This window comes from Phaenicophaeus curvirostris, chromosome 4 (assembly GCF_032191515.1).
Source record: "Phaenicophaeus curvirostris isolate KB17595 chromosome 4, BPBGC_Pcur_1.0, whole genome shotgun sequence".
In the NCBI taxonomy this organism is placed as follows: domain Eukaryota; kingdom Metazoa; phylum Chordata; class Aves; order Cuculiformes; family Cuculidae; genus Phaenicophaeus; species Phaenicophaeus curvirostris.
Genome location: NC_091395.1, coordinates 18,729,188 through 18,873,366, shown reverse-complemented (window position 1 = coordinate 18,873,366; position 144,179 = coordinate 18,729,188). Strand labels below are relative to the sequence as shown.

Genomic DNA, 144,179 nt, shown 5'->3' with positions numbered 1-144,179 from the left:
ATATTTAATATATCCTCCAAATATACAAATTATGTAGCTCTGACAGACAGACTGGAGAGCAGCTATATGGTGGTTCCTGTTTCAATCACGTTTATTTGTGTGATGATCAGGATGTTACTGTTCACTCTCAATAGTGCTGTTCTCCACTTCAATAAAAGTCAATTCCATAACTAGCACCAGGAATGTGCCCTCTTGGAGATAGGTGGCCAGCGGCATAAGGACATGGCTATGCTTAAAGCCCTTGCTGTGTTCTCACTTGGGAACTTGACTTGGGCTTGCTAGCTATGCAGTACCTTTTCTAGGAGCAAATAGCAGATATTTAACTTAGGCTGCCACTTTCTGTTGCTGTTGAAGGTAATAGCTGAAATGGTGATTTGTAAATGGTGGGATGGACATCAAATGTAATGTGTTAGAAACAAGATTAACAACTAAGTTAACTACAACGACCCTTATCTTCTTGTCCCCAGAGTCGTTAAGATTGACCACTCAGATATGGCCACACCTTAACGACTCTGAGCTGATCTGATTTCATACCCCCTGGATATGCAATGAGGTTCCGGGAACAAGTATAATTGTCTTTTTGGGAAAAGGTACGAATTTGAAAACAATTCTGTGTATAAATTTTCTGCGAAATCACTGCTCGGTAGAAGCACTCTGAGGACAAATCCCGAGTCTTCTCCAGTGCTGAATAAAGTGCACCTGCCTTAATGGTTAAATTAAATTATTAAGCGTAAGTTTCTTTGTTTCATAGCTTTGTCTTTAGGAGATCTGGAGTAGATGGCAGCATAAGGCTTTGCTCTTTCACATATTTCATTTACCATAATTTCCACCTCCTGTTGTGAAGCAAACATTACAAACTAAAGAATTATGCTTTTGCTATGTTAGGGCTCAGATTTAATTTAATTGTCACTAAAGACAGAAGAATCTGTTCTCGAGTGAATGCTACATTGCCATTGATCTGCAAAGTATGCCTTTGGACACTGTGATTCAGAGAAAATGGACCTATTTTCATAAGAATTGCAAAAGTCACCAAATGGATTTTTATCTTATGGAAAAGACAGGCAAGCATCAAAGGAATCAACTAGCACTGGCTGACGTGAAAGAATATACCAAGGAAAGTCCTGCTTTAGTTCACATTTTGTAACATCTCTGACTCCCTATTTACAAATCAAAAATACAAAGCAAATTCTTCTAGTAGCCTCTAGTGTGATTCAGTTGCCTTCTGTGAACTCCATGTGTTCACAGCGAAGATGATGCAGAATTTGTTTCCTCTATGACATATCCTCTCCCCCACCCCCCAGAAGCTGCTGAAGTGGGTTGCTGCTTTGCTGAGACGTGATGTAGAGAGGGGCCAGATGGAGGTCTGGTGGCCACTCCACATCAGCAGCCATATCAAAGCCCATCTGTGCAGCAAAGAAGCTGCTTCTAGGGAATCTAGCTAATCAGAGACTGGATGAGAATGTTCAGCTTTCTGGCAAATAGGGATAAAAATACCACATGGAATCTGTCTGTCTTCTACGCTCATGTCCTCTATCTGTTCTGGCTAATGGTGACACTGTGCCTACAGTGACATATCCCCCTCCCCTCACCCCCAAAGCTGCTGAAGAGGGCTGCTGCTTTGCTGAGCCACGGGCAGAGAAGGGCCAGACCAAGGTCTGGTGGCCACTCCACATCAGTGGCCATATCAAAGCCCACCTGTGCAGCAAAGATAAGTAGGGAAGAATAGGCGATTATGTCTCTGCCACTTGTTTGCCTATCAGGATGACCAAACTGGCGCATGGTCACCCCCCCTCTCCCACATACCAAGCAGGTATTCGTAGGTACATCATAGAGGTACATCATAACTGCGGAACAAAAACAAAGACTCAGAGGTGATCCTCAAAACAAAAGTATTAATAAGATTTGTGAATAGAAATCTACATATGTTGTACTTGGATATGAGTTTTTGTGATGGAAGCATCCTGATCTACGGCCCTAGAGTTCTCTGGATTCCTACACATTTGTGCGGTGCGGGTTGCACTGCAATCTACTGTCCCCCTACCATCTGCGCCACCAACAAAAAGTAAAGGAGATGGGCAGACTGGCACTCCAGAACAGACTATAAGAGAATGAGAGGAGCAAGCACTAATCTGAGCTGGTCTGAGATCCCTCGTCTTCGTCAACAATCCACGAGCACCAGAGCATTTGCAGAAACTTCACTCACAGCAGCTTCGAGGAAACATCTAAAGACTCTATCACTGAACTCTGTACTGGTTGTATAGTCCTTTTTCAAACCCTTATAGAATGCTAGTATTGATCTAGACTTAAGCTTATACTCTTGACTTAGAATTGTAACATTATAGGTAATAAACTAAATGTCTAAATACAGTTCTGGGTCCTACTCTGTCTACCTTGGGATGTGACACACAGATGCTTTGGAGTATAAGAATCTCTTGATTTAGAGAGGGAAATGTTAACAAAATTCATATAAGTCCAAGCCAGCTTCTTTCTTTAAATAATGTGGCTCAAACTATTGGGTTTTCAGGCATGATAACATTGGAAAAATGCAAAGAATGTTTTTTTGTCTGTATTTATTCAAAGTAAATTTTTCTTCTCCCATATTTCCAGGGTTATAATGAATTTAGGGAGGTGCTATGTCTAAAAACATTAACAGCTTAACCTGAAATAGATTACCATTGACAAATTAACAGTGTTAATGTTCTTGAGAAAGGTATATCTGTGAGAGAAAAAAAAAATGTAACATTTGATTTGGTGAGTCTGGGGATTTTTGGTTTTTTGGGGTTTCGTAAGGATTTTTTTTAAGATAGGAGTTATTGTTTGCCTGGCCTGTATACTGCTGTACAACTGTGTAGATGTCAGCATTATGACTTGTCCCTTGTTCTGAATGCAGTCCTGCCATTACTTAAATTTTAATAGACACTATTTGCATAAACTCAGATGGAGGCCACAGGTTAAACACTTAGGAAGCAATTATCCCCATATAAAATAGGCCGTCTAAATCAGAAAGCAAAGGCTGAAATGAGAAGTTCAGATAACAAGATTATGTTTTTGTCGAGGAGGTTGAAATCTGGTCACTTGTCTTCTAGCTTGGCCTGTTAGATCCTGCTCTGTAAAAGCAGGAGGAAGTATGTTGTCTTTTGTGTCTTGTCCTCTGCAATCAAGATTTTGAAAATAATGAAGATCAATTATTAATACAACATGAATGAAAGGAGAATAGAAGCAAGATTATCTCATTCGGTAAGAACTAATTTAAAAACATGAACAGTAATATGCTGTGAACACAAATAGTGATACGTTCTTTCTTCAGAGTAAGAGAGAGACATGACACATGCCCCTAGAAAGAAAATTTTGGTTTAGAAGTGAGCAAGGAGACCTCATATGCAAGTAATACAATTCTCCAGTTGTTTCAAATTACTCTGAATATTTGATGTTGGTGTTAGATTTATTAAACATTTTTATATAGGGAACTCCAAGTGCTGGGTAAAAGCATTGGGGTGATACTGTTTTGAGAGCGAAGGACAGAGAGGTTAGGTATATTGTCTCCAATACTGCTTTGTCCTGCTTATTACCTTATCTGGCTTCTGAGTGACATCTCTGCACTTGGTGCATGGAGGCTTTTATCACGGAAATTAGGTGCATTATTCTCTCTTTCCTTATCTTTAAAATAAAGGAAACATAACCTTTTTTTTCAGGTCAGAGACAAATGGAATGGATGGTAGGATAACATTCTAGTGTCCTATGACAGTTAATCCATACTGTCTTTAATGTGGTTGGAAAACTGAGTTGCAATTTGCACAATCTCTTGTGGTTTTCATGGCCTAGAAGAGCTCCCAAGGAAAGCATTTAGTTTATGCCTTCAGACCCTTCCATGGAGTTATAGTCTCCCTTTGTATGTTGTATTTCTACTTTAACCATTTCCTTTACTAGCCTGTTTCTAGAATGAGTGGATTTTTATGGCTATCACATCTTGAAATGTAGGATTAAAAGTTAACATTTATTCTTTAGGTCTTTTTTAACTTGAACCCAAGAATTAGTGACTTATCTACAAATTCTACCATAGAAAGAATTGATTATTCAAAGTGAAAAAATGTTGCGTCTTTCAACATCTACAAGCAGTGTGGTTCATATTTTTTGTAAAATAAAGTGGAAAGTGCCTTTTTTTTCTCCCCTGAAATGAGCTGTTGTGTTCAGATATGTATATGAGACTTCATTCTCCTTGATCTTAAAGATAGTTGAGGGGTTTTAGGGGAGAAATCTGTAACTCAGGAGAAAACTTTCTGAAGTTTGCCTTGCAGAAGGAATTGATGCTTTGCATTTTGTGATGCTATTTAGGCATATGTCCTGGTGTGGATCTTGAAACAAGCACAAATGCATGCATTATGCATTTTATTTGGTTAAAACCCCTACAAAGGTATGGTATTGGCTCCAGACATCTTATTCTGATCCCAGGGCTATATTCTAGACTTTCTCTATTTGTTTTATCCTAGGGTTTCTTTGTGAGGATTGGGGGGGGTGTGTATGTGTGATTTTGGGGGTTTGTCTGGTTTTGTTTGGGTTTTTTTTGAGGGGTGGAGATGTTGTTGTGGTTTGGTTTGGTTTAATATGAGCTCTTATTTAGGTTTTAGTAGTGTTCTTGTGGTATAATGATGTATGAAAGGAACGTAAAACTATACACATAGCTCAGAGCATGACACATTGTCTGCTTTGTGTGCAGCTGAATATAGAATTTTACAGGTCTAACTCCTGAGAAGAAAAGAGGAAGAGGAAGGATGCAGACACCAAGTCAAAGATCTGAGAATGTTTGAGAATCCAGATTTATAAGCCTGGATTTCCTCGCAGTGATGTAAATCTCACAAGATAATGATATGACTTTAATGATCATGTACTACGACATGTGGCAGATAAGATGACCACTTCTGTTGTTGTTACTGAAGAGCCGGTACATCACTTGAAGAATATATGTATGGCTTCTTAGGGTGATTACCAGTATTTGTAACTTACCAGTGCCCTGAAACTGCTTGAATATACAAGAGCATGTGGCTTCAGTTCATGTATGTCTTCAGACTTGTTTGTTGATGATGTGTGGCTCAGAACGCTGTTGCAGTTGTGTAAGAAGGGGTGCGTGGGCTCAATACTACCTGTTGAGCTTCTCATCAACCAGCACCCCCAAGTCCTTCTCTGCAGGGCTGCTCTCAGTCACATCGGCCCCCAGCCCATATTGAAACTGTGGGTTACCCTGGCCCAGGTATCATACCTTGCACTTGGCTTTGTTGAACCTCATGAGGTCCATACAGGTCTCCAGCTCGTCCAGGTCTCACTTGATGACAACGCATCCTTCTGGTGTGGCAACCGAACCACTCAGCTTGGTGTCATCTGCAAATTTACACTCAATCTCGCTGTCTGTATCATTGATGAAGACATTAAACAGCACTTGTCCCCTGAGGGTCACCACTTGTTGCGGATCTCTATCTGGACATTGAGCCATTGACCTGGATGCAACTCTCTGGATACAACCATCCAACAAATACCTTATCCATCCAACAGTCCACCCGTCAAAGCCATATCTCTCCAATTTAGAGACAATAATGTTGTGGGGGACCGTGTCAAAGGCGACACAGAAGTCCAGATAGATTATATCCATTGTTTTTCCCATGTCCACTGATGTGGTCATCCCATCATAAAAAACTGCTAGGTTGGTCAGGTAGGACTTGCCCTTGGAGAAGCCATGCTGGCTGTCTTGAATCACCTCCTTGTCCTTGTGCTTTAGCATGTCTTTCAGGAGGATCTGTTCCATGATCTTCCCAGGCACAGAGGTGAGGCTGACAGGTCGGTAGTTCCCCGGGTCATCTTTTCTACCCTTTATAAAAAAGGGCACAATGTTACCCTTCTTCCAGTCACCTGGAACTTCCCTTGACAGCCATGACTTTTCAAATATCATGGAGAGTGGCTTGGCCACCACATCAGCCAATTCTCTTGGGACTCTTGGGTGCATCTCATCAGGTCCTATAGACTTATGGTTCCTCAGGTGGTCATGAACTTGATCTTCCCCTACAGTTGGAGGGACTTTACCCCCTGGTTCCCATCTTGTTGTCCATTGACCTGGGAGGGTGAAGAGACCAGTTGTCAGTGAAGACTGAGACAAAAAAGTTGAGTACCTCAGCTTTCTCCTCCTCTATTGATACAAAGTCACCATTTTTCTTCAGCAAAGATGGAAAATGCAACTATATACTGAATTATACTTCGGAGTAATAGCTCTTCTATTGTGCTTTTCTCTCCTCCCCACCACCACCCCCCCATCTGTCTCCTCTTCCATATCCAGTGTAGAAGAAGTTCCACAAGAACTAGAATTTTAGAAAGAAGGAGTATTGTGTGAAATTACATCTGGCCTGAATGGAGGGTTTATAATGTACAAAGAAGATGAAGCAATGAATAATTTCACTGGGAAAATGCTGCTATCATTTGGTATAGTGTGCTTCATGTGACCATATTCCAGACATATAGTTCAGTAACTTATGCAAGTGCAAATTTGGAAGGTAGGCATTTAATGCTTTTTTCATGTTTGTAACCTCAATTTTGCATTATTTTTGTTATTATTATTTTTGTTAACCTCAGTTTTGCATTATTCCTGCTTTCCACTGAATCACTGTGTTGTACTTTTCATTGCGGCATTCTGATTTCCCCAGGAACCACCTTGCCTGCTATTTAGGTTATTCTAACAATACAGTTAGTTATTTAGGTTATTCTAACATCACAGTGCGAGCTAAGGATAGCTTTCAGCTCTAGGCTGCTCTCTTTCTCCTCATTCTTTCATCTGTTCAACTTTTCTGTCTCGGTTTGGCATGCTCCCCCGTAAATCCCTGTGTCACGCTTTCAGAAGAGACTGGTTAAAATAATCTTTTCATGTTTATGAAGAATTCTTCTAAAGTAAGAAAAGTGGTCACTACAGACTGAACAAAATGTGTTCTTCCATAAATCAACACATATTGCCCCTTCAGTGGTTTTACTTACCTATATGACTTCTTCCTCTTTTTTCAAATCTTCATCAATACTTTATCTATTCCTTGACAACACAATCTCAGTCCCCTTATTTTAAAATAAAGCCATCTACATCTGTCTCATGTCCTCCAGATGTACATTTGCAGTCTTTCCTTCCCCTATCTTGCATGCATGTTCTTTCTCTGCTTCTGCATATGAAACATCTTATTACCTGCATGCCTACATTACGCAAGTGCTTTTGTTACCAATGATACCATTGCATTTTTTCATCCTCTAAGGATTACTATAGGGTTAAAGTGAGAACAAGTATCCATAGGAACTCAAAGATCTTTTCCTGTATTATTTATGAGTGGATATAAATAATATTAGTTATACTGTTTATTCTGTGAAAAAGACATTCTCCCTCCTTTGAATTAATTAACTAATGCAGAGCTGAAAGTTGTCCAGTAGATATATGAAAAAATGCACTATCCTTCCTGAAATTAAAGAGCTGTGGGGGCAGGTAAACTGAAATTTGCTTACAATAAGTAATCACTCTAATTTTAATACATCAACTGGGAAGCCGACGGTTTCTTTGAAAGATAGTTGAGGTCATTTCAAAGATAACAATTGATTTCTTTCTCATTAATTGATGAACTGGTGGCTATGGATTGCTAAATAAACATGATTTTTATTATTTATTTTCAATCTTTCTATTCCATTTTTTTAATTCCTTATTGCAGGCTAAGGAGGATTTGTTTTATCTTTTTGTATGCTTACTTCAAAAAAAGCCAACTGTTGCCCAGTTATATGAAGATACTTAAGCAGTGAAAAAGTTGTATATGCAGTTCTACTGGATTTGCTGCTAACTTGAGACGCCTACTACCCTTTTGATGAATCATATGATTGACTTGATCAGACAGTTTGTAGCAGAATTCTTAGAGGATCCAATTTTGAGTCCAAGTGTCCAAGATTGTACTTAGAAAGATGGTAAAGGAAAGGTTTTAACTGTTTTGAAATTAATTTTCAGCCAGCACGTGTCTGTCAGTTCTGTTGTGGCCTGCTGTCACAAGCAGAAGTTTTCCCATTCATGTGTGGCATAAGAAACATCTACACTTTCTCAAAGGAAGTAAAAGGTATCCTTCCAATACTTGTAAGCTTTGGATCAAACCCTGAGAGTCTCCAGAACAGAGCCATGTCTTTGACTTTTCCTGTCAGGATTCTTGTGAGTCCCTGACAGGAGCACAATGACATACTTGAAGTCCTGTTAAGCTATTGGATGCTCTGAGCTTTCTGAAGCAGAGAGATCAGTGAAGGAGTGAGGAACATGACAAAATTTATTGGCCTCACTTAGAAGCAGCGAATAAAAGGCCAGAATACTTTTCTGTCAATAGCTGCCTGGATGGTGACAAGCAAGGGAGAGAACTGGAAAGCCAATAGTAGTTAGTACAATGGATAGTGAAAGATCACTCTATTGTTTTCCAAAAGCTAAGGCTTTTTGATGTTGTTGTCATGAGTAATGTAAATGTCAGAAGGGGGAGATGAATGGTATGCCTGAAAAGCCGGGACTGAAGACTCCCCTGCACTAGCTGCAAACACTGATTTCCCTCCTTGAGCCTTGAGAAGCACTCTTAGAAGCATGAACCATCTTTTTTATATGACTATCAGTACCTGTCTGCAGGCCATACTCATGCCCATGTTCACATACTAGATGAGACTTCTTTGTAGTTTGAGGCAAATTAGAGTCTGTTTAGTGACGAACTCAGTTGCTGTAAGTAATTTAACCATTAAGGCGGGTACACTTTATACAGTGCTGGAGAAGACTCAGCATTCACCCTCAAAGTGCTTCTGCCCATCAATGATTTCAGCGAACTTTATATACACAGAATTGTTTTCATATTCATATTTTTCCCTGAAGTGACAAGCACACTTCATTCCTGGAACATCATTACATATCCAGGGGAGATGAGGTCAATCCCACCCAGAGTCATTAAGGTGTGGCCATAGCCACATTGTGTACCATTTCCAACCTGGAAGTCATTTTCCTCTGATTTCCCTCTCCCCTTTCCCTGCAGGGTGAGGGTGGAGGTAAGGGATTTCGGAAGTTCAATTGCACACTTTTAGCTGCTGAGATTTAGCCGGGTGGGGCTAAACTATGACACATTTCCGTCTACAAGTAATTTACTGAACTATATTAAATAATTTTAATAAACTTTTTATTCTTCTCATTGTCTTACCAAGGGAAGCAAGTCAATGGGAAATAATGCATAAAAACATCTCTAGTGCAGTTTTCTAAGGGAGAAAGAAGGAAAAAAAAAAATCTAGAAGTGCCAGGTAAGCCAGGCAATGCACTGAGGGTTTTGCTGGGATTAACAAAGGACTGTAGTGCTTCCATAGCACTGCTGTGATGGGTAATAGTATTAAGCTCTAAGAGAGACACACAATATAATTAAAAATGGCATAAGTTATTACTCAGGTGTATGCTGTTTAATCATAAGCTTCTCTTATCTTCATCATCTTATCTTATGGCTCACCAACAGTCTTGCCAAAAGCTCCTTATATTAGGTATTGTGGTGATCTGCATATCAAAATGCCAGCAATGAATTTTGGTAGATAATTTAGAAGGCTTTTGTTGCTTAAATAAGAGTTGAATCCTTTTGAGATGTGTCCAATGAGAATACTGAACATTTTGAAAAATCTGGCTGTGTTCAAAGCTTTATTTAATTTGTGGGAAACTGGTCAGCTTTTTCTTTGTTTTACTTAACAAACTTAAGAAATTATTCTCAAAGATATGTGAATGTTTTCTGTGTTGGTATTTAATAAATGGTTAACAGTTGAAAAGATTGGAGGACCTTGTTATACACATTAGTATTTAAACTATTGTCCTCAAAGTGACAGTGATTCTCAAATTTACATGTAAATGCATGTTATCAATCATTACATGAAGCAGAGATGAGCTGCATTTCCAGATGAAATAAGTGGACCTTCAGCATGCTGCATGTTTTGTGCTGATGCTGAACGGTGAAAGTCTGGTAATAGTGATTGCCATCTCGGAAAAAAACACCCCTCAGGAGGATTTGAAATTTTATTTTCAAGGGTAAAGATTCCCCTCTGCAGATTCTTCTATTTGTCATTTTGCCATGGACAAGCATGTACACATTGCAGTAAGCAGATTTTCCAAATTAGATCTTTAGTACGTGTCTATCCCTTTAGCACAGTCACCTTGTCATTCATATCCCTGTAATGATCATTTCAGAAACACACTTTGTGTCTGGTTGGCTGGTTGCTGCTTACTCAGTAGGGAGACTATGGATTGCATGTGCTTATTGAAAAAGTATGAAGCAATAATATATGAGTTGTTGATAATTCAAAAGGCAAAGGTAGCGATTATATAAAGATCAGGGGATTATTACACACATGGCCTGTGTAAATATGACTGATTGCTGTGGCACAGCTGTGATGACTGTTTGAATTAAAATGTGTCATTATTGATTTTTCTGTTGTTTTTATATTTCATTTTAAATCTATGTCTTTTTAATGTAAATAACTTATTCTATATTAGAGCCAGAATATGCTAGCGTACTTTATTGATTTATGAATGTGCCCCTCTATTACAGTATTTCAGCCTCTCAGTACAGGCTATTTTTCTTATATTTTTCATGCTGCTGCTGTTATTTGAACAGGACAGAAATAATGGACCAGACTTTGAATTCGGCCTTTTCCTCTGTTGCTGCTGTTACACTGCCCTTAAGGAGTTTTCTTCCAATTGTGAAAGAAAAAAAAAAAAGAAGACTGTTTGAAGGAATGAGTGAAAAAAAAAAAAAAAGATATATTTTTATCTCTTTCTTCGATGTGCCATGAAATGAGCTTCACTTGAAATTAAATAAGCAAAACAAACATACAAACAAAAGAATTCATCAAAGCAGGTTACTCTGATATTGAATCAGTTTGTTTCAAGTTATTTTCTGATGGTTGTTTGGGCTCTCATCAGAGCTTATCTGCAAATATTAAATATATGTCCTTATTTAACATCCTTTTTTTCTGCTATAAATAGTGCTGTTCTGTGGTATCAAGAAGCTAGATGAAGAAGAGAACAACAACAACAAAAAAGTTGTAGTTAATAAAAAGACCCCAAATGTGACAACTGCTTTTGCTTAATTAAGGAGATCTGTGAAGTCTAGGATTCAAATTTGAAACAAATTAATATTTTTCATTAATTTTGTCCTTTTAGATCAGTTGTTTAGAAAGGTCAGCAGAGAGAAAGCATTTAATATACAGATTACTCTATGTTTTGTGGTGCACTGAAACAGGTAGAGGTATACTACTTTAACACTACTGAAGAATTAGCACTTTTTAAACTGGAATCTTTATAAAGAGGTGGAAGCATTGAGAAGAAGCTGAAATTCACCTGTGGAATAACTTTACAGTAAGGAGTACTTCCTAAAGTACTTCTTAAAGTACTCCTTTTCTATAGGATTTGTGGATGTTTCTGGAGCGTAGAGTTAATTCTTGCATCCAATGCCTACTTCTATGCTAGCACAGACAAAGCAAGTCCCATTTTTGCACAAATTAGTTAGTGGAGAGAAAGCCCACACAGAGGTAGAGTTTAATTCTGTGCATACAGTCTCTCATTCTAAAATCATGGTTGTACCACTCACATCCTAGTATGGCTTCAGTGGCTTCACGATTGATCCTTGCCCGACAGAGGACTCTCACTGTTAGGTCAATTGCTGAAGATAAAGAAACTGTAAAAGAACTCCTAATTGCTTTTGTGAATCTCCTGATTAAAAAAAAAGAAATCACCCTGACAACTGTTTCTTTGTTTTGCTGTTGTTCTCATTAGTTTCTCCAAATACTTACCTCCTGGGGGTACAACACAGGCAGAACTTTGTTTTGCTTCTTAAAGTGTTATGGAAGTATAGTTTAGTGCATTTGATGTCTAGAGGAAGCCACTTTATATATCTTGCTTTCTTGGGAAGTAGACAATTCTTTGCAACCTTTACGGAACTCTAATATTGAGACATATTTCTGCCTGGAAGCTCCGTCATCAAAGTATTTTAGAATTTGGTGGAATATTATTTCTTTTAGCAGTGTAGGTTTTATTCCATTCATTAGTTATGCAGATGGGCTCAAGATTCTCAGCAACTTGTTTCACAAAGAAGGGAGACATACGAAGATGATTTGGGTTATGCTTCACCCACTTCTATTGAGCCTTTCTGAGATATGTTTCTTCATACAGGGGTCATCTTGGTTTGTTCTAGGTCACTAGTGAAAGGGGTTTCTTCTATACAATATGCTTATCCAAAACTCCATTAACAGAATTCTGTTCACTTCACCATCACGTATTGTCCCTGTCTTCTGATCCAATTACTTCTAGTAACTACAAAGCAAGTCTCTGAAGTTTATATTGTTCCCTATTTAAGTATGGAATTTCCCTGCAATATGTTTTGGGAAGCAAAAACATTTTAATTCCTACTTGCAGGCTGTGTGTTTATGCCCCATTCTAGCCATCATCTGGGAGATTCTGTCATCCTTCAACTCATATCACTAGGTTCCAAACACTCCTTAGAGATTCATACAGGATTGTGTCACAAATGTGTTGGGACTAGAGCTGTCGTGTTGAGAAACTGGAGCATGGGGAGTTTGCTTTGTGAATTTGCAGTTCCATGGTGAATTGAATGCCGCTTTTATATAGAAGTAAGATAAACTGCAGTTTTATCAGACACAGTTTGGCTTTTCTAATGTTCTTTTTTAAAAAGATAAAAATATGGGCTATTTTTATAGACTATAATCTGGACTGGCTTAATTTTTGTTTGTTTTATACTTTAATATGAACTCAGCTCTGTTAATTAAGACATTGTGTTACTCAGACTACTATAGAAAATAGATGCTTAGTGTTGAAATCATAGGAGGGTTTTTTTGGTATATTGATGAGAATTTGGTTTTCCAGCTAGGTGACTATCCCAGCATCTGCATCTTTTTACTGACAGGCAGGCAGGCAGGCATATGACTTTTTTTCCACACATATTTTAAGTCTGAATCTTGAAGCAGCATAACCTGCTTTAAGAAAAGCTTTGCCCGCTTTACTAGGTTGAACACAATGCTTGCATTAGCTATCAGCATGGCTTCTGGGTGGAATTATCAAATCTTTGGCCAGCTTGAAGTTTAGTAAGGAAAAGTTCTCATCTGGCTTCAAAGTGCTGTGTATGCACATTGCAAAGTAATATACAGAAAAACTATCTGAAAAAAAAATAAATCTTCAGGTATTGAAATATTTAGGCCAAAACATAACTCTGATAAACTGTGATAAACTGTGATAAACTGAGTAGTCATATTCCTTTCCTTGATTCTTGACTCCAGGGTAGGGTTTCTTGTTGGAGGTAGGGGGAGGATCAGGGAGCTGGGAGTTTTACCACTTCACTGCACTTTGAGAAACTCCTACCTAGATCGGTTTTATGTTTTTCTCTCTCTGCTCCAGATTGCAGACTTGGATTTCAGGGGATGGTTTTATTCCTGTAACATTACAAAGAAGTGAACTGCCACTGGCTTTAGAATAGTTCAACTACTCTGCAGTAATCAACACTCATTGAAAGTCTGTCATTGGAGGTAAATTGCTTTTTATTTATCATGAGATAGTAGCATGCCTGAAACTCTCTATGAAGCATAGCTAGCATACAATAAGTAGAGTTTTGACCTTAATTGGTGTTACACTGTTTGGGTAGTGGTATTGCTATTATCCCCCTGTCACTTTAAATAGGTATGGCTCTGACAAGCTGCTGAGGGATGCCCTCCAGTCTAGTTACAAGGTTCAAGGCAGAACCCCTTGCTTTCTAAGCTCCCTCTCAGAGAGGAGCCAAGGTGTAACTGGGTCAATCTCTAGTCTCAGACTTGATCGATAATTTATGACTACAGGATCATGTATATGTACATATATGTCTTAGCCACCAGCCAAAATTCAGTTACCTGTGGGAGTCACAGAGACTGGCACTCACGGGGTTTATATTTGCTGCCAGCAAGTCCAAGTAGGCTGAAGTAGTTTAGAAAGTTTCAGAATGCCTGTCAGAGAGACAATTTCACAATGCTGAAGCAACAATTAATTTAATTAAAACAACAGATAAAACAAATTCAGGATTGCCATTAATAAATTCATTTGCTGCATTAGTCCTAGATAATGAAAACCACTTAAGAAAGATCATATATACACATATAAGAAGTAACAATAAAAAACTCAAGTTAGTAATTATTTTTCCAGGGAAACATTTATTTCAGGAAAGCTGTTTGAGAACAGTGTTAGAATTTGTAACTATGACTATGTTGCCCTTGCCCCCAGACCCAATTAAAGCAGAAAAAGGGATGTTGCATCAGAAAAAAGCAAACTGGCTTACTAGTCAGTTTTGAATTTCAACTCAAACTTTATTTGGCACAATAACTTATGGTTATCTTGAAAATCTCTAAAATTTGGAATAAAGTGTTCTTCTCACTTCCTTCTTCATATCACTGTGACCTTCACCAATATTCTCGTCAGTCAGTGTTATGTCTCACCAGAAACCTGGGGATTTGCTTGGATGCTCAAAATAAGAGTAACAAATTCTGTTGTAGTAGGATTATAGTTAGGATATGGATTCTATAGTAATATTATGCTGAAAGATTTATCGAGGCCAAACCAAAGACCTGTTCTCCCTTTTCAAATCCACATCTACATTTTCCTCCTTGGGAACAGTTGGTCTATAAGGTGAAGGGAGCAGATACATATACAGGGTGTATTCTGGTAAAGATGAAAGGCCTATGAAACGGTGACACCTTCCCTCTCTCAGTCCTGCAGGAACAGATGGACTGGAGGATGCAAGGCATCAGTAATTTATGACTGGCTGGGACAATGCTTCACATAAATAAAACAACACACAGCATGAAAGACATGGCTTGAGCCTTATTCCCAGGCCTCCACTACAGAATTCTTCCAAGGAGTTTATGAAGGAGTCGCTTCTGACTCTCTGCTTCTAGACAATGATGAATAACATAGTTAAATGCTTTAAATGACATCACTATGAAAAGACAGTGGATAGGGCAAAAGAAATTAGTCCCCTACATGTGAGCTCCAAGCTAATTTCAGTACGTTGGAAAACTGTAGAATGTAGTACTGTTTTGAATGCTATAGCTTGGAAATGTAAGGGATTTGTCTGGATTTTTGTTATTAACTTTGACCAAAGTTAATTTGGTATATACCCTTGCTTCTGATTTGTTTCATCTGGATACAGTGAAAGGCATATTTTTATCCTTTCTTTAGGCACTTCAGCATCCAATTTGTTGCAATAGAACCATTTCAATGCTGACATTGAACAGATTTCTATGTAGTTTCCCAGCCTGAAATTTTCAGCATTGCTGTTATCTTGTTTCAAGTTCTTACTCTGCTTCGTTTTTAAAGTTATACTTGTGTTGTGAAAAAGTGAAAATGAGTCTAACAAATAATTTCATATTTTGTGAAGTTTGCAATGCATTACTTTTAGAAAGACTATATTCTGACTTTCCAGATTTTTTTTCTGCTACTTGTTTGAGAGAGTCTTTGATGTTTCAATATTTAAATAACAAATATTGAGCAATAATTGTCAAAATTTTGTTGATTGATGGAACAAAGTAAAACAGACTCAGTAAGCTTGTTTTCTAATGACTGCCACTGACCTGCACTGCATCTTTGAGAAAGTGACTTAGTGATTTAAGTAGTATTGTCTCATTGACAGCCAGTGCTCCAAAGCCAGCTCCTGTCTATATTGTGTTACTTTTTCCAGGGAACAGTTCATTCAGAAACAGAAGTGTCAAACATCATTGAGACTCACTCTGTGAGTTGGGGACGGATGCTAGCTAGGATTATACTGTCTATTCTACTTTATATATATACACACTGTATATATTATACTCTACTGCTATACCGTAGATTTAGGACCTGGAATGAGAAAGTGTCTGCAATGGGTTTTGTAGTAATTGCTGCATTTCAGCTGGAGTTTTAGATTTTCACCTATCATTCTCAATACGATTACCCAGCAGAATAGAAATTTGTTTCTAATAAGCAAAATAAAAATCACTTAAGTTTTTAAGTTACTGAAGAGGCAACGTTTACAGTTGTACAATGCTTAAAGTAGTAGGCAGTGTTTTATTAAGATCTGTTACCTTTATCTATGCTGTTACTGCATGGACTTAGTCACACTTTGGATCATAAATGTGTCTTTGAGATGCACAGAATGAAGATCTCTCATATATTATTTACAGATGTATATTAAAAAAAAACCAAACCCCAATGTTCAGTGATACAAAAAGGAGATTATATAGAAAGCTAAGGCCGCAGTTCAATTGCAGTTCAATCTCAATCTACAGAAGTACAGGCTCTTACTGAACTAGATGGTCTTTGACTGACTGGCCTCTTACATTCCTTGTCAGGTTTGTGCATCTCCATAGTGGCCTCAAGGACAGATCCGATTGGAAACTCATTTGTCATGATTTATGTTGTGGGCAAATGAATGCAAGTATGAATGAGGTCAGAAAGGAGATCTAGGAAGTCCTTTCTTAAAAAGTCCTGCACTTCACTCATAGGTGTGTGGCTGTAGAACTGTCTCTTCAGTCACTGACACCAGTACTATATTTGTAAAATTAGCTTATTTTTGAATGACTATTTTTAGAATCTTCCAGTTTTAGCTACATGGTTGGAAAATATTAAAAAAATCATTTACACGGAACATTGATTTTATTGATTCATTCAACAACATATACTTTTGAAAATTTAAATCTCTAGAAGATGTAGCCTTTAGTTTAGAGACTAATTTTCCAAATGGAGTGACAGATGGATGACATTCAGGTGGGGCTGGAGGTGGGAGTGATATAGAAACATGTACCAGTTAAAAATAAGATGTCTTTAATAGTCAGACCAGTTATGCCCAGGATATTCATCCCCCTATACTGGAAGACTGAGAGCATACTCTCCATCATTTATCAGCAGTCATGGTTAACGGGAGAAATTCCAAATGACTGGAGGCTTACCAATGTGATGCCCTTAAAAAAAAAGGGCTAGAAGGATGATCGGGGCAACTACAGGCCTGTCAACATGACCCTGGTAACAGGAAAGATTATGGAGCAGATCATCTTGAGTGCCCTTTCCACGTATGTGCAGAACAATCAGGGAAGCAGACCCAGCCACTGTGGCTTCATGAACAGCAGGTCCTACTTGACCAACCAGATCACCTTCTATGACCAGGTGATTTGATTAGTGAATGAAGAAGAGGCTGTGGATATTATCTACTTGGACTTTAGTAAAACCTTTGACAAGAACTCCCAAAGCATGCTCCTGTTAAAACTGGCTGCCTGTGGCTTGGATGAGTATACTCTTCACTGGTAAAAAAATTGCATTGTTCTCTTTAATTTCCATGGCCTTTTACCTTCATTCAGGTTCAACTTCTCTATCTGAGGCATCGGATTCTGGGTCACATTTTTCCAGCTCATGATGGGGCTTAATGTATCGTGCAGGAAACCATTGAGGTGCTGAGGGAAGAAGAACACAGGCATATCCTCTATCCCATGTCATTAGTTCAGCAGGACCATTCCAATGATTGTTTGCCTAGGATCCCTGTACATAACCTTTGGACGATGTGATAATTTCTCAAAAATTGAAAAATACCTTTCTGCAGAAGTCGTATTTCTACCAGAAACCAAACTGGCATTAAAAAAATTGAAGGTATAGATAGCTTTGTCTAATTGTTCCTGGGGAGGCATATTCCCCCTTTTTTGTTTTAATAATACATTTTTCAAAGTTGAATGGCTACGTTTAATGATGGCTTGGCCAGTAAGGTTGTGGGGTATACTTGTAATGTGTTCAATGCCCCATAGTTGCAAAAAAAGAGAAGTAGATTGAGAGATATATCTGGGATCATTATCTATTTTTATTAGTTTAGGAACTCCAGGCATAGCAAAGCAGCAAGTCCAATGTCAATGGACATCTCGCCCCTTTTCACAAGCATGAGCAGAGGCACATAGCACCCAACAAGGTGTCTATGTGTACGCGAACACAATGTAAGCAGCCAAAAGGCACATGATGTGTTACATCTGTTTGCCTAATTTCATTTGAATCAAGTCCACGCGGGTTAATTCCTTCATGTGTAGGTAATGGATTCACACGCTTACAGTCGTGATATTCCAGAATTATGTCTTTTGTTTGGAAAGAGTAATCTTATATTGTTACTTAGACCTGCAGCATTTTGGTGAAAAAAAAAAAAAAAAGAATGTGAGGCTTTTGCACAATCAAGTGTTAAAACAGTTGCCTGAAGGAATCTGCAACTGCATTGCCTTCAGCAGGGCCAGGCAGAGCAGTACACGAGGAATGTGAGTAATAAACAAAGCAAATGGTCTTTTTCTATTATGGTTTTGCGATTAATGAACATTAGGAAAAGGTGTTTATGATCTAGCTCTTTAAGGAAGGAAAAAGATATTCGTTTTACAGCATTTACTACTTATTCTGAGTCACTGACAATATTGAGAGATTCTTCTGAGAAGATGTCTAAAGCATGTAACACTGCACCTAGTACCACTAATTGAATTAATCTCTTGGTTAGTATAAGAGTTGTGCCATTTATCACTTTTGTGCTAAACCACTGCTACTTACACATTTGGTGTAAAAACATTAACATCTTTCTTCTCTCTCTCTTCACATACATTTTCCACAACTGATCACACTTTCTATTAAATTACTGTAAGTTATTTCTCTGCCAATTAGGCAGGTGTTTAATATTTCTTAAATTATTGACACACCTAACACACACATAGAGACTAAAACTGTGCATATTGTCTCCCAATTAAACACACAAAAACAATAAAAATGCCTGCAGAAATAACAACATAACAAATTTTGGATAGATTGACAGCTGGTACTCTTAAAATTCTGAAGGGTCATCCCTCTGTATTTTAATAAATTCTACTTGAGTCTTACCCAATAATCACTGGGGTGCTCATTATTTTTACCCAAATAAAATTGCTTATAACTTGATATCCTCCTGTGGGCATAAAGATTCCAGTGTTGCATGTATGCTGGGGCAAACGGCCGATGCCTTGGTGTACCTGCCATATTAGCGGCAAGCACAGAACAAACAACCGATGTTCTCATGCTTGCTAGCTTGTTGAGACCTTGGAATCTTTATTAAGACCTGTGGGTTAATAGGAAAGGAATGCAGGAGGCAGAAAACATGAAGATAAGGGGCACATCTGTGGAAAACGGGGTTGCACTCTGTCACTGTACTGCGGGATTCTCATGGGTGGAAATTGACTGGGAGAGCTGTTACTGGGTACAGAGGCACTATATCAGGTTTGCACCCACTCAATAAAGCTGATCTCGCTTGTTACCTCATCAACAGGGTCTGTACCTTAATCGCTACAAATGGCACCCAACTTGAGAGGGACCCACACCTCTCAGGGCAAACCCTGATATTCAGGGTCATTACTGCTGGATAGAAGCAGCTGTAGCGACACCTGGTTGGACGAATTTTGGCCAGTGTGGAGCACTGAAACAGTCCAGACAAGTAGGAGACCTGAAAAAAGGTGAGCAACTGGGAACTCAGGAATAATGGGGTCTTCGCTGTCCATGGAGGAGCGGAGTGCACTAGATATCTTAAAATCAAGATTAAAGAAACAGGATGATTACTATGCTGAACGACAACTCAGGACTTTATTAAAATGGATACAGGGTCGGGTTCCAGGTTAGGATTTGACTCCTGCATATGATATAAAAGTCTGGGTTGCTGAGGGACTTAAGTTGTGGGACATGGCTACCAGGGAAGACCAGGCAGTAAGCCTGTTATCTACCTGGAGATTAATGATCACATTGTCAAAACACTTGAGATGGCGCAAAGATTTAGTGGAACCACCGAAAAAGCAGGACAATAATATTCCATATTCAGAGCTGAGTGCAGGGCCATCAGCAACGGCCAATAATCCCTTTGATCCGGGGCCAGCAGACCAGGAAAGAACTTTGATTTATTTTCGTCCGCATGGGTGCAGTGACCTTAAACAGCTACAGACTTTCCCTGAGATTTGTTCGTGGGAAGCCGGAGACTCGAAAACCTGTAAAGAAAGTACTAAATGCACCACAGACCATGGTGGGGCCACTGCCCTGGGCTGAAGGAGGGGCCACTCGCCGCCTGCTGCCGCCGCTTTCTGTAACACAGGCAGTTTCAGACACAACAGTGGTAGCAGTTCAAGAATCAAGCCAGTTTAAATAATGCAAGTTTACAACAGGTGCAGCTTTTTGGCTTATCAAACACTTAGAAAGATATCAGATATCAGAATGTTGAAACAGGCATGAACTGTATATGGCATTTACAGACAGATTGAAGGATGTGCTCGACAAGCAGGTAGACAATCGAGCAGCTAAAGAGGCCTCGATTTTATAATCAGCAATAAAAAATCCTAATGATGAATGTAGAAAGATATGTCATGGTCTGAAAAATCCTACATTCATTTACCTATCAAGCACAGCTGATGGCTGCTGCCCTGACTGTAAACCGGGACAGAAAGAAGTTCTTTTACAGATGTGGCAAGGAGACACATTTCAAACAAGACTGTCACATGCAATGCCAGGATAGAGGGCCAAAAATCTGCCTTCAGTGTGGAAAGGGTAAACATTTTGCTAGTTGGTGTAGATTAAAATGGGATAAGAATGGCACAGTGTTGTCGAAAAACCAGGAGCAAAGCATGGTTTGGAGGCATGTACTGACACAGATGCCTCCACAGCAAGCAGCAGCTCTCCGACATCCTTTGCCCTTCTTTGCCCTTCTTTGCACTTTTTTGCACTTCTTTGCCCTTCTTTGCCCTTCTCCAACCTTCTCCAAACTTCTTTGCCCTTTTCTGATCTTCTTTGCCCTTCTCTGAGCTTCTTTGTCTTTCTCTGACCTTCTTTGCCCTTATCCAACATTCTATACCCCTCTTTGATCTTCTTTTCCTTTCACCGACCTTCTTTGGCCTTCTCGGAACATCTTTGGCCTTCTCCAACCTTCTTCGCCCTTCTGCGACCTTCTCTGCACTTCTTCGAAATTCTTTGCCCTTCTTTGAACTTCTCTGCCCTTCTTTGAACTTCTTTGCCCTTCTTTGAACTTCTTTGCCCTTCTTTGCCCTTCTTTGCCCTTCTCCGACCTTCTTTTCCATTCTTTGCTTTCTCCAAACTGCTTTGCCCTTCTCCGAACTTCTTTGCCCTTCTTTGAAAAAATCTTTGTTTTACCTGGGGTCATAGATGCAGGCTTTACTGGAATAATTCAAGAAAGGGTATGGATGCTGTCTCCACTAGTGTTATGGACACTATCTCCACTATACCAAAGAATAGCCGGATGGTACAATTAATTTTGTTCAAAGCATCTGTGTTCCAAACTGACGCTGTAGAGCATGGCTCACAAAGTTTTGGGTCAACAAGAATCCCTGAAATACATTTGGTTTAGTCCTTACAAACTCAGTGTCCTGTGTTGAAGTGCACATTAATCTTTAAAAAGAAGTGGGGAAAGCCAGAGCATCTTAAAATGGCTGTAGTGCAACCCTTTGTTGTGCTCATTTCTCTAATCTTGTGGGGGAAAGATGTGTTAAGTGCAATGGGAATAGGCATTGAAACCATGAATGAGTGAAAAATTGGGTGCATCGTGAAAGTTAGTGGAGGAGCAAATAGATCAAGGGCATATAGTCCCAATTAATAGTAATTGGAACACGCCTGTATTTGTGATAAAAAAAATCTGGAAAATGGCGTTTATTACATGACTTTTCTAGACAAACTACAAGAGATCTTAAATAAGCAGGCAGACAATATTGCCACTAGAGAAGTTTTGCTTAAACAATTAGCCTTAGAGAATGCAAAAAACAGACTCAGTGCACAGTTAATTGCATGATCACCTGTTACAAAGATTGCTTGTTTTACCAGAATTGACTGATGCTGACTTTACAAGAGCAATGCAAGTAATGGCTTGGGTGCCTATGCCTCCTCACTTTATACCAAAGGGCACTTGGAATTACTCAGCTGATTTGTTTTCTAGCAATTGTACCCCATGCAGAAAATTGCGTACAGGGAGATGGAGACTTTGGCTCGACTGACCAGTTTATGATTCTATGAATGCAGAAGCTATAAAATCATGAGCCTGCAAAGTACAACACTCACAGAGCAATGAAGAACAATATTTTACAGGAATTGAAATACTTGTTCTGTTATTATTGACTAGTCATAACCAACATTATATGGATGCATTGAGCTAGATTCGAAATGAGTGGGGGGTGGGGGTGTGTGGGGGGGGGAGGGGTGTTCGAAGCACTTCAAACTTTTGTAAGACTTACTAATTGGTTTTGATTAATCTTGGAAATACACCTCTGGGACCTTTCAATCTCAAATGTCCACTAAGCTGGCAAACAGGTAGATTTACCTGGGGATCTTTGGAACGAAAGGCTTCAGAAGGAAAAATTTTAAAATATAAAACAAACAAAAGAAAAAGAAAAGAAAAAGAGAAAGAGAAAAAAAATTGGAAAAACCCCAGCCTTGTAGCTCCGTGTGTGTATGTGTGCGTATGTGTGTGTGTGAGAGTGCACCCCCCGCCCACCCACCCCCCCCTCGCCTCCTTTCTAAGTTTTTTTCTCTTTTCAGCTTTGCCAAAGTGCAGAGGAGTTAATTGTGTTATTTCTCTAGGGGAATGCCAATTTGTGAGAACACTCTGTATTCCAGTGTCCCTTATCAGATCAGCAGTTCACTGGGAAATTCACTGGAAATTCACTGGGATAGCTGCTACTGGATACAGAAGCACCATATAAGGTTTGCATCCTCTCAATAAAGTTGATCTCGCTTGTTGCCACATCAACGGCGTCTGTGCCTCAATCGCTACATCCTCCTACAGAAAAAACAGAATTAATTCCTGCAGACCCAGTGAAGCTTTGAAGAAGCTGAAGAGAAAAGCAAAGGACCGGAAGGAACCGGGGGGCGGGGGGCATTCACACACAGATCTGTGGAGGGTTTTGTTTTGTTGTTTGTGTTTGGTTTTTTTCTTGAGGCTTTTGTATTTGACATATGTTCTCAAGATTAAAACTATTTATGGTGGACACAGTCTTTTTTGTCAGAATTAGCCAAATTTCTTGACATAATTTAACTGCGCACTTATTTTCCAAAATCCAGCTAAGGGCGTCCCCTTTTATGCCAGATATTTTACTATTTTGCTTTCTGCAGCCTTCCAGTGCAAAGGTGAATTCACTTGTTTGCCTGATTAGTGGACATTTGAGCTGAAAGGTTTCAGAGATGTATTTCTAGGGTCCCATCTGGGCTAAACCCGAGATTTAGAGTGTCTCCAAAGGGTATGGGGGCACAGGAAAAAGGAACTCTTGGCCAATTACACCTTTACCCATTCCCAAACCCTGAAGTATTCTTCACACTCTGTCCATGCAACAGCTAATTTGGTGACGTTCCAGACAAGCCACCTCTTTTCTTTTCTTCTAGCCATGGGCCCCTTCTGCAACTCAGTAGAAGTTAGCACACACATCTATTCTGCCAGACACATAATTTTAGGCATGTGCAGGTGTCTCTAGGCTGGATAAGGAATGTTAGCATACCACCCCTCCTTGCTCACTGTAACAAGTCCACGATACTGACATTCGACATCATATTAGTAAGAGATTAGACCTCGCAACAGGGCTGAGGATGGGAGTGTTAGAAATTCTGCAGAAATTTACATGAAATCATCATTGGCATTATTATACTAGGTGCTTCAATCCCACACTATTCATCATGCCCTCTGGTAATACTGCCCAGTGATATCTTTTCATGGGTTTGGAATTATTTATAGCAGGTATTGAAAATGCAAAATACAGTTCTCAGGATGTAGAAACAATCTTTTAGAGCTATTATAAAAAGTTACCCATCAGCTTGTAATATAGTTGGATTTGGTAGTCTGGGCTGTAAGGCACCCATCGACTGCATTACTGCATTTATGGCTCTTAAATCATGCAATAATCACCATTTCTTGGACTTCTTAGGAATCATAAATATGGGATTATTCCATGGACTATTAGATTGAACAAAACATCCAGATTCTAATTGTTCTGCTAATAAACATTGCAGTTGAGCAAATTTTTCCCCTTTAAGGAACTGATAAACCCAGTTGTCTCTGTACACGAGCAAGGGTTTTAGGACAGTGACTTCTAGGACAAATTTGTTTCTGTAGTAGTGATAGATACATTCCATTGCCCTAGTAAGTCTCTTTCCCATAAGTTTATTGGTGTTGGCATTATATATGGTTGAATCCATGATCATGAATTTTCTGGACCCGACACTGGTAATAGTTTGGAACTCTTCATAGGAATTTTATTCACCTATGCCTGTAATGTGAAAGCTACATCAAGATGCTATTGAAGGGTCTATTCAATGTGAGAAATTATAGAAACATCAGCTCCAGTATCCAGCAATCCTGTAAATGCCTTTCCCTGTATGTTAATTGTGATTGTAGGTTGTTTTGCTGTGACTTGCTGACCCCAACGTACCTGGGCAGAATTAGAGCAACATGGGGTTTGAAAGGCAGCCAGCATTATTTCAATCTCACCTATATAGTCTGAGTCAATTATTCTTGGTAACACAAATAAACTTTATTTAAAAAGTCAAATGTCCTACAATCAGTCCTGCTCATCCCATTGGTAAAAGCCCACACATATTACTTCCTACATTTTGAAATGTTTGTGGTTGTAAAATTGTTTGCCTGCTTATTGGACATTTGAGCTGAAAGGTTTCAGAGATGTATTTCTAGGGTCCCATCTGGGCTAAACGCTAGATTTAGAGTGTCTCCAAAGGGTACGGGGTCACAGGAAAAAGGAACTCTTGACCAATTACACCTTCACCCATTTCCAAACCCTGAAGTATTCTTCACACTCTGTCCATGCAACAGCTAATTCAGTGACATTCCAGACAGGCCGCCTCTTTTCTTCTGAGACTGTTGCCAGATGCAGTCCAGCACAGACTGTTGTAGCAGCTGTAAAGTCAGAGATTAAGCATCTATCAGTAGTGGGGCATGGGTGTATTGTTCCGGAGTGTTTCATACCCTGCTGGTTTGAGGGGCATCAGGCTGTACACTCCTCTTCCCATTTCCCAAGAGAGGTTGCCCATTTTTGTCAGATTTAGATTTGTATTTATTACTCCAATGATATCCTTTCTGAAATCACGGAAAAGGCTGTGTAGGTTTTTCATTTTTAGGCATCTGCTGCTTTTCAGGACATTCTCTGTTTATGTGTCCTTGCTTTCTGCAATTAAAACATTTAACGGTGTTCTGATTAATTTGCAATTCAGTTAATGCAGCAACAAGAACTGACACTCTACAAGTTTTGACATATTTTAATGTATTCTCCTATGTCAGTTGCTTTTCCTTTCAATGGTAATAGAGTTGTTTGACACTGACTTTTAGCGTTCTCAGAAGCTAAGTCTTCGTGAGTTAGGGGTTGTCTCTGTTTTAAAGGGGTTCCCTGTATTGGGGCAGTCTCTGCCACTGGGTGGGGTCTCTGTTTTGCTCTCCCATAAAGGGACTAGTAGGTGTTGTAGGCAATGTAGGAGTTAATTAATGTGGAGGTGGGATTTTTGACAGAGCAGGAGGGAGTATATCTAAGGGCTGAGGAGATAAAGTTAATGGAGGGTATAGGTCCAGTTCCTCCTCTGGGTTAATCAGTTTAGGATCAAAAGGGTCTTCAGTGTTCAAATCGTTTGGGGCATGATGTACACTTTGGCTTTTATCTCTATCCTTTTTAACAATAGCCTTTGATGCTTTGAGCTGTGGTAATGTGGCGTATAAGAATCACCATGTCACAAGAAGAGAATCAGGGATTTGACCACCTGATGATTTACGTGCCTGTAAGCATTCCCCTACTTGCTCCCAAATAGTACTATCAAAAGAAGTGTCTTCCAGGAACAAATTACAATGCTCTTTTACCAATAATAATAATTGTGTTAAATATTTTTCAGTTACTCTGTAGCCGGTGACATGCAATGCTTGTTGCAGTATTTTTAAATATATCTTGTTCTCTTGTGAAAGTGTTTGTCTCACTGCAATATGATGCTGTAGCTTTCCTGTTCAACGGGCACTTATTTTCCTGTTTAAGGAATGTGGCCACAAAAATTTTGTAAAAATGAACAAACTCACCCATTGGATCATGCATTCACCCAGCAGACGCTCACTCAGGGCACCAACCTGTGGCAATGAAGGAGATACAGACCTCACAGTTTTCTCTGAGTATATTCTTTTAATCAGCATCGTATAGAGAAGTGAAATTAATAAAGTACACTGGCTTCTCTCTTTCAAGCAGATTTATACAGCTCTTCGGTTCCCGAACTAAGAAGACAAACAGGATATTTTGTTTTGTCTGTTTCACACCCACACTCTCATTCCCAGATGGGTTTTTCCAGCTTGGCTTTCTCACATACTCAAGATCCTTGTTCAGAGCACCTGGTCTTTTAATCGTGTTTATTCTGATATGCTTGGTACCAGCTTCATGCTTTATCTTAGTCCCAAATAATCTTCCATGTACTTAGCGTTGCTCCCACAAAAAGCCTTTTAGAAAATGATCTGTGGAATTGATTTGAATGTTGGCAGCACCATATGCAGCTGTGTGTCACCCCAGAAGGGATTTATTTCAAGATGATCATTATTTTTCTTAATTTGTTGAATAAAACATTACAGGCACAATCTCTTTGGTTTTGTGTTGGACTTTGTATCAACACCCTGGGTAGAACAGATCTATCTATTTAAGAAACAAAACAGAGAGGAATTTGGTTGATGTAAAGATTAATTCTTGTAATCTGGATTTTGGTCCTCTTCGGTTCATATAGTTTTTTAAAAAGTATAAACTTTTACTTTTACTTATTATCAGATTACATGTTCAGCTCCTCAAAGGTCTTAATTTTAACTACTTTTACCTAAGGCCCTTACTTTTGCACTACTTTTCTATTTCTCCAGCTCATTGTTTATGCTATTTATAGGTCTTAAATGACTATTAAGTAACATCAGACCAAGTGCAAAACATGGAAAGACCTTAGAGAAGAAAAAAATTCCACTGCCACAGCTTATTTTTTTCACTTCATATCCACCTACTCTGTTGGAAAGCAAACTAGAATTTGTGAACCAATAAAGAAGATAGTGCTAAAGGATTTCCTTTATGTAAAAGCACAAACAACCTGAAGTTTTCTTTGAAAGCAGAATACCAGACACCCAAGTGTTCCTTCTGCCTGGGGTAATGTTTTCACTTACCTTTTAACAGAATTATTGCTTTGGTACTTTCCACTCTTAATATTTGTCTAACAAACAAGGTTTTCACCTCTAGCGTGATTCATGTCAATGGTGGAAGGAGGCAGGGATAATTGTATGAAAATATTATGCAGTTGCATGACTTCTTCTGCATGAAACTAATATTCTGGGAGACTGTGATCTACATAAAACAATACAGCCACCCTACTCAATGTGTATCTTTTTCCATGCAAGGTCTGCTCCTCTTACCATCAAAAAAAAATCTATTCAGTCACTATTTGGGCAGAGTTGACTTTTGTTTCTTTATAGCCAAATCTAGTCTGAGCCCCAGAAGACAGAAGCCAAATTAATACCGCACCACTTGCTCCATTAATCCTTTTTCACTGCTGCTTCTCTTTCATCTTTCCAGAGGACTGCTGTTATCTCAGAACAGATAATTGATTTTTTTTCTAGGTAATAAATGCTGCAGCTTAACAGTGATATTTCCCACATACCTTTATACTGTAGGTCCATCTCAGGGTCTGACAGATTAGAGCTGCTTTCTGATGATTTCAAAGTAATGACTGCATGTTCAGCCTCATACAAAATGCCACAGCTGATCTAACTGTCAAATAAGCCTAACTTTATACGTCCGATGCTACAGTAAGACAAGCACATTTGCATGGTCCCATCTAAAAAGGAGTTTTACACAAATCAGAACATATATGAAAGGCCTAGTAAAAAAAAAAAAAAAAAAGATTAGATGAAGAAATTTGGGCCTGGAATAAGTTTTATAATTCAAGATCTCATTGTAATCATTCCAATTTGTAAACACAGGTAGATGTTAAGAATTGCAGAGATTGATTCACCAGCCTTCCTTTCACCATTCTTGGCTATTGATGAGGAATGCAGGAATGTGTAAAATGCTGTTCCCTCACAGGAAATCAAACTGCCTACACATTAGAAATGCTGATGACATTCAAAAATCATCCGATTTCCTTTTATCTGCAAGTATGGAAATTGGTATTATTTTGTCCTTAAACCAGCACCCATCCTACAAGTTTCCCAAGGGCCATGATGGAGTTAAGACCAGGTTCAACATTGTAACAGGTCCCTGCAGTATTGTAAAGACTGAGTCCTTTACAGATATTGCTCTGTCTTAAATATTGTCTGAGTGCGGGACTGCGTGCACCTGAAGGGCTTTTCCACAGCTCCTGGTTTAATGACAGGGGTAGATGTAGGAGCCTCCCACCTCTTGCCTACCAATGGGGTTGGCTGCTGCAGGGGAGAGAGAAGGAGGTGCAAAAGCAGGCACTGCTCCCCCCACACCTGACTGCTTCAGGGCAGCCCCCAGCCTCAATTCAAGAACTTCTACCCTTGCAAAGCAAGACCGCCCCTCACATGCTAATGGGGTATAGACTTGTCATATAAACAGAGGCTGCTAAGAAGGCTTGCTGTGCATACCCACCACCCCAGTGGGTGCCCACCACTCCAATGGAACTGGCCTGTAGAAGTGCTGCTGAAGAACTACTGGGCCATGTGTTCCTGAAGAATTGCTGCTGGGTGGACCACATTTTTCAGAGGAACTGCCATGCCTCATGGGAGTGGTGATTATTTTTTCTTACCCCCGTGCTATTTTTTCCTCTCTCTTTCTTATTTATCTTACTGTACCTTCTTTTTTGCCTGGGCACTATGGTGTATCAGATCATATCTAAGTTGTGTTGTAGTTTGTTTAGCAACCTTGGCTGTGTTCAGGGTATCAGATTGTGATCTGAACACATTGCGATCTGGTTTCGCAACTTTGAGAAGCTGTGACTTGGAGTGCACCTGAGTATCTGATTTGTTATTTTACCTATGTCCAAAATAAATACTGCATTTGAATTTATCCTGGGAGATTTGTTAGTATCCAGTTTGGTGCACAGGTATCAAAGTTGTTCTACCCTCAGCTGTGCATGTTAGGGTTACCCAGACACTACTGTTGTCAGGAGCAGGCACTGATAGGTAGGCAGTGAGATGAGATGTTTAAGAAAGTAAAAGTTATGTGATCTTTCTCATGCAGGCAATGAAATTCATGCAATTTCTTCATGAGTGTGTGCTGTTTGCCCTCCTTGTGTCTGTTGCCCTGAGAATGTGACAGCTGTGTTACAGATCTTTGATGGGTTGGCTATTTGGTTGTGGCCTTATTGGACTGGAGATCTCTGTTTGCCCAGTTAGTATTTGCCAGGATGGCAGATAGCTCATAAAATTCACAGCTACTGAATTCTGAACCATTTGATGCATACTGAAAATGGATTTCTAGATGAAATGAAGGAGCTTGGCATATATCAGAAATGCCCGTGATGAAGGAAGCAGACCACCATCACCATGGATATTGTAGTCCCACAGAACACGAAAAACAACACAGTCAACATTGAGAAAAATGACAGCCTTTTAAATTGCCAAGTCAGATCCTGGATATGAGGAGAAACTAGAACTGTGCAGCACTGTTTGGGTGAAATGCTTGTCAGAGACTCACACGAGATATTTATACAGAATGATTTTATTACATGTGGTATTTTGTGGCATTGTAACATTATGAAATACTGAATAAAAAAGATTGTTGGATGTGTTTTCATGTGATGTAATACTACTTGAACAGTTTTGATACATTTCATTTGTTCAGTTTGTCAAGCTACCAGATTCTGCTTCTGTGCAAAGTTCTTATGTCCTTGTCATTAAGCCTCATTGAACTCAGTGGTTTATTTTACAACTGTATCCATGTACTTGGGGGAGAAAAATCAAATGCATTTTATGCAGCGGCAATATTTGCAAGAGATAAAACAACAGTGGGGAGGGAGATGTTGCTTATTATCTCCATAAACGGACAATTAATTTCCAGGTACACCAGGACCTCGTTTTAAGCAGAGGAAAACAGGTTGTGCTGTTTTCATTACTAAATTCTCTGAGAAGTTTTTTTAGTTTTAAATTGCTTCTTGACCGTAAAGGTTAATCTGTAGCCATAATTTTCCGGTGCGTGACCTAGCAATTGTTCTTTCCAGTTTTCCAAGATGATATCTGGTGAGCTGAAGAAGCCCGATTGAGCTTTAGTTTTTCACTCAGAGACCAAAGATCTCTTTCTCCCTGCAGTTCCAGTGAAAAGAGAAATGCATGACACAGCTTCTTAGGTTCTCTTGTGAGAAAGGTTAGAGATGTCATCTCATTTCAAACAGGGGAAGAGAAATGGAGCTTTGTACAGCAAGTGCAAATCCACTTCAGCAGAGCCGTGATGCCCATGTCAAACTTATCCTAAAGTTAAAAACACTGTTCCATCCTCCTTCCTCAGTCTGCATACATGAGAGACACAGTTGTTGCTTTTGTATGTGTATATGAATGCATAATAATGAGTTTGTTATTGTTTGTCACTTACCTTTTTATCTTGTATGTGTTATGAAACACTATAATCTGAAATGTAAAAGAAGGGCATATATATTTATTTCTTTTGTACAGTCTTCTGAGTCATACTTTGTACATGTCTGCTTTTTAGGAGGTTGGAACATAGCTGGTTGTCTACTTCGGAAGACCTGGGCTGAGTTTTTCTTGTTATTGAGCAAGTCTATTAAATCTTTTGTGAATGCATACCCATGAGTTCTTAATTTTTTAATGTTTCCAGCTTGAAAGTATAAAGTCTGTTTTGCAGAGTAGACAGTTACACTGCAATTAAAGCTACTAGGGGATCCACTATGTGTATGTGAAATGCTATATAATGCTAAACATCATGAAAAATCAGGCAGTAAGTTGGAATCTGCTAGTTTTAGGTACTTTTGAACTTTAACACTCCAAACAACTGATTGTGCAGAGATATCATGCAAATTTATTTGCAGGCAGCATTAGCTCTATGTTCCCCAAATAAGAGCAAGAGAAAGAATGAGTGCAGAATAAAGGTTTCCAATTATGTTCTCTCTTTTTTTGCAACCTGATTTGCACATGTAGCTTTCCTGATTTTTCTCTTGGAACAGACAGTAATTACTATAATGTAATAATTACAAAGAAAAGTAATATATATTTTTCCATTAAAAATTACCTAGACCCTTTGCATGCATGACTTGTATAATATAGCTGTTTCTGATTTTGAAATCTCTTTGTCTAGAGGGAGGATAGATGCGGGGGCAACATGAGGCTGGAAAGAGCGTAGAAAGCAACAACTCACATTTGGTTGTGATAATTTCTTTGTGTACTGTTGCAAAGATACAACAGTTCCTTTGCTAGTATGTCAAACAATGAATTTCACTTAACATTCTTATTAATGCCACTATAAAATAATAAGTAACACAATGCTATTAGAATTATCACTCCATCCTGGTATGTGGCACTGATTAGTCCTGTTTCCTTTCTGAATGATTTATCTGTGGGAAACTGTTGAGATTGGTTTTGCTTGTGTTGTTACAATATGCCAGGATGCAGCACTATGACTTTCTACACCTTGTCTGTTTTTTTCTAAAAAGTACTATTTCCATGTTCCAGATGTCCATCACCATCTTCCTCTTTAAATGCTCTTAAACTTACTATCAAGTCAAATTTATCTCAAATACTACACTTCCACAAATTTTGTGAAAAATGGCAAGTAGGTGCCAAATACCCTCCCTGTGGGAACAGCAAGGAGAATTTGACACTTGCCACTTTTTCCAGCATTATTTGAATAGCCAGTCAGTGCAACTGTAGAGTAAGTCTTAGAGAATATGGAACAAAGATTAAGCTCTGCACTCGTGTGTGTGTTTAGGTGGGGAGAATTGGACATTTTCAGACAGAATCACAGAATCATAAAATCACAGATTCACAAAATGGATTGGGTTGGAAGGGACCTAAAAGCTAGTTCAAACACCCTGATTTGGACATGTACATCTTTCACAAGATCAGGTTGTTCAAAGCTCCATTAGCCTGACCTTGAATACTTCTGATGATGGGACATCCACAACTTCTTTAGGCGACCTGCTCCAGATTCTCACCACATTCAATGTCAACATTTTTTTTCCTGTTCTCCCTTGCTTGGTCACTACAGGCTCTCTCCATCTTTCTGCACTAAGGCCTCCACAGAGCCTTTTGTTCACTATGCTGAACAACCAAAACCCTCTCAGCCTTTACTCACAGGAGAAGTACCAGCCATCAGATGATTTTCATGGCCCTCATCTGGATCTGGTCTATCAGGTACATGTCTTTCTTGCACTGTGGACTCCAGAGCTGGATGCAGTACTCCAAGTGGGGGAGCTACTGGGAACATGAGTGAATACCGTGGAAGAAGGTATACAGATTTTTAGGAGGCCAGATTTCATTATTCCTACTAGCAATTACTTGTAGAACATTTTTTCCTCCCTCTCCTTTTGCCTTTCTGCTACTCTGAGTAAGTGCTGCTGCTTTATGTCAGGTGATTCCAGTTCCAGACAGAATTCTACCTGATGGAGAGTTGAAATAAAGCTATTTTTAAGGCAAAATAATCTGGTCTTCTCTGCCTGTCTCTTCCACCTTACTTTTTGGCAGTTTTCTGACATGTAATGTCATTCTATGGACAGCCTTCAGGCATATTTACACCAAAGCCTGAATTCTATTATCACTGAAGAATGATTTTTTTATAAGCATTGACTCTAAGGTAAGCTGAATTTAGGATGCTGTTTCTGGACAAGTGCCTGAAATGACAGCATTTAGTGTTGGCTGCTCACAGCTATCATGTCTAAGGTACTAATTTCAGATCTGGCAAGTGACTGAGATGTTGTGGATTGTATCCTTCAATGGGTAATGAGAAAAGCATTTAAGTGCTTTTTAAACAACAGCCATTTTTACTATGGGATTGAATCAGTTGTGAGGTTGAAGATCAAAAGATTCATTCTGCAGCCTGGAAGCATCCTCTCCCTCCTAAGCTGAGCAATGTGGCTTTCATGGCTTGGGCTGGCATATTAACAAGGACAATGCAGCTGTGCCAAGGACAACCCAAAACACAAATAGTAATGATGGCAAAATTAATCTTAAGAACTCTTTTTAGAGCACTGCCAGCAGCAGTCTTTGATGTAGCGAGGTACATTATTGACTTTAAAACAAGGCTGCAGCCAGTGGGAAATATAAAATCATGACCTGATATAACTGAAATAATCAAAGGTAACAACAAAAAAAACAACAACAAAAAACCCTCTTAATTTCACTGAAAATATTACCACAGTGCCCCTTGTAGAGCCTGTAAAGTACTGCAATCTTTGTGAACATAGCCATTGTAAATTAAAAATAATATATTAAAAATAACATCTTAAAAATAATAATCCTTCTAGCATCCTGCTTGCATTTAAAAAAAAATGAAATTAAGGTAATTAATTCACTTTTATTTTGTTTTCAAAACACCAGGCACTGTAGCAAAAAAACAGAGTTATGTCAATACTTTTTCTTTGGGACAGCATCACTAAGCCACAGACAGGCACAACAGCCAAAATAAATAAATACAGATATAAATGACACTAAATTTCAGGTCAAGTGCTAACCTGAGATCAGTGCTATGGATCCAATAGAGCAGTTTGGCTGAAGATCTGAAGTGGTTACATTTATCTTTTCAAACATACAGTGTTCTTACTTTTTTTCAGATTTTCAAAGACATCTCCCAGGGCTGTGCAATTAACCATTTTTAAGAAAGAAAAAAATGTGATAAGAAGAATTCAATGAGTCAGAACAGCTTCAGTCAGCCTATTCTGAATGAAAATAACACAAACAAATTGGGAAAATATTAAAAAGATTGAATCAAAATAATTCTTCTACCTTTGATCATTTCAGCAAATGGGGAGGACCAAACATTTGAACAATCTGTACTCAGTATTCACTTGGGAAAAAAAAAGAAAAACACAAACCCCACAAAAAACATAAACATCTCTATGATATTTTAAATTTGGAGCAAGTTAGCACATGTAAACTATAGGGACTAGCAGGAGTTCACTTCAGTTTCACTTTTGGGAGCTCAAACTGTACTTTATATAGAGGACAAAATGATGGAAACCACAGCAGAACTGAGAGGAGAACACTGAAAAAAAGAACACTATAGATAATTCACAGTAAAAAGATATATAGAAAAATATTAAAAGATTAAAAAAAAACACAACAACAGAACAAAAACAGGAAGCAACAGATAGAAAAAGGTAAGCAAGAGATATAGGGAAGTGCAAAACAGTTTGGGAAATAGATAAGAAAAGAAGAAAGAATAGATCTCAGAAGGTGTTTTAGTCCATCAGACCTAAGGTGATGCAGGAAAAAAAACGTCAGGGTGCATAAATATGCCCTTTTAATGTCTAAAAATGCATTCATAAATCAGACCTAATATGATCTGATCTGAAGTCTCCAGTCATGGCAATCTTGCCACAACCTGATTTATGAATTCCAGTTTTACAGTAGAACAAATCCCTCAGATTAAGACAACTCTGTTATTCTGAGTCAAGGTACTCCAGTGCAGGCTTTTTTCAAACATGCAGTCTAATAGTTTACTTCCTTCATTAGTGATTTACACGCAGAAAGTTTCTAGGGGTTTAACAGAATGTAACCCAAGCTCTTCTCACAAGTATGTGCCGTCACCTCGCTTCATATGATATTCCAGTTGAACACATCTACAATACCTTGCATCTACAGATGCAATTTTGTATTTACTGCATGTGAAATTTATCTATACCGGGAGAAGAATAAACATGGACAAATATATTTTTTAATTTCCCCTACGTTCAAAGAGAGCTTAAATCACTATCAAAAATGTCCAGGTCTACAAGACGCATGACTGAAGGTAGGCAAGGTGAATTCAGTCCTTTGTCGCTGTCTTCTAATGTATTTTTGATATCTTATTTAATATGTTCTTTGGTGGAAAAATGCTAAAATAGTAGGACAAAAATAGGAATGAAGCAGCATCTTTGTCCATTGCATTAGTTAACATCAGATAATTCTTTCAAAAAAGTTTTGTCCTTAAATCTTGTTAAAAGCCATGTGAAAAATCATTGGAAATAGTTTCTATTTTTCAGTAAATATTTGGGAGGAAAGGAAGAGATTAAAAATCACTATAAACTTTTGCAATATAATTCGGAGTTCTTAGAGTTTACATTTGATATGCTCTAGAAAAAAACTATTGACTTGGGGACAAACATTTTTTTCTTTAGGTATGGATATTGTGTTGTTACTGTAATCAATTAATAAGAGGAAATCAGCTTTAAGTAAAATGCTAAATATATGAGATTTATGATAAAAGGGATGACAACTTCCCATACTGAGTTCTTGAGGGTATTGGCTGATGCCAAAAAAAACCTGAATCAACTCTTGCTGGTTTGTTTTTTTTTTCTGGGGAGCCTGATATACCATGTTCAGAAGAAGGTAAAAACGGATAAATATGCACTATGATTAATACAAGCCTTTGACATGTGCTGCTTCTGTGCAGTTATTGCCTATATTGTACATTTCCCCCAACAAATAAAATTGATTACCAAAATATCTGTAATTATTTTTGCTTAAAACGGAAGATAGTGATGTATGGCTTAGAAGGGTCATCCTGATAGAGCACACAAAAGTCTGAAAATCATGCAGGCAACCTGATGCTTCTCTACAAGCCCTGCTAGCCTTTCTGTGTTTGTAGAGGTTTCCTGGGAGGTTTGCAAGTGTCAATGGAAGCATGCATGAGGTGGTGCTCTGAATACTCAACACAGGTAATATTACTTGCTGTCTTCTTTTCCATGTGGATGTTAATATGACTGAAGTGCAAAAATTGCTTAGTGCCTTAAAATAAGCAGCTAATTTTAGTTGCATCTGGTATTTAGGATATTGCCAAATTATTCAAAGTATTCAATATACTGCAAGTATTTTTCCTGTGTAGAATAAGGCACATTACTTGTTACAAACTCTCTTACTCCAAGGCAGCACTTTCACAATCACTAAGAAAAGTTCTCGGTAGAGGTAGCAACTGGTTTTGACCCTGTCTGGATATCAATATCCTGAAAAGACTCTTAGTGGCAGAGAAAAAAGAAAATTTGAGTAATCTGTGTACACAAGGATTTTCTTCTGAAGTGTTACAGACTGTCAAGCCTCCTTTCAGTAGTTTTCTTTATTATTGCCTGCTTTGTTCTTCAAAATGGAAAGGAAATTTGATGATGGAAGGATGTGATGTACCAGTCTGTCTAACCAAATTAGCATATTATCTTTTAATTTGCCAGGTAGGTTATGATTTTTTTATTAATTTCTATTAAAAACAGGGTTGTAACAGGTTTTTTTATTAACTGTTAAAATCTGCAACACTGCAAGTACCTGCATTTCCATCAAATAGTGCTGTGTGGAATGGAGATTTCAGAGGACCACAGTGTTAATATACTGTTATTGCTTGACTTTTTAACTGTTTAACAAAAGGAGTTGGATGAAAATATTCAGCCAAAGGAAGTATATATACTATGCCCTTAGAAATTATCCTCAAAACAGTGGACAAGCAGATTAAAAAGTTCAAATTTTCCCTTCCATTGCTTTTTATACTTACTGGATTGTGTGGAAATAAGTATATGCAGTGCAAGGAAATGTTAAATTCACAATACTTCATCTATAACTGAGTAGAAAATAGATCACTAGCCAGATTATTGTGAATATTTCACTGAGTATTTTAGGGCAGGATTTTCAACATGCTAAACTGGCTACATCTACTTTTCTTTTGACTGGAAGGTAGAAATCACAGTGCTATTAGCTGCAAACAGAATGAGGCCAGCACTAAGCCATTCTGTTTAGCTGATGCTGTTTACTCAGCAGGTGTGGAATGAGTGGTCTGCTGTTTCTCACCCTCCTTTAATCATACTAGTATTTCTTTAAATCTAAAGATTTGCACGCATGAGTACTAAGAATAGCGACATTTACAACATTATCGCATATAACTGGACCATGTTAGAGTTAATTAACACAAATTTTTCTCTCTGCACTCCCTGCCCTCCAGTTTGATTCATATTTGGATCTTGTAAGCAGTAGAATCAAAGTTATCAGTCTATCAAGAGGGAAATATATGGCCTGATCAGTTATATGCTAAAGCTCAAGGCAGCCAGCACTGGAACAAGGCTTATGATAGTATACATTAGATATATTTTAATTTCTTCTAGAATAAATAAGTATTGAGAACTTTAACCCTTTCAAGTAGAATTTCTGTTAAGCAAATTTTTTTCATTAAACAATTCTTAGCAATAAAATGCATTTAATGATTGGCATACTAAATGCATGCATTTACTTTCTTATTTTTCTTCAGTGTATGTATTTCATATCCTTACATTAGTTATTTGTTTTGATCTGGGAGTTTTCACTATAGAAAAAGAGGAAAAAGACCCCAATATGAAACTGCCACAAGGAGTTAGATTTAGGTTTGATGACTTTAACAGAAAAAAAATACCTTAAAGACTGCTTGGTGATGTGTTTGATTTTTAGCCAACAGAAAATTTTTCACCAGGAGAGAAATCTGAGATTTAACTGTAAGGGACGAGAAAAAACTTCTATTAATTTTGCCTCAAGAAATCAATGATTTGAATTTCAATATTTTTTTAGAGGCATCTTTATTCTTATCTCCCTGACTTGTCTCAGAAATAAACTCCCCATATACTTTGTCATATGATTTACAGTTTGTTGGTTTGAGACACAGGAACAGTAAGTCAATAACCATTCTCTGAAAATCCTGCTGAGAGTTAGGAATGTCTAATATTAGATGTGCAATCTGAGTCAATCCGCTGTCAAGGGGTTGTATTCTCTACTTTGTGTAGAAAGACCAAGTGGAATAATTTCTCTGAAGTGTTCTGAAGGCTTATCACTGAAAGACCCAAGGGAATTTAGATGGAGTTCTGGAAAGTTGTCAAGGACATAGGAGTATGACCTTGTTAAATCTTATTTTTTAGTTTCATTGCAGAGGCTGATTGAGTCTGTATTATAAAGAAAAGGGGGGAAAAATTATGATATTCCTGTAGGCTCAATGCTTTTATGGCAATATTTACTGCAAATGACTTATAAAAATCTGCTTTGAAAATTGAAAACAGAAGTTTAATACTGACATCATGTTTAAAGCTTTTTTCCTTTTTTGGTAAAAGAAGCCTTAGTATCTCTTGGTTGCTTCAACTTAGTTGACTGTATTGTTACCTGTAGCAAATTCATTTGCGAGTAGAACTTTTATTATGTTTTTTTCATGAGCTGTTCTTGGGTTAGTGCAACAGTATCTCCTGAAACATATAGTGGGGGGAAATTTAAATAAAACTAAAATTAATGTTATGATTTTTTTTTTAACAAAAGGCTTTTGACTACTTTGGGTCTTTCCTTTCCCAAAATGAAACATTTTTAATGAAGTTAGCAGCTTCATCCTCCATGAGAATACAGCTAAATTAGTATTGCATAAGTTCCTGAAGATGGTTTTTGAAGATGTAGAGCATTTTCTTTTACTTTATTTTTTTCTCCCTGAGAAATGTTTCAGGACTTTGAAAGGCTTCAGCACAAGAAACTAAATGAGTAAGAAAAGCTTATTCATTCTTTTTCTTGTATGTGAGAGATTTTCTTGTATAAAAGGGAATCATGTATGGAATTCCAAATGCAGTGAGGATATTGTGCTTTCTAGTTTTGAAAAGAATAATCATGTGGTCATAAAAAAATGGATGGGAAATGAGGTATGACTGCAAGCAATATACGCTCTTCATTCATCAACATTTTTTTTCTTGTGAAAAATATGATAGACTTGGGCTGTCAAAATTTCAGTGCACTTCGAAGAAGGCAATGTATAAGAAGGAATGATGAACTCACAAGCTTATGCTACTAGCAGCACTAGCTGTGCTGTATCTTGTGTTTCTTGACAAAGAAAGTGAATATTTTTGAGAAAGCTATTTCTCATTCCACTAGAAAATAATTAATAACAAAGCCTAACAGTGCGATGCGTCAGTAGTCATGAGTTAGTCAGATAAAAATATGGTGCCCAGAGTTGGTAGCAAGGCACAGGAATGTGTAACTCCCACTTCCCAGGAATAGAGGTGCCGTTCTATGTATGAAAATAATGTCACATGATGTCTTATACAAATTAAAAGGATAGACCTCAAACTCAGCATGCAAAATTTGTCAGGATTTAAAATATTATTTTTCTGAGGAGACTTGAAGTCATTAGTCCAGTGTTTGTCGACTGTAATGTTATGGATCCAGAGACCTTGGAGACGGAGTCAGTTAAGTACTACTGAGGGCCTTAACTCTCTTCCTCACTTAAAAATGATTACACGAGATGCGTAAACTAAAATTTCATCAGTAAGTCCTTCAGCTAACTTATTTTGAAGAAGTCTGTTGTGAATAATAATTAAGGGATGTGATCACTCTGATTAAAATTAATAATCCTTTGGAAATCCTGGTTACACCTTTGTATGTTCATGTAGCAAAGATTTGGAAAGTCAACTCACCATGACAGTGTAATAGGAGACGACAATTGTCACTTGTTTCTTTTTATTTTGCTTTAGAGCATGCTATGTGATACTATTTTCAAGTCATTCCACTGGCCTCATGCCTTATCTGTAATTATAGGCCTGATCTGATTGCACTTCAGTGAATTGGTTGCATCTTATAACAATTGAAATAGTATAAATAAAGATTTTAAAAGTTTTTTGAAAAGAGACTTTAAAAAGTTTCATGGAAATAGTAAGATTTTTAGAGGGTTTTTTGTAAAATTACAGTGGATATATTTAATTGAATCCAAGCTGTTATGCCAATCTCATCATTGGCATCTGACAAAGATAAATCCAGTCACAGAATCACAGAATCACAGAATCACAGAATCACAGAATCACTGTGTTGGAAAAGACCCACAGGATCATTGAGTCCAACCATTCCTATCAATCACTAAATCATGCCCCTCAGCACCTCGTCCACCCGTCCCTTAAACACCTCCAGGGAAGGCGACTCAACCACCTCCCTGGGCAGCCTGTTCCAGTGCCCAATGACCCTTTCCGTGAAAAATGTTTTTCTGATGTCAAGCCTGAACCTCCCCTGACGCAGCTTGAGGCCTTTCCCTCTTTCCTGTTCCCTGTCACTTGGGAGAAGAGGCCAGGTCCCTTCTCTCCACAACCTCCTTTCAGGTAGTTGTAGAGAGCAACTCTCTCCTCTCTAGTCTTCATAGATCAAAAGCAGCGTTGGATCCTGAGACAGTTTTCTCTGAATTACAGTCCATGATTAATCTCTCTGCTTTGATATCGGTGAGCTAGTAAAGATAATAAATGATTCTTTGGCAGTTACTGAAATGAGCCACACTGGTTTAGGTTCCTGGGCCAAATGCCAGTTCATACTGTCATTTATTTACTGTTTGCTAAAGGGAACATTGTAATCAATGACCTCATCATATTTTTGATATTTCACTGTCTCACAGCTGTTGTTCTATTAGTTTCTGGATCTTAAATTATTTATTTATTTTAACTTCTGTACAGATAAAAGAAAATAAATAAGGTTTGAGTAATTTAAACAGTAAGAAAGTGAGGTCTAAACAAGAACAGCAAAGTTTTAGCTCTAGATTGTCATCATAAGAATACATTTTTTCGGAGTCAAGATTCAGGTTTATTTAAATGTAAGGAAAAAGGTAATTCTGGAGATTGCGTGCCAAGTTTGAACTCAAGTTGATACAATTAACAATCTCTGGGAAGGCAAGATGGTTGAGAAGTTTTTCCATGCCTCTCGGCATTCCTAACCTTGTTGACAAAAGCAGAGTTGATGGCTACTGGAAAAGCTAAGCCTCAGAAGGATACCAGAAGTCACAATTCAAGCCAGCTGCAGAGAATTAATCTTCCTTTTCCAAGTTCATTGTCTTATGAAGGCATGTCTTGCCTTGTTGCTACCTGACCTTTGAGTATGAGTGAAGCCCAAAGCAAAGAGCTGTGTAGGAAAGTCCGCTTGTCCACATCTCTAGAAATGGCTTACCTGACAGTCAACTGCTTTGTAAGAAAGCAGTGGTAATTAACAGTGTGCTCCTAGACTGGAAGCCTCCTCTCTGTTCTGTGATACTCTCTGATGTTTTAGTTTAATAGAATAAACCCTGAATTTATGTCTCCTTAGAAGCTTTGACTTTTAAATTAATTGCTTTGTGGAACTCTCTACATATTAATGTTGAGTATGGCCTCCCTTCTTATGAAAGACCAGAGTAGTGATCTGAAGAAAATTAATTATATATAGCATGAAACAGTGCTTAAATTGTCTTTGGTGCACCTTGAAATCTTGCTTTGTGTGTATTATTTCAATCTGTGCATTAGTTTGTGAGCTTTAGCCCCCACTGGGGCAAGCATTCATAACCTTCCTGAGCTGTCCAGTTCGCATCTGCAACTCCAGATTTTCTGGAAGAGGTATAAAAACCCAGTAGCCAGATGAGTCCTGGGTGGTCACGCAACTGATAATACTGAATAGCTGAAGCTATTCAAGCAGCTGTTGGTATTTGTTTATGCTTACAGCTTTTGTTGTGGATACAGCATTTTGTGATGTGGTATTATTCTTTAGGTTTATGCTCATAAATATTTGGCTTCCATTTCTTTAAATTAAACCTTCAAGATAAAGGGGATTTTTTTCAAGCAACCAAAAATGAAAGAAGAAAATCAAAATGTTCTTGTGTAGAGATGCCTTTATTACCAAATTATATAATTCAGGGGAAAAAATAATCAGAAGACTTGACTTTTATTCTATTCTCTTCAATAAAAAAGCAAAGCAAATACTTTTTTCTTTACCTTTTCTTACATTCCACATCTCTTGGGTCTGTCTGGGTGAAAGTTTTCCAGCTGTACACAACTTGAAAATAGCCAACGGCACCAGGATTAGTTAGATTTTAACTCATGTCCTCTTTTCTATTCTCTTCCCATATCTCACCATTATTTTCCAAAGTAGAAATCCTTTAATTTTGTACTACTCATTTCCTTAGTATCCTCCAGGACCCCCTACATATTCTCAAACTAGAAAACAGAACATTGGCCACTTCAGATCAATCACATTTTGGGACCATCTGATTTAGTTTTAAATCTGCTTTGTTACCTTTAGAAAGGCCTGTTCTAAAAAGGCCCACAATCTCAATTATATTTATAAACAACAAAACCTATGAAGTATCCTTCCTGGAGTCACTTGCAGAAAAATGTATAGTATATTTGGGCAGATTATTACATTCCAAACTCAAAAACATTCTCAATTTGGAACACGGACTATTTGTTCTTCTACCAAGTTCATTTGTTCTTAACAAAATTACATTACTTGACTCCTGTGCTGCCAATTTAGTCCCTTTTTTCCTGTTGCTTTGGCAACATCTTGAAAATGAATATGAGTGGAAATTTATATAATAAAGGATAATTTTGAAACAACTGCAATTAGACCATGATTTTTGATAGCTGAAAACTTTTTTCAGATTTCTGAAAAAAAAACCAAAACCAAAACCAAACCACCACCATGAATTAATTCAAAACGTGAATGTAAGGAAATTAAAGGCTAGAAGAATATAGAACCAGGATTACTTCAATTATATATTTCTCTCTCTCCATTCAGTTAGACCATACTCACTGAGAACAGCTGTTTATCCCAGGCTTTTAATTCCTGACAGATCACAGAATAGATTTCCTTTTTCTATCTAGCAAAAGCTTTCTAGCAGCTGTACTTAGAAAAGCTTAGCTTTTCTTACCATTTGTGAAAGTGTCATCATATTGAGTCATGTCATCCAGCACACCTAAACCCCTACATTACATTGTCCATTGTATGTTGCGTAAAGAGATTTCCTTGAAATGAGAATGGAAACTAGTCTGTTTACCTACATCTTCCTTATAGACTCATATTGTTCTTTAAAGCATACAAGATGTACATAATGCCTGAATGAAGATGCATATTACATGGTTGGTTCCATATCTGTAGGAAGCTGCAGAAGGTTATTTACATACTGTGATGCATTTCCCTGTCTCTTTTTACAGTGAAATTGCTGGATACAATTTCATTGTATGAAGTAGCTGAAGCACTACCATGGGATTGCAGCATTAACTGCTGAGTGGTATTTTAGTGTGTGAATATGCTTTGGAGCCTTCTACTACCGTTTGCTCTTTGATTTATAAAGGTCAAATAGTGACTGCATAAATCAAAATTTGGCTTTGTGTTCAATAAGGATGTAGCTTAATCTATCAATAGGCTACCACCTTTTAGACTGCTGTCCCAAAAGTCCTTAGAAAAGCTTTTTTCTTTTCCATTGCCATCTCACATCCCCATTTGAAAACAGTTAAAAACACATCATAGTTTCTTTCTCTGTATCAAAGTAAGAAACATTTAGAAATACTTGTATTCTGGGAAATCCAGCAGGTTAGATTAAATCTCCAAATGCAAAGGGCATTTGTATTAACTGGGTTTGTTAGGGTTGTCTACAGCATCCTACCAGGCGTGATCATAAACCACTCATTGAATATTTCCTTCCTTTCAAATCTTTTTCTGCTTGATAGGATCTAAGTGCTCTTGTACTCTGTCCTTGGGTTTAAAGCTGAACAAATTCATCACCTAGTCATACACTGTCAGCAATTTCTTATCTGTAGTTGGAACAAAGATATATGACTTTAGAAAATTAATAATTTACATTATATTAAAATAAATTTCTGGGAAACTTCCAGAAATGGGTAATAGCTGATTCCTCTGAATTAAAGTAAGTTAAAAATTCAGGGTAGGAAATTATAAGTAATATTTTTCTCTTTATTCACTCAATTATTCTGCCAAATTATCTTGCCCTTTCTGCAACAAGCAATGCAGAGAAGGAAACAGTGCCATCTGAATTAATTTCTAAGTGTTTTCAGACCATGAACACATCCTCCCAAATTTCACCTTATGTTTTGCTTAACTATATAATAGACCTTATTGGTATATTTTTTTGACTTTGCCCAAAATCTGTTTTAAATCCAGAAAACAGTGTTTCATTGTTAGAGAGTTAAGAAATCTCAGCCAAGTTTATACTCCATTGTGTTTGGTGTGACATAAATAATAGATGCAAACCCCCTATATATTGATTCTTTTGGAAGACAAGCTATTTGTTTTTAAGAACAAGTCCTAATCATTCACTGGACCTAGAATATCTTTTACCAACATACTTGAGTGTCACCATTTCCAGCTACAGCACTTCAGGGATGTTGATCTTCAAATCACTAGCCTACAAACTACTTATTTAGTCTATCTGGCGAAAGTCTTGGGAATAGGAAAAGCGTCTTCTCATCCAATCCTCAGTAGGAACAATGAAGAGGAGGAAAAAAGAAAGAACGGAGCAAAATTAAGAAGGAATAAAAGAGAAATAGCAAAGGTTCACCACCCCAGGTGTCCAGTACAGATGAGTCCTTCCAGGATTATAGGCACGCAAATGACCCCTCTTGCGGAGTATTTTTTTCTAGTTTTTTGGTCAGCCATCTCAGTTCTACTTCTGGTAAAGTTCTGGAAATGAGTTTGGGAGGATGGGAAGGATACTCCTTCCAGGGGGCTCTCTGGCACATCCAAGATACCACTCTGCCCTTACTCTCCCTACCAGCAAGATTGCAGCATGACTATTCTGGGCAGCCAAGGCAGCCAGGCTACTTGTGAAAGTGAAATAAAGCTGAAGATCATGGTCTCTGCTGTAGACTCAATATTTGAAATCAAGTGATTTGAGGCATCAAAAAAGAATCACTCTCTTACTAATCCTCAGTTTTGATTTTGAGGAAATACTACTGAAGCATGGCCATCAGTGGAATGTAAGAAAAAGAAAGGTACTGCCTCTGACACTCTCAAGTTCAGTGGACTGAGTTGCACTGCACATAGTGAGGTATTTTAAAGAAATGAGACCTCCAGGGTGACTTCATCATATATTTTTATTGTACAACTTTTTAAACTGCAGACTCTGTGATGCAGCTTATGAGTGACAAAATTCAGTCCTGTAAAACTCAGAGGTGCTCTTCGAAAATGTGATCTTTAACCTAGGAGGCACTGTAAAGAACTGGTCTTGAGAGAGATAATTTAACAAACACTGCTCAGCAGGGATGTACAGAATGCTGGTCTGATTCTCTGGTGCTAGGGAAACATAAGGATTCATGGTGTTGGTATGCCAGGTCCTAGGTGGGAAAGCAGAAGGCCTGACATTTCTTTAGCTCCTCTCACTTTTTCCCTAGGAAATCTCTGGCTGATCATTATTTCCTTTACTTACACTTTCATCTGAAATGTTCAGTCTATTAGCTGATTTTGCATTGGCCTGCCTTTAAAAATTAGCTCTTTGAATGGTTGGTAGCAAGTTACATATGTAACACTGACAGGAGAGATAATATGCTGTAGAAAGCAGAGAGAATTCTAAACTGAATGAGACTAAGATTAACAGATGCAGTATTCAGCCTGGTGTTTTGTATACATCTGTTTCTTTTTCTAAAAAAAGTCCCATTTCAATAAGTTACTTAAGAGTTTATGTTTAAAGTCACATTGAAACTCTTCCAGTGAGATATATTTCTCTTCTTGTAATCATTATGTAAAATAAATATCCAGAGTTCTGGTCAGTCTTCAGTTTATTTTCTATTTACACATTATATTCAAGTTTATTAAGATATTTTAATCTTGTTTGAGAAACTGAAAACACTAGTCCACTTCTCTTATCACTGACAAAGCACTGAAATTGTATGAAGAGGCTTCAGTCATACTTCTGTGCTAGTGCAATAGTACTCACAAAGATTGAGGGCAGATGACAAGTTCTCTGCTGATGCATCCACTTTTCACTGATTTCTAACTTTCAGTGAGAATTCATAATGAGATATTTAAGATCTCTCGCAAAATCCTAGAAATGAGTGACTTTGCCTAGCTATTCCTCCCCTAGAAACCAGAGCTACCTTTGCTTTCAAATCTTGTGGCTTTGGGTTTTTCATATAGGTAACACTACTAGTCTTTTGATTATACCATTGATCTTAAGATTAACAACAAAAAAAACCAACAAAAAAAGAAAACTAATTGATACATTGAAAACTCTAACCACTGAAGTCATGAACGATAAGATTTTTTCTTATTCTGGAAGGAGGTAGAAAGGCTTGTGTAAATGAGTAACTAAAGAAAATGAAACCATGAAATAAAAAACAGTGTATTTTAACACTGCTTTCTTAAGCAGTGAAATTGGAGTATCAAACAAAGTTTTTAAACATGGAAACTGTACATAAAAGAAGATTAGGACAAAGAAGATTCAGGTAAGACATCTTCTGCACTGAACTTCAGTTTAAATTCGTCGGAAAATATTAAGTTTGTCAAGTTAAATACAAAGAGAACCTAGCAGTTGGCACAACTGCTGGGAAGTAGCTTGTGAAACACATTAATAGCTCTAGCAGATATATTCTTTTAACACATTCATCCCAGGAACCATATCAGTACTCTGTTTGTAGATCAGTTAAGTGATTGTTGAACCAAGCAAGGACTAAAAAAAAACTAAAGCCTTGTTAAAGCAAAAATTATTTTGATTGATATTTGTTAGGAGAGATTCTATGTCAGCATTTTTATTAGGTCCTGAGGCATTATCTCAAGAGAGGCTAGATATTGGTTCAAATTGTAGTGTCACTGTAAGAAGCACCAGAAATATTTGCTAAAATAGGTAGTAGCTGCTAAGTTCAGGTGGTATTTACTGAAAGCTGGCAGGAGAATTTGCCCAAGTATTGATGGTGATACAAAGCTTATAGTTTTAATCAGCCTATATCCAGGAAAACAGAAAGCAGAAAATGCAATGAAGCTTTAAAGAAGGGATCAAAAGAGATTTAGAATGCCATAGTCTGACCTCCATCATTGGTGGCCGATATGATGAAACAATGATAAAGAAGAGAAAAGAAAATCATATCAGCCTATAAAGAATCAATGTGGGCTTTTCAGAAGGAATGATGTTGGTCAGATCTGAGTAGCATTTCTTGAAAGAAATGAGTAAGCAGTGGGGGAGGGCCATTGGTGTTATGTACTTAGGTTTCCAAGCCTCCAAAATTAATGTCCCTCATTAAGTATTTTTAAAGCCTAAGCATTCTTGGACAATAGGCATCTTCTTCTGTATTAATATTAACTAAAAACATATGAAATAAGGGGTTGAGTCTTCATCAGATAAATCATTGAATAATTTGGGTTGGTTGTGACCTTAAAACCATCTAGCTCCAACCCCTAAATATGCAGTTTTATCCTGTGGAGATTTTGATGTTCATTAAGTTCTGAAGTGTTCATAAGTTAACTGCCAAAGAAGGTAAGCAGTGTGATGACAAAGTTAATTCATAATTTTTCAGACTTAAACTGACTGTGATGATTAGGGTGGTAGTTAATGAATAGCACTGACAAGTCCAAAGCAGTACATGTGCATAGCAGGGTGAACTGCTCAGTAAAGAGATCACAGTTTCTTATCTAGGATCTTTTAAAATCTCATCTCTTTTTATCACTGTTCAGAAAGACAAATAGAATGTGGAGGATTTGGGTGAAAAAATAAAGGAGAAACAGAAAACAACCTTGTGTCACTTCTATTTGTTGTGCCTACTTCATGATAACATGATTTCTTTTTTATTTGCCCTATCTAAGAAAGGTTTTTCTACAGATAGAAGTGGTACAAGGAAGAGCAAAGGTGGCCAAAGTTATGAAGCAGACTTTGTGTAAGAACTGATTAAATAGACTTGTTCTTATCCACTTAGAAAAACAAAAGCAGAGGAAGGATATTACAAGATGTATATAAAAACATGTGTTTGAAAGCCAAATGGGAATATTCCTTCTCTCTTCCATAAAAGGCAGATTTTCAGTACATACAATGAATTCCATTCTTGCACAATGCAAAACTAAACATGGAATTTTATGCTGCAGGGAGTTTATCCATTTTATACAAAATGTAATAAAAATGTGATTTTACACAGTGGGATAATAATGGATGATAAATAAAAATGGATAATAATGGATTATAAATAAAAAATAAAATAATAATGAATATTTTGAAACTACCTAAGATGCAACCTCTGGAAAACTATAGCATGCAGTTAGTTGGCTATTGGGAGGATGTACACAAATGAGGCATCATTTTGTACTTCCCTTGTTCCTTGTATGCTGTCCCTAGCAATGTGATGTCTGCTGACAGTGACAGCTCTCCTCTATCTCAGTACAGTCTTTTTGTTCTGAAAATTTAATCAAATTATTAGTAAATATAAAAATCTTGTGCTTTGATTATGTCATTGCTACTAGAAGAGTGTAAATTTTAGCACTGTCAGTGTTCTGAAAGTAAAAGCAATTCTGTAGCATGCTGCTTTGTCTCAGGACTGCCATGCCTATCTCCTAATAGAATTGTAAAACCTCCATTCCTAGGCAGATTCAAATGTCCTGGCATATCGTTTTATTTCATGGTACTTATGTACAGCATAAAGGAAAAGCCACAATGAAGATGCTAATAAGCATGTGAAATAAATATATATTTGGGTTTTCAAAACGCTTTGACAGGTTTCCATGCCAAAGATCATTAAAGGAACAGTATATCCACAGGATTGGAGGGTAAGTTCATTTATAGACTGAATGATGGTTAAAGGATAGGAAGCAAAGTTCATTGATGACATGGTGATTTTAGGTTTGTTGGCCACTGTGATTTTTGAAAACAATTTTGAGAAGTCATTTGTCCTGGATTCAGAATAGTACTTCTACTTCCAGTCCCTCTGGGATATACAGGGAAAATGGGGTTGAGGACACAGCAATGATTTTGCCTCATTTTTGAAACAGACAATATAGAGCTTTTCTAATTTTCCCTGTCCAGCCTTAGGGACATGCAGGTGGATGTAAGCACTTGTATTTACTGCTAATGCAAGTAATTTAAATAAGGTCTGCTTATTTACCAGCTGAGAACCCAGTTCCATCACCTTTTTCAGGGGGAAGAGAAGTCCCAGCACATGCTGTGATATGTCTTGTCCCTGTTGTATATAATAGAAGTCCAATGCCTGTCACTTTCCCAGGACTATCGCAACATTGACATCGTGTCTGAGGGCATTATCCAAATGATTTTTGAAAACTGTCAGGCTTGGCACCATGACTGCTTCCCTGGGGAGCCTGTTCCAGTGCTCCACCACCCTCTGGATGAAGAACCTTTTCCTAATATTCAATTTAAACCTATCATGGGCACACCTTCCTGCCATGCATGTATTTGTGCCCATCTACAAGAAGGGTCGCAGGGAGGATCCAGGGAACGACAGACCTGTCAGTCTGATCTCAGTGCCAGGGAAAGTCATGGAACAGGTGATCTTGAGTGCTATCATGAAGCACATGCAAGAGAACCAGGTGATCAGGCCCAGTCAACACGGGTTCACAAAAGGCAGGTCCTGCCAAACTAACCTGATCGCCTTCTATGACAAAGTGACTTGGCTGCTGGATGAGGGAGAGGGTGCGGATGTGGTCTTCTTGGACTTCAGTAAAGCCTGTGACACGGTTTCTCACAGCATTCTGCTTCGGAAACTGTCAGCCTCTGGCCTGGACAGGTGCACACTCTCCTGGGTGGAAAACTGGTTGGATGGCCGGGCCCAGAGAGTGGTGGGAAATGGAGTTAACTCCAGCTGGAGGCCAGTGACAAGTGGGGTTCCCCAGGGCTCAGTGCTGGGTCCAGCCCTGTTCAATGTCTTTATCAATGACCTGGATGAAGGCATTGAGTGCACCCTTAGCAAGTTTGCGGATGACACCAAGCTGGGTGGAAGTGTTGATCTGCTGGAGGGTAGGGAGGCTCTGCAAAGGGATCTGAACAGGCTGGACCGCTGGGCTGAGACCAATGGCATGAGGTTTAACAAGGCCAAATGCCGGGTCCTGCACTTGGGGCACAACAACCCTGTGCAGTGCTACAGACTAGAAGTCTGGCTGGAAAGCCGCCTGGAGGAAAAGGACCTGGGGGTGTTGTTTGACAGCCAACTGAACATGAGCCAGCAGTGTGCCCAGGTGGCCAAGAAGGCCAATGGCATCTTGGCTTGTATCAGAAACGGTGTGACCAGCAGGTCCAGGGAGGTTATTCTCCCTCTGTACTCGGCACTGGTGAGACCGCTCCTCGAATCCTGTGTTCATTTCTGGGCCTTTCACCACAAGAAGGATGTTGAGGCTCTGGCATGAGTCCAGAGAAGAGCAACAAAGCTGGTGAAGGGGCTGGAGAATAGATCTTATGAGGAGTGGCTGAGAGAGCTGGGGTTGTTTAGCCTGGAGAAGAGGCTGAGGGGAGACCTCATTGCTCTCTACCTTTCAGGTAGTTGAAAGGAGGTTGTGGAGAGGAGGGAGCTGACCTGTTCTCCCAAGTGACAGGGGACAGGACAAGAGGGAATGGCCTCAAGCTCTGCCAGGGGAGGTTTAGACTTGACATTAGGAAAAAATTTTTCACAGAGAAGGTCATTGGGCACTGGAACAGGCTGTCTAGGGAGGTGGTTGAGTCACCTTCCCTGGAGGTGTTTAAAAGACAGGTGGATGAGGTGCTGAGGGGCATGGTTTAGTGATTGATAGGAATCGTTGGACTCGATGATCTGATGGGTCTCTTCCAACCTGGTGATTCTGTGATTCTCTCAGGTTTTTTTAGTATCTTTCACTCCTTCCCACTGGTCTGCTTGGTATGCATCGGTAGAGGAAGGACCAGCTTCTTAGCACTGCAGGGTTTTTTTTGACATGGTTTAATAAGCCAAGATAACATGTGCCAGAACAAGTTGACTCTGTTTTTATGATGGCAAGGGGAAAGAGGCTTAGTGAACTGACAGCAAGACTGGCATGTAGCTGGGGACATGGAGGCTTGCAGTGGTGGACAATTGGGCAATGATTATAGCAACAGGTTGCTCAGCCATGGATTGAGAGTTTCTGCATAGTATATATTAGTTGATTGCTGGTGTATTTGCTGTTGCTATCTGGTTTTGTGCTCCCTGTGTAGCTGGTGTTGTGTCTGTAAGCAGGGGTCTATTGCTCTGTCAAAGGAGATAATCTGTGGTCAGGCCCGTAGGGATTTTGGCACCCATTGGAGTAACCTCATGGCTACAGTATTTTCTCCCACAGAAACATATAAGCACACTCAACACCCTCTGCCAAAGAGTGTCCTTGGCTCCAGGGGAGAAAGTTTCTGGATATTTTGAGCAACCAGGACAGTATCCGGCATACAGTTTGGGTTCTGGGGCCTATTTCCCATCAGAAACTTCAGCATGGAATACTTGTTAATTCTGCAGCTCCTTTAAAAAACAGAGTCCTTGAGCATCAAAGAAATGTTCAAATGTAAAGCAATGCTTAATTGAATTCATGGACAGAGGGCCAAATGATTTATCTGGTTATACTATCCTTTCTATCTCACATTCAGTTAGTAGTCTGTTTAAAAAAAACAAACTGCATCTTTTTTCTTCCCTTTTGTTTTGTCTCTTTTATTTGTGTTAATCTAAAAGTTGCATAAACAAGGTATCTGCAGCCAAAGTTGTGGCAGGAGGCAGTTGTCTGAAAAGGGAGATGCTGGAAGTTACACTTACAACTATGTAGGTCTACAAAATAGCTTGTCTTCCTAATAAACCATTTCACTTCTGCATGTCACATCAGCATTGTAAATATAAAGTGATTCTCTGCAGCTTAACCTGGCATCTGGGGCTGAATTCCAGTAACAACTCGCCATTAAGGAATAAGTAATGAATAAATGTGAGTCATCTCTGTTTAGAAATATAACCTTGCAAGTTCCTGCTATAAATTTTGCAGAATCTTTCCTCTCCTCTGAATTAGAGATCTCCCAAATTGTCATCAAACAATATGGATAGTCTGCAAACAGATAAGTTTTCTAGACAGTGTAGTGAAATTTTTAATAACTGAGAGTCCTTCTGTCTATAAAAAATTCTGGTTGGTTGTTCATTTCAAATAATATGGGAAGCAGGAGCACAAGCTGTCATTGGAGCTCTCTAAATACCAAAATGGACTCCAGCTGTATAAAGACCAGTATACAAAAGTACTTCCATAACAATCACAAGAAAAATATGTTGCTCTTATCAAGGTACTTGTCAATTGCACAAGTAGGAACAGTGCTGGTGCAATTACCACTCTTGGAATGTTTTTCCTTTGATATCCCATTGACACTGTTGCTAGTATCATTTATGCTAGTTTAATTGTATGAGTCATTTCTTTATAGGAAGGAAAACAAGACTACTACCATTATTCCACAATGTAACAGAATAATAGAACAGTTTGGGTTGGAAGAGACCTCAAAGTCATCTAGTTCTAATACCTCTGCCACGGGCAGGGATGCATTCCACTAGATCCAGGTGCCCAAGGCCCTGTCCAACCTGACCTTGAACACCTCCATGGACGGGGCATCCACAACTTCCCTGTGCAACCTGTGCCAATGCCTCACCACTCCCATCATGAAGAAATTGCTACTTATGTCTAGTCTAAAACCGCCTCTCTCCTGTTTATAAACATTGTCCCTAGTCCTATAACTACATGCTTTTGTATACAGTCCCTCCCCAGCTTTCTTGTAGGCCCCCTTCAGGTACTGGAAGGTCTCCTTGGAGCTTTCTCTTCTCTAGGCTGAAAAACCCCAACTCTTTCAGCCTATCCTTGCATGGGAGGTGGTCCAGCCCCCTGATCATCTTTGTAGCCCTCCTCCGGACCCGTTCCAACAGCTCCATATCCATCTTATGCTGAGGATTCCAGAACTGGACACAATACTCCAGATGAGATCTCACGAGAGAGGAATAGAGGGCCAGAATCACCTCCCTCTACCTGCTGGCCAACTTCTTGAGCTTGTCCAGGTTCTTCTGGATGACATCCCATCCTTCTGGTGTCACAACTGTACCTCTCAGCATGGCGTCATCTGCAAAATTGCTGAGGGTGCACTCAATCTCACTGTCTATATCACTGATGAAGATATTCAAAAACACAGGTCCCAGTACAGACCTCTCAGGGAAGCCACTCATCACAGATCTTTATCTGGACATCGAACCGTTGACCACTAATCTCTGAATACTGGTTTCCAACCAGTTTCTTATTCACCAAAGAGTCCACCCACCAAATCCATACCTCTCCAATTTAGGGGGAAGGATATTGTCGGGGACCATGTCAAAGGCTTTACAGAAGTCCAGATCTGTTAGTTTTCCCATGTCCACTGCTGTGGTTACCCCATCACAGAACTCCACTAGGTTGGTCATACAGGATTTTCCCCAGTGAAACCATGCTGGCTGCTATTAATCACCTCCATGTACTCCACATGCTTTAGCATAGCTTCTAGGAGGATATGTTCAATGATCTTCCAAGGCACAGAGGTGAGGCTGACAGATCAGTAATCCCCAGGGTCATCTTTTCTACTCTTATTAAAAATGAGCACAATGTTATCCTTCTTCCAGTCACCAGGGACTTCTCTTGATTGCCATGATTTTTCAAATATTATGGAGAGTGGCTTGGCAACTACATCACCCAACTCCCTCAACTACATCAGCCAATTCCCTCAAAGTCCATGCACAAAAAAGCATAAAATGTTTTGTGCATTATCAAGTGTGACTTAAATCATAATGTGATTTAAAATGTATGGCCTTTAATTTGATTTCCAACCCTAGCTTCAAAACAGATCTTTTTGCTCCAAAATATGACATTTAAGTAATCTTTACAAGTACATGAGCATAAAATTCTTGCCTCTCTATCTTAGAAAGGATGTTTTCCTAAGATGACAATATGCACAACTTCATGAGTTGCCACAGTTCTTCCTTATCTTTCCATTAACTTCCTTCAAATTTCTTTTTTTTTAAAAAGTAATATCAGTCTAAAGACACTGGTATGATCCCAAACTATTATGTTTATATTCTGTATTTTGTTCCCTTGGAAAGATAAACTGTTATCTAATACATTTGGCCTCACGAAGAATATGACACGCCTGTATACCAGTTCATCAACAAGGGTTATTTGTAAATATGTGACTTTCTTAATCTGCTGGGAATGCAATAGAGCAGCACAGACTCTCTAGTAGGTTTCTGCAGTTTCTTGAGAGACATTTTTAATGAAGAAATTGGAGAAAGGGCAACTACAAAGATTGATCTCTCAGGCCTGATCATTAACTGTGAAGGTAGGAAGCTATTTGAGGAAGTGTGACAATAAAAAATACTTTTCAGCCATTGAGGTACCAATTCAGTGACAGAAATGATAAGCCTTAAACCAAACGTTTTTGGCTGTTGGACTGCAGAAAGAATTAAGTCATGTGGACATGCTTCTTCCTGCACCAATTTCCCTAGCTTGCAAGCAGCACAACTGCTCCTGTGCAGGGAACAAGATTGTGCTGACTGCTGAGCTGAGATATATGGCATGAAGTTTAACAAGGCCAAATGCTGAGTCCTTCACTTGGGGCACAACAACCCTGTGCAGTGCTACAGACTAGGAGAAGTCTGGCTAGAAATCTGCCCAGAGAAGAAGGACCTGGGGTTGCTGGTTGACAGCGACTGAACATGAGCCAGTGATGTGCCCGTGTGGCCAAGAAGGCCAATGGCGTCTTGGCTTGTATCAGAAATGATGTGATCAGCAGGTCCAGGGAGGTTATTCTCCCTCTGTACTCGGCACTGGTGAGACCACACCTTGAACGCTCTGCTCATTTCTTGGCCCCTCACCACAAGAAGGCTGTTGAGGCTCTGGAGCGAGTCCAGAGAAGAGCAACGAAGCTGGTGAAGGGGCTGGAGAACAGGCCTTGTGAGGAGTGGCTGAGGGAACTAGGGTTGTTTAGCCTAGAGAAGAGGAGGCTGAGGGGAGACCTCATTGCTCTTTACCACTACCTGAAAGGAGGTTGTGGAGAGAAGGGAGCTGGCCTTTTCTCCCAAGTGACAGGGGCAGGACAAGAGGGAATGGCCTCAAGCTCCACCAGGGAAGGTTCAGGCTGGACATTAGGAAAAAATTTTTCATGGAAAGGGTCATTGGGCACTGGAACAGGCTGCCCAGGGAGGTGGTTGAGTCACCTTCCCTGGAGGTATTTAAAGGATGGGTGGATGAGGTGCTGAGGGGCATGGTTTAGAGATTGATAGGAATGGTTTGACTCGATGATCCGGTGGGTCTTTTCCAACCTGGTGATTCCGTGATGCAGTCACACTGGTATTGGGGTGAGACAATCACTAAAGTTCCTGAAAGACCCGAGACCTATTTCCAGAATGTCCAGAACCTTCCAGAGTAGCATTGTGCAAGTGCACCAAAACTCCTCCCCTGGAACTCTAGCATGTAAATACATGCAAGTGGACCATCATCTATAAATAACTCTTCTAAGATATCACACATGCACACCCACCATTTGATCGTGGAAGACCTGAGAAAATGCTGGACAGTGCTGGAACTTGAGGTGGTGATATATTACTCTTTTCTCTCTTTTTCCTTTTCTCCCTTCTTTTCTTTCTATGTTCCTCACAAGAAATTTAACAAGCCAACACCTCTTAATGCAAAGAACTCATCTGTGTAAATAAATTCCTCTTAAACTGATAATTTACTATTATTTCATCTTAATATAGCCTGAGGGAATCTACAAAATATAAGGTCCCTGAACAGTCCAGTTTGGTTGGAACACAGCCTTCTAAGGAAAGACAGGAAAGGACAACGAAATAAAGACATTACCTGCCTTCTAGTATTAATTTGAACTACAGTCTTTCCTGAGGCTATGTCTTGATCTGCTTTTTCGGTACCATTTTCCAGAAGGTTTTCCAGAACCTATCCCGTTGACCTGCTCTCACAGAAGATGATTTCTGTTTCTCCCTCGCTTCCAGAAGATTTAACAGTGATGCAGAAGGCAGCAGTGAAGACCAGGGAAAGTGCAGCTTCCTCCCTAATACTAACCCCACATCTTTGGCAAAGTATACACCATCTAACATGTATATTATTTTTCTGTAAACAAACATTCAGCTGTTCTTTCAAGAGAACCATGAGTAGAATTTGAAGCCATTTTGCCATGAAGAAGCCTGTGACAGTGTTTACTGTATGCCATCATAAATCTATAGAAGCCTTACTGATTTTTCCACTCAAATCCAGCCACTGTTTAAGGAGTTGTACAGTTGGCTGCTGCTTTTCTGGTTTTTGCCTAAATACAAAAGGGAAGTAGAAAGGATGGGAGATAAGTTGTGTATTCTCTATCTCCTGATAGCTTGATGTTTGAGTTGGGAAGCTGGTGCACGGTATTGTCAATCATTTAGAATAGGAAACCAGGAAACCAAATGAACTATTGTTTATATGTGTAGATTTTATAGCACTGTAACTTGACCTGAGGTATATTGGAAAATTCTTAGATGAGTAATTAATACATGGAAAGTTTAAGAAGAAGATGAGTGATATCTTTTTTTATCCTTCTGCTCCAGGTTTTACTCGAAGCCTTGTGGAAGGCAGAGCTGTACAAGCAAGTGGTGGCGGAGCTGGAAGAGCTGCCTCTGCTGCAGTCCTGTGCTGTCTACTTACAGTACATCCTGGATATTGTGAGCAACATCCACAAGCAGGAGGAGGAGATCGGAAAGATCCTGGTGGACACACAAATGCTGCAGAAGGAGACCAGCTCCATGGTGGAGAAGCTGGAAAGGATGTCACCAATTGGTTGCTCTTCAAGGATACCAAATGGGATGAGGTGGTGAGGAAAACCTACAAGTACCTAGTGGCTCTGTGTGAGTTGTTCTCCATGGTAAAGTGACTGCTAATCTTCAGACACCTACAGTGGAGGGAAAGGAAGAAAAATATAGAGGAGGGGGAATTTAGAAAATGATAAAGTGTTATGATAACAGGAGAGAGAGATCTCTTTCAGCTGAATGCAGCCAACTAAAACATGGTTAAAATTTTCCAGTAGGAGGAACCGATATGGATAATTTGACAGAATGAACACATTCTTCATGATACCTTGGAGAAATAAGAGAGGAATTGATGAGTGGCTGCATTGCAAATTATCTACTACCTTTCTCTGTAGGTGTGGAAAGGATTGACCAGTCTCTGGAAGAAGAAACATAATTGCAAGCAGAAATAAAATGGTTGATGAGTGCCTTGACTCTCTCCATCTGTGTGGTATTTCTTGGCTTGTGTGCTGTGGAGGAGTTACAGGCAGGAAAGAGGAGAAGGTAGGGTGGAAATCCAAATACTTCATGACAACGTAGAGCAAAAATACCAAATTGGTAAACCAACTTTGAAATAGGCAAAAAAGGGGAAAGAGGGGAAAAGTAACTTTATTTAGTACTTGTGAAGGAGCAATAAATAATATGTGAACAAGAGCCCTTGATGGAAAATGCATGACTGTAGAACACGTAGAAATGTTTGCTATGTACAGATTATAGCATGGCCTGATGCAGTGGATTTGGCCCTGAAGCAGAAGCTTACATGTGATCAGGCTGGATGCCTCAGCAAGGGTGCAGCAGACTATGGAAAAAGGAGTCAGGAGCAACTGCAGGGAACAGCTTTGACCATTTCATCCATGCGTGTACAGTTGCATGTAATGGTTATGAGCTGAAGAAACAAATTTCCTCTAAGTCACGCAAGCACCTCTAGATAGTCTTACCGCTAGAAACTTAAGTTTAGTCTCTTATTTCACTGTCTTGGGGATTTTTGTGAGTAGTCTTATAGATTTCTAAAAAACGAGGTTTTTTTGCATGTGATTTTCATATCTGGTAGGTGCCTAAAGTAACATGAGTTCTCCTACTGACAACTTGCCAGTGCAGAACAGTCCTTTAGTTTGTCATTCCATCATTTTTTTTCATTTTCTCCAATCCGTTATCTACAGACCTCTTCACTGTAGCAGTGAGCCATATTTCATACAAGACAGTTCCACACAGCAAAATTGGCTGAAGTCCAATCCAGAGTAAGGCAAAACAGTCAGCATCACTCAATCCATCAAGGTCAGATCCCTTGAAATGAACCACTACATTCCAGACAGCCCTGAACCAGAAACAACTGTAAAATTTAGGATTTGTCCTGTAATCCTGTCAAAGTAAACCTCATGCCCTGATCCCGAGAAATAGTCTCTGCTTGAATACTGCAGGACTAGACCCTGAAACAGGTTGTCATCAGAGTGTTTTAAGAGAATGTCACAAAGTTAATTTTTAATAAGAGAAGAGTATTGAAATACATGATATTTCGAGGTGTTGTGTAGGAGTTACATATTCTTCTGAAAAGCCTGACTGAGATTTTGGGATTAAGAGCAAGGTTTCTGAGTTTTCCATCCCATTTTATTCAAAGAGTTGCACAGCTTTAAGGATGATGGACAGCTGGATAGTGAACACAAGGATAATTGGACAGTTTGACAAGTAGTGGGTACATGTGAGACATCAGATTTCATAAACAAAATGCAAGATCTGAATAGCTTCTAATGAGAATAATTAAGGGCTGGGCTCTTTTTCACCTCAGAGGGTTTCTGGAGTTTGAGCCCTTCTCAGCAGTTACACAGACATCATGTGATCCCTCCTACCCCCTTTTCAAGCCATCATGTATTTAGTGCATCACATTCTACCTAGCTTTTATTTCTTTAATTTACTCAGTGATGCCAGCAACCATGTCATTAGAACCCTTTATTTGACAACATTTCTTGACAAAATTTGTCACCTTATCTCAAAGTACTACTGAGCAGATGTCTGAGTCTAAGGCAGTTATCAAGTAATCCTTAATATTAGTGAAAAGTTAAGAAGTATTTTAAAGGAACAGTTCAGCTGGCCTATTTTGGATATCTTTCTAGGAAGTGAGCAACTGAGAAATATGTCTCTCTATTGGCAAATAAGGTAGATAATGTATTACTAGATGTATGTACTGTACAGGTCTGTATCAGGTCAGATAAATTCTGCTTTTGCAGGAAAACTCTCATAAAACTCTTCAGTTTGCTCTCTAGCCTTCAGCAAACCCATGGCTTCCCAAGATTTTCCTATAGATATCTTTAACTGTTAATTAATGTGTATGGGTTTTTTTCAATGCATTCTAAACATTAGTGCTAAATTTATTTTAAAAATGATAATCTAATGTTTTAGTGTTCAAGTTTCTTTTCACACATTATAACCTTGACTGTCATTTAGACTTCTACTTCTTGTTGAAGTCAACACATAACCATATCCACTTGCATGCTCTGCAATACCTGACCTGATCCCAACTGACCTCAAATAGGCATGTTTTCCTTTAACTCTGATGAGAACCAGATTCAGAAGAACTGAACGTAATGATTTTCCCTCACAGAACAGTAACTACTTTAAGGATAGAATCATGAAACCAAATGTTTTGCCGATGCTTTTTAGCCATCAGATAACAATGGGCATGTAGGTATAACAGACAAGAAAACAGAATCACAGGTGGACTGTTGTATTTGAAAGGTCTAATCAAAAATCACTAGTAGAGACAAGTATTTAAGTCAAGACTAAAAAACATTCAGAAATTACATTCCACTTGAATCTCAAGACTTCTTCCTGTCTTGTTTCTTCATTCATAATCACTCTTTTGCAATCACATCCATTGCCCTACTTGCAAAAAGCCAAGGATGATTCAGAGTAAGAACTCTTAACTCCAATTTATCCAGTTTTACTGAATCTTATATTCAGTATTTAACTTGCATCTTCAACTATTTTTGTCATTTAACAATGGCCAAATGCTTAGTAACACATAGAATAGAGTAGGTTTCTCCCTTTACATCCTTCATCTTCCCACAGCCTGTGGCTTAGGAAACTCATAGAGCACTGTTTAAAGCATGTGGGTTTTGTTAGCTTTCAGTAACACTTTTTTCCCATCAATTTATCTTTAGGTTTTTGTATCAAGTCCCAACATCTTCCTGTAACAGGGAGTTTCCTGTTTCAACTATATGCTGTATGAAACAGCACTCCCTGAAAAATTCATTTGTTTCCTCATAGCTCTTGTATTGCAAGACGCAAAGAATAATTGTTCCCAATTCACATAAAACAGTCTTTATCATGATATGACAGGAAAAAAATAAGTGGAGGGAATACGGCTTTCTCATAAATAAAGAATGGTGTAGCTCTGGAAATTTTACAGATCTGAAATGATTTTAAGGAAGTAACTATAAAGCAGCCTATGGAAATAAATATTTGCAAAACAGAAGCATAAAAAGCTCTAACCTAGCTAGGAGACATCTAGCTGGGTTTCCTATGGCAAAACCCAGCATGAAATGCCAGTTGGTGCTGTCAGAATAGACAATGGGTACTACTTGCACATTCATTGCGCATTTAATTAACAACAGAATTGGACACATGTTCTGACACTGATCATTGGAGTAGGGAAGCAAGCATTAGTCCCTGGGATAAGCTCCCCTCACTTTCACCCCTTGCTGGTCCTTAAAATTAATTGTAATTCAATGAAGTGTCATCACAGGACATGCAATAACAGGAACTTTACAAAGGCATATGCAAACTCTAAAACCCAAATAATAATAAAATAGTAATAAAAAAAGACTAGTTGGCTTCAGTGCAATGCACATTTGACTCACTGGGATGTTAATTCTTTGGAAGTCTTCAAAATGAAATCAGAAAAAAAATGTAGCTCAGGGGAGAAATTTTGTACTTCCAGAGGGGCTGGAAGTCAGTTTCTTGGCTCAGGATTCCAATTCTGCTTTTATAATATAGATATTTGTAATGCAAATCACCCACAAAGGAAAGTGGATGATCCACTTTCCTCAGGCAACAAATCCTGTCATAATCTTGCAAACACCATAAAACTCAGTTTACTCAAGCATTTGATGCTTTTTTTCCCCATGTGTGAAGCTGACAAGGCAGGGTTTACAAAGTGTTCCTTGTAGGATGAGACAAAAAGAAAAGAAAAATTGTAAAAGAATTTAGTGCTTTAATTAGACTTTTATTCAGCACTTTAGTAGTTTGGTCATCACCTCTCTCCTGTCTTGTTCTAAGGTCTTGCTTTTAATCCCTTTCCAATCTCCTTTTTAGCAGTAACTGGAGTCCCTGAGTGAATGGTATTCTTACATGTGTATTAGTGACTCTTCTCCATACTATGGAGCCTGTAGGAAAAATTTGCTAGGAATTTGGTGACTTCCTTTAGTTCTGAGGAGCCACTCGAAAGAGGTGAGCTTACTTGTCTCCATTGATCCTCCCCACTGTAACCCTGTTATTCCCATGGGCAACCCATCACCTCTCTCTGTTTATCATCTTGCAGTAACCTGCAAGCAGATGTTGACAAGGGGATTTTTAGAATAATTGAATGGTTTGTGTCAGAAAGGATGCTAAAGATCATCAGGTTCCACACCCCTGCCATGGGCATTGATACCATCCACTACATCAGATTTCTCATAGCCTCATCCAGCCTGGTCTGGAACAGCTCCAGAGGTGGGGCATCCACAACTTTGGGCAACCTGTTCCAGTGCCTCACCACTCTCACAGTAATAAATATCTTCCTAATAGCTAATCTAAATCTACCCTCTTTTGGCATAAAACTGTTGACTTTCACCTTATTACTACACTCCCTGATGAAGACCTCCTCCCCAGCTTCCCTCTGAGCCCTTTTAAGTACTGTAAGTCTACTATAACGTCTCCCTGGACCATTCCCTTCTTCATGATGAACAAATCCAACTCCTACAACCTCTATTTAGGTGGGACTCCAGCCGCCGATCATCTTTGTGGGCCTCCTCTGGACTAGCTCTAACACATCCATGTCCTTCCTGTGCTGAAGACTCACAAAATGAATGCAGCACTCCAGGTGAAGTCTCGTGAGAGCAGAGTAGAGGGGGAGAATTACCTCCCTCGACCTGCTGGTCAAGCTTCTTTTAATGCATGCCAGGATACAGTTGACTTTCTAGGCTGCAAGTGCACATAGCTGGCTCATCTTAAGCTTCCCATCTACCAGCATTCCCAAGTCATCCTCTTCAGGGCTACTCTCAATCCATTCTCCACCCAGCCTGTAATTGTGTTTGGTATTACCCCAGCCCAGGCACAGGATCTTACAATTGGCCTGCTGAACTTCATGAGGTCCCCATAGACCTGTTTCTCAAGCCTGTCCAGGTCCCTCTGGATGGCATCCCTTCCCTCCAGCTTGTTGAATTTGCCACACAGTTTGATGTCATCAGGAAACTTGTTGAGGGTAAATTCAATCCCACTGTTCATGTCTCTGAAAAGGATGTTAAGTAACAACAGACCCAATACCAGTCCCTGAGGAAAGTCACTTGTCACTGGTCTCCACTAGGACACTGAGACTTTGACCACAACTCTGAGTGCAATCATCCAGCCAATTCCTTATCTACCAAGTGGTCCATCCATCAAATCCATGCTTCAAATTCAGAGACAAGGATGTCATGCAGGACAGTGTTGAATGCTTTGCATAAGTCCAGGAAGATGATGTCAGTTACTCTTCCCTTATCCTCCAGGGCTATAGCCCCATTGTATAAGGCCATCAATTTACCCTTAGTGAAGCCATGTTGACTATCATGAATAACCTCCTTATTTATCATGTCCCTCAGCAGGGTTTTCAGGAATATTTGCTCCATGATCTTGCCCTACACAGGCAAGGTGAGACTGACCAGCCTGTAGTTCCCCAGGCCTTCCTTCTTTTCTTTTTTAAAAATGGAAGTTATGTTTCCCCTTTTCCTGTCAGTGGGAACTTCACCAGATTGCCACAACTTCTCAGATATGATGGACAGTAGCAACTTCATCTGTCCGTTGCCTCAGGACCCATGAGTACATCTCATCAGATCCAATAGACCCGTGCACGTTCAGGTACCTTAGATGGTCTCACACCTGATACGCTCTTACAGTGGGCAGTTCTTCCATCTCCCAGTCCCTGTCTTTGCCTTCTGAGACTTGGGCGGTGTGGCTTGGGCCCTTGCTGGTGAAGACTGAGGCAAAAATTCATTGAGTACCTCAGCCTTCTCTATGTTCTGGGCAACCAGGTCTCGTGTTTCCTTCCAGAGAGGGCCCACATGCTCCCTACTCTTCCTTTCATCACTGACATAGGCGTATAAGCTTTTCTTGTTTTCCTTGACATCCCTGGCCAGATTTAATTCCATCTGGGCCTTAGCTTCCCTAACCTGGTCCCTGGCTGCTCAAACAATTTCTCTGTATTCTTCCCACACTACCTGTCCTTGCTTCCATCCCTGTGTAGGCTTCCTTTTTGTATTTAAATTTGCCAGGGAGTTTCTTGTTCATCCATGCACGCTTCCTGGGGCTTTTGCCTGACTTCTTTGTCAGGCTGCATTGCTTCTGAGCTTGGAAGAGGTGATCCTTTAATATTCGGCAGCTTTCTTGGTCCTCCCTGCCCTCCTATGGTACCCTATCAAGCAGATCCCTGAAGAGGCCTAAGTCTCCTGAAGGAGTGAGTTTTGCTGCATACCCTAAAGTGTGATAAGGATTGCTGCCCTAAGGATCTTGAACTCCACCATTTTATGGTCACTGCAGCGCGAGCATCACATTCCCTACCAGCCCTTCCTTGTTGGCGAGAACTAAGCCCAGCATAGCACCTCTCTTGGAATAGGAGGTTATCACCAATGCACTGCAGGAACCTCCTGGGTTGCTCACGTGCTACTGTGTTGCCCCTCCAACAGATATCAGAGTGGTTGACGTCCCTCATGAGGGCCAGGGCTTGTGAATGTGAGGCTGAGCCTACCTGTCTATAGAGGGCCTTATCCATTTACTCTTCCTGGTCTGATGTTCTGTAGTAGACTCCTGCTCTAATGTCACCCCTCCCTACCCTCCCTTTAATCCTGACTCATAAACTCTCATTGGGCTCGTCATCCATCCCCAAATGGAGCTCCATGCATTCCAGGTGGTCATTGACACAGAGGGCAACGCCCTCTCTGTGTCTCCCCTGCCTGTCCCTGCTGAAGAGTCTGTACCCCTCCATCCTGACATTCCATACATAGGATCCATCCCACCATGTCTCCATAATGCCAAAGAGATCATAGCCCTACAGGTGTGCGCACGTCTCTTAACACTTCTGGTTTATTCCTCATGCTATGCATGTTTTTTTACACTCTTTGAAAAGTTTGGGGATTTAAAATAAAATCACTTTCCAAATCAGGATAAAATGCTGAAACATTGTCAACTTCTGTGACTTGATCTGTTAAAGGGTGAAAACCAAAACAGTTGAAAGAACAAAAGTACCCCAGCAATTACAGCATCTTTTTGTCATCTTACTATGCATTTATTTGAATTTCTAAACAAGATGCTTACAACAGAAAATTATGACATTTCTTAGGAAAAGTTCAAATGTTATATTTCTTTATAGTTCTAAAGATATTTTTTCTACATTCGTAGAACACTTCGTAGAAAAAAATTCATGGAAAATATAAAAGAATTAATAGCATCCAATAGAAATATGAGGGGTTGGGATTTTTTTTGGCAAAATCCTTACTAACTTTTTTTGCAAGTACTTCAGAAAAATAGCAATCTCTTATCACTGTTGGGAGATAAAACCTCTACACTATTATTCAGGTAAAAAAATTATACATCAAGGTTCTTTCAAAACAGCCCCTACATCTCCTACTCAAAATATTACATTCTATATATCTCTCTAATCAAAAATAAACTTATGGGCATTCAGAGTTCTAATGTAAGAGCAAGATTTTGCCCATTTTACAGAGTATTGATTATTTTACCAGGTCTATAAAGCAGAAATAACTTCCCTAGAAAATAATAGCATGCTAACAAAAGGTTTCGTTTATAGCAAGGATGTACAAGTAACAGAAGGAACACATAACATCTTCCCGGGCATGTCCTAAGAACAGAGGACATCCCTACAGGCAACAGAAGGATGATTAACTGTTCTTGAAGAAAACCCAACATGTACCTAGGAAAAAAATCTGAGATTTATCACAAGCTATGACTGGAAAACAGTAAAATCTTGGAACAAAGAGGAACACTATAGTCAGTATAGTTGTTATAAGGCATGCATCTTCTTTTTTACTGCATATTTAACTAGGCCTTTAAAGGCTAGCACAGAAAGGAAAACAAATAAAGTTATATTATCTCAAGATCCTGGTACAAAATTGATAATTCCTTCTATGACATTGAAGTAGTATTTTAAAAAAGTGTTGTTTTATTAAGTTGTTTTGTTCTGAGGATTTCTAGAAGCAAGCATAATCAGAAAAAAAAAAAAAGAATTGGTTTACAGGAGCATCCTGATGTGATGGGACTGTTCTTATTTCATTGCTTTCCTGTATAAGTTATACAATGCAAAAACTTCCAAATGTCTCCCACTCCAGTCACATTCAATCTAGGAAAAGAATTATCAAGATATTTGTCACAGTCCACTCATAAGCAGACACGTGATGGTTCGTTTTATTTATGATTTCAGAGTGCAAAGGAAAAAGAAATAATTCACCAACTCAAGGGAGTTAAATTTCAATCCAAACTGGAACTTGATTAATTGTGCCTGTAAACCGTCTTGTGATAGGAAGAGAGAAAAAAACAAAGAAAGAGATGGGAAGGAAGGGAAAGGAAAAGGGGGGTTATAGCTACCACCACGGGTTCACAAACGTCTGGCATCTCTGGGGTCCCGGTCCAGAAGGCATTCCACTGCCTCTGTCTTCAATAGAGGTGATCTCACAGTGAGGAAGATCTGCCAATCTCTCTACCTAGCAGGACACACATACCATGAGAGGAGTGTCTGTAGGTCTCCTCCCCTTACGCATGCGCTCCTCCAGGCGGCGGTGGTTGACCTGGGGTCTCCTGATGAAGGCCAGTAGTTATCATCACCTTGAACTTCGGTTGAACTGTTTGTCACACATGCTCTGTTGCAGTATGGGTCTGTGGTAAGTCCCGTCATTAATCTTCCTGTCTATTCCTCCTTGCTTAATGAGGGAGTAGGGAGGCTTGGAGACAGGTACAGAACATTTTTGAGACAAAGAGGTAGGTGCGGGTACAAAGCATTCGTTCTGTACCAGCTTTGGCCGTCTTCGTAAGGCCTGCATCTGTGATTTATGCAGTCAAGTTCCAAGGAAAATGTTGAGGCAGAAATCGATTCTTTAACAAACTCTTACAATATTCACTTATGCATTTTTTTAAATCTTTTTCAGAAAGGTCAGCTAACTGAATAATTTATATAAATTATTTGTTCAGAAGCATAACTAGCTGTCTGTATCATATTTTTCTAGATGTACAAGCTCTTGAACTAAATTAGCCTGAAATAGAGGTGTCCAGGTTGATGTCTCTATTCAAGACATTTTCTTTTAGAAAGGACTGGGGGGCTCTTGTCAGTTCAAGTTAAAATTGGCATTTTTTTAAGAACTTATTAGTTAGTCTGTGCTAGCTGCCATGTTGTAAGTACGGTTGCATTTGCTGTCACATCTGACACTCTGCAGGGGTCCTTATCAATATGTGCTGGCTGTGTAATACCTTAATACTAATACAACAATCAGATGGACAACTTAGTGCTTTATAAATCAGTACAAAAATATGTGCATCTGGTGTACATCTATGACAATGTGAAAACTGCAGAATGAGAGAAAGGTAAGCAAAAAAAAAGTTGGTTTTTTATGAATGCAAGACTATTAACTCACTACCAGAATGACAGACAGGATAATTTGCATATGGGAACCTTTCTGAGGGAAGGATATCATTCCTGGGGGCATGAATGGACAGAATATGTTGTTAATTCATTGCTATATATCCTCCTTCCCTGCCTTGCCCCATTTTCTGTGCTTAAATAACAGTGGATAACAATGGATGCCATGCTTCTGCAGCCTCCTAGTTTGTGCTGAAGAGTGCAGTTTGTTCTATGTTGCAAATTCCTGAGGTGCTTACCCTGTCCACTGGATCTAATAATCCCAAATATCCTGAAGGCAAGACAAAGCTATGGAGCTGGACTAGCACGTTATGAGAAATTTCTATTCTCCTGATAGACACTGTAGTGTGTGTATTCTATGACGTGTCCACTGGATCTAATAATCCCAAATATCCTGAAGGCAAGACAAAACTATGGAGCTGGACTAGCACATTATGAGAAATTTCTGTTCTCCTGATAGTGTGTGTATTCTATGACGTGTGTATTGTTCCTTACAATTTGCTCCACCATTCTATCATCCTATAAAGCAACTTTTTGAAATTATAGAACCATAATTAGAATAGAACCTCAGCTGGATGTGAAATAATGCAATGTGTGTTGTCTTAAGTCCACAGTGCTGTGAAAAGTGGTTATAGTCAATGCAAAACCCCTTTCCATAGAGTATATATGATACGCATTAGGAATGATTGCTTGTTCACAACAATGGGCCAAGGAGTCTTCTAAAAGGGAAAAGAGATTCTTAATAGCCTGATCTAAAGATGATCAATGAACAATGTGATGTTAGATACCTTTAGGAAGGACCAGTGCCTTGGAAAGTAATGGAATAATTTAGTTCCTAGAACAAAAATTGAGGGGGACCTGTCACTTCAGGAAAGTATCATATGATTCGCATTACAAAAATCATGCTTTTAATTTAGTATGTAACTGCAAAATTATGTATCTGTTAAGCATGCAAGAGCTAATGTGCTTCTGTCTGTGTACTGTATGCAGTTCAAGACATCTTCTGGCAAGTGATGTATAACGTCATTTATTGCTTTATGAGTAAAGATATATGCAGGACAGCATTAACATGTGTTGTCAATTCTTTTTTAAAAGAAATAATATTATGTGCTTTGACTTCCATGCTTCTCATCTTAGTCTGCCATTTGTGCCTGTTTCCCGGTAGTCTGTCTTACAACTGCAGTTCTTTGTTCCAAGAGAACCTACAGTTAAGATGTTCTTATTCTTGTTGACACAAAAAGATATTCTTAAAGAATGCCAGCTCTTTTATGTTCTTCACTCTCCTCTCTGATTTTACTTCTTCTTTTTTCATGAAGTGCCAAATAACCTAAAATACCATTTATTTTCACAGCCTTCCCTATTAGATGCCTATCAGGTTCAGGGGAAGTAATAGATACTGAATTAGTGAAGTAGCTTGAACAGTGTTCTACTGTATCTGTGTTTAGTACCTGATCCTATAATGGCATACAACTCATTGATTATGTGAAAATGTAGTGGTGGTTAGGTCTCCTACAAATACATGAATTATTCTTTCAAGAACTGTAGAATTAGACTTTCAAGATTTAAAAAATTTCAACAGAGATTGAGAATTGTCCTCAGATGTAGGCACCAAACACTCTAAAAACCTCTCTTGGTGCACAATTGGAGATAAAGAAGTCATTATCTCACCTTACTCAGCACTTGTCAGGCCACATTTGGAATGCTGTGTTCAGCTTTGGTCCCTACTATACAAAAAATATGTGGTGAGGCTGAAGAGCATCCAGAGAAGGACCACAAAGATGATCAAGGGCCTGGGAAGACTGCCATATGAGGAAAGACTGAGTGAATTAGGTTTCTTCACCCTTGAGAAAAATAGCCTTGTCATAAAAACCTTGTCACCATGCTCCAGTATTTAAAAGGTGGCTACAAAGAAGATGTAGACTCCCTTTTTACAAGGAGTTACATGAAAAATACATGAGGTCATGGGTACAAGTTTCTCCTGAGGAGATTCCTATTGGACATAAGAGGAAAATTGTTCACAATAAGAACAATCAGTCATCAGAATAATCTCCCCAGGGAAGCAGTGGGTTCCCAAACACTGGACACTTAAGATTCAGCTGTTCTGTTCACAAATCCTTCACGATATGACCTGTGTCTTTTTGTGAATTAAAAATGTCACCCTACAGATTATTCTATCAAACTATTTTCAAGATTCCTTCTTAGTATGAGAAATCTTCCACCTGTAGGTAGTTTCAACCAACAGTTTGTTTTCCATGGGATTTAATTGGCTACCTGTAAGAGTCAGTCAAAGGATTGATTACTGCCTCAACATTTTCTCTCAGGTGCTAACCACAGATGCAGGCCTTAGGAAAATGGCCAGAGCAGGTATGGAACAAATGCTTTGTACCTAACTACCTGTACCTACCTCCTTATCTCAAAAATGTTTTGTACCTGTCTTCAATCCTCCCTGCTCCCTACCACTGTGAAAGATCCATGAAGCAAGGAGGAAAAGACAGGAAGATTAATGACGGTACTTACCACAGACCCATACCCAACAGAACATGCGTGCAAGGTGATGACGACTACTGGCCTTCATTGGGAGACCCCAGGTCAACCACTGCCGCCAGGAGGAGCGCATGCGTAAGGGGAGGAGACCTAAAGACACTCCTCTCTTGGCATGTGTGTCCTGCTAGGTGGAGATTGGCACATCTCCCCAGGCAAAGGCTGGTGACAGGTGTATTGACTAGCGTAAAAGACAGCTCCAGAGCAGCTGAATTTGGGGGAACAGAAGACCAAGACAGAAGAACTCCTCCACCGTGGGATCACCTCCACCGAAGACAGAAGCAGTGGAATGCCTTCTGGACTGGGACTCCCAGAGACGCCGGACATCTGTGGACCCGTGGTGGTAGTTATAAACCCCTTTTCCTTCTCTTTTCTCTCCATCTCTTTCCTTGTTCTCTGTCTCTTTCTCTCATAAGTCACTTTATGAGCACAATTAATAAAGCAACGGTTTATATTGAAATTTACCTCCCTTGACTTGTTGAAGAATCCCTCTGTACTCTGATGAGACCACTCCTTGAATACTGTGTTCAGTTCTGGGCCCCTCACCACAAGAAGGATGTTGAGGCTCTGGAGCGAGTCCAGAAAAGAGCGACAAAGCTGGTGAGGGGGCTGGAGAACAGGCCTTATGAGGAACGGCTGAGAGAGCTGGGGTTGTTTAGCCTGCAGTACAGGAGGCTGAGGGGAGACCTCACTGCTTTCTATAACTACCTGAAAGGCGATTGTAGAGAGGAGGGTGATGGCCTCTTCTCCCAAGTGACAGGGGACAGGACAAGAGGGAATGGCCTCAAGCTGTGCCAGGGGAGATTTAGGCTGGACATTAGGAAAAAACTTTTCACAGAAAGGGTCATTGGGCACTGGCAGAGGCTGCCCAGGGAGGTTGTTGAGTCACCTTCCCTGGAGGTGTTTAAGGGAGGGGTGGACGAGGTGCTAAGGGGCATGGTTTAGTGTTTGATAGGAATGGTTGGACTCGATGATCCAGTGGGTCTTTTCCAACCTGGTTATTCTATGATTCTATGATTACTGCCTTTTCCTGTTGCACTCTGAAATCATAAACAAAACAAACCATCACGCGTCCACTTATGAGTGGACCATGACACTACCAAAACTAGCCTCACTTTTATTTCAGTTAACGACTGAACTTTGAAAATCACAAACACATTTCTGCAGTAATAGTAGTACTCACCTGTAGACTGTCTGTGGGTCAGTCTGAAGAATAATCCTTCTCTCTTCAATGCAAACAAAATTCCTTTCCTGAAATGTGGCACAAATAGCTGGTAGTACATAGCAGAAAACCTGTTACTACTCTAGTTTTTATTCATATGCTTAATTTTGAATGAATGCAGGTTCATTTTTCTTCTATGTCTAGCAAGAAGTCATTTGTCCTATGCCAATGACATTAAATAAGGAATTCTGAAATACGGTTATGAACAGCTCAGCCATGTCACCTGCACTCACCTAAGTGTGTTTATGAAAAACTCATAGTTATGGGAGTGAAGGTTCAAAGTAATGGGAAAAAAACCCTGAAAGCGCCAACTTTACCTGAGCCCCAGAAACTTGTAATGACTAGAAGTGACATAGGCACATAAATACTCAAAGACATTTGAGGGCCTAATTCGGTAGTAACTGCATGATAACTTTAAGGAGCTGAGCCTTTGTTAAACTAAATCTCTATAAAATTTAATCAGATTCCTAAGTGTTAGGCATCTCTTGGAAGTTTATATATTATTATGAATTAACGAGAGCAAAAACCAAAGAAAAAGTGCATAGAGGAAGGATTATTTGTCCTCTTTTAAAGTTTTCATGTAGGAAGAGTAGTTCAGAAAAAAAATCTGGTTTGAACTGCTGTCTTTTCTGAGGATTGAATGGTGCTGATACAGAATAGGATTTTCTTTGTTTTCCTAAAGTCCTTGAAGAATTATTTAGTTTAATTAACTTGTTTTGTTCATGAGCTTTTCTTAGAATCTGGTTAACTGCAGTAATGTTAACAGCAAGTTCAGTTTTCTCCAAACTATGCTAAGATGATTAAAATTGAAAAGCAATCCATAAATAGTTCTGAAGATAATCTTAATACCACATTGTGATTGATATGGTCCTTTTTATTCCTGAGCTCTGAGCAAGGTCCCTTCAGATATTTTGCCCTAAATCAACTATAAAGCACATATTTTCTGGCCAGTGATTAAGTCCATTTCCATGTCATAATATGGGTCTCAGAGGTTGCATTTGCCTCTCTGATATTACTCAAGTTAGAAAACTGATAATAAACCCATAATGCATGGTGAATCTTAGTACTGTGCAATTAATATCACAGCTCAAACCTTAATTAGATTTTGCCTTTGAAGGTAGAGGATTTCAATGCAATTTAATGGTTTGTTTGCTCAGTGATTCTCTGCTTCCATTTAATTGTGTCACTTATAAAAATAATTTTCCTTACTAAAACAGCAAGAAGAAGTTGAAATAGGTATTACTACTGCTCAATATGGGAAGAGGTAAATGGAAAGATTCTTAAAAAGGATATCAACATGCTTGAGTGGAACTACATCCTACAACATAGCAGTACTGTTAAAACTGAGACATACTTCTAACTTCTGTCTGGATAGAATGGGAAGTACTGGCTTTTGTAGTCCCTCAAACTCTTGGCAACAAAACAAACTCCAGTTCCTCTCAAAGCAGATTTTAGTTCAGATCCCACTATAAGTATATTTTAATATTGCATGTTCTACATTGGAAATCTGTTAACAGCATCATCTGTTGGACCCTTCCTTCTGTAAGTGGTGGTAATCATACTGTCCCTGGCAAAAGATTGACCTGCTGGCCTGCTAATTATATTGACTCCTAGTAAGAGGTAGCATGCTGAAATAATACATCCTCATTCAGCTTGTCACTGGTTCAGATACAGAAGCTTAGAAAATTGTTCTTCAAAAGTAGGATCTGCCTGTGTGTATGGCTTTAGCTTTTGGCAAATACAAATTAATTAAACTTAATGTCATATGCACTGAAAAACCAGCAGCACCACTTTACATCTCTCTAAAGGAAAAGATGTGAATACAGCTGGTTACTATTGTCCATCTGGTGTTCTGTAACTTGAGAGATAGTAATTGGTCACATACCTGTCCTCTGATTAACTCTATAAGCTGCATTTTTAGAAGAGTGGAAGGTATTGATCTTTGTTTCTCTTTGTATACCTGAGTGCTGGACCTTATAAGTATTGTAGCAGATACTCATAAGATGTTTTCTGATTTGAAGCATCCATGTTCTGCTAGCTGACTAGCCCAGACATGCAAAACAGAAGACATTGCAGATAAGTATTTGAGGTGTTCATTTCATTCACTGAAATTTTCCTCATTGAGGGATATGAAGCTGAAAAATCCTCAAATGGACTTGTCATTATGTACCAGTTTAGATATGGAAGACTTATCTGTCTTTAAGAATCCCAAAAGGGGATGCTTAGCAATTGCCATTCTAACCAGAAATCTGAACATGATTTTAGACATACAAGGCAGTCAAAACAGGAGGAATAGTTGCTGGTCACCTTCTTGGCTATAGCTTCTTCACTTCTTCCTACTTCAAGTAATAACTTCTCATAATAGGAAAATACCCACAATGCAGATGTAATCATTACACTGCTGTATTGATTATATTGATCCGTAAAGGTGTCAAATGTGAAGAAATCTCTCTGCATTCACCATGTGAAAAATGTGAGTAGAAAAATTTGAAAACTGCTTGGTAGATTCCAGCTTCAGAAGAGAAGCAGAGATATTTTGTGGCTAGGAATATAGAATTTCAGAAGTCAGTAGGAGGACAAGGAGGATCAAAGTTGTGGTGTAAAATACACAGAGTCTTCCCCTTGACCAGCTAATATGATTCTCAGATTGTGGTTTGGAAGCACACTCACCCAAATGAGAGAAGGTTATACGGGCTCTGCACCTCTGCTACAATGTTTGCTTCCAGATATTTTTAGTTCGGATACAGATTTGGAAATCTAGAATAGCAGAAAACATATACAGCTGAAATTATAGACCTGTTCTCCAATCTCAAGAAGCATAAGGAGTATCCGATGGGCTTGCTAAGACATGTCAAAAAATCATTGAAAGTGAGAAATATTCGCACTCAACAGCACTGGAAGCAGAAAATGGCTTTTAGTGCCTGGGATTGTGAAGGAAGGATTACTGTGAATATATGCTTTCAAATCAAATTGTAAATTGAAGATCAATGCAAGGCAATGAGTAGTTGAGCTGCTCATCCAAAGTTGTAAATCCAGTCTTGCTGGATGTATTAAATAGAGACTGGTCATCTATGTTCAAGACATCTCATTTTCTCTATATGAAAGGTTAATTTAGGATATTGGGCAGCTGAGCAAATCTGCTTGAGATGATAACAGAACAGACATCAAGGAATGGAGAAAGAGAGAAAATGGCAGTTTAGACTAAAGATGGTATCTGTGACGTGCTGCTTGCTTGCAAAAAAGAAATAGTCCACATGAAAATCACAAAGTTCAAAAAGGACAACAGCAAGGTCCTGCACCTGGGCTGAGGCAAGCCCCAATATCAGCACAGACTGGGGAAAGAATTAACTGAAAGAAGCCCTGCAGGAAAGGGGATAATGATGCACAAAGTTTGGACATGAACTGACAATGTGTGCTTGCAGCCCTGGAAAGCCAATTGTATCCTAGGCTGCATCAGAAGAAGAGAGGCCAGTAAGTCAAGGGAGGGGATTCTCCCGCTCTACTCCGTTCTTGTAAAGACCACACCGGGAGTATTGCACCCAGCTTTGTGGTTACCAGCACAAGGAAGACATGGCCCTAATAGAGTGGGTCCACAGAGGGCCACTAAAATAATCAGAGGGCTGGAGCACCTATCCTGTGAAGAAAAGCTAAGAGAGTTGGGCTGTTGAGTCTGGACAAGAAAAGGCTCTGGGGAGACTGTTCAATACTTAAAAGGGAGCTTGTAAGAAAGATGGAGAGAAATTTCTTACTAGCACCTGTAGCGACAGGACAAGGAGCAATGGTTTTAAACTGACAGAAGTTAGGTTTATATTGGATATAAGGTTGACATTTTTTACAGTAAGGGTGGTAAGATACTGGGGCAGGTTGCCTAGGGAAACTATGTATGCCCTGGGTCAGAGTTTAGCCCCAGCCAGTCTTGATTGGCAGGTAAATCATTCCCAGCGCCCACAGAATGGTCCTTCGGAACCAAAGGGCTGCAAGAATCAGAAAGTTTAACTGCCTTCAAAAAGCAGAAACCCTTCAGGCAGCAGTTCAGCTCATGCCTACAGCAGTTAAGGGCCCCTTAGGAATCCGACTTAGTGCATTGTTAATTGGACTGTTAATTAATTAATCTGTTACAAAGCAAGGATTGTTTGTTTTACTGAGACTAGTTGATGCCAATTTTCTGGGAACAATGCAAGTAATGGCATGCACGCCTATGCCTCATTGCTTTATACCAAAGAGCACTGGAATGGCTCAGTTTATTTGTTTTCAAGCAATTGTACCCCACGTAGCAAATCGCATACGGGGAGGAGGAGGCTTTGGCTCGACTGACCAACCCGTGATTCTATGGATGCCGAAACTGCAAACACCACAACCAACATTAACCTTCAAAGTATGACACTCACAGAGCAACAGAGAACAATATTTTACCAGTATTATAGACAGCCATGGGCTTTTCTAAAGGAACTGAAATATCTGTATCCAAGCTGATGCTCTGGCAGCCCCTGTAATCATTCCAGATACATTACAACAAGCATGTATGTCACATGATTTTTATCACCAAGGTAGTACAGCCCTCAGGAAAACGTTTCGGTTAACTCATGAGCAAGCTCAGCAAATTGTACAGATGTGCCCTGATTGTCAATTAATCCCAAACACTACCTTTGATGGTGTAAATCCTCATGGAATAGGTCCACTTGAAATATGGCAAACTGATGTAACACACATCCCCAAGTTTGGATGTCTAAAATATGTACGCATGGCAATTGACACTTTTTCTACCTGCATTGTTGCTTCCGCACATACAGGAGAACGAGCAAAAGATGTAAAAAAACATTTATTATATGCAATTCCTATTTTGGGGGTGCCAAAAACAGTAAAAACAGACAATGGCCCAGGATATGCTTCTAATATAACAAAATCCTTTTTTTAACAATGGGAAATCACACATGTCACGGGCATTCCTCACTCAATGACAGGCCAAGCCATAGTTGAACAAACTAATGGTACATTAAAAAACATGTTATTACAACAAAAAAAGGGGGAGCATGCGATACACCCCTCAAGAGAGACTATTAAAAGCTATGTACATTCTAAATTTTTTAAATCATTGCCAAGACAATATTCCCTTGATAGAGCAACATTTTATCATGAAGTCAAATGATAACATGAGTAAAGCTAAAGTAATGATACATGACTTAGAAACGAGACAATGGGAAGGTCCATGGCCATTAATAACTTGGGGCTGAGGGTATGCTTGTGTCTCTACAGATCATGGATCACAATGGATGCCAGCAAGATGTGTACGACCTGCATTGCAATAATTGTGGGAATTTCATGTTGAGCAACCACCATTCCATGGATCCCTGCACAATCCCAAAAAACCATCTGGGTAACCCCAGCCAATGTGGCACAGCAATATTTATTGTGTTTGTTGTTAGCAACACCGACCAATCCATTTAGCACCTGTTTAGTAGGTTTGCTGATAGATGATGTTCTTTATTAGGTGTGATAAAAGTAGATTTTAGTAAATATTTCAGTTATATAGGCAAAAACTTAATACTTATATAAAATGTTAATTCCTTACTTAGTGTGTGTAGAAATTATTTTATATGATGTAATTACATATCTGCAGATATATCCAAATCCAACAATATCTCCCTGCAATTACCAAGATAGCTGTATTTTATTTGAGGAGATAGAGCATGGGCAGGTGTAGCGATTAAGGCACAGACCCTGTCGATGAGGCAACAAGAGAGATCAACTTTATTGAGTGCGTGCAAACCTTATATGGTGCCTCTGTATCCAGTAACCCAGTGAATTTCCACCTGTGAGAATCCCACAGTACAGCGACAGAGTGCAAATCCCTGTTTTCCACAAATGTGCTCCTTATCTTCATGTTTTCTGCCTAGTGCACTCCTTTCTTATTAACCCACAGGTCTTAGTAAAGATTCCAAGGTCTCAACAAGCTAGCAAGCATAAGAACATTGGCTGTTTGCTCTGTGCTTGCTGCTAATATTGCGGGTACCCCAAGGCATCAGCCGCTCACCCCAGCACACACACAACACTGGAATCTTTATGCCCGCATTTCCCCCTTCACGGGATAGTTTATAAACATCCTGAACTATCAATTGCTTGTTGCACCTTTCACAGAAAACATGACAGACACATGATTAAACATAGAAATATCTTACTACAGATAGACAGAAGTATGCTAATGCAAGAAAAGCGATTTTGGTTAAAGCCCTTAGCTAGCTTTCTGACTTAAGAATCCTTTTTAACATTTTTTTTTCAATCATCATTCATCTTCAAGCTTCATTGCCCTGTCTATGTGTGCTGATATTGCCCCAGCATTATTGCTGTCCATACTAGTACCGCTGTCATCTTCGTCATAATTATCATCTCTACTTAGATACAGACAGACACACCATGGTGGCATCCACTTGGGTCCTTGACCTGTGGAAACACAAGCATATCCTCGACTCCATGTTACTAACTGATATGGTCCTTCCCGTCAGCCTGATTCCAAAGATTTTAATAATACCTTGGCTCCTTCCTTGTTGAGCTGCTGACCCTCTGTTTGTAAAGAAGAAAAATGCCTTACTATAGGTGATTGTTCTGTTCCCTGATCTTCTCGCACATTGAGTAATTCAATACATACAGTGCTTTCCCTAATCTGTCCTGCGGTGTTTCACCATTCATTCCCCCTTTTTGTTTTAGTAACATATTTTTTAGTGTCTGATGGGCTCGTTCTACTATTGCCTGTTCTTGTGGAGAACGTGATATGCACCTGATGTGTTATTCCCCAGGTTTGAAACAACTTTCTAAGCCTGTCACTTATGTATCCTGGTCCATTATCTGTTTTTACATGTGTGGGAATTCCCAATGCTGCAAATGCATTGACAAAATGTTTCACTATTTCCTTTGAAGATTCCCCTGTATGTGCTGTTGCCCATATGGCAACTGAATATGTGTCAATCGAGACATGTACATTTCTCAATCTTCCAACTTCAAGTATGTGAGTAATATCTGTTTGCCAAATTAGTAAAGCACTTAATCCCCTTGGGTTGGCTCCTCCAGGCTGTAATGGTGTCATTTGTTGACAATCTGGGCACATTTTTACTATGTTTTGAGCTACTTCCAATGAAATTTTAAATTGACTACACAGTGCCTTGGCAGACTGGTGATAAAAATTATGTGACATTTGCGCTTGTTGCTGTCAGTCTGTCTGCTAGTCTGTTCTCTTTGACTATAAACCCTGGAAGTGATGTGTGGCTCCAAATAAGCACCACGTAAAATTCCGCTTTTCTAGTTGTGACTTGGAACCATAACTGCTTTAACATTAAATACAAGCGCTCATTGTTTACCTGTTTTAACCATCCTCTTTCTATACTCCAGCTACATATTGTGAATCTGTGACTAAATTAAAAGGACTGTGATGCCATTCAAAGGCCTTTACCACTGCATATAATTCCACTATTTGTGTTGATCCTTCTATTATACACACTTTATTTGCCCACTGTCCATTTTCTTTCCACAGTAATACTGCTCTTCCTGTTTTTCCTGAGCCATCAGTAAATACTGTAGGGCTGTCAACCGGTCGCTCTCTACGTAAGGGCTTCTGTTCTATTTGTAATGTTTGCAGAGAGGAAAACAATTTATGACTCAGCAAGTGGATATCAATACTTTTTGGATAATCTGTTAAAGCTACCTGTAAATTCAAACTATTTGCCATGCACCACTTAACATATTCCCCTGTCATTGGAATATAATTGATAATTGGGTCTTGGCCTAATAACTGAACACTTCTTTTACTTCCCTTGGTGATTATCATTGTTATCATTTCAAGTCTAGTTACTACTGTTTTTTGGGGTTGGTGTGGCAAAAATATCCACACAATAATTCATAATGAATCTTTTGAATTTTCCTCTACCCATTGGCCTAATATTTCTAACGGTTGTCGTGCTGAGTTTAATATAAATAATTGAAGCCCATTTCCTTCAATGATATGGGGAGCTTGTTGTTGCTGTAGCATTGTAGCAATTTTATCAAGAGCTTTAGTTGCTTCCCAGGTAAGTTGTTGTGTGGATTGTAAATTGGGATTACCTTTCAACAAATCAAAAAAAGGTTGTAAATCATCATCGGTGATTCCCAGTAGTGTTCTCATCCAATTGATGGCCCCTAAAACCTTTTGCAAATCATTCAGTGTTCGAAGATCAGGTCTCAGGTGCACTGCCTGGGGCTTAATACGGCTGTCAAATATTTTCCACCCCAAATATTTCCATGGCACGGTTTGTTGAATTTTTTCAGGGACTACTTTCATGCCCCATTTTTCTATGGCCTTTTTTACACTTTTTACAAGCTCTTCCAATTGCATCATATCAGATCCTGCAACTAATATATCATCCATATAACCATATATTAGTATATTCAACTGCTTACATTGAACTCTGACCTCAGCCAATGCACCTGCTACGTAGGTTTGACAAATTGTGGGGATGTTTTTCATGCCCTGTGGTAAAACTACCCAATGATATCACTTCACCTGTTCTCGAACGTTAATCAATGGTACCAAGAAGGCAAATTGTGGGGCATCCTTTTCATCTAATAGAATGGTAAAAAACCAGTCTTTTAAATCTATCACCAATACATACCACTCAGCTGGAATCATGGTGGGTGAAGGCAGCCCTGGCTGTAATATTCCCATGTCCTCAATTACTTCATTAATTTTTCAGAAGTCATGTAATAAACACCATTTCCCCTATTTCTTTTTTATCACAAATACAGGTGTATTCCAGGGACTATTAGTCGGGACTATATGCCCTTGATCTATTTGCTCCTCCACTAACTTTTGCAATGCACCCAGTTTTTCACTAGATAGGGGCCACTGCTCAACCCATACCGGTGTATCTGATTTCCATATTAAAGGGTGCTTTTCTGCACTAGCCCCGGTAAAAAATTCCCATCATCTATGCTTCCAACACCTATTCCCATTGCACTTAGCACATCACTTCCCCACAAAATTAGTGGAACGTGTACGACAAAGAGTTACATTACAGCCATTTCACCATCAGGGCCTTGGATTTGTATGTTATTTGGCATGAGATATCACTGTAACATCAGCTCCCGTATCAATCATGCCGTCTAAGATAATATATCCTGGCTTTCCCCCTTTGAAGATTAATGTACACCATAACATAGGATGCTGAGTTTGTAAGGAGTGAACCCAATGTACTTCAGGGATTCCTGTAGACCCAAAAGCTTGTAATCCATGCTCTCTAGAGTCAGCTTGGAAAACAGCTGCTTTGAACAAAACTAATTGCGCTATCTGTCTATCTTTTGGTATGAAGACCGGCGGAGATGGTGTCCATACCATTGCTCGAATTATTCCAGCAAAATCTGCATCTATGACCCCAGGTAAAACAAAGATTCTCAACCAAGTTATTGATGATTGTCCCAACAATAAGGCACTAAAGCCACCCCCCAGTGGTCACAGAATCACAGAATCACAGAATAACCAGGTTGGAAGAGACCTACCGGATCATCGAGTCCAACCGTTCCTATCAAACACTAAACCATATCCCTCAGAACCTCGTCCACCCGTGCCTTAAACACCTCCAGGGAAGGTGACTCAACCACCTCCCTGGGCAGCCTGTTCCTGGTCCTTTTTACATTCAGTGGTATTGTGTGAACTGCACATGATTGCAGCACTACCGTGATGGTGGTGGCCACATCCATCCCGGCACTGCTGCTGGTCCTTGCTCTGAGCTGAAAGCTGCTGCTTGCTGCAGAGGCATTTGTGTTGGCACGTGCCTCCGAGCCACGCTGTGCTGCTGGTTTCCTGGCAATGGTCTCCCGTACCTATCAGATTTTGATTTGCAAGAATTGGCAAAATCTTTACCCTTTTCACAGCAGGGGCAGATTTTAGGCCCTCTCTCGTGGAATTCTGTGTGACAGTCTCATTTGAAATGCCCCTCTTTGCAGCATTTGTAGCAGAATATCTTTGTGCCTTGGTTTGTGGTCAGTGGCAGCCATGAGCTGTGCTTGAGAGGCGAATGACCCCACCTGCTGGCATTGCTTCAACCATATCTACTATTGCAGGATTTTTGAGAGCATGCAGTAACTTCCCGCATTCATCGTTAGCATTTTCTATCACTGATTGCAAAATTAGGGCTTCTTTTGCTGCCCGGATGTTGCATTTATGTTTAAAGCTCAAAAATTTTGCAGAGGCACCTCAGTAGGTATAGTGATGTTACAATTCACAAGCCTACACTAAAATGTTCCTTTAGTCATGCTTTGCAGCTTGCAGTGAAAGTGCTACCAGAAAATACACTAACAGGCATCTGCATTCCATGCTAGTCTCTTCCCTGTGGGAGTTATGTTTCCAGCTATTCAATTGTGTAATAGCGCCTTAGAACTCACAGTTAAGTCTCAATTCACAAACATAAAACTAAAATATTCCTATTAGTAATTTGCAACTTGCAGTGAAAGTGCTACTTCATAGGACACAGAGGTTCTCTCTGCGCTGTAAGATGAAAAGGAAACCCATCAGCACAGACTTAGTTCTCTAAATAATTTAAATGCATGTTTAAGACAAGATCAACTTCCTATCTACCTTCCCCACAACTATCTTTCTCTGCAAGTTTTTATACTATGGTCATTTTCAGGGGGCTAGTGCCTGCAAGAAACGGGGTCACTACATGTAGGGAAACTGGGATGTGCAGGATCACCCAGCAATGACAATGTGCCCACGGGGCAACGTGCCCAGGGTTTGACAAACCCTGCATGAATGAGCAGGGGAGAGGGTAGAGGAGTCAGCTAAGAATGGCCCTTGCTAGCTGCTACCAGTCCCTGCCAGAGAGGTTATTCTCCCTCTGTAGTCAGCACTGCTGACACCGCTCCTCGAGCCCTGTGTTCAGTTCTGGGCCCCTCGCCCTCCTTTCATGGAGTTGTAGATGGTGATAAGGTCTCCCCTCAGCCTCCATTTCTGCTGGCTAAACAACCCCAGCTCTCTCAGCTGCTCCTCGTAAGAATTGTTCCCCAGCTCCTTCACTAGCTTTGTTGCTCTTCTCTGGACACACTCCAGGATCTCAATGTCTTTCTTGTAATGAGGGGCCCAAACTATTATCTGATGTTCCTTTTTAAATAATTGAGTCCCCTTGTAAATTAAATAAACTTGCCCCACTCTTGGCGTTTCTCAGAAAGAAAATGTATTGAGGGCTCTGACATCTTCATTCTTGGGCATTTTCAAGACTCAGCTAGATAAGGTTACAACTTTGCCGATCTGCTGTCGGCAGTAGCTATCACTACCATGACTCTATGTCCCTGTCCCTGAAATCCACTCAGAGCTTTCAGCAGCTGATTCATACTGTGTTCACGTATGTCACCTATCCTCCCGAAATCAAAGGATATCAGGCACTGGAAGGATGGAGACTTGCAGTGACAGCACAAAACTCATGCTTGTGCTAGCAGCTTTCACCAGTATCATTCTGCAACATTTCAATACCAACAAAAGGCTGGATGTGCAGTTTAACAGAGGTATCAAAAATGTGTTTGCCATTTGCTCCTGTTATTTGGAATGGTATCACCATTGTTGGGAAATAGGGTTTGGCTGGTGCACTTGTGCCACGATGGGTGTGCCAAAGCTGAAGGGCAAACAGGCTGTTATTTGTTGGGTCCTGAGGAACACATCAGTGAAACACAGGTGCAGAAGTGCTTGCACGGCAGTAGAAAGGGCTTCAATATGTTCCTTACTCTTTTACCACCTGAAAAAGTTGAGTAGAGATCTGGGTTAGAGGATGAACATCTGGGCCTCTCCCAATGCCTCAGACAGTAAGGCCATTGAGCCAATCAAAACCCCACATTATTTCAAGAAGATGGGACTAGTGGAGAGCTGTTTTGTACTTTGTAGTAAAATGAGATCTCTTAGCAAACAGGGAGTCAGGTTTCTTATAACTTTACTCATGCACAAGATAAGCATGGGCTTAGGTGGCAGGGCAAATTTGGAACAAGCTAGGAGACACACATTCTCAGTATAAAATTAGTTCACAATGTTGAAAGAAAGCTGATCTATTACCTCATCTGCTTAAAACAGGGGTGGGTGCACTTGTCCTCGAATGACCCCGAGGGGCTTTCCTTGACCTTGAGGTGTGGTTTATGTAAAGCATATTGTATGGAGCTGTTATCGGTTTGCTTGAAAGCACTGTATCTCGTTGGCTAGTATATGGAAGGAATCTTTTAATCTGTACAGGTTTTTAACAATGATAATTGACGTTTAGTGGCTTAATAACACATATAATTGTATATAATGTCAATCAAGCCTGGCTGTCATACACTGAACTTTCTGTCAGCCACCAACATTTAATATTGAGGAGTAATTTCTTATTACCCATCCTAAGTGGGATGCTATAGATTTGCTCTTAAAAGGGTGGGTCTTGTTCAGAAGCCTCTGCAGGTAACAGTTGGGTGGGTTCAGCCTGTGTCCTGCCTGCAGTCAGCAGTTAGGGACAGGTGAAGGGTTTGCCCCATCAAAGGCCTCTTGCTGTAGAGCTGGCTTTCACCTGCAGCTCCAATGCTCCGGGAAGGAAGTGGCTGCAGAAGCCTTCCTTTCTGTGCTGGGTTTCCAGCAGTCATGTGCTTTTCTTCGTGGGGTGTTTGAGCCTCCTGTTGTTTCTTCTGTGAGTTTCAGGTAATGATTTTGCTTGTGGATTTGCTTTTTAGCCTTAGAGTAAAATTGGTTTAAAAAGTGGCAGCTTCACGGAAATGTTACCACAAACATTTGCAGTCAATTATGTCTTGTCTTTCTTTGTTCTTGTTTTATTATTTGAAGGAGGGATTTTTTGTTTGTTTGTTTGTTTTGGGTTTGGTTTTTTTTATCTATTGGGGCAGTAAGGATTTAGGCTCAGCCTAAATGAGATTTCCCGTGTACTTTTAGCAACAGCTGTTACTGTTTTTCCCAGAGCTGACTTGTTTAATTTGAGATTTGTGTCATAAGCAGTTGAAAATTACGTTTGCCCAGAAATTTTTGAAGAAATACCCAAGGAAAATATTAGCTTGCCTATATTGCCAGTATTTTTATTTTTTTTTTTGCTTAATCTACATTGGTACCTGAGGACTCTACAGAGGTAAATGTGAAAGCAGTTTTAAAAACGCTTTCTAGGGGAGAGTCAGTAAACTCTTCAGCAGTAAGGCTGTGACAACTGTGCCAGGCAAGTTCTTGGAAATGGTAAAGAAGAATGGAATTAGAGGGTGTGGATAAGCGTGGTGTCTGCATGGGGAAATCCCACTGCATGCATCCGTTGGGAGGTGGTTGAATCCCTTTCCCTGGAGGTGTTTAAAGGACAGGTGGATGAGGTGCTGAGGCACATGGTCTAGTGATTTATAGGAATGGTTGGACTCAGTGATCCTGTGGGTCTTTTCCAACCTAGTGATTCCGTGATTCCCATGGAGCTGGGGAGCTCCCTGGGTTAAATAGGCTCTGTTTTCCTCAGTAGGGAGGGTTTGGTACTGTGCCTCACCCCTTTGCTGATGTGAGGCCGGAGATTGTCATAAGATCAGTAAGTGACTGTTGGGAAAAGCAAGAATGATAATTAAGACCTGATACTGATCATCTGCCCACATCTTGTGTCTTTAGTCATTGAAGAAATGCCCATCCAAAAATTCCTACTTGGCGATCCATAGGAAGAAGAGTTTCTTGGTAATGATGACAAATTGTCAAGTCTGGAATTCAGTGGCTGTATTAATATCGAGTGCTTCTTGTTCTCTTCCTTTAATTTTCAGGCAGAGTTTCTGGAAACCATACAAACAGCTGAGAGGGGAAGGAGCCCTCTCTCTGACCAAATATCTGCATCTGCATGATATAGGCATGTTTCAAACTCCTTTTGCACTCAAGGTGCATAAAAGTTCTGTGCGTTTCATAACTTTTCTCTCTATCCCTTTTTAATATTTGAGCATTTGTTTGGCTTTAATTGCAGGCATTAAAGGGCTTAGGCCTGAAGTTCTCTTTTGGAAGCTTACCGGAGGGCATCCCATAGTCCTGTAGGTGCAGTACAGCTCAAAGTAATAATTATCTGAGTGCTGAATACAGTTATTCTGATAATGCTTCCCTGTCCCTGGAATGCCTTCTGCCTCTGGCTTTGATAAGCAAAACCCCAACTGTGAGATGCTTTTGTCTTTCTCACTAAGTGCCATCTTGAAAACAACTCAATCTCTTCCAATCAGATGTGCTCAGAAATTAATCTTGAGGGGAAAAAACATCTGCTGCTATCAATGTGGTTTATGATGCTGAAAAGGCGGCACATGTGAATGTTAAGCATACCTGAATATTCTAAGTGGTCGCTACGGAACCTTAAAATATTTGAATGTTTAAAAGTAGTAGGAGCTGCTGGGAAATGTTCATTTATTTATTTATTGTGTATTTACATTTGTAAAAATTGTTTTATGGATCTAGTGATTCTGTGCAGTTCAATAGATCTCACTCCTATATTGCCTTTTTAATTGTGCAAGGTATAACCCATGCGATTTAAAGAAAGAAGAGGGGAGGGAGAATACATCCACAAAACCCCTCGCACTGAAACATGAATCCGTTAAAACTATTTTTGTGAATTAGTCCTTTCTGCAGTGCTTTCTGTGACGGTACTTCTCTAAGGAATGCAATTAATATTCCACAGAGAATTGTCCATGGAAGTGAGAACAAAGGTGCTTCTGAATCAGCAGAGTGCTTGAAAGTGAATTGATCCAGCAATGCTTGTCTTGTTTCTGTGTAGGAAAATACTGAATAGTCAAAAGCTTCTTCTTTAATATCCACCTATTTATCGCAAAGCAGGTAGTTTCATCCAGGGCAGTGTCCAGCTGAAGCTGCTTTCAAAGACAGCCTCACCCTTCTTTTCAGCCTCTTCACCTTGCAGGAAAAGGCTCTGTGAACAGTGGTCACTTGAGAAATGCCTAATCCAGGCAAAGCCAGTAGTCCCCATCTCTATCCCAGCAGAGCTTCTGTCCAGCTTCAAGCTCCTTTGGACTGGGTTTGGAAGACAAGGACATTGTATCTGATCCATGCCAGGGGAAATGTTTGCTGGTAGTTTCACCATGAGAGGGAAACTGGGAGGAAGGACTGGTAGTAGGGTCAGAAGCTCCGTTTTCCCCGTTTCACAGCAATCTGTGCTGCAGCTCCCTCTGACCCCCATTCTTATCATGGGAAAACCCACCCCATGTATGGTTTCCAGGAGCGATGATGAACTGCAGATAAGAATTTCAGAGCTGGCTGGCATATTGCAGTCAGGGTCAATCAGGCTTTGATGCCTGTCTGCCTGATGGATTGTCTGGTAAGGAGGATAAAAAGGCCTTTATTCACCAAGGAAGTCAAGTGATGGTTTGGAGAAGGAGAGGAGTTTGCTGCAAGAAGGCTCAATGTTGCTGCAAGCTGTGCCTTCCCAGTGGCAGCCAGTGCCACAAGTGTGTGTGTGAGATGTGGGGGTGTGTGTCTTACTGGTGACACCACTGCCACCCACAGCTGCGGGGTCTGTATTTTCATAAGAAAGCTACCCTCTGTCAAGGGAGGAGAATAGTAAATGGAGGAGGAGGTGACAAAACCCAGGCTCGTTAAAGGCAGGAGTTCCCAAAACACTGCATGGGCTTGAGGATGATGGAGGAAGGTAAATCTCAGCTTTTTCTCCCTTAGCCTTTCAGGGCATGGCTTGACCTGGCCTGCACTCCTCCGTCACAAAGCTGCAGTTGCTCTTGCTGCTTTTGTTTTTATGTTTGGGGCAGTGTTTGGCAGCTGGAGTGTGTATTGGTAAGCCTGGATTTTAGAGAAAACTTTTTATTATTTTTTAAATAGTGTTTGAAAGGTTTTTTTGCCTGCATGATCTTTTTTCCCCCAATAATAAGGGACATTTTCATGTGTAATGGAGAAATCTCAGTTTTCCTCCAGATTTTCAACATCTCATTCCCCCACATTTTTGGGGCAATATTTTGAGGGGGCTGAAAGGGAAGAAGAAAAACATATTTTCTATCTTTTGCAGATGGTTCTGCTGTTTAAGAGCAGAATCGCAGTTACCTGAACTGCTCTGTAGCTCAACATGAGAGGTGAAGGTTCCCCAGCCATTCTTGGAAGTATTATTCTTCTGGATTAGTTCCCTACCTGTGACAAGTGTGAGTTTAGGAACTGCAAGAGCTTTTTATATTATTGTCTGATAGTACTCTTAGGCTTTTCTAAGCCCAAACATTTCTGATCTGTGGGGGTTCCCTTGAACTGGTTCACCTGATTCAAATCTTCCCCAGCGAGAACAGCCAGATCTCACCTGTGCCTTAGGCATCCCTGATTTGCAAGACTCTGGTCGTTTCTCTGCAAGAGATTCGAAGAACTTGGAGAGGAGGGAAGGCTGCAAGAGTGACAGTTCCTGAAAAATTAATTGGTCCAGCTGAGACATCAGGATCTGGCTGTAGGTGGTTAATGAGGCTGGGACTATTGGAGGTGAGAGGATGGTTTTCTCTCCTCCCGCTCTGGCTCAAGGAGGCTACAGGCTTGTCCTTGAGCCACGTGGTGGCAGCCTTGCTCACAGAAAGTGCTCTGCGTTGGGTGCTCCCATGACTGGTTTTGTTCGCAGCATCTTTTTAGGGTGAGGAGCTCAATGGACCATACATGCTGTCAGCTAGATAATATTGTACTGTAATGTATTCATTCCCACAGCATCAGCAGTGCACAACCGCTTCCTTTTCTTGCTGTGATGGAGACAACTATAATTCAGTGTGAAACAGCCTCTTCTGTAGGGCTGGGTGCTCCAACATGTATTGTCAGAGCTGCACGAGTGACAGAGCTGTGTAGGAATGAGGACGTGAGGATGTCTGGAGCGTGTGAGACCTCACCCAGTCTTTTAGATCCCTGCCTGACAATCCCAGAGGCTTCCGGGAGCTGCAAGCAAGGATAAGCAACCCCACGGGGATCTCCTACTGGTAGGGCAGGTGCAGACCTCTTGTGGAGGGCAGCATTTGGGCACCTTAACCCCACATCCCCCAGCACCAAAAGGGAAGGTCCCTGTCTCTTCTCCACCCCCGGAGGTGGCTTTGGAGGCGACTGCCCCTCCCCAAGCCCACAGGTGAGAATCATAGAATCACTAGGTTGGGAAGGACCCACCGGATCATCGAGTCCAACCATTCCCATCTATTACTAAGCCATGCCCCTCAGCACATCATCCACCCATCTCTTAAACACCTCCAGGGAAGGTGACTCAACCACCTCCCTGGGCAGCCTGTGAGGCCACAGCACATCCCTCCCCATCCATCCATCCATCTCAACTCCTCCAGCCCCACCAAATCCTGACACCCTCCCTCTCCTGTACGTCCTGGAGCTTTCCCACTCCCTTGTGTGCCCAGGTCAGATGGAGACTTGAGCAACCTGGTCTGGTGGGAGGTGAAGTGAGGGTGAAGGCAGATGGGAAGCAGAGTAGGGAAAAGTACAAGGGGAAAGAAAGCAACGCTCGCTGTGAGGACAGGCTGAGAGAGTTTGGCTTGTTCAGCCTGGAGAACAGCTGGACATTAGGAAAAAATCTGGACATTAGGAAAAAGTTTTTCACAGAAAGGGTCATTGGGCACTGGAACAGGCTGCCCAGGGAGGTGGTTGAGTCATCTTCCCTGGAGGGGTTTAAGGCACGGGTGGACGAGGTGCTGAGGGGCATGGTTTAGTGATTGATAGGAATGGTTGGACTCGATGATCCGGTGGGTCTCTTCCAACCTGGTTATTCTGTGATTCTGTGATTCTGTGATTCTAAGAGAAGGCTGAGGGGAGACGTTATGGAGGCTTCCAGTACTGAAAGGAGCTCCAGGAAAGCTGGGGAGGGACTCTTGATCAGGGAGTGCAGACACAGGACAAGGAGGAGCAGTTTTAAGCTGCAAGAAAGGAGATTGAGATGAGATCTTGGGAAGAAATGTTTTCCTGTGAGGGCAGCGAGGCACTGGTCGGGATTTCCCAGGGAAGCCGAGAATGCCCCATCCCTGGAGGTGTCCAAGGGCAGGTTGCATGGGGCTTGGGGCAGCCTGACCCAGCGGGGGTGGAGCCGGCTGGGTTCGCGTGTCCCACCCCAGCGCCACCGTTGGAAGCCTCCGCGCCCCCGGCCCGCGCGCCCCGCGGCCGGTACCGTTGGCGGCCATGGCGGTGCCGGTGCTGCTGCTGCTGCCCGCCCTCCTCGCCGGTACCGGGGGAGCGGGGAAGGGCAAACCGGGGCTGGTACCGGGAGTGGGGGGGGGAAACTGAGCCGGTCACCGAGCATCCCGGGGCGGGGGACGGGGACGGGACGGGAGCCGGCAGCGGCTGCTCGGGATGGGATGCCGGGAGCAGTAACGGGCACCGGCTGCTCGGGATGTCGGGACCAAACAGCGGCTGGGTTGAGGGATGCCGGGACAGGGCACCGAGTGGTCGAGGGATGCAGAGTTGGGACCTCGGCTGCTCGGGGACAGGACCGGTAACGGGCACCGGCTGGTCGAGGGATGCCGGGATGGACACGGGTGCTCGGGGAGGCCGGGATGGGAGCCCTCGGGGTGCCGGTAACGGCCGCTCGCGGGCGGGGCGGGGGGCCGGGCGGGGCAGGGCGCCTTCAACGCCGCCTTCAACGCCGCCTTTAACGCCGCTCTCTCCCCGCAGGGCTCCTGTCGTGCCCCAGAGCCGCCGCGAGCTTCCCGGTGAGCGCGTCCCGCCCCGCCGCCCCCGGGCAGGGCGCCCCACGGCCCTCCGCGGGCAGGGCGGCTCCTGCCCCAGCCCCGCTCCGCAGCCCCGGGAGATGCCCCGGGCGCTCCCTCCCGGCAGCTGAGGGACCCCGGGAGCCCTCGTGATTCCCACCTCTCGCCATCCCCGTCACAGAATCACCAGTTTGGAAAAGACCCACTGGATCATCGAGTCCAACCGTTCCCATCAATCACTAAGCCATGTCCCTCAGCACCTCATCCACCCGTCCTTTAAACACCTTTAAACACCTCCAGGGAAGGTGACTCAACCACCTCCCTGGGCAGCCTCCACCAATGACCCTTTCAGTGAAAAATTTTTTTCTGATATCCAGCCTGAACCTCCCCTGGTGGAACTTGAGGCCATTCCCTCTTGTCCTGTCCCCTGTCACTTGGGAGAAGAGGCCAGCACCCTCCTCTCTACAACCTCCTTTCAGGTAGTTGTAGAGAGCAATGAGGTCTCCCCTCAGCCTTCTCTTCTCTAGACCAAACAACCCCAGGCTCCCTCAGCCGCTCCTCATAAGACTTGTTCTCCAGCCCCTTCACCAACTTCATCGCTCCTGTCCCACCGGCACCTGAAGGAGCTGTGTTTTGTAGCACAGATATGTCCTGACACCACAGCTCAAGCCATGCTGGGCTGTGGGAGCCCAGCCCCGAGCTGTAAGAGCATGAAAGATAATGTGGGACTTGATAACGCTGTGGCAGCTCCCGCTGAGCTCTCCCTCCGTGCTGGGGAACGCTGGTGTTCTTCAGAAGCTCTCAGATCAGAAGCTGATCCGAGACCACTTTCAGATGGTGTATCTTATGCTTATGTCCCTGTTTTCCCTAGCCTGCTTGCCAGAACTACGGTATGCCTGGATGCCCAAGGAACTTCCAACCAGTTTGTGGGACTGATGGAAAGACCTACTCAAATGAGTGCATGCTCTGCCTTTACAACAGGTAATCATTTTGTTGACGTCTGAATCTTCCCCCTCCCTGTAAGCAAGCACAATATTCACCCTCACATATAAACATGTAAACATATAGAAATAGTTTAGGTCGGAAAGGACCTTAAAGATCATCCAGTTCCGCCCCCCTTTTGTGGGCAGGGACACCTCCCACCAGACCAGGCTGCCCAAGGCTCCATCCAACCTGGCCTTGAACACCTTCAGGGATAGGGCATCCGCAACTTTCCATGGGAAACCTGCGCCAGTGCCTCACCACTCCCATAGTGAAGAAATTCTTCGTTATGTCTAGTCTAAATCTGCCCCTCTCCAGTTTACACCCATCGCCCCTAGTCCTACCACTCCAAGCCTTTGTGAACAGTTCCTCTCCAGCTTTCTTGTAGCTCCTTCAGTCACTGGAAGGTCACTATAAGGTCTCCTTGGAGCTTTTTCTTCTCCAGGCTGAACAACCCCAGTTCTCTCAGCCTGTCCTCATATGGGAGGTGCTTCAGCCCTCTGATCATCCTTGTAGCCCTCCTCTGGACCCGTTCCAACAGCCCCATCTCCATCTTATGATGAAGATTCCAAAACTGGACACAACAGTCCAGGTGAGGTCTCACAAGAGAGGAACAGAGGGGCAGAATCACCTCTTTCGCCCTGCTGGCATCCCAATTAACTGACACATTATTGGCTTTGGATCGTTCGTACTCTGTTAAACTGCAGTTTTAGCAGTGTCTTTTCAACTATAAATCCCTTGCAACAGCTTTTATCATGACACCTGTAAATTACTTGGATTGGATTCAGTTTGCTGTGAGTACTGAATATTCACTTTTGTTATTCTTAAAGGGGAGTATCTCAGGCTGCTTGTCACATACAAACAGCGCCGTATTGCCATTAAATAAAATGCTGGGGTATTCCATGCTCTCCACTAGAGAACATGAAAGTTCACACCCCAAAATGCAGCTTTTACTTAAAAATATTTACATTCTAGATCCAATCTCCTGTACTTCCTTTTGCAGAGAAGATTAAGAATGCCAAACTTTAGGAGAAAATACCATTTAGGTTGTTTAAAAAAAAAGTCAAGAAAAAAGGTCTAATATTTAAAGGAGGATATCTTACTCTTTAATTATTTTTTTAAACAAATTTAAAACATAGAAAAGTAGTACTTAATGAGCATCGTTGCCCCACATTATGACTGACAAGAAACCTCTAGAGAGCATCCTCTCTACAAACTAAGAGGAACTGTTTATGAATTGAATTTGATGGTGAAAGGAACTTATATAAGTGAAATAGCAGAATTTCTGTTTCCAGTAGAGCAAAGAAGTGAGAGTAGCACAGCAGCAGTGATGGTCTTTTACAAAATAACAACAAATAGATGGATCTCAAGAAAGGGAAGGCTGAAACATATTTATGACTTCAGGGTGGGAGAAAAGTTAATTATGACTAGATAGTTTACATAGTTCAAATGACCAAGATAGAGGGAACATAGGCCAGAACAAGAAAAATGTCAAAGGTCTCAAGGGACGCTTAAGGAAATAATCTGGTAGCCTTTTCACCAAAGTACATCACAAACTGCCTAAACAAAAGACAAATTGCAAAGAGAATTTGTAAATCTATAGTCTAGGAAAAAAAAAAAATCAACAAAACCAGAGAATCAAAGGAGGCACATGGTATAAACTGTGAAAAGAAAAAAAGAAATGTTGGCATGGTGGACATTAAGAACCAACCCATCTTTGCTGCTTAGAACTTTGTTGGAGTAAGTTACTAAGTGGTTGACTTGTAGACAGCAGAGGTAAAAAAGAGAGTAAGCAAAACTGATACAGATTTGTCAGAAATAATCCAATCAAATCCATGAGGTTTAGTTATTGGCAAGATAACTGTCCTAGCAAAGTAGGAAGAAACAGAAGTGTTGATTCATGACACCAATAAGACATTTTACATAGCTCCACCTGACATTCACACAAACAGACAAATAGTTATTCAGATGGAATTGTTAAACTGTGTAGAGCTATTAAGTGGGATTTACTTTAGGTGCAGTATGTAATTCAGTATTTTTGTAATGAATTGGATAACAGAAACAAGATAATGAAAATTGGTAAAACACCATGAGATACAATGATCGGTGCAGGACAGTGTCAAAATTCCCAGGGATCTGGAGAAATGGACTGAAATCAATACAATGAAAGAGAAGTGCTAGGAATTGCACATAGTGCAAAACCATGTTGTGGAGAAACAGACAATTCACTTCAGAGGGTCTAAGGTACAGTCCATCACGCTCTTCAGGAAAGGACAACAAACAGATCTCTCTGCCTTTCTTAAGCTGCATGACCAGTAGCTGCTGAGATCAATAGTGTGATGTGGTGATGTATAAACAGATACATGGGCATATCCCATGGCGATTTATGAAACAGTTTCAAATTAGTTTGGTTGATTCTCAATAGCCAACTTGCAGGTCACTCCCAGCCTGTGTTTAAGGCCATGAAAGGATTCTTTGAGTCATGCAGGATTGTGTGGGCACCTGGAGAGACTCAGATGCATCAAGACTACTGCAGGAGATGTTGCTGTGGCTGATCCACAAGAACATGAGACACCTGGAGAAAAGGTGCAGCAGAAACCCTGTCCGCCCTTGTTCTGCAAATGACCAAAGCTGGTCATCTTCCCTGCCTTTTTGGGTTTTATTTAAAACTTAGATGTAATCCATTTGTAAATGGGCGTTCAAAGGCAAGTCCCAGATCTCTTCCACTCTAAGTGTCCAGTAACAGTGACAGCAGCTAATCTTAATTTAAACCTAGTCTGGTAGCACCACAAGCATCTCTTTGCAAACAGATGCAGCAGCTTCAGCTGCATCTGCAGGGCTCAGCATAAGAGCTCTCCTTCAGCCAGAACTTTTCCTTACATCCTTATGTCTGTTTTACATTATCTAGGTTTGATTTTTTTTTTCTTTCATATTTCTAACCTGCTCCTCTACCCTCTGGTTAAATGATCGTTGATACAAGTATTAGTACAGGTTGTCACTGCACTTGAGTAATCATAAGCCTCTTGAATTTCATGACAAATAACCAGTTTGATTCTATTACAACAGGGAAGCAAACTGAAGATCTAGGGCAGTTTGGATTCTGTCACTTCCTTTTGTATCTGTACTTGCTTTGCTAAACAGAGATTTGTAAATGGAGCACCCCAGAGTACCATGTATGTGTCTTCAAAAAAAAAAAAATCTAATGTTCCAAACCTTAAGGAAGACTTGGCAAAAATTTACTTAAAGAAGATTCCAGCATTCAGAGAACCACACATTCAAATTTTAATGAAGCCTGCGATGCAGAGATGCATCAGGATTCACATCCTTCCCCCTGAATTCCCAAGTGAAAGTGGGAAATCTTGTAAACATTAAAACTGGTTCCCACTCCAGAGTCTGTGAAGTTTGACTTGCGTTAGTGCTTTGTAACAGACACCTTAGTCCTCATGGTGAGATTTGTCGTGTGGTCTGATACTTCACAGATTTGCAGATGGCTTTATCAGGTTTTTATAGGTAAAAAAGCCTGAAGTGAGACTGGTTTTGGCAAGTGACTCACTCTGTGTGATTCTTAATTCTTTGCAACACAGTTACTTTGCAGTAATGTTTGCTGTAAGTGATGCAATTAAATGCATCGCTGCATTCAGTTGAACACATGGAAGGAAATGGGAGCATCCGCCTTATAAAACGCCTCTGTTAAATTCAAGTTTACTGCTTCTTGTCTAAAATACTTCTGTTCTGCTTTCAGTGAAAACAACAAGGATGTCCAGATTTTCAAGGAGGGAGTATGCTGATTATAGCAGATGGACACTTCTCAAGAAGATCAGAGGGATCCAGACAGTCTGAGTGGGAACAATGCTTTAAATGTACCTTCTGTGTGTAGCCTGTATTAATAAATAAGTTTGCCTGTTTAAACAGAGTACTGTTAATGTGTTAAACAGTGTTTATGAACTTAGCCGTTATACACTTATAACCTGAACACTGATTTATTTTCTCATGCAAGATAGATCATAAGTTGTAAGAGAGATGTCCTGGCTGTGTACCAGTAGGTCAGTTGTTTGGAGAAGGAAATGAGTGGTCATTCCCACAGCACCACCTGGGAGCAAGGATGCTCCAGCACCTCTGCAGCGGGCAGTGCTGGTGGCAGCTGCTGCTTATTGTTTCTGGGAGGATCTGAGCCCACAGATGCCAAGCATCCCTGGGGAGCCACCAGAAGGTTTTTCTGTGGTGGGTACCAAGCTGGTGATGATGACCTGACACATACCAAGCCTCTGTCCTGATCTCCCTACCTGCAGGTCCTGCTGGTAAAGGGCAGCTACCTGGGCAGCCTCTGCTCCTGCCACAGATAACAGCATTTTCAGAGTACTAAAGGCCGGGCCAGAGGGCATGCCCCTGGCCCTCTGGGCTCTGCTCCCTGGGGCACTGGTGTCACCACCCTGGGCTAGCACACAAGAGTCACTTCCCACAGCAAAGATCAAAGCAAAATCAGAAAACTCAAGACTTGCGTAAAAGGGTGCACTCTGGTCTGGTGGACCTTCACACAAGGAAGGTAAGCAAGCGCTGGGGTTCAGTCCTTTCCTCTACCCACTTGTCATGCATGTGAGCACACAGCCTTTCTTAGGTTTATTCCCTTATGTTCTGCTAAACACTTCTGTTTTCTCCATGTTATGGTGTGTTGGTAATATGCAGATGGATTCTACCTTTGATCCAAGTCAACTGGCACCTGCTTAGCCCTGGCCCCAGACAATGGCTGCGTCAGGCTTTGCTGGGCAGCAGCTGTGCAGGCAAAGACATACGGCACACTTTGTACCTGATGAACATTCACAGGTCAGTGAGTTTGGGTTTGAAAAACAATAATGTTTTTGTCTTGTAATACCTTTAAAGTGTTGAAACTACCCTTCTCTTCCAGCACATGCCTGCTTTCCTTTCCTTCATGCAAAGACAAATCACTGATGGAGGGATGTTGTGCGTGGCACAACTGAAGGGCTGGAAGCTTAGGATAAAGCAGTCAGATGGAGACATGAATAAGTGCATGGAAAAGAAAGATGGATGGTGACTTTCAAAAAGGCATCAGTTGTGGATGGAAAATTAATTTCTCTATTGATGACAAATGGAGAAAGTTGTGTTTGCTCCCAGCTGTCATTTCCACACTTCTTCAAATTATACCATATGCCAAAGCAGTAGTGTGCTATGCTATGCATTAACATGTAGCTGGAAAGTATAGTGGTTTCTTCTTGTATTTCTATTTTGATAACTAATTGCACTTGCACAGGAACTTTAATAAATCCAGTCTTGTTAGCTGTAGAAATATACCTTCAGTATCTGATGAGAGCATCCACAGCATTGTAGGTTGTGGTTTGGTGGGTTTTTTTGGCAAACCTCAGATAAAATACCTGGTTTTGGTAAACACCATGTAGGTTGACAGTTGTAATCACGCTAGAGCACTGGTCCCAGCATATGAATGGTTAAGATGCAACCATAGCCTCTATTCCTATACAGCTGTTCTGTTTGTCCTGAGTGACACAGAAACATGAGCAAGAGCAGAAGCAAGAGGTCTAACCAGGGAGCTATGGTCTAAATCCCATGGGGGACAAGTCAGAATGAAGGGCTTGAACTTGTGAATTTCCATCTTGCTCCCTAGGTGGCAGAATTTGATTTCTTTTGAATCTCATTTTATTTTCTGTTCCTAGTAGGAGTGTAAGAAAAACTTCATTAATAATTATCATTTGTATACATAAACTTTCTGTTAGGAGTTGTTTCTTTTCATCTGTACTATTACCGTCATTAACACACAGACAATCTCATTTACTTAGCAACGTTAACTTGCTTTTTGCCTGCTCATTGAATTCAGGTATGCTGAAAGAGACTACAGTACACTGTTTTGTAAAAAAATTATTCTGGGGGCAGATGCCTCATAGATGAACCTGTGGCACTCATTGCCATGCTTAGGGTGGCACTGGTTCTGTCTTAGCTTTATGATTTTGTAGCTGGTCATGAAGCAGTTGCTTCATTTTCTAAACCCTAAACATTTATAGAAGCAGGACAGGTTTCTGGACAGAGCATTCTTAGCTGGATAACCTCAGAAAAAAAAAGACATTTTTTTCTGTGACTGATTCTCATCTTTACTTTGAGGAAAATTTAACTTTTTTAAGTACATTTTTGTCAACAGGTGAGAAATTATATAAGATTCTGGCACAGTTGTTTTATTTTATCTTTTAAGCAGATCTGAAATCTTCCTGACATTAGATGCAAAACCATTTAGAGTTGACCTAAAACGATTCCCACTTAAGCTAATCTCTCCCAGCTTCCCTAGTGACAGAGGCAAAGAGGCTGAAAAGTCCTACCATGAGGCTTTCTAGAATAGAGAATAGGGCTGGGACTGAGATGCTCAACTTGGCTAGTAATAGTCTGGTGCTATTGTAGGTTCCATGGGATATTGCAGCAAGCCTCAAACCACTGCCCTGGGTTTCCTGAAAGTCCTTTTTCTCATCTGCCAGTCCCCTTCAAATATTTTGGATACCCAGCAAGCTGCAGATGTCCTTGAAGGGACACCTGAAGTGAGCCCTCTATCTTCATCACTGTTTGAAGAGCGTATGTCAAAGTGAGGAGTGGGTCCTTTAGGAAGCTTTGAGGCTGCTTTACAATAGATAACTGCATGCATACTCTTATCTTCTGGTAAGCATTGGGAAAGTCCACGTAGCTTGTTTATCTCTGTGGATTTCTAAAAATCAGCTTTGTATTTACATGGGATGCAGAACTTCCCCAGGATTTTTTTTTAATGGTGCAGGTGGTGTTCTGCGGATTTATGGATATACTTGTCCCACAATGTCCGTGCCTTCCCTAACCTTGTTCTAGGAGACACTAATGCGTCTAAAACGCACAAAGCAACAGTGAAATTATTATGAATGGGAAGCCATGTCAATAATTATGTATATCTAATAAGAATCATAGAGTTATAGAATTGTTTAGGTTGGAAAAGTCTCTTAAGATCTTTAAGTCCAACTGTAAACCTAACACTGCCAAGTTCACCAGTAAACCATGTCCCTACGCACCACATCTACACACCTCCTAAATTCTTCCAGGGATGGTGACTCAACCACCTCCCTGAGCAGCCTCTGCCCTTTCTGTAAAAAATTTTTTCCTGATGTCCAGCCTGAACCTCCCCTGGAAGAGCTTGAGGCCATTCCACTTTGTCCTGTCCCCTATCACTTGGGAGAAGAGGCCAGCACCCTCCTCTCTACAACCTCCTTTCAGGTATTTGTAGAGAGCAATGAGGTCTCCCCTCAGCCTACTCTTCTCAAGGCTAAACAACCCCAGTTCCCTCAGCCGCTCCTCATAAGACTTGTTCTCCAGCCCCCTCACCAGCTTCATCACGCTAAGAAGATAGTTTCGCCAGGAGAATGCAAGGGGCAATATACAGTTTATGGCAATTTTTGTGCCTGGAAGTTAGGTAGTTTTGCAACTGTAATCAAAGTGTAAAACTTCACTACATATATTATTGCTGGTTGTGAGCTAGGTAATACTCATGTCAGAGTCAAACAGAAGGCAACAAGCAAGTCATCTGCCTGGATCACCAAGGCAAAGATATCCAAACTTTCTTATCACCTGTTATCATCTGATAGAGCTCCAAGAGAGGAAAAATCTGCATATTTGGGGGACTTCCTCCAGAAGAATAAGGATGCCCTTTACTAAAACAGTGAGAAGAAGAAAAGGAGATTTTGAATCCTGAAAAGAAAACCAAACATTTCGGCTCATGGGAGGGAAAGAAACATTTGTTGCCCTCTAACAAACGTTACCTTTAAACTCTGGCGTGTACCAGTAAGCCAGAAAGCATATAAAGCATAACATGCTAGAATGGGGATCTTACATGCAAATTTTGTATTGAACACCAGCAAAAACTTGTTCCTTGTGATGAAATAAACACTAAAACTGGGACCCACAGAGGTTCTAGGAAGAACAATCTTCAAGATGGTCACAATTCAGCTGCTCACAGCCCTAAGTAACCTGATCTGTAGGGCCCTTGGAGGGCCTGCTTGGAGCAGAAAGTCGGACTAGAGGACTTGAGAGGTCCTTTCCACTTCCATTATTCTGTAATTTGTAATAGCAAGAGGCTAGTGCATTTGTCACCAGCACCTGCACTGCTCAAAATCTGGTGTTATCAGAACACCAGAAGTATTCTGACAGGCCTGACTACTCATGAGAAAGCACCTAAGCCATTTAGAGGGTTGCACGTAAGTACACAGCAGAGACAAGTCTCTGAACACTTTGATTTCCCATCTCTTGGATTCAGACTTCATAAAAATGTGCAAACTTCATAAAATGAGTGCTTAGTTCCAAAAGTCAACTACCAGGGAGTGATAAGATTACTTTCTTCAGAGGAGTCAGTACATACTTAGAAGCTCAGGAAAGCCTCCAGGTCTTTAGAAATGGCAGGTCCACAAAGCTGGAATAGCAGGGAGCTCCCAGGAGCAGGAGATGTCCCATTGCAGGTGACTGGCTCCTCAGGGCAACGAGGCTGTCAGAATAACGAAGGAGCCAGCCACGAGCACCTCTGTTGTGCTCACCCTGCTGTCGCCACAGCCAGCCACGTCAAGAAGACTGTTGGCAGCCAACACCCATGTAGCTGCAACACCTTCAGCAGTGATGGCTTCCCAAGAGCAGCCAAACCTGAGTTGCTAAAGGGAAAAAACATTTTTTAGGTTAATTGTACAGGGCCACTGAAGCCACTCCTCACAGCCAGCAGCTGGAGCAGAGGGCCAGTCTCCATTACAACCCTTCCCTGTTCACTGTCACTCTACAAGTCATCTTGGTCACCTACCAGTGCCACGACGCGCCTGGGGGCTGTGGCACATGTCACACAGACAAGCCCTGAGTCCCACAGCGATTCCCCGGCAGCTGGCCCTGACAGCTGCCTGTTGCCAATGCTGCAAAGCAGGCATGGGGGCCAGGCACTACCTGCAGCCAGGGGCACCTTCCCTGCCCCTCATGGCCCACAGCAGCCACCAACCACCCAGCCTTGGGACAGCACAAGGAGAAACATGGTCCTCATTTGTCATGGTGAAGGCTCAGGAGAGCAGCTGGGCTCGATGGCGCAGCTACAAGCTGGTCTGCATCCATGCTCACCTGCTACAGTCAATGTTCACACCTGCAAAAGGGAGGGATAATGTCCTTTCATTGACCTGTATGCAAGAATTCGAGTTAGGACATCCAAAACCAGGCAGCTTCAGTCTAGAGGTTCAGACCAGGGTGGATTTCAGCAGGGGTTTTCCAGGCTCCTGCTCCCTTGGCTTGCTCCCAGGAAAACGCATGGCCATCCAAACCTCTGGAAGGACACTCGCTTCTCTTCACATCCCTCCAGTTCTTCAGGAGTAGAGAGCATATTTGCATGTCTCCTTTGGCCCCTTCCCAGCCTTTCACCAGTGCCAGAGCCCATGTTTTCCTGGGCTCACACACATGATGCCCTGCTGGCTCTCTCTGCATGCTGGGGCACGCTCTGCCCTACACGCAATGGCAGCACTGCTGAAAAGCCTCCTGGCAAGGAACTGCGCATATCTGCACCTGGTTTAGTCACTTCAAAACAATTCAGTTAGTAAGAGGGAGAGGAGAGAGGAAGGCTGTACCCCAGGCAGAAATTGCACATGGAAATAGCGATGAGATGACACTGTTCTCTGAGAAATATTGGAACAACCGGAGGAGCAATAAAACGCTGCAGTTTCCATCCACACAGCTGTATCCCATGGACAAAGAAAAGGCAAGGATCTTACTGGAAGTCACATCTGATTCATATCTATCTGGTCTGAATCAGCTCTAACGCTGAGGAGAGAAAGGCTGAACCCTGCTCAATAAAATAAAAGGAAAATGCATGAAGGAGAGTGCAGTCGAGGCAGTTGCTGAGCCTGGGCAGGCAGCCCTGCTCCAGCAACAGGAGCAGCAAGGAGCCACCTGCGCCCACCACCTCCTCTTCCCTCTGCCCAGGACACGATCTGAGAGCTGTATGCTGTTGGCTTTTGGGCTGCAGCTAGTGCCTCTGCTCTCCCAGGGGGGAAAAAATGAGAAACGATCAATGATTCAGCCAGGTTCTTGTGTTTTGAGGTATCCAACAAAGGCAACTGTTAGCTGCAATCTGCAAAGCACCCCACCTCTTATGCTGTTCTGGAGCAAGCGGGTTTTGAAGATAGAAATCTCATCTAATTAGCTGCCAATTATCCTGTGAGTCAGCACGGGCAACTCTTTAACTGAATGGAAGCCAAAACACCTCTATGAAGCCATGTTTCTAGCCATACTCTTGGGGTTAGTAGCCAGAAAACCTGAGTGCACCAGGAGAAACAGTGAGCACATTCTCAATGTTACTTGTTCCTCTTGTTACTTGTGAGTGTTTCTAATATGTAGCTGTAATGAGGAAAAATTGAAATTCAGAGTTGGAGTCTTCGCATTTATTCCCAGGCTGGCTGGCTCCTCTTTAAGATATTTTAGAAAAGACTGATTTTCACTGAGGACTGGCTCAAAAAAGACGTTAAGTTACTCCACACACACACACATTGGAGAGCTAAGCAAACATTTTTCTTGCTGTTTTTGCACACAGTGAGCTGCCACGGAGCTTTAAGTTGACACTTTCAAAGATCTGCTCTAACTCCATCATTTCTTTGAGGAGCAGTGATCATCAGCTCAACACTACATCCATACAGCCAGGATTCTAGACTCTAGTGCAGCCGGGGCACTCAGCAGAGACCATCACCCCGGTCACCACCTTCTTATCAAGCTGCTTTCCCTGCGGGCAGGAGGTACCTCAGGATCCCAGCACATGCCAGGTGGCACACATGCCACTGCTGCAGGGGTGGCAGGGCCAAGAGGGTTTGGTCACTGCCACTGTGACTGGAAGAGTTGCAAATAAAGGGCTCCCTCCATCCCAACAAGTTCCTGGCCAAGCTGTGGCAGCTGGTGAACAGCCTGAGCGTCATCTCCATGTATTGAGATGCCCACGGTGAGGGGCTGCTCATCAACTGGCCACTCTTCAAGCGTGAGCTGCCAGGCCCAGGGCTGGCTGTCAATGGGGAGGCTGGCACCAGCAGCATCTTCCAGACCAAGATCTTCCCCAGCTTCATCTGACAGCTCAGCTTCTACAGCTTTCACAAGATGGGGATGGGGCTGGCAAGCAATTGCAATGGTGATGGCTCTGTTGGGCTCCTGCACCGCTTCCAGCACCCTCATTTTTGGCACAGTTGCCCCAACCTCCTTCTCCATCTGAAGCACCTGATGAAAGCCAACAAAGCACAGCTGGCAGCCGGCCTGGAGACTCCCAACTGCCCGCCCAACCACTTCCACCAGCTGCTTGGCATGGCACAGAGTGACAAAGCACTGCTGCCGCCCTCACTGCTCAGCAAGGCGAAGAGCTGCTGAGGTGGGGTGGGCCACGTGGGGCTGCGGTACGTTTGAGAAGCCCTGAGTAGCACAGTATTTGAAAATGGGCCTTCCTGGTGGGAGGAGGGCTCCCTGCCCTTGCAGGGACCCTTGGTGGTCCTGGAATTCACCCAGCATAGGAAAAAACATGGGCATTCGCAGCGTAACTGTCAGCTTCAACAAAGGCACCAAAACTTCTAATATATATGGAGTTGTGATAGTGTAAGAGTAAATACCATTGCATGAAATAATAACTGACTTAAAAAAGAATAAGAGGAATATCAGGGAAATAACAAAATGGCAAAGTTTGGGATATTTTAGTCTAAACTGAACTAGTTGAGGGCTGGCAAAGTTCCCTTTGAATTTTTTTTTCCTTGACAAGTGAAATGACTTGTCATAAAGTACTTCCAAAGCCTTTTGGAGGAGTGTGACATTGCCCCCCACCTGCCCCCCCGTCTTGCCTGATTTAACACGCAGCACTGATGTCAGTCTGGAGTATAATCACCAGAGAAGCAAACCATACTGATCCTAGCTGGGGTTGTTTAGCCTGGAGAAGAGGAGGCTGAGGGGAGACCTCATTGCTCTCTACAACTACCTGAAAGGAGGTTGTGGAGAGGAGGGTGCTGGCCTCTTCTCCCAAGTGACAGGGGACAGGACAAGAGGGAATGGCCTCAAGCTCTGCCAGGGGAGGTTCAGGCTGGACATTAGGAAAAAATTTTTCACAGAAAGGGTCACTGGGCACTGAAACAGGCTGCCCAGGGAGGTGGTTGATTCATCTTCCATGGAGGGGTTTAAGGGATGGGTGGACGAGGTGCTGAGGGGCATGGTTTAGTGATTGATGGGAACAGTTGGACTCAATGACCCAGTGGTTCTTTTCCAACCTGGTGATTCTGTGATTCTGTATATATATTTTTATTGATTCCTATGCCGTATTTAAAGGCTGCACAGAATGGCTTCCCTTCTGGGAGCAAAACCAGTGGAAGGTGAACTGGATGCCTGTTTGGCAGAAAGAAATGTGGGAGGAAATCCTAAAGGCTGCTAAACAGAGACCCGTAGTGGTGGGGTGGGTGGCTGTCCATCAAGGAGGAGACCATCCAGTCCACATCTTAAATAATCAGGTAGATTCGCTCAGCTGCCCAGCCACTCTGGCTGGGGAAAAGGAGAAGGAAAAATGGGAACAATTATTAGAGTGGTTGCACATCAAACATGGCCACTCAGGGGCCAGAGATCTCATAAAGGAGGCTGGCAGCTGGGGATGGCCTGTCACGTGTGAAATGTGTAACACCATCATCTCTGCTTGTAGCATGTGTCACATGAGACCGGATAAGTATCGCTTGCAAGACCTCCCTGCTGCATCTGCTGGGTTCACAAGAGTGCACTAAACCACACCAACCTCCGACCAGCAACTCATTTCTGTTTCTTCCATGGTTTGCGTAAGTAAAAATGGCACCTTTTCACTCTGAACTGCTCACGACCTTCATCTGGCAAAAGTCTGGAGCTGGAAGAACATGTCTTGCTTTCTCTAGGGATAAATGTATTGTTTACAATTGTTCTGCAATAATTACTTTGGCTAAAGGACTCTTCCTAGAAAGTAGGCCAGTCTCAGTTTTAAAATATCAAAGTAGACACAACTGCTTTTCTTCGTGAAACTGTCAAAATTTCTCTAAAGCTGTCAAATGTTTAGAGTTATTAAAATAAAAGCAAAATAAGCATTATTTTTTAAAATTAAAGACCCCCACTGTCTAAGGTCGTCTCATGGAGCACAAGGAAGTACAGCAGGGTGCTGTCTCCCAGACCATGTATTTGGCAGAAGCTCAAGCACGTTGGTAAATCAGCTAATTATGGGTTAGCTTCTGAAGTAATTTCCACATAACTTTGGAGAGCAGAAGACCATTTAGGAGGTTAGACAATCTCTGAGCCATTTTTACGTAATAAACCAAATCCTATTAAGACTGGTACAGGAACAACTAGCAAAAATTAGAGAGGGAAGAAAAAAACCAAAAAAGGACACCCTCAAACCCCATTGATCATAGCCCACACTCCCAGCACCTCCAACTCACTCTCCTAGAGTTACCTCCTGCTCTCTATTCTAGGTATTCCCCGTGTTCCCTCTTTCTACACTCTCCTACCCACAGTCTTCCTCTACATCCCATCTCTACACCCCAAATCCTCCTCACCACCTGAACTCCCCTCGTTCCCAGGCACATCTTGGCCTCTTCCTCTGATGACCTTTGCCCACATCCCCTCACACCCCTGATCACCACCATCCTCCACCCACCACTTCCCCGCACGCCCCCCACCCCATCTTGCCCCTTTTCCCATGAATGCCCCCCAAACACCCTCAAAGATCCCCCCCAAGCCTCCACCCCCCAGGAGCTGCTTCCTCCTCTGCCCTCTCTGCCCTTGATGCCCCTGCCCACCCCTGACCCCTATGAGCTCCCAGAGCCTCACATGGGCGGTCTCCAGCTTGACCTCTTCCGCCTCCATAGAATCACAGAATAGTTTGGGTTGGAAGGGACCTTGAAGATCATCCAGTTCCAACCCCCCTGCCATGGGCAGGGAAACCTCCCATTAGATTGGGTTTCCCAAGGCCCCATCAAACCTGGCCTTGAACACTTCCAGGGATGGGGCAGCCACAGCTTCCCTGGGCAACCTGTGCCAGTGCCTCACCTCTCTCCTAGTGAAGAAATTCCTCCCTATGTCTAGTCTAAATCTGCCCCTCTGTGATTTAAAACCATTCCCCCTTGACCTATAACGAAAAGCCTTTATAAACAGTCCGTCCCCAGCTTTCTTATAGCCCCTTCAAGTACTGGAAGGTCACTATAAGGTCTCCTCAGAGCCGTCTCTTCTCCAGGCTGAACAACCCCAACTCTCTCAGCCTGTCCTTGTCTGGGAGGTGCTCCAGCCTTCTGATCATCCTTGTAGCCCTCCTCTAGACCCATTCCAACAGCCCCATATCCTTCTTATGTTGAGGATTCCAGATGTGGACACAATAATCCCAGTGAGGGGAACTACAATCCTGTCAGCCTGACCTCGGTACCAGGAAAGGTTATGGAGCAGTTCATCTTGAGTGCAGTCACGAGGCATGTGCTGGACAACCAGGGGATCAGGCCCAGCCACCGTGGGCTCATGAAAGGCAGGTCCTACGTGACCAACATGGTCTCCCTCTATGACCAGGTGACCCACCTAGTGGATGAGGGAAAGCTGTGGATGTTATATATACCTCAATGTCAGTAAAGTCTTTGGCACTGTCTTCACAACATTCCCCCAGAGAAGCTGGCGGCTTATGGCTTGAACACGTGTACTCTTCTCTGGGTAAAAAACTGTCTGGATAGCCAAGCCCAGAATGTTGTGGTGAACAGAGCTAAATCCGAGTGGTGTCTTGTCACAAGTGGTGATCCCCAGGGCTCAGTGTTGGGGCCTGTCTTGTTTAATATTTTATTAATGGTCTGGATGAAGGGATTGATTGCTCCCTCAGCAAGTTTACAGGTGACACCAAACTAGGCAGGAGTGTCAGTCTGCTCAAGGGCAGGAGGGCTTTGCAGGCTGGATCGATGGGCCAAGGTCAGTTGTATGAGGTTTAGTGAGGCCAAGTGTTGGGTCCTGCACTTCAGTCACAACAACCCCATGCAACACTACCAGCTTGGGGAAGAGTGATTTGAAAGCTGCCTGGTGGAGAAGGACCTTGGGATGCTGGTCAACAGCTGTCTGAACTTGAGCCAGCAGTGTGCTCAGGTGGCCAAGAAAGGCCAACAGCATCCTGGATTGTATCAAAAATGGTGTGGGCAGCTGACACAGATTGAACATTTTAGAGACCTAAGCACAGAACAAACTGCATGGGCGCACAGTGCAGTGGGAAACTTCACTCTCGGAAAGCTTTCACCCTCAAAAAGGAAAACCAGTGCCAGAAGGCTAATCCACGTGGTAGGGACACGTACTCGGTGCTGGTGAGGCTGCATCTCGAGTACTGTGTTCAGTTTTGGGCCCCTCACTATAAGAAGGACATCAAGTTGCTGGAGCATGTCCTGACAAGGGCAATGAAGCTGGTGAGGGGTCTGGAGCACAAATGTTATGAGGAACAGCTAAGGGAACTGGATTTTTTTAGCTGGAGGTGTAGGTGGCCAATTTTACACAACATAGAGTAGTTTTTTTCACTGAGCAGCCATATCAGAAGCTCTAAACAGTGCTACCTACTTTCACTGCCTCGAATAAATGGTCTGTGAATGGCTCCATTCCCATTTTGCAGAGTGAAAAAAGCTGTTAGAGCTCAGCCAGTCCGTCACATTTTAAAGTAACATTTGGTCAAATTATTGCGTGGCCACAAGTAAAGGCAATGGGTAGGTAATCTTCTAGTGTATCACATCCTGTTGAGCAAGGAAATTATTTCGCTTTCTGCACCACTTGTAACTTTGTTCTGTGTATTCACAGCTCCATGCTACTCTAAACACTGCAACAGAGGTGGCTGAAGATGGAAAATTCTTCACCTTTTGGCCCCAGCCTTTTGAGTACTGGGCAAGAGCTCTGACATCCTCATCCCAAAGACCTTTGCATGGACACAAGCCCTTTAGTGATGAATGCTGGAGTCTTCAGAGACTTGGCTTGTGAGGGATCAGTCACAGGGTTATGTTAATTTTGGATCTTGCCTCATGTGCCTGTGCTGAAATTCTCATTTCTGCTCAGCATCTGAAGACATTGGTGAAATAAATTTTCCAACAATTCCAACTTTGCTGTTCAAACTGGTGCAACCTTTTGTGGCCATGGGTTGTCAGGCCTTAAAAAGAGCACATGTGTACATGGAAGAGGAAGGCTGTAAATGAGCCAGGACTGTGACCCAGACACCCCATCTTTTGGGCCTCCTGTAGCAGCCAAGCAGCTCAGCATCCCCAGGAGCCCAGCATTCCTGCAGCTCCTAAGATGTCAGTGATGTCTTAGATAGCAATCAGAGAATTGCAGATCCCAAAGGGCCTGAACTTAGAGCTTAGCAAGTAAGCATAGGAGGAACCAATTTTTGTAGTGTACTAGCAAGTTTTATTGAATCAAATCACAGCAGGTGTATTTGCATCTACATTTCTGTCTCCTGGCAATACCACAACATCCAACAAGAGAGATACTTGTGTCCTTCACCAGCTGCTTTCTCATCCCTATTTAAAAAAACAACATGCGAGCAGTAAAACAACAGTAAAACAGTATGGTATGTGATTAAAAAGCAAGTAATTTATTCCTTTATCTATTCAATCTTCACCTTTACACCTGGGATCTGCTGACTTGCATTATATTTCAAGCACACAATTGGCACCGTGTGAAGGCATCATCCCTTCTCTGGAAAGCATCTCTTGGAAACTCCATCTCTTGCCAGCTTGTAAAAGAGATGCTTTTGTATTTTTTGTGCAGGACAAAATGACTCATTTTGGAACACAGGAGCAAAATTTTAATATACATTTCATACCTTTATTATCTAGCCTTTTCTACAAAGAACTTTTGGATGATAGCACACCAGCACTGATGCAGCCTCCTGATAGGCATGGGATACATCAGTTCTCTGTGCTGCAGTAGCTGGAATTTTTAAACCCTGGCTGGAGGGTTTTTAACAATGGTCTGCAGATGATCTAGTGAACAGTATTAAATAGCATTTTACAGCCTGAAATTTGGTGAGAGGTGCTGAAAGTAAGAGGAACTTTGAAACCCACTGTACAAACTTGCTGATTGAGGAAATGATACTCTAGTCTCTGTGGCAGTGATCTACATCGGGTGAGTCTTTGTATATAGCCCATCACTGCAGAGCTGCTTTTAGGGTCAGAGCTGTCTCCTATCTTCTACTTGTCATCCAAGAAGGATGTTGAGGCTCTGGAGCGAGTCCAGAGAAGAGCAACAAAGCTGGTGAAAGGGCTGGAGAGCAAGTCTTATGAGGAGCGGCTGAGAGAGCTGGGGTTGTTTAGCCTGGAGAAGAGGAGGCTGAGGGGAGACCTTATTGTTCTTTACAACTACCTGAAAGGAGGTTGTGGAGAGGAGGGAGCTGGCCCCTTCTCCCAAGTGACAAGTGACAGGACAAGGGGGAATGGCCTCAAGCTGCGCCAGGGAAGGTTCAGGCTTGACATCAGAAAAAATTTTTCACAGAAGAGGTCATTGGGCACTGGAACAGGCTGCCTAGAGAGGTGGTTGAGTCGCCTTCCCTGAAGGTGTTTAAAGGACAGTGGATGAGGTGCTCAGGGGCATGTTTTAGTGATTGATAGGAATGGTTGGACTTGATGATCCAGTGGGCCTTTTCCAACCTAGTGATTCTGTGATTCTATAAAGGTGCTTGACGTATCAATTGTGGAAGACCTCATATGTCTGTGCCACCCCTAATATGGTCCCAAGTGACAATTCAGCTTTGTGCTTTGAGTGGTAGAGAAGGATGCCAACCGGCTCTGGCACTGTCTGCGCAGTTTTGTCACTGCTTTGAGCTGTTGCTTGAGAGGGAAGACTTGTGTGAGTCTTGTGGAATAGTTTTAACCTCCAAACCACTGTCAGCACAATGCAGGAGGTCATTGTGCAAGAGGCCCTTGAAGTATGGAGATTGCCAGTGCTATTGTCCCCCAGAGTGTGAACAAGTTGAGCCTTCTAAGGTACCTGAGGTGAGCAGGTCAACGTGGGTTGGAAACTGTTCGTTGGGTTTTGAATCCAGACAGATTGCAGTGTGCTGGGAGGCAGCAGGAGTGTGAGCTGTTCTCCCATGACTTGGGCCAACTTGCCTTTACTTTCGTTTAGTGGTGTGAGCCAAGGCTGCCCAGACAACCTCCCTTTGCTTTTGATATTCCAAAATAGATATTTGGACCAGAAAGAGAGAGTTTAACCAGACATCGCGACAAAACTTTGCCAAAAAATTTCCTTGTTGGTGTGTACTATCATCATGGTGGCTGTGCTAGAAGAAGTGGCAGTTGCTTCCCATATGTTGAACCTCTCTCTCTCTCTACATAGAGGAGCGAACTTCAGCAGAGCTGTCAGTAGAACAGTGAGGTATGTAGCAAGAATTTTCTCCAACACTGCATCCATGCAGTTAGGCTGAAAAGATCCAGACCTAGTGCCTCCCTTAATCTAATCCAGAACATTTGATAATCAAGTAACTTCCCTCTTGGGGTCAGCACTTCTCTTTATTTCTCACTGGCTTTGTAATGAAAAGGAGAAGGAGATGCAGTTATTGATTAGGGATTGATCTGTTGTAGCAAACCCTCCAGCACTGCTAACCCTTTGTATGAGCCAAAAGTAGTAAAGTTCATGAGCACACATAGGAGAATAAGTCTAGGAGTACTGCATTGGCAACTTGAAGATCCCTTGTCTCCTCTCCCATCTCTTGCCACTCCTTCAGGGGTCTTGGGTGGTCGTTTGAGCTATTCACACGTTGAGGTAGGACCTGAGTCTTTCTAAGAATAATGCATTTCTTATCTGTGAACACGTTTTTCTGTGACTCATGTGCATAAGATGTTGCTATAACAGCTCTTGAAACTTTATTCAGGTAAATTAAAAAGCCCCATATCCTGGTGGCTAAGCTTCATGTCAAGGGGTCATGGAAGTGGCTTTTTTTACTCATGCCCCTTAAAACACTCTGCCATTTCCCTTCCTTTTCCAACCTTTTCCATCTTCTTCACAATTAATATCCACTTCATCTCCCTGCCATCAGCTGTGACAGTGTCTGTGTGACACTTCTGGGAGATGCACCATGCAGGTGCCCACGTGGCTTTCAGAGCTGGTACATCTGCCCTGCTCCATCTTGCAGCAATCCTACCAGAGGTTCCCCACCTCCATCTCCTAGTAGACCCCAGCACAGGACCTATGCCGATAATTCTCACAGCAAAGATGGGGAGGAAGGTAGTAGAGCACTTCCACTTGTACTTTTGAAGCCTATGAAGGAATACAGAACTATTAAGAAATATAGTTTATTTAGCTCAGAGTCCCACTGAGAGACTTCCAGCAGGGATGAGGGTGTGTTGAGACAGATATTGACATCCACAAATATAGAAATGGCCGTATTCTGCCCTCACAAGCTCATGCTCTGTGACTGATACAGCACAACTGAGTGAAATAAGCAGGTCAGTGGGGAGTGAGCATCTCCAAATGACAAGCAGATATGGCACAGCAATGCCTTTGATGTTGGCTACCCTCGAAAGGCTGCCGTTTGCCCTGCCTGAGGCTCCTTGCTTATATTCTTGCTGCTGCCAGGCTCCTTGCTGTTTTGTTGTGAAGCTCACCTGTGAAAGAGCTTTTCCAACAAGGCGTTTCCATCCACTGGAGACTGCAGCGCCAACAGCACACACAGCATGGCCCTGACGTGAACCACAGAAGTGGGAGGACCTGCTGTCCTGAATAAAATCATCGCACACTTCTCCTGGCTCTCCGTGCTTGAGTATTCCCTCAAAGTCTTGCATGGAATTCAAGCTGTTGGCAGGCCTGTGAGAGGGAGGGCAGGAGAACTGCCGCTGGGTCACTGGCAGAAGTCACACAGCTGTCCCTCGCGGATAAGTGAGCAGCTGGCTCTGCTAATGTTCTGCAGGACCCTGCTGGGTGGAGGAAACTCTCTCGCTTCTGTGGCATTGACCATGACTCTCAGCTTTATTGTAATATTTGCCTCCTAGACTAAATATTTGTGGCAAAAGTCTTCCGGTGGCGAGGTGAGTGTGCAGCCTGAGGTGCTATCTGGTGAGTGCCCAAGCAGGTGCACCAAACCCGGGGCAGAACCCCCATGTCTGCAACTCCCCCACGCAGCCCCAAAATGCACAGAGATCAGCAAAATACCAAGTGATGCTCCTCTGCAGCTCCCCAGTTGCTGGCAGGCTGTGCTTAGAGAGGTTCTGAGCCAAGGCTAGTGTCGACATCTTTGCATTTATCAGCTCTTTGTGGTCTTTTGTTCCATGAATTCTCCATGTTTTTAGTGATTTTATGTAGCTTTAACATTTCCCATCTGTACTAAGCTGAAGAATTCTTGTTCACTTCATCTCTTTGTACAGAAATAGTGCCCTCTGGTTAAGATGGAGTGAGCAAGGCTTTTTGTAATATTCAGGATGCTGACACACTGCATCTCTATCTAGATTTTCTTTTTTTAATTTATTTATTTACAGTAATGCCCAACAGTCTATTTGACTTTTGACTGCTTTGGGTGATCGAACAACAGCTTCCACAAACCCCCCCATAATGGCTCCACAATCTTTCCTGTTCATTAACAGCTAACCTAGAGCTCATCCCTGTTTAAAATAGCTAGATATAGTTTTCTTGTTTGCATTTTTTAACATCTTTTGTCAGTCCATCACTCAGTATCAAAAGATCCCATTGCAGACAGTTTTAATATTTACCAACTGGAATATTTTTTGTATTATATTTGTTTCTCTTCCATTTTCCAGGAGAAGTGTGAACTCCAGCATAGATTATTTAAGGCTTGCTTTTCTTAGCAGCCTTTGGAGACCTAGGCGGTCAATAGTCTATAGGGTGAAAATTGCTGATCTAAGTAAGTAATACCCTGAATTTTTCATTTGTCAAAGGGAACCGCAGTATATTCTGATACAATTTTAGAGGACACATTGTGTTGCATAGTATCATTTACATACACAGTTTAGCAATTTGATGTTCTCATATCCAGCCAAAGTGGATCCATTCTGGATCTTCTAAGTCAGGAACAAATAGAAAGGACAAGTTTTTTAATTCTTTGGTGCAGCTAAGGTAGCACTGACCTGGCATATCAAAACCCTAATTTACCTGGAGAGCAACAGCATGAAATTATGTATGGTTAGAAAATAGCTGCACCAAGAATTATAATAGCATATTCAGTTCTGGAGTCCTCAGTGCAGGAAAGACATGGATCTGTTGGAGTGAGTCCAGAGGAGGGCCATGAAGATGATCCGAGGGCTGGAGCACCTCTGCTGTGAGGACAGGCTGAGAGAGTTGGGGTTATTCAGCTGGGAGAAGAGAAGGCTCCAGGGAGGCCTTATAGCCACCTTCCAGTGCTTAAAACAAAGCAAGCCTACAGGAAAGATGTGGGATGCTCCTTACCAGGGATTGCAGGGATGGGATGAGGGGGAACAGTTTTAAGCTGAAAGAGCAGAGATTAGGTTAGATATTAGAGAGAAATTTTTCACATGAGGGTGGTGATGCACTGGAAGAGGTTGCCCGGAGTTGTGAGTGACCCATCCCTGGTGGTGTTCAAAGCCCTTGTGACTGTCGGCATGTTAACGCACCACCAAACCCAGGCAATTTGCACGTGTGGTGGTGGGGTTGTTAGATTTTTTTCAATCCTCACCAGTTTAACTCGCTTTCATGGCTTTCTCAGCCCTATTCTTGTTTTGTAGCCCAAGAGTTAGTGCTACATAATGCAGCACTATGGTTTCGCAGTGCTGAGGTGCTTGTGCATTTAGGATTGGTGCTGGGTTATATCACAGCACAGGCTGCACAGAAACAACCTGGAGGCTGCCAGCAGCATGCCTTGTACCTACCAGGTATAACCCTCTTCTAGCAGCTATAACCATGCGATCAAAGGGGTATAACCCTCTTCTGGCAGCTATAACCACACGATCCAAGGGGTATAACCCTCTTCTAGCAGGTATAACCTTGTGATCAAAGGGGTATAACCCTCTTCCGGCATGTATAGTCATGCAATTAAGGGGATAACCTCTGTAAATCACCCTCCTGAGGAAACCCTGATGCCTGTGGGTTCAGCATAGGTGCAGGGGTTACCCTGGTCTGGAGGAGCTCAGGGAGGGGCCAGAGCCTGTAGGCTCCACCAGGTTTCAGGGGTGCTTGGCAGCTGCTGGCAGGAGCAGGGCCCCACAGGAGCTACCCCAGAGCCACCCCACAGCCCCCAACAGGGCTGAGCAGAAGGGAAGGACCCAACCAAGAGCTACACCAAGCATTGGCTACTCCTCCTGCACCCTGGGGCTTCAGCAGAGCTGCTGGGGTGCTGACTGGCATCTTGGCCCCAGGGATGGACCCTTCTCCTCTTCATCTTTTTTCCATCCTGTCTCTGTGCAGCCCTACAGGGACAACATTTGGGCCAGGATAGCCGTGAGCTGAATGTCCAGTGCCCCCCACAACGTGTTGCTGTAGTGTGAGCACTGGATGATATTTAAGACTCTGCAAGAGGGGTCCAGAGGAGTGGGATGCTGAACAAAGGCTGCAGCTGCCAACTCCTCACTGCGATGCCACCGTATCCTGCAAAACTGTCAAATGCACATCATGACAGCTGTGTGTCTTCCTCTGTAGGGAGGAAAGCTCTATGATGGGCCTGAATGCACCCTGCATTTTTTTTTCTATTTAATCTAACTTTCCTGACAAAGGGACATCCTCTGGAGCCGGGATCTCATCATCATACCAAGTGAGACTTAAACTCCAACAATACTCCTACCCTTTCCCAGGAGGATAAATGACACCTAAAAGATTTCAGGATCAGAAAAGCATTAGCATTTGCCAGCCAGATACAGACAGATTCATGACGTGACTTTCACACTGTCGTTGTGGGACTCCCGGTAGCTCTGAAGCCATTTCACCAACGTGTCTCAGCCTGAAACACGTCACTGCCAGCACTCCCCATGCAAGTCTGGGCTGGGTTCACAGGCTAAGGGAAAAGGGTTTTTTTCCACATGAAAGACTTTTGACAGTAATAAACAAGGGAAGAGAGAGCCGACCCTGTTCCTGCAGGCCAGGTTACTCACATTTTGCAATGCTTGAGGCACATGCATAAAGAAAAATAAAAGACAGCACACGAATGTAATAAAATCTTTCTGGGCCAGAGTACCTTCCCATCTGTCCTGTCTCCAAGGGTGGAAAAGAGCAGGTGCCACTGCAGAGCATAGGCATGGGGCAGGTAAGTAGCAATACCCACTAAAGCTCCCCCAAGCACATGGCAGTACGCAATGAAGGGCTTCTGCCTGGAGTTCTCACACTGGGTTTGAAATCCAGGGCTGTCTGTCTGCTGCAGGGTCTGCTCCAGCTGCCTTGAATGTACCCCGATTCCCCCAGCTGCGGCTGTGGGTGCCATCCCGTTAGAGGCATTTCCAACCTGCTTGCCCCCACCCACCGCTACTCATGCTCCTGTTGCTTAGCACCAGTGATAAACAGGGCATATCCACTTGGCTGGGTGCCTACCCAAGGCAAGCAGGATCAAGACTTCTCCCAAAAATCTTCTCTGAACAGCCACTGAACAGCACCGCTTGGTTTATCAGGCAGTGAGGCCAGGATAGCCACGAGTGAGCTATTCCTGTAGCAAAACCACTCATGCTTGATCAACATCATCCTGGTAGGAAAATTGGCACCAGTGTGTCTGTCCTTTGGCACAGATCTCTGCACAATCCCCTTGACTTGGCCTGTGTCTCCCCCCGCATTATAGAGCCACTCAACCTTCAGGATGGTTTTGGCTCATTCCTAAACACATGGCAGGTTTCTTGCCTGGGTTTGTCCAGCCACTTCTCCACAGGGACAGGGCTCCCTGCCCCTGGCTCCAGCTAGCTCTTTCGCATCCAGTGCCAGTTTTCCTTTTGCTCTGGCAGATACCTCAGCCATTGCAATCTCTACTCAGTTTCTCATGAGCCTTTTATCCAGCCCCTCTGATTTTCCACCATCCCCTTCCAGCTGCCTGCGAACTGAGAGAAAAATCAGCTCCTCCACACTGCACCCCACCCCACAAGATGCCTGTTTTTAAGCTGCTGCCTAGTGCTTGCAGCCCACCCCCTGGGGACTGCAGGCTCTTAAATCAAGAAAAGTACAGGTCTTTGGTGGAAGAGGGTGCCCTGTCCTTCTCCCCATCCCCATCTCCATCCCAGCTCTTGCCCTGTGCTTCTGAGGGTGCTTGGGCTGCAGCAAGCAGATCAGATCCAGGTCCCATTCCTGCCCTTAGACTCAGCCTGGCGGGATCACAGGACTGACTGAAGCAACAGCAGAGTCAGGAAACCTGGACAAACCATTTGCAAGGAACTAAAGTGAGATAAGAAGCCAACCCTGTCCCAGCCGCTCCATCAGCAAAGCCAGGAGCAGGGCTCCCCACAGCAGGGGAGCTGGTGGTAGCCTGGCCAAGGGGACAGTGGTGGGGGTCTCAGGACCCCCAGAGGGGCAGGCAGGCTTGGCTGGAGCGCAGATGAATGGCTAGAGGAGCGTGGTTTCCGTCAAACCCTGCCATCACCCTTCCTGTACCCGCGCAGAAAACAGCCCCAGCAGCCCTCATCTGGGGCCAGCAGGAGAGCGTCCCCCAAACCAGAGCGCGGCACTCCCCGTGTCCCCCATCCGAAGAGCCCCGCAGCGCCTACAACCATGCGTTGAGCCCTGCCAAGGAGAGCGAATGCCAAACCTGAATTACCAGCCCAGAGAGTGCCTGTGGATCCCAGGAGCTCCTGTGATTTGCGGCAGGTTTTTCAGGTCCCCGCCTGTCACACACGCACAGATACTTATTTAAGCAGCCACCTAAGGACCTGCAGGGTTCTTGTTTTACACTCTTCTGGTCCCTGCCAGCTCCAGGTAAGCACAGGGTTTGAGCTGGGGGTGCTGGGGTGGATTTGCACTCGAGAATGGTGGGGGCATGGAGGGAGGAGCTGGACTGCACTTGCTGATGCTGGGGAGGTGGGAGCAGCATCCAGCAGGGATGTGGTGGGAAAGCTTCATCCCTGCAGCAGGGAGAGGAGCAGAGACCCCAGGCTGGGGGTACCATGGGGACTTGCCTCTGATTCAGCAGCTGCTGTGCTCTTGTTTGCTTTGTTCTCATCCGATATTATCTTCTAAAAGGCTGCACTGGTAGTTTACAGGATGCGTGGCAGGTGCTTTTTCCTTACTGACGGCAGAGCCTTGTTTATTTTTAAAGCCTCGGTCCCACCTTATCCTGTGCACCATGCTGGTTAATGTCATCCACAGCCACCCCACAGCAGGAGGGCCAAGCAAAGCTCAGGACAGGACATGGCTCTACAGCAGAACAAGGCAAGGCAGGAGGGCTCGTTTGCACCGAGAACTGCTATTTTGATCTGTGCAGCGGCAGGAAATAGCTGCGAGCTCAACCCAGATGCAGATGCCTTCAGTCGTATCCCATCCCTGACAGTGCAAAGAGCTCTGGGGAAGGGGTCGAGAAGTCCAGTGGGGGCTATGGGACCCAATCACCTGGGCAGGAGCTACTGCTCACAGGGTTTTCCAGGGGCTTCAATCACTAGAAAGCTGCACAGCCAGGCAGCTATTGTGTCTGCCATTCAAAAAAAAGCAAAGCTGAGCAAACAGAGATCATGTCTTTTCTGGAAAAGTAGCTGGTTTCTGCCAGGATAGTAAATGCTGACCACACTAGCAATGCTGGGCTGGCACGCTGGAAGACAGAGTGATGTCCTCTGCAGCCTCAGACCAGAGCTGGTAACCCCAGGGGGTCTCTGGGAAGCTGGGTGCAAGCATGGGACGTGGGCAGTACAATTGTGGAGGGAGGTCTCTCTCCACCACACTGCTCCTACCTCACATCTAGGTCAGGACACTCGGAGCCTCGTCCAGCTGATTTTTAGAGATCACCAGGTACGGAGGTGCCCACAACTATCTGGTCCCTGTCCCCATGTTGGACCCACACACACTATGAAGGGGTTTTTTTTCCCCAATATCTAATAAGAATTTCCCTTGCTGCAACCTGTCCCCCGGGCATTGCCTTTTGTCCTCTCTCTCTGAAACGGTGCATTTCAATACCCCATCAGCCACGCTAAGAGCACCAGGTGCGGTTTGCACATCCTCCATGAACGCTGCATCGATGGCAGGACACGCTTGCAGTCCAGGCAACCCATAAACCCCTTGCAAGCTTCAGGTGGTGGCTGCTCTCACATTACTCCACCTAAAACCAAAACAGTTAGTCAGAACAAAGTGTGAACTCCCTGGGGCTCTTCAGCTTGATGCGTAGGGCAGAGCAGGTGTCACTGGTGCTGTGGTTTCACCTTGACAAGGCAGTTGGCATTGTCATTTCTGCCTGGGTGAACTTCCACCCCCATGCTGCCCAAGGGCAACAGCAGTGGGCACGGGACTGCTCACAGACTTGAGTGATGACCATAGCTCCCCAGGCTTTCTGAAAGCCAAACAGATTACATCCTTCGCACTGGAAAAGTCTTTTGTTTTTCCAGTGCCTGCAAAGATTTAGGCAGGAAAAAAAGCAGCAAGCAGTGGTGGTTTTCAGCAGATGAGCAAAACAGTTGTGATTCTCTGTATTTCTCCAGCTTTGAAGAGACGTAAGCAAGAAAATCACCTCCTCTGTACATGGGAGTGGTCCAGTACAGCCTGAGGGCTTCAGGCGTGGGCTTAAATGGGGCTCCACTGAAGTGGTGGGTAGGAGGGCAGTGGTCCAGATATGGCCAATCAGGACATTTAGGGATGCTTGGTGACCTCAAGTCCTAAGTTTTTAGCACCCAAGAGGTGCCAAGCACTGGGTACCACACATTGCACAGGACCACATGGCTCCTGAAAACCTCCAGAGCCCAGCAGAGTGAGGTGGGGAGACCTGCAAAGCCCTCCAGAACCCTCAGGGGTTTGATTTTTCCTGAAAACCATCTCACAGCCTTACAAGGTAGGAAAGGTTCTCCCTCAGAGCTGGGGTAGAGGGGAGGCAAAGGAATCATAGAATCATAGAATCATAGAATAACCAGGTTGGAAGAGACCCACCAGATCATCGAGTCCAACCATTCCTATCAAAAAGGAAAATAATCAGACATCACGACCTGTGTGCTGGGGCACCCTGAGCTGCCAGCAGGTAGAATATACTGTGTCCTACAGGGAAATGCCTCAGGAGCCTAGAGATAATCAGAAACAGAAACAGCTGTGAAGATGAAACATGAAAGCTGAAGCACGTGCTCCCTAAGCAATTCCATGCACACACATTAAGGCACATTAATGCAGCAGGCTGCTAACAATGATCTATAAACTGCCAGGACATGTTGCTGCTGGTGGCTAGATGAATGATCCAGAGGTGATGGGGAGTCCTGCAGTGACTGGGCTTTCTAGGAGAAGGGCAGATGGCTCAGAGCAGGCATGGGGTGCTGATCAAGGAGGAGAAGGACTTGTGGCCCAAGCCTGGCCTCATCTGCACTTAGGCATCATGGAAAGTCTAGAGGCCGCAGTGCTGGAGAGCAGCACTTCAGGTCCAGGAGAGCAGCACTTCAGGTCCAGAAGATCTCCTTCTCACCCTGAACCACTCCCAGAGGTCTCCTAATGCCCAAGGTAGCCCCAGAGGGCCTCCAGCCAGGTAAGCAGCATTCGTCTGGCTCCCACCAGCTTACATGCATGAGGGACTGAACTTTGTCTGCCCTCTTCTGATAAGGCCACCTCTGAACTGAGCTGGTGCCAGGAAAGCCCAGGCAGCTGCTGCCATGTACTTGTGGCCACAACACTCTGTGGACAAGGCCAGCTCGGCTTGCAGCACCTGGAGTTAAAGATGGTCTTTTCTCAGTCCATCCAGAGTGGTGGATGATACCATCTACCAGCACACCCCATTGCACTCAGAGGTGCTCCAGCCTTATGCAACCACTGTGTTACAATCACTATTTACCAAGAGACTCAAGCAGAAAGGGCTGTTTCACAACCAGTCCTGGTCTATTTATAAGCCCCTACTCAAATGCCAAAGGATCCTTTGGCAACTTCCTGCAGACGAGGCTCAGTGGCGCCTTTGCTTTTTGAGGTGAAGCCCAAAGAAGATCTCTCCATCCTCTCATGGATAAGAGACCTGGTGCTCTGCAATTTGGTTTTGGAGCTGAGCCTGATCCCAGCAGAGCTGTCAGCAAAGAAGAGCCACGGGGTGTTCGGTACACACCAAGGTACTGAGTGGGTTAAGGCAAGTTCTCCATCAACCATGAAAGCAGTTGGCTTTAAAGCCACACAGTAGGAGGTCAGCCTAGGTTATACCCCAGAGCCGAAGCAAAGGAGAAACTGGACAGCAAGGTGGAGGCAGCGCAGGCCTGCAGCTCAGGAGGGGAGTGGACGGCCCAGAGGAGTCCCGTGGTGGGACAAGGGCTCTTGATAGCACTGGACAGCCAGCAACACCAAACAGCCTGCCTGATAGAGACAGGCCAGGCAGCTTGGACAGCAAGAGAGAAGATCAAGAAAGGCCACATTTTTGCATCCAGCTCCTTCCCCGCCCACACCCCACAGCTTGGTTTCGGAAACACCAAGATGATTCAGTGCCAAGGGACTTCTGCATGCTTTGTGGGGGCAACGCCTCGTGTTTTAGCTGACCAGATTGGCAGGCTTGACCCTTTGCTACACAGGAGCAAGCTTGGAGCCCTGCAGAAGAGATGTATGGGACTTACCCGAGGTGTACTTACTTGCTTTGCTTGCCAGAGATTCGTGCAAAGCACAAGTAGAACAAAACATTCCACTGGAGGAGAATGCGGGGTCCTTGCTTCTGCCATTGCTGGGACCATCCAGGACCGATCGCAACTGAAGGCAGTGAGCACTTGTGATTGACAGGAATGGTTGGACTCGATGTTCCAGTGGGTCTTTTCCAACCTGGTGATTCTATAATTCTATGATTCACTTGGGCAACGGATACGCGCAGGCTACTGACCTTTCATTTATACACCAAGAAAGAAACAAACAGTTCAGCCTTGCTCAGGAACAATATGACTGTTTATGCCTGTGCGTGATAACATTAAATATTAGTAAATACACAGCAACTCACCTGCTTATTGCCAGCGCTGTGTGATGTCTGGCCATGCTGCTAGAAGGAGGACCAGGACATTGATCAGGAAGGAGAAATGGAGTGATTGCTGGGTCCGAGCCCACACTTTCAAAGGATCCTGCATCCTCTGGTTTGTGATTCCCCTGCACAAACTTGCCTGATGGCTGGGGAGAAGGATTAAAAAAAAAAAAACCAAGACCAACACTACTAGGCTGTATGCCAGATACTGTCCCCTCACCCAGAGGACAAATAATGTTTTTTAATTAATGTCTTTAAATTAACCCCCCCTAACACACCCGTTGCTGTGACATCACTCCCAAGTGACGCCCAAGCCTAAATACGGCTGTAAACAGGAATCGTCCCCACAGGAGTCGCAGTGGCTATAAATACAGCAACAGGGGTGCACTCAGCAGAGTCCAGGCTACAGTTTCCTTCCAACTAAGGATGGTGAGACAGCTCAGCTGGGTGCTGTTGGCATGTGGTCGTCACAGCAGAGAAAATGAGGCAGGAGTGCAGGGGGTGCGGCTGGGGTTCTTGGCTGAGCAACTTGGCATGCCTTTGGGAAAGCAGCTTTGCGCTGCTGCAGCCAGAGGCCACCAGAGAGGGGACAGCTGGTGGGGACAGGGACGGCAAATCTGGGGCTCAGCAAGTGTGGTCCCACTGGCCACTCCCAGCTTGAGCAATGATGCTGGTCCCTCTCTGCAGTGCCTGGCCCCATAGCCCAGGAGGAGATGGCTACGGAGAAGCCAGTGATTCCGACAGAGGAGCAGCTGGAGATCCTGGAGTATAACTTTTGCAAAGTGAACAAGCATCCTGACCCCACCACGCTGTGCCTCATCGCAGCCGAGACTGGGCTCTCTGAGGAGCAAACTCTGGTGAGTGTGTGCCCCTCGACCCTGATCTGGCACCAGTCCTGCTCCCCATGTTTGCCTCTGTGCCCCACACACTCCCACTACAACTCCTGCCTATCCTGTCCCTGTCTCTCTGTCGTACCCTGTGGCTTCTTTTTGTCCCACCCCATGCTTCCTACTGCACCCCCTGCACCCCTCTGTGCCCCATGTGCTCCCTATTTGCACTCCCTGCACCACTCTGCACCCCACATACTCCTTATGGGACCCCAGGCTGCACCCACACATCTCTTCTGCCCCTCTATAACCCCACACTGCACCCGCAAAGCTCTGCTGCACCACCACACCTCCTTGCACCCCACACGTTCCTGATCCTGCACTCCCAAAACCCCTTCCCTTGTGATGCCAGCTCCTTCATCCCACAGCCGTGGCCTCCTGCACAGCTGTCCTGTGCCCTAGCAGAATCCTTGCATCCCACCCCTCCATGCCTAGGACCCCTTTTTCCAGCACAGGCTCGGAGACCAGGCTCGTGCTTCCCGCAGTCAGAACAAGAGCACGCCCCAGCTGGATGGCTGCGGAGCCCTGAATGTACAACCGTGCATCCCGTGCTTTCCTTCCAACCCATTTCTGACAGTCTCAGGTGCCCAAACCACTGCTGGCTTTAGAGTCTGAAGAAACTACGGTCATTTTAAAACAGATATGGGATAGAATCATAGAATCATAGGATCACCAGGTTGGAAAAGACCCACCAGATCATCGAGTCCAACTATTCCCATCAATCACTAAACCATGCCCCTCAGCGCCTTGTCCACCCGTGCCTTAAACACCTCCAGGGAAGGTGACTCAACCACCTCCCTGGGCAGCCCATTCCAGTGCCCAATGACCCTTTCTGTGAAAATTTTTTTCTAATGTCCTGCCTAAATCTCCCGTGGTGGAGCTTGAGGCCATTCCCCCTTGTCCTGTCCCCTGTCACTTAGGAGAAGAGGCCAGCACCTACAACCTCCTTTCAGGTAGTGGTAAAGAGCAATAAGGTCTCCCCTCAGACTCCTCTTCTCAAGGCTAAACAACCCCAGCTCCCTTAGCTGCTCCTTGTAAGACTTGTTATCCAGATAAATGGAACACCTGCAGATGTGCTGTGGGACACGCTCAGGCTGTGTACACTCCCCTTCGCCACAGTTAGCTCTTTCAATGTCCCCAAGCCCATATCTTGGGTAAGTCTGTCAGCCTCTCCAGGAGACAGATGCCTCCAAACGTCCTGGTGCTGGGACAGGCTGCCACTGTCTGGGGCTCCCACTGAGCCCTGTGCTCCATTTGGCTACCTGCAGGCTGCCCTGAACTTCAAAAGCAAACAGCTCCTTCCCGATTTCCTTCAGGTTGTGGTGCAGCCATTTCTCACGTAGGTGTTCTATAAGCTACTAGACCCACTGCAGCACTGATGGGTGGAGAAAAGTAGCATTTTGCTGAAAGCGGCCAAGCCTGGCTCTTCTTGGGCAAAACCAAAGGAATATGAGAGCTGAGTAGCCAATGCCAGCATTTAGCTTGTTCCAGGGAAGAGTATTGGTGTAACATCCATTGCACTGACGTTCTTGGCTGGAGTGGAAAAGGAGATCCCTCCCTGTGCTTTGGTGATGGGCAGGCATCACCGATTGTTTGAGGCAGCAAGCAGGCAGCACCCCTGAAATACCTTTTCCTCCTCAGAAGCAGCACTGCCTCATTTTTTTTTTCCCTAAAGCAAGTCATAAACATAAGTCATTGATGCCCAAGACACCTCTGGAGATGCTTTAAAATCTTCCTTGATACTCATATTTTTCCACGAATCCAGAGTGGTCCTAGAGATCTGAAGGTCATGTTAGGGAGGGGACTGAGACTGGGATGGTGAGCTGCAAAGTGCCTGCATTGCGTAGGACACAGAATCATCACCCTTGACATCTGGAACGCTTTATCAGCTAGATATAGCATCCACTTTGATAAAAAAATTAGTAAAAATGAGACACAAAGATGTACTGAGTCAACAGCAGATGATGGTTTAGGATAGGAAGTGAAATTTTTGGGAGGAGGCTAGGCAGGCAATCATCTGACTGGATGTGGTCCAAGGCAGCGCTAATGCGAGCGCCACTTGTAGAGAGCACAGCATTTGTATCATTACAGACCACAATAGCTTCAAAAATAGCCATGAGCTAATATAGCAACAAAACGAGCAGCAACAAAGTGAATCACAGGCACATTCCCAAACAAAAGGCTGAGCTGTTCTTCCGATGCATGAGTTGTACGTCTCTTCTTACGGAGGTAGTATGGCTATATCTAGCTGCATTTTACCTAACATTTGAAACTGCGGCTACGGTGAAGTGGCATCAGCAGCTCTGGGAGTTGGCTGAGAGATGCTAAGTTCCTACAGAATAGTGTAGCCATGCATGTTGCTTGAAGACTAAGATAATATCACTAAGGATACGGAGCTGTTGGAACGGGTCCAGAGGAGGCTACAAGGATGATCAGAGGGCTGGAGCACCTCCCAGACAAGGACAGGCTGAGAGAGTTGGGGTTGTTCAGCCTGGAGAAGAGAAAGCTCCGAGGAGACCTTATAGTGACCTTCCAGAACCTGAAGGGGCTACAAGAAAGCTGGGGAGGGACTTTTTATAAGGGCATGGAGTGATAGGATGAGGGGGAATGGGTATAAACTGGAGAGGGGCAGATTTAGATTAGACATAGGGAGGAATTTCTTCACTAGGAGAGAGGTGAGGCACTGGCACAGGTTGCCCAGGGAAGCTGTGGCTGCCCCATCCCTGGAGGTGTTCAAGGCCAGGTTTGATGGGGCCTCGGGCAGCCTGATCTAGTGGGAGGTTTCCCTGCCCATGGCAGGAGCATTGGAACTGGATGATCTTCAAGGTCCCTTGCAACCCAAACTATCCTATGATTCTGTAATTTTTAACCTATTTTTAAAAATCTATTTGCCGTTAAATGTGTTGAGAGCCACTGTGTTGTCCATCTCATCCTTTCTGAAGCGGCTGCTCCTTAGCCAATCTCTTACCCCATTTGCAAGAAAAACTTGAACTCACAGCAATAAAATGAGTACTGACCTATGCCATCAAAGTCTGAAATGAGCAAGAGAAATGAGTTTGAAAGAGGTGCACACATCGGTAAGAAGACCGTTCAGTCAGGTGCAGCTGCCCTGCTGCCGGTACTGCCTGGGAACAGTGCAGTGCCTTGCCACAAGGCAGCAGTCCCACCAGTCCCCCCCGCCCCGGCCCATGTGCTGCCTACATCTGCACCTTCAGCAAGGTTATTCTGAGGGTTCGCTCAGCTCAGTGCACTCAATCTCTGTTTTTTTTCCTCCAGAAATGGTTCAAGCAGCGCCTGGCAGAGTGGAGGAAGTCTGAAGGGCTGCCCTCCGAAAGTGGGTCTGTCAGAGACTAGAGGATGCTGCTCTGCATCCCCATGCCGGCTGTAAATGATGGTGAAGTTCTTCAGAGCGGGTTTCCTTGGGGTTCCTCTGTTGCAATAGGTTTTGAAATGCAAAGTAATATCCTGCTATTTAACATTAGCTTTATTTAAAGTGTAGATAACCAGGAAAAAATGTTTTTTTATATATATGTGTGTGTGCGTATACGGCTTCTGATGGCTGCGTAACCTGTCTAGTGATTCCTATCCATTAACAGCATGGGCACAGGGCAGGGCAAACTCATGCCCTTGTCCCAGGCTTGCAGAAAATCTGCTAGGAAAGGTGAAAACACAGAAAGAGGGAAACAAGATTTCTTTTCCTTATGACCCCCAGAGGCAAAGTATGTGTGCTAGCTTAAATGGACTGATCACCCAGAAAGGAGGGCACTTGGAAAGTCAGATGTGTTGTTCAGGTGATCTTGGGTAGCTTAAGACACCCCAGTCAGCTCTGGGTATTGGCAAGCCAGTTGTCTACACTGCAATCGGACCAAGCCAAGACCCCTCAAATGCATTTCTCATGTTTCTGTTAAAGGTCACCAAAGGCAAAGAACTGGTCTATTTTTTTTCCAATGCATTAATAAAAAGATGAAGTTTTTTGATGACAGGAGCTGTGTTATGTCCCCGCCTGTGCTCCCTGCCCCAATGGCAGGAGGCAGACTCCTTCCTCTGGGAGGGCAATACTTCTCCAAGGCAACTTCAGCAGGCACCATGGGTTTTCACTCCTGCCACAGGGATAGCCTGCAGTCACGGGCAACCTTCTCTTCTAGGGCACCCACGGGTCCATCTCACAACTTCATGCACACCCCAAGCCTCGAGGTGGCAGAGGCTGGTGGGGCTGGGGTTCCCTTAGGGGGTGGGGAGGCAGGCCCCAGAACTCCTTCTGGCCTTTCTCTAGCCTGAAGGATGCAGTTGCGCTGGGGCTCTTGTACAAAGCTCAGACTCTCATCCATCCTGGTACAGGAAAATGCATCAGCTGAAAAATAGCAAGCACCATTGCTTAGTGACCTATCCTTGTTAAAAAATCCTCTGCTTAGTGGATTACTGAATCAATTAGTGGAACCCCTGATTAACCTTCTCTTGGTTTGTGGTCACCTGCTTCTCCTCCTTTGGAAGGAGAATCAGCTTAACACAGGGAAGATTAAGATAGAATGGCACTGAAACTGCCACACGCTTTCATGTATGGTTTTTTTCCCTTGCTAAAGAACATCTCTCTCCTCAGTATCTCCAGCTCATCACCAGTGGCTGGGCTGCCAATGCAAAGCACACCAAAGTCATAGCAAACAGACAAAACCAGTCTTCCTGTGCCATATCCCACACAGGCTGTATCATTCCCCTGCAATCCAGCTGCCAACTCAACCTCAGACCCTGCTGGAGCTCAGAGTTTGTTCTGCAGAGTCTGGCTCTGATATCTTTTCTTCTTAGTCTTTGCAACGTGCCTCCTCCCTTGCACCGAGGAGAACTCTGCTTTTTTGAGTTAGGCTCCAAAAATCCCAATGCAGAGCTCCATTATTTAGCCTGGGCCCACACAACCGAATATCTCAACTGCACAGATCTAACCCACCTCTGTAACTCGTACCAAAAATGCATGCAAAGCAAAAGGCTGGATCTGCCAATTCTCCAAGTATTTGAGAAAATAGGCCCCAAATCCAAGCCAACACAACGCACAATCCACTCCAGCATTTCCAAAGTCTGCAGTAAAGCTTTGCACCTTATCAAATCTGTCGCTGGATCTGGAATTTGGCAGCCTTTTGTATTTCTACTTCTGTCACCAGCACAAAATGTTGAGTGTCACTAAGAAGATCTCTAAACTTCAGCAAAAATTTCAAAACCCAAGGACAGGAGTTGTGTTGCAGCAGCCTACTGTGCACCACCAGGTTTAGGTTGCCACACTTCTTTAGGTAAACAGTTCCTGTGCTGGCTTCCCCCAGCAGTTGTTTCATTACTTCTTTAACTATTACAGCAAAAAAAATAAGAAGACCGACAAACTCCAGACATTACCCAAACTAGGGAGAGAGGCTTCCCACATCAGGTCAAATTCTGCTTGTTTCTTCTGGTGACTATTTTTTCTTACAGAATAACCATTTTATTTATCTCCCTAGATAAGCCCAGTAAAAATGGCTGCTTGTCAGAGTGTTTCTGCTGTCTGCTGCCTCTGTGCCACATTCAAGTAGGATTTCCAGCCATAGCACAGCTCAAACAGGGTGATGTTCCAAGGAATGATGAGGGCAGCTGGCACGAGCAGCAGGCTGATTTTCTGAGGAAGCTCAACGCTGGATCGGACGAGCCAGTTCTTGGATCCGGGCAGAACAAATTGCCTTCTTAGCCGATTCTTTCACTGTGAACGCATCTAGGTTCATTTGAACTGAGTCCATCGTAGGCCTGGGGGAGGGAGGATAGAGCGGGTGGATTCCAACTGGAGCAGGGCCAGCTCTCAAAGCTGTCTGCCACCTGACACACCTCCACCTGAGCCCTGCCCCTCCTTGGCAATGGAGGACTAAAGCAGTCATGCCTCTGCTGCTGTCACCAGGACACTAGTGAGAGGGGGTGCCCCACTTCTCACTGAAGCTGTCACAGTCACTATAGCCAGGTATTACCTCCCTGCCTCTGAAACATCCTACCTACCATTTCCCGCAGCCCAGGCTGAGGCCAGCTGTATCACACCAGGCAACATAAATGTGCTATAGACGGTTGCTTTTTATAATTGCAATTAATAAGTCCCAATAAGTAATTCCTACTGGAATTACAAAGGTCCAATTTCTTCTCTTTTTGTTCTCCTTCCACTTCAAAAATGCTTTTTAAACCATAGTCCATGTAGCATTAGCACACCCAGCCATATAAAATCCATGCATTTTGGAGGTGGAAGAGCAGTGAATCAACAAACCCAAATCAACAACGTGACACGGCCTGCACAGAATGGGCTGACAGGTGTTCAATTCCTATAGCTGGGAAGCGGCACCTACCTTTTGCAAGGCTGGGCTAGTTCCAAGATCCTTGGTGTGGCCACTGCGCGCTTTGCAGCCTGTGTCACTGGCCACTCAGCATCACGCAGAGGCACATAGTCGACATGCAATTTTTTTGCCATGGCCAGCTCCACGGTCCGAGGGCTTGCAATTGCCTGCTGAGCAAACTTTGAAGTCTGTGGAAGAATGTGGAGGAAGGTTCTTAGAGGTGCTCTTGACATTCGAGGGTGACCAGCCTGCAACTCAGTGTACCCAGGTTCACAGCCACTGACCACACACAGCTGAGACATGATCCTGTCCACAGTTGATCCCCAGCACCAAACTGTGGAAGAAACCACTGTTTGGCCAGTCCCACAACCTGCCCTCCAATCCCCTCCTACTCATAGGCCTTTGTCTGACCCATTCCCCAGCACTGGAGATCGCAGTTAGACGTCCATCTGTCCCCATCCCCACAACAGCAGGCTAGGCATAAGCCTGCCCTTCTCTGGGGATGTCTGCCAGGAGCCAGTTCATGCTCTGGAGGACAAGTCCTGATCTCCAGCCCAAAAAGAAGCTATGCCAGCCTCACAGACAGCAGCCGTCCCCTCTGCATGGCATCCCTGATAGGCATGGTCCCAGGTGATGCTGCCTTACCGGACGGATGACAGGTTCAGGAAAGATTTTCTCATGTAAGTAGGTGACCTTCCTGATCCGGGGCTCTGCAAGTTGCTGTATCCGTGAAGATGCTCTGGCCAAGGCTGCAGCATTTGTTACCTTTGTTGGCAGCTGTATAGGTTCAGAATGGGGGATGGATGTGCAGACAGAACTCGTCCACAGTAGCCCACAAGGACACACTCCCTTTCCAAAGGGATGAGCACCCAGCACCCCTCCTCTACAGATATGATCACAAGAAGGAGCACTCTTAGTTTCCCAGCATTCACTATTTTTCCTTCACCCGAACTACAAGGTAATTTTGACCCTATTGGGATTTGTATGCCTTGGCCACTATTACTTTTCCCCCCAGCTGTTGCCCACTCATGGCCAGGAAAGGACTGCCTGGAATGAGCCTGTGTAGCCAGGTGAAAGTGAAGAGAAGTTTTTTCCAGAGTACAGAAATGTTTTTCATATTCATCTTCCTGGCTGAATCAAACCATTTCCTTGCTAAGGAGAGACACTCAGATTTCAGGGTAAATGCGCAGATGCAGTTAACCACATTCCTACAGCAAAACTGATTATTGCTCCAGTATGGAACAACTTCTCCTATTTTTCACAGGGCTGCTGATGCCAAGGCCCACTCTAGTACAGCCTCCCTTATATCCCAGCCCACAGACTGCAATCAGAAAACTTAGCCTTTACCATGGAAATTATTGTAATCTGAGATTGCCCCAAGCCTTTTCACCCCTGCCAAAGCAATGACCTCCCTAAAAGGAGTAAGTTTAGAAATAGGTCTCTAAATCAAAGCTTCTGGTAAAACACTTTTAAAATATACATAGTGTTTGCAGGCTTAGCTGCCTGATATACACAGATAGGACCACAGCTGCCCCACTACAAACACGACTGTTGTACTCCCTACAGGCCATTCCCATCAGGTTTCTCCACTTTCCCAGGCTGCTTTATCAGGGGTTGAAGCCCAGATTCCTCCCTGGGCTCTCCTGCTATTCTAGGCTGCTATAACCTGGCTGTTTTCTGTCTGTCATCAGTGAGATTTTCAAAGACAGCATCTCACTCTGAAAAGGCTGTTTCTCTCAGTATCTCAAATCACAGTAGAACCAGAGAGCTTTTCCCCTCCATAAAACACACAGGGCATATCCAGGGGCGGGATACAGGATGTACTCAGGACAGTTTGCTGCATCATTGTGCCCTCCAAAAGTCATTCAACCGCCTCCTCACCTCTCTGGCCATCAGGAACTCTGGGTGTAGCACCTTCGGCCTGGCAAGCTCCAGGATCCGCGGGGAGGCCCTATAGTTCAGTGCAGCTTTCGACACAGGCCACTCTGGGGACTGGCGAGGTCTGGAAGCAGAGAGTCATGGCATCACCACTCACAGATATTTCCCCACACTGGTTAAACCAGGCTGCAGCGGGGATGTTTAAATCTCATGCTTGCTGCAGCTTTGTCTTCTGGCCATTTCCAGTGTAGAACCTGCTAATCCCATAAGAGAATCTAGAGGTCCTAATCTCCCTGCTCTGCATTTTGCCCTCTGTTATACCCATCCTCTGGTCCTGTATTTACTACTTTGAAGCTGCACTGATGCTGCAAGACCCAAGGACCTACCTATAGCACCCTACAGGCTTTCTGGCCTCTCACCTTTTCTCCAGGTAGGCAGGCTGGTATTTTTTAGGTTCAGCCAGTTTCAGCAGCCGATCAGAAGGTAAGCTAAAATTTGCTAGCAGGGGACGCTCCCAGATCGTTGATTCCCGTCCACAGCTGTACATGAAGAGAGGTCTCAAGGAACAACAAAGAATTAGTAAAAGGCAACTGACAGAGAATGCGATATTGGGTATCCTAAATCTGGTTAAACATCCACGCTTGTGGCCTGTATAAAACTTGGCACTAGTTACATGGAAAAGCCATGAATAAATCGGCTTTTACACTTGAGAGTTCCTGACTTAAAGGCAAATACCGTTTGCATATGCAGAGTTCTCTTTTAACATCCTCAGTTCATTGCTTTCAAACTATAGGCCTTTCCCTAGACTGTTTCAAGAAGCCACTGCACAACACAAACCTGGCCAACATATCTGTTGTTCAGCTCTACCAATTTAGAAACCTCTTTGTTGCAATGGCTTAACAGCACCTTGTGCTTTTGCAGCTCCTTTCATCTTGGGATCTCCCCAGGCTCGCCTAGTGCATGCTCATCCAGCTTTCCATCAGCCACAGCGGCTGGCAGATGCCTGTCATCACCAGGGAAGAGGTAATCAGGAAGGGCTGTCAGACGGACACTGTTAGTCAAAAGCAGAAGCTCTCAGGAGAGTGAGAGCCCCTGAAATGATGACAGTGGCAGAAGAAAGAAAACTACAGACATGGGTGTCTTGACATCCCTCCAAGCAGCGGAAAGCCAGGACTGCAACATGGTTTCATCTCCATTCTCATTGCTAGGACTTCTTACAGACTAGCAACCACCATCCTGTCTCCCAAAGAGCTTCGTCCCTTCCAACAGAGCTGCAAGTAATGCAGCATCACCCAGTCCCACCAAAGTTTACATTTTTTACATCATTTTTCACTCCTATTCCCAAACATGGACTGCTTTGACTAGTTGTTCACCGTGCAGTTACGGCAGACGTTTAATTCAAGCTAAGAGACCTGGATTCCCTTCAGCCAGGAGGATGCTGCAAGATTATATTTTTGTTTTTGTAATAGCAGAGGAACACACTTCCATGTGCTTGGAAACTTGCTGGCTCCTACAGGAGCTGATCCAAACCCAGAGCTCTGGTCAGACCAGCAAACACCACATGTTGAAGAAGATCTCACAGCCAGGATGCAGGTATGAGGAAACAAAAGGGCACCAAAACTTAGCAGCCTCTAGTTCCTTCTTATTTCTGAAGTCAAGCCCTCGGAGTGACTTGCTCCCATAGTACTTTCTTCACTGCTACAGACAGCCCCTGTTTCAACCATCAGTACAGCCTGGTGGGTCTCAGTGGCATGGAGCTCCCTGTGGGACAGCAGTGGCAGGAGAGAAGACAGCATTTCCCCTTCCCCTAGGAGCCAGCACATCCCCCTGGTTAGAGAGCACCATCTAAGCTCCCTCCTTCCCCAGGATGTGCTACCACATTACCAACCTGCACGGGTTCTTGCCAAAATCTTTCTTGGGCTTGGCCAGTGCCACTGTTCTTGGGGATATTTGAGTTGTTACAACACGCTGTGAGCGGGTCCCGATTGTCTCTTGGTTTCCCCACACGAGCCTAGCAAGAACAGCAAGGGTGTGAAATTGTAAAAACACACAGGAGTGTGAAATGTGTTTACTGGAACTCCCCTCCACTGGCTAGGATGGGACACACACACAGTTCCTATGGCTCCCCAGAGTTGTCCAGTGTCATTGCCATCCCCTGAGCACTTCCGTAGTACTGAATTTCCCAACGCTGTCTAGGTGGTTGTTGTCAACTCAAAAAGAAAAGAGCCTTCAAGTGATGAGTCTCGGTTTACAATTACCAGTGGATATACAGAAATGGTCGTTTCATTACATCTCTGAAACCCCTGGGGGAGTTTCATGATTGCATTTTTCTTTCCTCAGCATTACTGCCTTAACTATACCACAGGTATGACAGTAAAAATAATAATAATGTTATGGTCAGGGTGTGCCATGGAAAGTGGGTGAGGTTTTGCAGCATGCTAGTGGTTACTCTCCTGTGCCCAAGGCAAATTTGGAGTTGCTCATCCCCTGCTGAGAGAGACGCCATGGTGGGAGAGGGCACCAATGTAGTCAGGACAGGGAACAGCAGGGTGATGGGTTTGTGGAGCTTTATTCAAGCACAGTGACACCCATCCAGACAGTGGAAAAGAGACATAATCACGACTGTTGCCTTGGCTTGTAAAGCCATGGACTGACCCCATAATGAAGACAGAAACTCTGTTCCTAAAGCTTGACTGTGTCCTCTGTGGCTCCAGTGACGTATGGACCCCTTGCACCACAGAACCATCCTACCCCTCAGCATCTCAGTGGGGCAGCTCAGATTGAGCAGCAAAGGCAAGACTCAGGTCAAGCCCGGTTTCTGGACTGAAAACAAGAAAAAGCAAATTGAAGAAAGCCCCTCCCACACTGAACATCTCAATTTGTTTTTTTTGAAGCCACTTCTGCTCTTGAGAGGAAAGAGCAAGACAAAGGCAAAGGATCTGCACCTGCTAAGGCCCTACCAGTCCCGAGCCCTCAAGCCAGGGCTGCCTGGGCGCCTCCTTACCTGGGATCATTTGCATGAGCTACCTTCTTGGGTTCTGCAAGTTTATATATCCTGCCATAATCACAGAAAAGGACAAAAGTGCCATTAAGCAAACAGTTAAACCAACACAGCATAAAGAAGCTACTGCTGTACTCAAAGCCATATAACACACTCTCAAACCCCAGTGTGCCATTGCCTCCATCCCTTCCAAAGAGTGCATTTCAGGGACCTTTCTCTCCAAGTAACTTTCTATCCAATTAGTCTGGTGGACTCACCAGCCCATGGAATTACGTGCTATCTCTTGGACTGCAGAAACATGAATTTGCAATTCTGCCCTCTCTACAGTCCTTTTGAGGCATGGCAGAGAGAGAGGGGAAGGACTTTTATGGTTAATAACATGCCATGCAACCTCAGCAAGTAGGAGATGGATGATCTCCCAGCCTACAGGAGCACAGATGAACAGGAACACCCGCTATCAACACTCTCACGGTTTACTAGAAGGAGACAGCGCTTTTCCCACATGGCTTTAGGAGCACAGGTAAAAACATATATTTCATTTACTATTTTATTTCAGTCCTTTTAGCACAGAGGTCTTAGATCTACAGAGACGCAGGAATATACATGGTTTGTGCCCCAGAAGCAGCACTGAAAATATTTTACTGAATACTCATCAGACCAAAACCTTTCAGGAAGATCAGATATCAGTTTGTTCCTGCTGCTCAAGTGCCACAGGCCTGAAACCCCCGTGGCAGGGAAGTGCTTGTGCTTTGCGAGCCTTACTACAAAGAGCAGGATGAGACAACACCAGGGCCACAAGTGCGTTGCAGAACTCCCTGGTGCCATGGACCAAGCCCACACCCGCCCACTGCGGCGGCAGGTGCCTCTCCCAGCCAGCTGGGAAAAGATCACACAATGTGGGCTGCTGCAGCAGTGCCCCACCATGGAAAAAGCACAGAAGGTGAAAGCTGGGGCTGTCGCTTCCCTGCTTAGCATCACCCAGCAATAAAGCAGCATAGTCCTAAAGAGGAGCAGGGACACCAACAGAGAGAGATTTGCTGACAGAAAATGCTGTGTGCTTTGGGGACACACCTGTGGTTTCTCTGATGGAGCAGATAACTCCAGTGAGATGCCAAGCCCCAGCTCATGTTTGCCATAGAGCTCAGCACAACAGAGACCCTTGCAACAGCAGGCTGCTGCTGTAAGAGCATCCTGGTCGCACACTCCCTGCAAGATGCCTGCTGATTTATCTCCACATCACACCTAGCCACTGGTCACAACCCTGCAAATATGGCTCCCACTGAGATCCCACAGAGGGAACTGCCTGTGGGACTTTGGCTCCCTACTGCCAGTTCAAGACAGAACACGCTCTGGAAGGCAGACGTCACTTCAGGAGCCAAAAACCAGTTTCAGCTGCTCATTCCCAAGCAGCTTCCCAGAGGCTATTCCTTGCAAACGTGAAAAGTGGTGAAGGATAATCATGCAGAGGTCCTCCCCAAGCCCAGCTGTGTCACAGAGTTGGCGCTATCTTTGCTCGCAGGCTTATCGCTTTTTCTCCACTGCTGGCACAGATCCACCACGTAGCTACAGCCAAACCCAGCAGAAAGCGCACGTGGCCCTAATGCCCCATACTGCTGGCTTTGATACAGCTGTGAAAAGCTTGAATCATGACCCAGCCAAAGGACGAGTCACACGTATGTCCAAATCAGGTCCCTCAACTCACTTGACAACCATTAAGCACTTTTTTCCCCCCCCCCCAAGTATAAAAAATGACAACTTTCTACTCTTTTACCACGGCAAAAGTTCTGGACAGGCCAGAATCCACCTGCAGCAGCTCTGCAACTTGGAGTTAAGCCACTTCGCCGATAAGGGGACAGATTTGGGAAAGCCTTTGCGGTTTGGTCCCATTCAGGGAAGAGGAGACTTTGCTGCATCCAGATGCAGAAGCACTCACTGCCTGAGCTCACACAAACTCATTGCTTGAGGACCAGCCCCCTTTGAGACAAACCCCTTGTAAAGCAACAGGCCACAGCTTCCGTTTTGAAGGGGCAGGACAGTCAGATGTTGTTTGTCATTAGAAGCAGGGGAAGGGTAAATCATTTCCTCTGTGTGTTTATCACAGTATCATCCAACATACCAACATGCTGCTTGGCATATATCCCTGACCAAGGCCTCCCCAGGAAACCTGGTGCACGGCCTGGACACCCAGCCAGGAGGCCAAGGCTGGGGGTGGTTTCTTACCTGTTGTGTGAGTACGCAGATGAGGAACAAGGAACTGCAAAGGCAAGAGGAAGAGAATTTAAAAGCTTGGTAATGCCTGCAGCCCGGGCATCTTAATACCACAGGGGAGATGAAGCTCGTGCATCTACTTAGGATACAGCTGCTCAGTGGTTACTGGTGCTTCCCTGGCACCTTCCCACTGCAACGGCACACGCGCCTGCATGGAAAGCGCTGCCCTCTGGGGCTGCTTCTCAACCCCGAGGGGCACCAAAGCACCGTGTCACCTCTCCAGAATTCTCCTCCTGGGACTCACACGGGCGGGGTGGCTGCCCTGACAAAACCTCGAGGGGCAAAGGGGCTGCGCTGCACTGGGACCCCACAGCCCTACAGAGCCACCCGCTGCATCCAAAAGCAGGGGAGCCATGTACGACCCCAGGGAGCCCTGTGCCCCCGGCCCCAGTTTCCCCCATCCTCACGCACCTCCGGGCATCCCCATTGCAGGCGCTCCCATCGTCACGGTAACGGTAACGGTAACAGGCAGCAGCACTCTGAAGCCCCCCCCAGCACCACAGCGAATAAAGCCCAGACGCGGGTTTGGGATACAACTGTGGAAGGGTGACTATATGATTTAATAGCAGTGAACAATCCAGGGCTCAACATTCAGGATTAAACCTGGCGTTCCCCTTTAAGCCTTCCTCGGTATGCTGACCGAGAGAAGCGCATAACAAAAGCCTGGGACTCAGCGCCGGAAAGTCCCTGAAACGGCCGGACCGGTACCTTTCGCGCGCTTAAACCTCTTGAGCCAATCCTGTAACTTTTAAGGCGTGGACAGTTCAATTGGACCAATTGTAAGTTGTTTCTTGGCGCATGCTCTGCTGGAAAGGTATATAAGGAGTGTTGTGTTTACGAATAAAGGAGAACGACCATACTCATATTGAGATTCATCGTTACTCGGGGTCCGGCTCCCACACCCATATCTGGTAGCAGAGGATGGTTCAGGTTCCTCTTTTTTAATTTCTCCGTGACTGCGGAAAGGCAGCGAGAGGAGGGGGTGTTGGGAAAAAATCCGGCTAAGGGTGGCACTATCTGGGTCCAAAGGGGCAGGATAGATGCTGGAGTGTGAGGTCGCGACTCACCCCTTAGGCGCAGCTATGGAAACAGATGCTGCGGCCACTCTGCTGGCGGGAATCCTCTCTAAGAGAGGGCATGATATACCCGTAAAGCAGGTAGTAGGTTTAATACAGTTAGGTCAAAGATTGGGTCATTTTGAAGACCTGCATACGATATTTTCGGTCACGGACTGGCAAAACTACGGGGATACGTTGCGGGACAAAACTATTTCGGGATCCGAAAAGGAACGAAAAGCGGTTAAGGCCGTCCGTGCAGATTGGCGTCTCGTTTTAGAGACATTAAAGGAGATGAACGCGGAAAGGGAGGTAGCTCGTGCAGCAATTCGGATGCTGGGACCTGCATCTAACGTTGAAAGGGTTCCAGCCAAACCAGGTCCGATTTCGCGGTTATTCGGACTGCCTGCGGTAAAAGGCATGATAGGAACTGTGTGTAAAACCGTTAGTGACTTGAAAAGGGAGGATGAAGTAGATGAGGAGTGCAACGGGATCACCGCGCAACAGCCGATCGAACCGGAAGTTGATTCTTTGAGCGGTTCCGGCTCGACTGAGGAGGACGCGGCAGTGCGTCGGGAGGGAGGAACGGCTTTCTGCGGTCGCCGCCCACGCTCTGGCGCCCCTCCTTCACTGCGGCCCTCTACTCCTCCCATCGAGGAACTGATTCCTTCAGCGCCACCCACATCTGGTAGCAGGGTCATTAAGGATACTATAATGCAGGGACACTTGATGACTCCAAATAACAGTGAAGGGCTTATGCACTTAGCCTTTCCTGTAATTCAAGAAAACGGATAAGGAAAGAGGGAGATAACAGCATCTCTCATGACCTCACATTCAATTAGAATTTTCCAACTGTATTAATATGTTGTAATATATTTTGTTTTCACATGTCCTTTTCCATAAATGTTGCAATCGGTGCCTTAAAGATCATCTTAAATTTGGTATATTCTGAAAAATGATCTGTTTTCATGTCCCAAAGGGATAGGCTCCAGAAGAATCTGGGAGTGGTCTCTCTTTTTTAGAAATTATTTTTGTTTAATTCTCTAGTTTAAAAGAGACAACCAACCCTTTAGCGACATGGCGTTAAAAACCTTAATAGACATGTTAGCAGCAAGAGGGCTTGTTATTGCACCTGACAAGGTACAAAGATCAAGCCCCTGGAAATATTTGGGTTGGCATATCACCGATGCTCAAATTCGGCCTCAAAAGATAGAGCTAAAAACTTGTTTAAAAACAGTAAAAGATGTACAGACATTGCTAGGTGACATTCAATGGGTACGTAACTGTGTGGGGATTTCAAACACCGAAATTGCCCCGTTGACTGCGTTATTACGCAGTGCGGATCCAGCTCATGAGATCGAACTTACTGCAGAACACCATAGCCTGTTGCAAAAAATTGTTTGCAAATAGCAAACTTCTTGGTCATCTCGGCGAATCGTAGATATACCTATTTCATTTATAGTGTGTAATGGTTTAGAATCACCGTATGCCGTCATTTGTCAGTGGCAAAACAAAAGGGGGGAGACAGTCTCTACCTTACTGGATAGTAATGCCACTGACAAAGATGGGTTTGATGAATTTATCATCTTGGAATGGGTATTTCTAAGAGTGCAGCCAAAAGACGAGGATCTTCTTGTCTAAATGGGGAGTTCGACACCTTACAGGGATTCCACATTCCCCTACTGGACAAGCTTTGGTAGAGCGAACGCATCTAGTTTTAAAAGATTATTTGCAAAAGCAGAAAGGGGAAAACATGGATGCGCAAATGAGGTTAAGTAAAGCATTATTTACGTTAAACTATTTGTGTTTGATGGGTAACAGAGAAGAGCCATCTGTAGTAATACATCATCAGAGTATAAAGTTAAGTGAAAAAACAACTATTCCTCGCTTTCGAGTGTTATATAGGGATCCGATAACTGGGGTATGGAAAGGACCTGTTGCTGTTATATTCAATGGTCGAGGATATATGTGTGTTTCCACAGAGGGTGGTCCTAAATGGATACCAGCTAGAAGCATTCGACCCTATCGAGAATCATCTATGGCATGCGACCAATTGCCAACACAAGAAGACAATGCGAGTGAATAAGTGAAGAGATCAAAAGTTTGTTATCTGGATGTTTTGTGTACTTGTTGTAGTTGGATTAATGTTGTTGATAATGGTTGTTTTAGGGACAGCACTTTTTAGCTGTGTAATATTAAGTGTAAGAAAAAATGTTGTTACACGTAATGTTGAAGCCTGGCTTGTTCAAAAACAAAAAGGGGGATTTGTGGAAGGGTGACTATATGATTTAATAGCAGTGAACAATCCAGGGCTCAACATTCAGGATTAAACCTGGCGTTCCCCTTTAAGCCTTCCTCGGTATGCTGACCGAGAGAAGCGCATAACAAAAGCCTGGGACTCAGCGCCGGAAAGTCCCTGAAACGGCCGGACCGGTACCTTTCACCGGTCCCTTTCGCGCGCTCAAACCTCTTGAGCCAATCCTGTAACTTTTAAGGCGTGGACAGTTCAATTGGACCAATTGTAAGTTGTTTCTTGGCGCATGCTCTGCTGGAAAGGTATATAAGGAGTGTTGTGTTTACGAATAAAGGAGAACGACCATACTCATATTGAGATTCATCGTTACTCGGGGTCCGGCTCCCACACCCATATACAACTTTCTGCTTTATGCGTCCGTTCCGAAAGGACAAAGCTACAAATCCCTCGTACAACAAAGGCAGTTGTAAAACAGGTCCTGTGCAGAACCGCCCGGATCGCATCCTTGGAGCTCAGTCAGGAGGGACACACGTCAGCAGCTCATCTTCCTCACTTGCTGTGACAACAGACATCACGTTCAACACATGGCAGGCTTTTCACAGGTGAGACTACTTGCCCGAGGAATAAGCCGAAAGAAGCCGCTCAGCCTGATGGAGGAGCCTCCCACCTTTGAGGCCAATTTACCTTAAATGCTTCCACCCTGTCTTAATTTATACTGTTTGGTTTTTCCCTATAGGCAAAGAAACACTTAATGCCTTACCACTTTCATTTCCTTGGTCTTAGCCACGAAAGAAGCAGTAACCAACCCAATTTCCAGTGATTACTGATTTGCCATTCCCCTAAAAGCTGGCTCCAATACAGTGATGAAAAAAAATATCAAAAATACCCATCACAGCACTTCCAATTTCTCATAATCTCACAACGTGAGGTCTCATCTTTAACAAAGCAACACTGACAACAGGGTTGTGTAAAACCTGAGCAGTAAACACATTTAAATTTAAGCCTCAGACATCAAGCTGGGTTAAGTTCACCGATTACAACTTTGTCCTACTGAAGTTATTGCTTGATTCCCATCTAGCAAGCCAGCTCAGCCCATCTAATCTATATATCCCCTCAACTCTGCTGTCTGAAAGACTAATTTCCCCCTACAAATACACTAAAAATAGACTACTTTTCAAATGCATTTTTAAACCACAATAAATTACATTTTCTTACCAACTAGACATCATTTTCAGGGGAATTCCACACCCACGAGGAAAAGATACCTGTACGTTTCAGCCACCATGTGGAAAACTGACCATACGCTAACACCTCATCTCCCTCAGCTGCAAATATCATGCTGCAGGAAAAGAGCTGTCACTGTGCTTCCAGAACCAGCTGTGCTATCAGCTCCTTGGCATCCTTCATGCTGGAGGAGATCTCGGAGCCATCATCTGCCACGTGGGTACCAATCAAGAACATCTTCCTCTCGTCCCCAATATCAGACAGTGCCAGAGCATCATGGATATCGGTGATGCGGTACGCACCTTCGAGGTCCTGATATGCAAAAAAAACCCAAGACTGTTAGTTGGATGAGGTGGTGGCACCATTCCTGCTCTGAGCCACTGCCTTTGTCCAGGGAGGGGAATGGTCTCAAAGGCTCTGGGGGCACCGTTCTTATACACCTTCTATGGGATCAAGATCTTATAAATGCTTTGGGGAGAAATTGTTTATCCTTAGCGCAATTTCTTCCCAAAGAAATAAGGCCACAGCATTCTTTCTAGTCATTCCAGTGTTTCTGACAGTAATGTACAAGACAGACGAAAGTCTTGCTGGCCTGAGACCCCAAAAGCACCAGCACAGAAATACAGGAACAGAGCAAACATGCAACAGTCGTTCCCTGTGTACCTTCTCAATCACCAGTGCTTCTGACTCCACAACCAGTAGTAGCACTTGTGTTTGATGGAGGCAAAGCCTGTGCTTGCATTCAAGAGTAACATAAAGGACTACTGGTAAGTTGTCTAAATTACTAGAAATTTAGGAGGTGACAACATGGAGCAAATTAAGCACATGGCTCTCATAAAATAAAACCTAAGGTTAAAACCCCTGGGCTGTTCCATCATGTGACCATACCACAGGCCCAATTCTACTGCAGGTACAGCACCAGTCATTGACACTTTCACAAAGATCTTTGGAGAAAGCACTGCCCATTGAAGAAAGCTTCTCATAGAATCATAGAATCACCACCAGGTTGGAAGAGACCCACAGGATCATCGAGTCCAACCATTCCTATCAATCACTAAACCGTGCCCCTGAGCACCTCGTCCACCGTGCCTTAAACACCTCCAGGGAAGGTGACTCAACCACCTCCCTGGGCAGCCTGTTCCAGTGCCCAATGACCCTTTCTGTGAAAAATTTTTTCCTAATGTCCAGCCTAAACCTCCCCTGGCACAGCTTGAGGCCATTCCCTCTTGTCCTGTCCCCTGTCACTTGGGAGAAGAGGCCAGCACCCTCCTCTCCACAACCTCCTTTCAGGTAGTTGTAGAGAGCAATGAGGTCTCCCCTCAGCCTCCTCTTCTCCAGGCTAAACAACCCCAGCTCTCTCAGCCGCTCCTCATAAGACCTGCTCTCCAGCCCCCTCACCAGCTTCGTTGCTCTTCTCTGGACTCGTTCCAGAGCCTCAACATCTTTTTTGTGGTGAGGGGCCAATCATCTCTCATGCTTCAGCAGCAGCCTTAGTAGCAATCAACAGGACAATATGAAGGCAAACAACGGTGCTTTGCTTTGCAGGTGCTGCTAAGTAAAGTGGTTCTTCTAGACAGAATAAAAACTAAATCCAGTCTCCCTTGCAGCCCTCAAACTTCATAACTCTGCAGCAGTTTTCACTATTATTTCCACCCACAGCTGACTGCACCATCTCTAGGCACAGAACCTGCTTCTTGCAGATCCAAAACTCAACCTCAGATTATTTTCTTTTGCAGTATCCCAGAAAGACAACCAGTTCCAAGCCACGTGGCCTCCTGAAAGCATGAATGCTCCTTTGCAAGGCTTTGTTGCTATTTTCAGAGCTGCTGCCAGCCCAAGCCCAGGTAGCAGCAGGGAACTCTTACCTGCTTGTTGGCCAGAACCACCACCGGCAGGGTGGTGTTGTTCTGTATCAGTTGATGAAGCAGCTGTTTTGCCATGGGCAGTCGGGCATGATCAGCCGAGTCCACGACATAGATTAGCAACAGCACTTTGGGCAGGTACATCTTCCAGTAGGAACGCAGAGATTCACTGCCCCCAACTGGAAGAGAAGACAGCAGCACAAGACTCACCCAGTAATCCAAGCAGCACTGCTCCCACAGGTGTGGAGAGCAGCCCCTGGGCTAAAAACGAAAGGTATTTGGGTTAACTAAAACTCAATGTATTTGGACTACTCTACGTGAGACTGGAAATGGCTTCATTTTCCCCAGTGAAGTCCCATATGGGCATGTGCGTCTGCTCTGGGGGGATAAAAATGTCTCCATTCTAAGCTTTTATTTTGAGAGGATTCTGGGCTGAGTTTCTTTATGGTGCTTTCTGCCTTATTGGGTCTTGCTCTCAAGCTAGAAGGGAGAGCTGAAAGAGGCACAAACAGCACATGAGAATGTCCCCATATAAGCTACCTCCACACACCCATCGCAAGACAAAGCAGACCTATAACTTCCAAAGAAGAAATTTAGCTGTGAGGTGGGGAGGGCTCTCATCAGATTTGTATGACACTAGGGACTAGTTCAAAACTCCCACAGCTTTCATACTGCCAATAACCAGAGGTGCTTAGGAAGAGAGAAGAATCAAGTTGTAGCAGACTCTTCAGGCAAACCTGAGGTGATGAGAAACCTTTGCACAGGGTACCCCTGACCCTTTCTCTGCTGGACACAGAGGAAAGCTGTCTACTTTCAAAACCGGGTCTCATAACAATTCTGCGGTGAAACCATATCCAACAGGTTGCCTGAGATCGTTGTTCCCATCTGAGGACAAGAAGAGTTTGGTGATTTGCTGAGTTAAATCAGAACAGGAATAGCTAACAATGTATTCAGTGTTTCAGATGTGGTTTTAGCTCTCCAGGTCTCCTCCTAGGTACACTGCAGAACCACTTACTCGAGACTACTGAAGTGATCAAAAGGTAAGGGTGAGTCTCCCAAATGTAGCCAGTTTTCAAAGCAATACATCTGGGGGGTCCCTATAACTCTCCTGCCTTTTCAAAGGAGAGTTCTTTTCAAAACTGACTTGCTAGTGAGCCATCTTTTACTGCCCTCAGTGACTTTGCTCTGTTTCAAAGCAATTCTGCTTTCACTTAAGTCAAAATGATTTGGTAGTTTCAAGACTGTGGAAAGGGAAGCAACATTTACCACAAGTGCTTGCCCAGCTCTTCTTCAGGAGCTCCAATGTATCTGCAGGCAGAACTGCAAATCTGCCACTGAAAAAGGTGCCAAAGGGACGTGACTGACACGTCACACTTGGGACAGATGCCTCTAATTCTGTACTGCGACGTTTCTGGGGCTCACCACCATTCCCTCTGTTAAGCACACTCATGCACAGCACAACCCAGGGGTCAGCAACCTCACAGAGAACATTTTTTTTCCCAAACCAGACAGAACTCAGCAGAAGCCAGGAGCTCCTATCCCCTGCAGAGGCAAGATATCACACACTTATGCGTGTGATGGTACAAAGAAAAATATAGAATGGTTTTCTATTTCTTGTCTAAGCCAGCAAAACAAAAACCCTGCTGTCTGCTGATCATCTGGTGCCACGTGATCACAGCAGAAGCTGCTAACCCCCGGGGCAGGCGATGGTACAAACTGGATAAGTAACCAGATTAGAGAGCCATGCACGGATTTACCTGGCTGAAACTGGCCTGAGACATTTCATTTCCTATGGGTCAGATCGCAGCCATCACATCTCAGTCACTACCAACCTGGACCAGAGAGGGAAGGACGACTCAGAAACAACAGGTTCTGCTGGGGGGTGCACAGCGTTGGGCCCAGGCCATTCCCAGGCAGGAACAGAGACACTGTGAGCTTCTCTGGACTCAGCTAGGCAAAGCACCTCCCAGTACGAGACACAGGTGTTTCATACCTACTAGGAGAGGGGCACTACAAACATCTCTGGAGAGATGATTTTCCTAAGACACAGCAGAGATTCCTATGGTAGTAGAACTAGGAATCAAACTCCACCTTAGTGGCCTCATCCTCACCTCCCAAAAACTTACCTGGGAACTGCAAAACTCCTTTAGGCCTGCTGAAAAAGATACAGAGGTTTCTATGGGCTGGCTGCCAGCAGAGCCAGTCGAGCACTGATACAGCACAGTGCAGAAAGAGCAGGAAGCAAAGGGCAGCCTCTGCCTCCACAGAAGGCAGGTGCTGATGAGGCTAGGACACCAGCCTCTCTGCACCAGGGACTAACCTGACTCTAGGACCTCTACCCTCCCCATCAGCTAGCTGTACCTAGAACAGCTACGACACCCCAACAGCATCAGAGGAGATGCTCTCTGCAGGCATGGACAATACCCAGAAAGCAATGCTAAAGCCAACACAAAAACTTTAGTGAAAACGTACAAATATTCAAAAGCTGTTAAAAGACTAGAAAACACCTCTTATGAGGCTTTTCAACAAAAAAATATAAAGCTGTTCCTCTTCCTCCTCTCTCCTTTCACTATTTTATTTATTCCTTTTCTGTTCTTGCCCTTTGTCAGGCATGAGCACCAAAGAGAAGCTGTACAACAGAGAACAGCTTTGCACCCCAACACAGAGCTTACAGGGAAAACCTCAGCTTTGGGCTGGCTTCACACAATCAGGCTTATTACCTTTGCTTCTGTGGAAGCAGAATTCCCTGGAAGATGACTGAACAAACATAGATCCTTTCTAGCACTATCTATCATCTTGTTCAAGAAGCAGGATGGGAAAGCAGGATCCCCAAGGAGAAAATAATCAAAACTTCCCATTATCAGAGCATGTACAAGGGAATATGGAGATTTTAAAATATCGGCCTGATCCCTAGGACATAGGATAGGAACTTATTTTATGTTCTGTATTAAAACAGGTTCACTCACTCTCCAGGAACTCCATCTGGGACTCATCGGTGTTGATGCAGATGGCATGGAAGCCTTCAGTTGGAGCCACGCTGCGTTTGACCTGGTTAGTTGCCAGGGTATGGAGAACGCTGCTCTTTCCAGCCCCATCCAGGCCTAGCACCAGTATCTGCTTGCTGTGTCCTTTACTCTGCAAAACGAGGAGCAGCACGCTCAGCCAGGCAGCAGTGGCACAGAATCACTAGGTTGGAAAAAGACCTCCAGGATCATCGAGTCCAACCATTCCTATCAACCACTAAACCATGCCCTTCACTACCTCATCCACCCGTCTTTTAAACAACTCCAGGGATGGTGACTCAACCATCCCCCTGTCAGTCTACGCCAGTGCCCAATGACCCTTTCTGTGAAAAGTTTTGTTCTAATCAGCAGGGCTGGCATGGGAATCATAGAACTGTTTGGCTGGAAAAGACCTTTGGGATTGTTGAGTCCAACCATACCTGTCTGCTACTAAACCAGATCCCTGAGTATTTCATGGAAACATAGAATGGTTTGGGTTGGAAGGGACCTTAAAGATCACCTAATTCCATCCCTCCTGCCACAGGCAGGGACATGTTCCATCAAACCAGGCTGCCCAAGGCTCCATCCAACCTGGCCTTGAACACTTCCAGGGATGGTACAACCACACCTTCCCTGGGCAACCTGTGCCAGTGTCTCATCACTCTCAGTGAAGAAATTCTTCCTTATGTCTAGTATAAATCTGCGTCTCTGTGATTTGAAACCATTCCCCCTTGTATTACTAAAAGACTTGATAAACAGTCCCTCCCCAGCTTTCTTGCAGCCCCCTCAGGTACTGGAAGATCACTATAAGGTCTCCTTCGAGCCTTTTCTTCTCCAGGCTGAACAACCCCAACTCTCTCAGCCTGTCCTCGTCTGGGAGGTGCTCCAGCCTTCAGATCATCCTTGTAGCCTCCTCTGGGCCCTTTTCAACAGCTCCACGTCCTTCTTATGCTGAGGATTGCAGACCTGGACACAGCTCTCACAGGAGAGGAAGGAAAGGGCAGAATCTCCTCCCTCGCCCTGCCGGACACGCATCACCCCCCAGTTTTTTAAACCCTTCCAGGCACGCCGACCCCCACCCACCTCCCTGGGCAGCCTCTAGTCCGCGCTTCCACAACCCTCCGGGGGCGAAGACATTTTTCCCTGAACGCCCCGTCCCGCCCCGCGCGCCTCCTCCCCCTCCCCCTTCCCGCCCCGGTACCTGCCGCGCGGGGCCGGCGCGCGCCCGCCGCCTCGCGCAGCCCCAGGCCAGCGCCGCGCCGCCCGCCAGCGCCGCCACGCACAGCGCCGCGCGCCACCGCCGCCACGGCATCGCCCGCCACCCGCAGGGCCACAGCGCGGGGCGGGGAGAGGGAGCCGAGCCCATCCGGCTCCGCCCACTGCCGGGCACGGGACACCTCCGGGGACG

The 144,179-nt window shown here is 43.2% G+C and overlaps 4 protein-coding genes across 7 annotated transcripts; 2 read left to right on the top strand and 2 right to left on the bottom strand.

Annotated features, from left to right (window-relative positions):
* Positions 1-48,835: 48,835 nt before the first annotated feature.
* Positions 48,836-142,888, bottom strand: ARL9 (ARF like GTPase 9). 3 transcript variants are annotated; one of them, XR_011337328.1, is made up of 4 exons: positions 142,736-142,888; positions 139,773-139,948; positions 137,383-138,219; positions 48,836-48,845 (listed from the first exon to the last, which is right to left on the bottom strand). XR_011337328.1 is itself a non-coding variant. In XM_069855453.1 (4 exons), the coding sequence occupies exons 3-4, from the start codon at positions 139,911-139,913 to the stop codon at positions 138,040-138,042; spliced, it is 321 nt and encodes a 106-aa protein (XP_069711554.1). In that variant the 5' UTR covers positions 139,914-139,948; positions 141,527-141,601; positions 142,736-142,862; the 3' UTR covers positions 137,032-138,039. The 3 variants fall into 3 exon arrangements, 2 of the variants coding, with proteins under 2 accessions (XP_069711554.1, XP_069711553.1); XM_069855453.1 differs by lacking the exon at positions 48,836-48,845 and adding an exon at positions 141,527-141,601 and having other exon boundaries at positions 137,032-138,219; positions 142,736-142,862; XM_069855452.1 differs by lacking the exon at positions 48,836-48,845 and having other exon boundaries at positions 137,032-138,219.
* SPINK2 (serine peptidase inhibitor Kazal type 2) lies at positions 88,472-93,832 on the top strand. Its single transcript, XM_069854865.1, has 4 exons — positions 88,472-88,514; positions 88,964-89,001; positions 89,870-89,979; positions 93,722-93,832. Exons 1-4 carry the CDS (start codon positions 88,472-88,474, stop codon positions 93,765-93,767), a joined length of 237 nt encoding a protein of 78 aa, XP_069710966.1. The 3' UTR covers positions 93,768-93,832.
* HOPX (HOP homeobox) lies at positions 114,597-123,881 on the top strand. 2 transcript variants are annotated; one of them, XM_069855454.1, is made up of 3 exons: positions 114,597-114,837; positions 119,702-119,871; positions 123,178-123,881. In XM_069855454.1, exons 2-3 carry the CDS (start codon positions 119,728-119,730, stop codon positions 123,253-123,255), a joined length of 222 nt encoding a protein of 73 aa, XP_069711555.1. In that variant the 5' UTR covers positions 114,597-114,837; positions 119,702-119,727; the 3' UTR covers positions 123,256-123,881. The 2 variants fall into 2 exon arrangements, with proteins under 2 accessions (XP_069711555.1, XP_069711556.1); XM_069855455.1 differs by lacking the exon at positions 114,597-114,837 and adding an exon at positions 119,312-119,443.
* SPMAP2L (sperm microtubule associated protein 2 like) lies at positions 124,020-133,816 on the bottom strand. Its single transcript, XM_069854973.1, has 9 exons — positions 133,786-133,816; positions 133,327-133,360; positions 132,600-132,669; positions 129,994-130,196; positions 128,525-128,662; positions 128,109-128,229; positions 126,873-127,004; positions 126,240-126,415; positions 124,020-125,658 (listed from the first exon to the last, which is right to left on the bottom strand). The coding sequence occupies exons 1-9, from the start codon at positions 133,814-133,816 to the stop codon at positions 125,544-125,546; spliced, it is 1,020 nt and encodes a 339-aa protein (XP_069711074.1). The 3' UTR covers positions 124,020-125,543.
* Positions 142,889-144,179: the final 1,291 nt, after the last annotated feature.

What these genes read in the sequence shown, in the direction of transcription:
- SPINK2 (XM_069854865.1), top strand. Translation starts at nt 88,472, where the DNA reads ATGGCGGTGCCGGTGCTGCTGCTGCTGCCCGCCCTCCTCGCCG. An exon ending in GCTGCCCGCCCTCCTCGCCG is followed by an intron (nt 88,515 to 88,963) that starts GTACCGGGGGAG and finishes CTCTCCCCGCAG; the next exon opens with GGCTCCTGTCGTGCCCCAGA. An exon ending in GAGCCGCCGCGAGCTTCCCG is followed by an intron (nt 89,002 to 89,869) that starts GTGAGCGCGTCC and finishes TGTTTTCCCTAG; the next exon opens with CCTGCTTGCCAGAACTACGG.
- HOPX (XM_069855454.1), top strand. Translation starts at nt 119,728, where the DNA reads ATGGCTACGGAGAAGCCAGTGATTCCGACAGAGGAGCAGCTGGAGATC. An exon ending in TCTCTGAGGAGCAAACTCTG is followed by an intron (nt 119,872 to 123,177) that starts GTGAGTGTGTGC and finishes TTTTTCCTCCAG; the next exon opens with AAATGGTTCAAGCAGCGCCT.
- SPMAP2L (XM_069854973.1), bottom strand. Translation starts at nt 133,816, where the DNA reads ATGGGAGCGCCTGCAATGGGGATGCCCGGAG. An exon ending in GCAAAGATAGCGCCAACTCT is followed by an intron (nt 130,197 to 132,599) that starts GTGACACAGCTG and finishes GTCCCATCCTAG; the next exon opens with CCAGTGGAGGGGAGTTCCAG. An exon ending in TTTGGCAAGAACCCGTGCAG is followed by an intron (nt 128,663 to 129,993) that starts GTTGGTAATGTG and finishes TTGTTCCTTGAG; the next exon opens with ACCTCTCTTCATGTACAGCT.
- ARL9 (XM_069855452.1), bottom strand. An exon ending in TGGTTCTGGCCAACAAGCAG is followed by an intron (nt 138,220 to 139,772) that starts GTAAGAGTTCCC and finishes TTTGCATATCAG; the next exon opens with GACCTCGAAGGTGCGTACCG.